Source organism: Podarcis liolepis (assembly GCF_965112155.1).
Source record: "Podarcis liolepis genome assembly, chromosome: 2".
Lineage (NCBI taxonomy): Eukaryota > Metazoa > Chordata > Lepidosauria > Squamata > Lacertidae > Podarcis > Podarcis liolepis.
In genome coordinates, this window is record NC_139555.1 from 106,849,811 (window position 1) to 106,987,811 (window position 138,001).

The 138,001-nt window shown below is 48.4% G+C and overlaps 10 protein-coding genes and 2 long non-coding RNA genes across 28 annotated transcripts in view; 4 read left to right on the top strand and 8 right to left on the bottom strand.

The window, feature by feature from the left end:
* Positions 1–991: 991 nt before the first annotated feature.
* Positions 992–12,577, bottom strand: LOC310701224 (tigger transposable element-derived protein 1-like). Of its 3 annotated transcripts, XM_083491780.1 has the most exons (5): positions 11,954–12,577; positions 11,348–11,421; positions 10,439–10,513; positions 5,949–6,179; positions 992–4,863 (listed from the first exon to the last, which is right to left on the bottom strand). In XM_083491780.1, exons 2-5 carry the CDS (start codon positions 11,379–11,381, stop codon positions 2,963–2,965), a joined length of 2,241 nt encoding a protein of 746 aa, XP_083347906.1. In that variant the 5' UTR covers positions 11,382–11,421; positions 11,954–12,577; the 3' UTR covers positions 992–2,962. The 3 variants fall into 3 exon arrangements, with proteins under 3 accessions (XP_083347906.1, XP_083347907.1, XP_083347908.1); XM_083491782.1 differs by lacking the exons at positions 992–4,863; positions 5,949–6,179 and adding an exon at positions 7,995–9,745 and having other exon boundaries at positions 11,954–12,373; XM_083491781.1 differs by lacking the exons at positions 10,439–10,513; positions 11,348–11,421; positions 11,954–12,577 and adding an exon at positions 7,973–8,115.
* A 4,707-nt stretch (positions 12,578–17,284) lies between these two features.
* On the top strand, positions 17,285–21,256 carry LOC310702170. The gene is made up of 2 exons (XR_014523318.1): positions 17,285–20,709; positions 20,754–21,256. It is a non-coding gene; the product is annotated as an uncharacterized lncRNA (long non-coding RNA).
* Positions 21,257–21,388: 132 nt separating this feature from the next.
* On the bottom strand, positions 21,389–30,631 carry LOC310701480 (uncharacterized protein). 3 transcript variants are annotated; one of them, XR_014523057.1, is made up of 5 exons: positions 30,267–30,631; positions 27,902–28,031; positions 26,329–26,433; positions 22,193–24,328; positions 21,389–22,159 (listed from the first exon to the last, which is right to left on the bottom strand). XR_014523057.1 is itself a non-coding variant. In XM_083492420.1 (4 exons), the coding sequence occupies exons 2-4, from the start codon at positions 27,990–27,992 to the stop codon at positions 22,806–22,808; spliced, it is 1,716 nt and encodes a 571-aa protein (XP_083348546.1). In that variant the 5' UTR covers positions 27,993–28,031; positions 30,267–30,631; the 3' UTR covers positions 21,389–22,805. The 3 variants fall into 3 exon arrangements, 2 of the variants coding, with proteins under 2 accessions (XP_083348546.1, XP_083348545.1); XM_083492420.1 differs by having other exon boundaries at positions 21,389–24,325; XM_083492419.1 differs by having other exon boundaries at positions 21,389–24,328.
* LOC310701192 (uncharacterized protein) lies at positions 29,805–42,038 on the top strand. 4 transcript variants are annotated; one of them, XM_083491665.1, is made up of 4 exons: positions 29,805–30,027; positions 32,377–32,450; positions 33,342–33,416; positions 36,919–42,038. In XM_083491665.1, exons 2-4 carry the CDS (start codon positions 32,417–32,419, stop codon positions 39,168–39,170), a joined length of 2,361 nt encoding a protein of 786 aa, XP_083347791.1. In that variant the 5' UTR covers positions 29,805–30,027; positions 32,377–32,416; the 3' UTR covers positions 39,171–42,038. The 4 variants fall into 4 exon arrangements, with proteins under 4 accessions (XP_083347791.1, XP_083347790.1, XP_083347792.1 ...); XM_083491664.1 differs by lacking the exon at positions 29,805–30,027 and adding an exon at positions 30,747–31,108; XM_083491666.1 differs by lacking the exon at positions 29,805–30,027 and adding an exon at positions 30,747–31,108 and having other exon boundaries at positions 36,967–42,038.
* Positions 42,039–44,233: 2,195 nt separating this feature from the next.
* On the bottom strand, positions 44,234–61,959 carry SH3BP5L (SH3 binding domain protein 5 like). Of its 4 annotated transcripts, XR_014523088.1 has the most exons (9): positions 61,885–61,954; positions 59,400–60,072; positions 56,722–56,847; positions 55,491–55,553; positions 53,709–53,837; positions 49,611–49,772; positions 47,513–47,686; positions 45,155–45,916; positions 44,234–45,111 (listed from the first exon to the last, which is right to left on the bottom strand). XR_014523088.1 is itself a non-coding variant. In XM_083492974.1 (8 exons), the coding sequence occupies exons 2-8, from the start codon at positions 59,613–59,615 to the stop codon at positions 45,515–45,517; spliced, it is 1,272 nt and encodes a 423-aa protein (XP_083349100.1). In that variant the 5' UTR covers positions 59,616–60,072; positions 61,885–61,954; the 3' UTR covers positions 44,234–45,514. The 4 variants fall into 4 exon arrangements, 2 of the variants coding, with proteins under 2 accessions (XP_083349100.1, XP_083349101.1); XR_014523087.1 differs by lacking the exon at positions 56,722–56,847; XM_083492974.1 differs by having other exon boundaries at positions 44,234–45,916.
* Positions 61,960–68,981: 7,022 nt separating this feature from the next.
* LOC310701795 (uncharacterized protein) lies at positions 68,982–88,263 on the bottom strand. 4 transcript variants are annotated; one of them, XM_083493184.1, is made up of 3 exons: positions 88,158–88,263; positions 80,267–80,449; positions 68,982–72,787 (listed from the first exon to the last, which is right to left on the bottom strand). In XM_083493184.1, exon 3 carries the CDS (start codon positions 72,775–72,777, stop codon positions 71,731–71,733), a length of 1,047 nt encoding a protein of 348 aa, XP_083349310.1. In that variant the 5' UTR covers positions 72,778–72,787; positions 80,267–80,449; positions 88,158–88,263; the 3' UTR covers positions 68,982–71,730. The 4 variants fall into 4 exon arrangements, with proteins under 4 accessions (XP_083349310.1, XP_083349311.1, XP_083349309.1 ...); XM_083493185.1 differs by lacking the exon at positions 88,158–88,263 and having other exon boundaries at positions 80,267–80,507; XM_083493183.1 differs by lacking the exons at positions 80,267–80,449; positions 88,158–88,263 and adding an exon at positions 76,736–77,298 and having other exon boundaries at positions 68,982–72,784.
* LOC310701821 (uncharacterized protein) lies at positions 83,580–87,300 on the top strand. The gene is made up of 2 exons (XM_083493244.1): positions 83,580–84,803; positions 86,631–87,300. The coding sequence occupies exon 1, from the start codon at positions 83,795–83,797 to the stop codon at positions 84,776–84,778; it is 984 nt and encodes a 327-aa protein (XP_083349370.1). The 5' UTR covers positions 83,580–83,794; the 3' UTR covers positions 84,779–84,803; positions 86,631–87,300.
* Positions 88,264–91,957: 3,694 nt separating the features above from the next.
* On the bottom strand, positions 91,958–101,092 carry LOC310701597 (uncharacterized protein). Its single transcript, XM_083492739.1, has 2 exons — positions 101,068–101,092; positions 91,958–97,721 (listed from the first exon to the last, which is right to left on the bottom strand). The coding sequence occupies exon 2, from the start codon at positions 97,708–97,710 to the stop codon at positions 96,232–96,234; it is 1,479 nt and encodes a 492-aa protein (XP_083348865.1). The 5' UTR covers positions 97,711–97,721; positions 101,068–101,092; the 3' UTR covers positions 91,958–96,231.
* A 2,758-nt stretch (positions 101,093–103,850) lies between these two features.
* On the bottom strand, positions 103,851–116,275 carry LOC310701690 (uncharacterized protein). 3 transcript variants are annotated; one of them, XM_083492964.1, is made up of 5 exons: positions 116,080–116,275; positions 113,309–113,424; positions 111,734–111,766; positions 110,442–111,116; positions 103,851–109,333 (listed from the first exon to the last, which is right to left on the bottom strand). In XM_083492964.1, exons 2-5 carry the CDS (start codon positions 113,340–113,342, stop codon positions 108,792–108,794), a joined length of 1,284 nt encoding a protein of 427 aa, XP_083349090.1. In that variant the 5' UTR covers positions 113,343–113,424; positions 116,080–116,275; the 3' UTR covers positions 103,851–108,791. The 3 variants fall into 3 exon arrangements, with proteins under 3 accessions (XP_083349090.1, XP_083349092.1, XP_083349091.1); XM_083492966.1 differs by having other exon boundaries at positions 110,442–111,421; positions 116,080–116,254; XM_083492965.1 differs by lacking the exon at positions 116,080–116,275 and adding an exon at positions 115,772–115,915.
* Positions 116,276–118,605: 2,330 nt separating this feature from the next.
* Positions 118,606–130,168, top strand: LOC310701395 (uncharacterized protein). 2 transcript variants are annotated; one of them, XM_083492190.1, is made up of 7 exons: positions 118,606–118,989; positions 119,158–119,337; positions 119,852–119,972; positions 122,010–122,098; positions 126,016–126,136; positions 126,959–127,564; positions 128,916–130,168. In XM_083492190.1, exons 2-7 carry the CDS (start codon positions 119,323–119,325, stop codon positions 129,845–129,847), a joined length of 1,884 nt encoding a protein of 627 aa, XP_083348316.1. In that variant the 5' UTR covers positions 118,606–118,989; positions 119,158–119,322; the 3' UTR covers positions 129,848–130,168. The 2 variants fall into 2 exon arrangements, with proteins under 2 accessions (XP_083348316.1, XP_083348317.1); XM_083492191.1 differs by having other exon boundaries at positions 122,031–122,098.
* A 7,515-nt stretch (positions 130,169–137,683) lies between these two features.
* The window catches only part of LOC310702211, a 68,735-nt gene continuing 68,417 nt past the window's right edge, over positions 137,684–138,001 (bottom strand). The window contains exon 2 of the long non-coding RNA XR_014523361.1: positions 137,684–137,970. This is a non-coding gene — a long non-coding RNA (uncharacterized lncRNA). The remainder of the gene's footprint in view (positions 137,971–138,001) is intronic.
* Positions 137,684–138,001, bottom strand: part of LOC310700911 (uncharacterized protein) — a gene marked incomplete at its 5' end in the record, with an annotated part of 7,820 nt that continues 7,502 nt past the window's right edge. The window contains one exon of the mRNA XM_083490863.1: positions 137,684–138,001. This exon is cut by the window's right edge and continues 1,320 nt beyond it.

The following is a 138,001-nucleotide window of genomic DNA, read 5'->3' on the forward strand; positions in this document are numbered from 1 at the left end:
ATGAGTACCATGAGCTGTGAAGCCTTTTGAACTTGATAGAATTGGGGAAACTTTTCCCAGCGGAGATCTCTTAATGCAATGTACATCTTTTTTTTTTCTTTGCCCCAGATGCAGATAGCTTCAAGTCAACGGCAGTAATGTTCTCCAGGTTGGAGATGGCAGAGATGTCTGGAGACAAGGCACATAATTTGCTTCCTGCCTCTGTCCTTTCAGCAGCAACCGGTCAAACACAATACGTTGTATTTTTGGTCTCCGCCAGTATGAAAACCCTACAGACCCGTCCCACCCCCCACCCCAAGCAGCACGTATTCTGTGTTTCCTTTCTACAGATGCACCATAATATTAACAGCACCAAGTTGGTGATAACAGTGTGAGAGGTCTGCCTTTCCCAGCAGCACGAAGGCCCCCCCAAAAGCAAGAAAATACAAAGATAAAAGCGAAGCCAGTCTGGTGTTAAAGTGGTTTTGAACCGTCAGGGTGCCCCATCGCAGGAATTGTAGTTTGGCAAGGGTACTTTGTTACGAGAAATTTTCAGGAAAATTTAGGCTTTGGCCTGGTCTCCTCATGTGGTGGGGAAATGAGACTGAAGTGTGAGCTGTACCACTTCCTAAAAACACACACACAAAAAAACAACTAGGGTATAAGGAGAAAGTTTCTAACTCACCTTTCCTTCTGTTGCATTCTAACAGCAAGAAATCCCTCAGATAGGTGTGCATTTTTTAAAAAACTGTGATTCCCCTCTCATAAACTGAAGCGTACAATCTCAGAACTCGACTATATTGTATGTTTTCTCTTCATGTTTTCTGCTCGTGTCAACGAGACCTTCCTTGGGGAGCAGAAAATGGCTACTAAAGCGATCCAAACCACTGATGTAGATATTGCCAAACTGAAGAGGCATCAGATGCAGATGGTGGAAAGGCCAAAGGGAATGAGATACATATGTGCTAATGGGTGCAATCCTATGAAAACTTATCTGGGCTGAGGAAACAGCCTCTGTAGGGTCACAAATTCCCCACCTCGCCTTACATGGAAGTAAACCTACTGAACTCACTGCGGATTGTATCCAAGTAAATATGCATGGAATCAGGCGGGATGAAGAAGACAGATGAAGAGTTGGAGGTAGCAGAATTGGGGAAAGGAAGAGGCAGAAGTCTGCAAATTGCAGAATAAAACCATCAGGGTAGACGCAGCATTATACAGCCCATCCCCCAACAGCTGCGCCCTAATCCAGGGAGGTGTTTGACAATCTTTTAATCCAGATTAATCAGGTATATATATTTTTAATCCCAGTTTCTAAGACCCCCATCTACACGATACATTTAAGGCAGTATCACACCACTTTAAACAATCATGGCTCTCTCCGCCCCCCTAAAATAGAATCATGGGAATTGTAGTTTGTTAAGGTTTCTGAGAATTGTCAGGAGATCCCTATTCCCCTTTCAGACCTATGATTCCTAGAGTTGCTTAACAGTCAGTTGTCCTTTCCAGGACTCTGGAAATCTTAGTTCTGTGAGAGGAACAGGGGTCTCCTGATGACTCTCAACAAATTACAGTTCTCAGGTTCTTTTGGGGAAACCATGGCTGTTTAAAAGGGTAGAACAGTCATTTAAATGGATGGTGCAAACAGGGACCTTTTTCATGAAAGTTGAAGCTACTTAGAATCACTATTCCAGACTTCAAAAGGTAGCCTGAATATACATTGACTGCCTTTTAACAAACCTTGGACTCACAGCCTTCTCCTGCCTTCCATGCTGCTTCTACATTGTGGGACCTCTCTACAATCTCGATTAATCATGAGTATCACCCCTCCCGTTCTTTAAATGCAGTTTAGAATCACAGAAGAATCCAATCCTCCTCTTTTTCATGCTTAAAAAAACCCCTTGTGTGAATGAATCTTATGGTGCAAGCTCATCTGCATTACGTTGTGTCAACCTTTGCCAATCTGGTATCCTCCAGATATTTTGGACTACATTATATTTTTGCTGGCTGGCGCTGATGGGAGTTGTAGTCCAAAACTTCTGAAGATGACCAAGAAGGCTGCATTTGTTCGTGAACAGGAGGAATGAGAAGTACAGGACGAAAGGGTGTGTGGGCAGCAGGGCAAGGGCGGCTAACTTTTGACCCTCCGGATGTGACTGAATTCCAGCTCCTATTAGGCCCCCACCCCTGCAGGAGACAGCCCACCGTTTCACTAAGTGGCTTTCATGATCACGGAGCCCCAAACACAACCGGATAGCTCAGCTGGCAGAGCAGCAGGCTCTTAATCTCAGGGTCATGGGTTTGAATCTCACGTTGGGAAAAAGATTGGGCTGGATGAGATGACCCTCTCGGTCCTTTCCAACTACATAAACAGTGGTTCAACTTTTGCAGTCCTCCATCATTTCAGTCCACAGTGCAGTGTTCGTGCAGGAGGGTGGTGGGTCTGAAGTTCTGAATGGTCCCTCCTATTAAAAAGACCCTGACGTCAAGCCCAAGGCTGCTTGCAGACCGTGCAACTTAAGACACTCAGGTTCAGAGGGGAAACTTCCTTCTCACAGTGCAGCCTCACTCGTCACTGGCTCCCTTCAGTGGCATCATTCATCGCAGGCAATGTAACCGCCAAGGGGAAGAAACTTGCCTGTGATGAGGGATGCTCACCAGGTGAGCTGATGATCCAGGTTCAAGCCAAAGCAATTGTAACAGGGCATGAGGTGGCGCTGGTTTAACCAGGGAAGCAGAATGAGAACAGAGCTGGGATGAATGAGAGGCGGCCATTGGATGGAAAAGGAGAGCACCAGGCAGGAAATGGAGACATACCACACATCTGACGCGCACACACCCCTCCGCGAAAAATCCTAGAATTGTCGTTTGCACACAGGGAGAGAGCTACAGTTCCCAGCACTCTTGACAAACTAGTTCTCAGGATTCTTTGAGGGGAAGCTTTCCACATATGGTTTGTGTGCAGCTGTAGCACGGGCAGGATTTAGTTGATCAGGGATGAAGCCTGGGCCCCGCCGGGGGAAGGGGAAGAGAAGGACGAGTGGGAAAAGCCTCGAGAGGGAAAGGACAGAGACCAGGGCAGGTCCAAAGAAGGGATCGGGAGGGACGAGATAGAAGAGGGGAAGGAAGGAAGGGAAGGCAGGGGCCCAGGTGAAGCGAAGGAGGCTGAGAAGGCCGAGGCGGGCTGGGGAGCGGCAGGTTTGGCAGCGCTGGCGGCCAGCAGCGTGGTGTGGGCCGTCCCGGCACTGCCGGCCGAGGCCTTGCCGTTGCTGTGGGTGCGCTGGTGCCGGTTGAGGTGGGAGCTGCGGCTGAAGCACTTGCCGCAGACGCCGCACTTGTAGGGCTTCTCCCCGGTGTGGGTGCGCTGGTGGATGGTGAGCTCGGAGCGCTGGATAAAGGCCTTGCCGCACTCCCCGCAGGCGTAGGGCTTCTCGCCCAAATGGGTGCGCTGGTGCGTCAGCAGGTTGGAGCTGACGCTGAAGCACTTGCCGCAGGCGTCGCAGCGGTACGGCTTCTCGCCCGTGTGCATCCGCCGGTGGATGGTCAAGTCCGACCTCTGGATGAAGGCCTTGCCGCAGTCGGCGCAGGAGAACGGCTTCTCCCCAGTGTGGATGCGCTGGTGCTTCACTAGCGCCGAGCGCTGGGCAAAAGCTTTCCCGCAATCCTCGCACTTGAAGGGCTTCTCCGCCGGCGGTTGCAGCGACAGCGGCGGCATTTTGCCCAGGCTCTTCCCGCAGTCCAGGCAGTGGCTGCTGCGCGTGAAGCGTCCCTTGGCGCTGCCGCACAGAGGGTGTTTTAAACCCGCTTTGCTGCCCGCCCCAAGAAGGAACCCCTTGATGTGTTCGGGGCAGCGGTGGGCGGCCGCGGCGGCCGCCTGGGCTTGGTGGACCCTCTGGTGCCGGTCGAGATGGGAGCTGACGGAGAAGCCGCGCCCGCACTGCGCGCAGGTGTAAGGGCGCTCGCCCGTGTGCACCCGCTGGTGCCGCTCCAAGTCGGAGCGCTGGATGAAGCACTTGCTGCAGTCGCCGCAGGGGAAAGGGCGCTCGCCCGTGTGGATGCGCTGGTGCTGCGCCAGGTTGGAGCTGCGGCTGAAGCGCTTGCCGCAGGCGCCGCACTGGTAGGGGCGCTCCCCGGAGTGAGTCTTACGGTGCTTGGAGAGCGCCGAGCGCTGCCCAAAACATTTCCCGCAATCAGGGCAGCGGTGGGCGGCCGGGGCAGCAGCCGCGGGGGGCTCCTCCTCCCGGAGGCCGTGGCGGTGGGTGCGGCGGTGGCGGTCGAGGTGGGAGCTGACGGAGAAGCGCTTGCCACAGTCGCGGCAGGCGTAGGGGCGCTCTCCCGTGTGCACACGCTGGTGGCGCTCCAGGTCGGACTTCTGGGTGAAGGCCTTGCCGCAGGCGGCGCAGGGGAAGGGGCGCTCGCCCGTGTGCACCCGGCGGTGCTGCGCCAGGTTGGAGCTGCGGTTGAAGCGCTTGCCGCAAGCCGTGCACGGGTAGGGCTTCTCGCCCGAGTGGATCTTCTGGTGCTTGGCCAGGATGGAGCGCTGACGGAAACAGCGCCCGCACTCGGCGCATTGGTGCGGCCTCTCCGGGGTTGGGGTGCTGTAGCCTCGCCCACTGCCGCTTGCGTTGCTCTTCCCGCACTCCACGCACACTCCCGGCCTTTCCTGCCGGTCTTGGAGCTTTTTGGGAGCCTTGGCCTCCGGCGGACAGATTGCTGGAACTCGCGGCAGCTGCCCCTCCTCCAGGTCCGGCTGGCACCGACCACCACTGGCTTCTTCCACCTCGTCTGGGCTGTTGGATCTCCCCGTTGACGGGGAACCCGGCGGCTCTGCCTTCTCCAGGTTGATTTCCCCCTGAAGTGGCTCCTCTTCATTCTCCTCAGCGGCTGTCATTTCGTTGGGGGGAGAAAGAGACAAGTTGTCAAGGAGCTGTCAGTGTGGGATGTATCTTCACTGTAGCAGTCAAATGCAACATTTCCTGTTTCCTAGAGTGGATACGCAGGGGAATGTTGCTCCAGACAGGGAGGACTTCCTGTCACACCTGGTCTGGAGCATCCTCCCCATGTGTGACCAGGTAGATGGGCGTGACCCTAGCAGACCCTATAAACGGACTAGTCATGCAGCCATCTTCCTCTTTTGACCTTCTCTTTTGGCCCTTTGGCTCTTTTGCTGCTCTTCCGCTGGCTCTTAACCAGCAGCATATGGCTCATTCTTACAGAGGATGGAAGCCACAAAGTAGAAAGTCTGAGGCCTAGCTCAGACTTCTTTTTCTCTACAACTGTACCTGTAACTACAAGCTAAAGCCTGCCTTCAGGACCATACTGTGAACTGAATGTAAGTAAACTTGACCATTACTTTTTAAAGAAGACTGTCGTGTCATTCTTGTTTTTAAGAGGGAACTAAAGGGGAAATTTACCAGGAACAATCCAATCTGGACGAGCCAGACTCCCTATCCGAGCTGCATGCAAGCAGGCGAAGACTACGCCTGCACGGAGCCTGCTTCTGCTCCTCACACTTCACCCCTCATCTGATCCTGGGGGACAGTGGGGTAGGAGGAGAAGGTAAGGAAGCCAGTGTGGTGTAGTGATTTAGGTCTCAGACTAAGACCTAGGAGATCAGGGTTCAAATCCCCACTCGGCCATTAAGCTCATTGCGTGACTTTGGGCCAGTCATTGTCTCTTGGCCTAGCCTACCTGTTGTGGAGCTTGAACTGAGAGGCGGAATCATTTATGTAAATGCCATACATAAAAGATGATTAAACAGAAGTCGCTTGGAGACCCTTTGGGTGCCTGGTAAGTTCAATAAAGAATAATCAATCTATCAAACAGGTTCAGGGGGAAGGCAGGAAGCCCAAGCTGGCCCTGCCAAAGCCTAGCAGCCTCGCTGAGCTGAGTTTTGTTCTTATTTCTTAGGAGTTTCACACACACCCTGTTTTACCGGCACTGCAGCTCGTGCCACGAGCCGCGCCCACCTTCATCCTTGGGGCTTTTTGGCGCCTTCTTCCGGGCTTTCCGCTTCCCTTCCTGGCTCTGCTCCTTCACCAGCTCCCGCAACATCTTCTCCACCTGGTTCCTGCCAGCTGTCTGCAGAATGAGGCCCAGCTGCCGGCGGAGGTCGGCATTCATCCCACTTTCGCTGGGGCCAGCTGCCGTTGAATCGTGCATCGGGGTCTGTTCTGCTTGGCCCTGATCGGGCTCCACGTCTGCACCACGGGGGGACAAAATGGGACGCTGATCAGACTGGAGTGCCCAGTCAGGGCTGCCAACCAAACAGGACCATGTCTTAATGGCGGGTTGATATACAGGAAAGGAGCTTTTTACAGCATGGAGGTGAACAATGGTTAACGTCTGTGCGCCAAGCCACTTTTAAAAAGCACAGTTACAGACGCTGACTTAAAAATAGGCAAAACTGTCCCCGGTGTCAGCCTGGAGCAAGACCAACAGAATAATGGGGAGTTCTCGCTCCTTCTTGCCATAATACAGTGGTACCTCGGGTTAAGAACTTAATTTGTTCTTAACCTGAAACTGTTCTTAACCTGAGGTACCGCTTTAGCGGGGCCTCCCACTGCAGCTGCACGATTTCTGTTCTCATCCTGAAGCAAAGTTCTTAACCCGAGGTACTATTTCTGGGTTAGCGGCGTCTGTAACCTGAAGCGTCTGTAACCCGAGGTACCACTGTATTAAACTGGTACAGCTCCCATGCCAATGTGAACAGACCTGAATTTTCTTTTCTTATTTATTTAAGAATCGAATAAAATCCACCCTTCTGTTTTAGGATCAGCGCTGCTGATTTATATATATTTATATATATATATATATATATATATATATATATATATGCAGGTTTTGGTGTCTTCGGGTGTCTTCCCGTGTAAGAGTTGGGGTGTCTAGGCGACGTCGCCTAGACACCCCAACTCTTACACGGGAAGACACCCGAAGACACCAAAACCTGCATTCCTGTACCCGTGAAAATCTACGAAAGCATATATATATATATATATATATATATAGTGGTTTTTTTATTTTTAAAAAATAGCAGAATAAAATAATATATATATAGTGGTTGGGTTTTTTTGTTCTTTTAAAAAAATAGCAGAATAAAATAGTAAACACAATAGAAACAGAGACAGATAAAGCAGGTGAAAGCAGCTCAAAAGCAAGGGCACAGATGCTTAAAAAAAGAGTCTGGTGTGCAGGTGGATTAGCAAAACAAAAGGGCTTTCAAGACAGGTCATTTTCTTCTGCATTCTGCAATATAACACTGACACAATAATAGCATATAAGTGGTGGGTTCATGCTGGACTGTGCAAACGTCATCCTGGTTATTTATTGATTTAAGTATTAGATTTATAACTGGTTGTTCTGCAACGCTTCCCCAAGATTACTGCATTACAGTGGAACCTCGATTTTCGAACGTAATCCATTCCGGAAGACCATTCGGGTTCGGAAACCGAGGCGCAGTTTCCCATAGAAAGCAATGCAAAATGAATCAATCCGTTCCAGACCTTTAAAATCTCCACCCTCATCGTTCTGCCCGGACGCTGAGGTCCAGCGCCGAGGGCCTTCTGGCAGTTCCCTCATTGCGACAAGCAAAGCTACAGGGAACCAGGCAGAGGGCCTTCTTGGTAGTGGCGCCTGCCCTGTGGAACGCCCTCCCATCAGATGTCAAAGAGATAAACAACTACCTGACATTCAGAAGACATCTTAAGGGGTTCAGGGAAGTTTCTAATGTGTGACATCTTAGTTTATTTTTGGCCTTTGTGGAAGCCGCCCAGAGTGGCTGGGGAAACCCAGCCAGATGGGCGGAGTACAAATAATAAATTATTATTATTATTATTATTATTATTATTATTATTATTATTACCCCTAATACAGCAATTTAACTTGAATTTTACTATCTAATGATACACAATGAAAGCAATAAACACATTAAACTGTATTGTAAAACCAATAATAAATAAACACAACGCAGATGATAAATGTAAATTTTTCTTACCTGCAATGATGGGTTTTTTGGGGGGGGGGTCCTTCTTCGATAATCACTGTGGGTTACTCCTCTCCTGCGTTTCCTTGATTTTTTTTACACCACTGACACCTGGTTCAGCCTCACTGGATCTTTTCCTCGCTAACCATTTTACAAGGGACATTTGCTCTTCTTCCCGACGTTTCAAAATTTGTCTGAAGTGAGACATCGCATGATCATTGAAAGTGCTCGTGGCGTGACTCACAGCGGCTTTATCGGGGTGATATTTTTCAACAAAAACTTGCAGATCAGCCCATTTTGCACACATGTCTTCGATCAGTGCTGTAGGAACACTTTCTCTTCTCTCCTCCTCCTGCAAAAACAATTCCTCAGCTGCCGCTTGTTGTTGCTCCATCAGTACGTTTCGAAGTTCTTCTGCGGTGAGTTCCGTCTTGTGCTCCTCCACTAACTCCTCCACATCATCCCGACTCACTTCCAAGCCCATGGACTTCCCCAGAGACACAATATCCTCAACAATAAGAGCATCCTCTTCAACGTCCTCAGGTACGCGGTCCGGGGCAGCTTCTGGCCACAATTTCTTCCAGGCTGACTTCAGTGTTCTTTGAGACACGTCCCTCCATGCTTTGTCTATGAGATGTAAGCCATGTAAGATACTGAAATGGTTCTTCCAGAACTCCCTGAGGGTCAGGCCTGTGTCGGAGGTCACCTCAAAGCACCTTTGGAACAGGGCTCGGTTGTAAAGCTTCTTAAAATTAGATATGACCTGCTGGTCCATGGGCTGGATGAGGGAAGTCGTGTTGGGGGGCAAAAACTTGACACTGATGAAGCTGAACTCTTCCACCAACTCGCCTTCCAAGCTTGGAGGGTGAGCTGGAGCGTTATCCACAACAAGCAGGCACTTCATGGGAAGATGTTTGTCTCGGAGGTATTTTTTCACACTTGGCCCAAACACTTCATGAACCCACTCGATAAAAAACTGCCTGGTTACCCAAGCTTTGCTGTTCGCCCTCCACATCACATGCAATTTGCTTCTCATGACGTTGTTTTTCTTAAATACCCTGGGGTTCACAGAATGGTAGACCAGCAACGGCTTCAACTTAAAATCTCCACTTGCGTTCGCACAAAATAAAAGGGAAAGTCTGTCTTTCATGGGCTTGTGCCCTGGCCATAATTCCTCCTCCTTTCTTATGTAGGTCCTCTTTGGCAATCTTTTCCAAAAGAGGCCTGTCTCATCGCAATTGAAAACTTGCTGCGGAAGGAAACCCTCGGCCTTAACGTAATCTTTAAATTCCAAAACAAATCGGTCGGCATTTCCTTTGTCGGCAGCTTTGCCGTGTCTCACCACGCTGTGAATGCCACTCCTCCTCTTAAAATTATCAAGCCACCCTCTACTTGCCTTGAAAATACAACTCTCAGCACTTGTCCCAGGGGTGTTTTGGGTGAGGTCGGCATGCAACTGTAAAGCTTTTTCACAAATTATGTTCTCAGAAATGTGGTCACCGGCCAACAGTTTTTCATTTATCCATATGGTAAGCCATTTTTCCACTTCTTCAATTGTCTGTGTTCTTTGTCTTGCGAGTGTTTCAACGCCTCTTGCGACATCGGCTCCTCCAACGGCTCCTTTATTTTTTAAGATGCCAGCAATTGTAGATTCGGCCATACCAAACTGTGTTGTCGGACGACATACGGGGACACCACTTGCGTGTTTGGAAATGTTTTCCTTCTCCACCGCTGTTGTTGTTCTGTCAATGGTTCTCTTGGCTTCTTCGCAGCTTCTTTCCATTTCTCACACCACACCAAATAAGCATAAAATAAAATAAAAATAAAATAAGCCAAATACTGTGGTACCTCGGTTTTCTCACACCAAATAAGCATAAAATAAAATAAGCCAAATCATAAGCCAAATAATAATAAGCCAACTACATAGCGCCAAATATCATCTCCATTTTCCGCGGTTGCTCAGGACGCAACAGCCGACACGCAGCGGAGACCGCGTGGCACGTTCGATTTCCGAAGCGCGTTCGAAAACCAAAGCATTTACTTCCAGGTTTTCGACGTCCGAAAACCGAATTGTTCGGCAGCCGAGACATTCGAAAACCAAGGTTTGACTGTGTTCCCTTCCAGAGGGGCACTCTTGCAGTACATGATGTGTGTTACGGCTGGGCGACATATCGCCAAAGGCAAGTTTGAAGCCGGTATCGTGAGATTGGCTTCATAATTTTGACCTGGCAATATATTGCGCATCATGGTACTTGTTTGCATGTGTGCGTGCTATGCAAAAATCGCAACGCAGGGAAAAAAGACACGTGAAGCCAGCCAATTCCTCCACATAGCTCCATCCTTATTTCAGACTTCGTGATCTATATTGCGGTGTTTTGCTGGTGATTTTTTTTTTGCAATGCTGAAAAGCAGGTATCGCGCAGCCCTAGTGGGTGGGTGGGTGGGTACCGCCAAATGCCTTCCTCCATGCCAACTTACCAGGCACAAGTCCTCTCCTCCTGTGGGACTCAGCGAAAGCCGTGATCCGGGGCCAACTGATGGCGATCTCCTCCGCTGTGGAGACAGAAAGAGAAGGGGCAAGTCAGAGGAAGTGGAGAGATGCTCCCAAGATTAGAGCAGCGCATGAAGGGGTCAGTCCAGGGCTAAGTCCTTTGGAGAGAGTGGCCATATGGCCTAGTGTGTGGAGCACAAGCTATGCATGCATAGGGCTGCCATATGCCTTAGGCTCAACAACTTTCAGGGAGTCCTGGTTTTTACTTTCTGCAATATGGCAACCCTATGCATGCAGACGTTCCTGGGTCCAAGCCCTGGCGTGCCTAGTTAAGTGGGTCCCATAGCCCGATGTAGGGAAGAGCTTCTGCTAGAAGCAGTAGAATGAACTTCTAGCCAAAACAGAGGATAGAGACTTTGGATGCTCCTTTAGATAGATGGTTCGGTCAAGTAATGTTTATTCTCATCTCCGAGAAACTGACTTACAAAGTATTATAAATTAAGGACGTATCAAGGTGCAGCAAAACCTATGCATTTTGCCTCCATTTGGCAACCGTTTGTTACTTATACAATAGGCCAAGCACAGGGGTGGCAAGTCTCAATGAAATATGGCTATATTTGGCATATTTCATAGAATCATATACTCTTGAAATGCAGGAATCTCAGCTAAAGCATCTGATAGATGACCATCCTTCCACAATCTGGTTTCTTCCAGATATTTTGGACTATAGTTCCCATCAGTCCCAGTCAGCAAGCCAAGTGTTTGGGACTGATGGGACTTATAGTCCACAGCATCAGAGAAAGATGGGAGACACTAGGTTGGGGTAAGATGGTGTAGACAGTATGTCAGCATCTTGATATCTAACAAAAAAAAAAAGCATGGAAATGGCTTCTTACCCAGTGAGATGACGTTGTCGTAGTTCTCCTGCATGATTTTGGTCACCAGGCGCTTCAGCAGATGTGGGAAACCCCTGAAACGACAGACAACCGTCCTCCGCACTTAAACAGGTGGTAGGACTGAGGAATGCAGAGGAGTTAATCAGGTTCCTCTAGGCCTAGGGCTTGGGGGAGAGGCGGTCTTTGTAGGATGAGAGACCAAGGGGCAGAGGGGCTGGTCGGTGCATGACTTGTCAGAACCCCAAGACTCAAATCCCAACATTTGGTGCAATTTGTTTATTTCTTGTATATCATTATTGGCATTCATATCCCGCCTCTCCTCCAACGAGCTCCCGGCAGCCTATGTGTTTTATTGTTGTTAGCTGCTCTGAGCCCGGCTTCGGCTGGGGAGGGCGGGGTATAAATAAAATATTATTATTATTATGTGGTTCTCTTCCTTCCCCGTTTGGTCTCACAACAACAGCCCTGTGGAGTGGGCTAGGCCGAGAGAGACAGGGACCCAGCAAGACTCATGGCCCCTAGGAACTGGCTCCTATGTCTATGACTTCAGACAGAGGCCTGGCCCTCTTCCAACCTTTAAGCGCCATTGAATTATAGGGGACTTACTCTCAGATGAAGTGCGGGGAGAGACTGCAGCCCGGCTCCATCCTTGCCGATTCTGCTCCCGCCCTTTCCGAGCCTCTCTCCGGAGAGATTGCAAGCGTGGCTTGCTTGCTTGCTTGCTTGCTCGTTCCTTTCTCGGGCTCAGCCTTGCTTTGCAATGCCCTGCAGTTTCCAGTTGCTGCTCTGGAATTAATAGTGAAAAGAGCCCGGGGCTGCCTGCTCTTCCTCCACCTCTCCGGGAACGGAGTAGTGGCGGCGTTTGCGGCCCGATCTAGCCTCCCACTCCTCGGATCGGGTTGCAAAGTGGGCCGTGGAGGCAGCTTCCGCTGCAGCGTGCAGGGGGCGGGGTGGGGAGGCCTCACGGACGCCCAGGTCACTATGGATGCAGCAGCTGCCGCTTGCTGACCCAGGAAGCTCAACCCCGGATGCAGCCGGCGGAAAAGAGGGGAGAAGACAGCAGCCTCCATGGCTGAGAAGCAGCAGCCGGAGCCCTCTGCTGGATCCTCAGAAAGGATCAGGATTCAGGACCCTGTACGGGGCAACCCTAGTGATGTATGGAAGTGAGAGCTGGACCATAAAGAAGGCTGATCGCCTAATAATAATCATCATCGTTTATTATTTATGCCCCGCCCATCTGGCAATTCTGGGCCTCATCAATAGGAGTATAGCATCTAGATCAAGGGAAGTAATAGTGCCACTGTATTCTGCTCTGGTCAGACCTCACCTGGAGTACTGTGTCCAGTTCTGGGCACCACAGTTCAAGAAGGACACTGACAAACTGGAACGTGTCCAGAGGAGGGCAACCAAAATGGTCAAAGGCCTGGAAACGATGCCTTATGAGGAACGGCTAAGGGAGCTGGGCATGTTTAGCCTGGAGAAGAGGAGGTTAAGGGGTGATATGATAGCCATGTTCAAATATATAAAAGGATGTCACATAGAGGAGGGAGAAAGGTTGTTTTCTGCTGCTCCAGAGAAGCGGACACGGAGCAATGGATCCAAACTACAAGAAAGAAGATTCCACCTAAACATTAGGAAGAACTTCCTGACAGTAAGAGCTGTTCGACAGTGGAATTTGCTGCCAAGGAGTGTGGTGGAGTCTCCTACTTTGGAGGTCTTTAAGCAGAGGCTTGACAACCATATGTCAGGAGTGCTCTGATGGTGTTTCCTGCTTGGCAGGGGGTTGGACTCGATGGCCCTTGTGGTCTCTTCCAACTCTATGATTCTATGATTCTATGATTCTGGCTGGGTCCCCCCACCCACTCTGGGCGGCTTCCAACAAAACACTAAAATAAAGGTAAAGGTACCCCTGCCCGTACGGGCCAGTCGTGTCCGACTCTAGGGTTGTGCGCTCATCTCACTCTAGAGGCCGGGAGCCAGCGCTGTCCGCAGACACTTCCGGGTCACGTGGCCAGTGTGACAAGCTGCATCTGGCGAGCCAGCGCAGCACACGGAACGCTGTTTACATTCCCGCTAGTAAGCGGTCCCTATTTATCTACTTGCACCCGGGGGTGCTTTCGAACTGCTAGGTTGGCAGGCGCTGGGACCGAGCGACAGGAGCACACCCCGCCGCGGGGATTCGAACCGCCGACCTTTCGATCGGCAAGTCCTAACCGCTGAGGCTTTTACCCACAGCGCCACCCGCATCCCTAAAATACAATAACCTATTAAACATTAAAAGCTTCCCTAAACAGGGCTGTCTTTAGATGTCTTCTAAAAGTTTGGTAGTTATTTTTCTCTTTGACATCTGGTGGGAGGGCGTTCCACAGGGCGGGTGCCACTACCGAGAAGGCCCTCTGCCTGGTTCCCTGTAACTTTGCTTCTCGCAGCGAGGGAACCGCCAGAAGGCCCTCAGCGCTGGACCTCAGTGTCCGGGCAGAACAATAGGGGTGGAGACGCTCCTTCGAAGAATTGATGCTTTTGTATTATGGTGCTGGAGGAGACTCTTGAGAGTCCCATGGACTGCAAGAAGATCAAACCTCTCCATTCTGAAGGAAATCAGCCCTGAGTGCTCACTGGAAGGACAGATCCTGAAGCTGAGGCTCCAATACTTTGGCCACCTCATGAGAAAAGAAGACTCCCTGGAAAAGACCCTGATGTTGGGAAAGATGGAGGGCACAAGGAGAAGGGGACGACAGAGGACGAGATGGCTGGACAGCGTCCTCGAAGCTACCAGCATGAGTTTCACCAAAGTGCCGGAGGCAGTGGAAGACAGGAGTGCCTGGTGTGCTCTGGTCCATGGGGTCACGAAGAGTCGGACATGACTAAACCACTAAACAACAACAACACGGGGAAACCCCCTAGTACCATAAGAGCCTCATGACCCGGAAAAACTGTCTGTGGAAGCGGACAAATGCCAGCTCCCTCAGCCTTTAAAGCAAGATGAGCGCCACAACCCCAGAGTCGTTCATGACTGGAGTGAATTGCCAGGTGTTCCTTTACCTTTACCTTTATTCCTGGTAGGTCTCAGAAGGTACTTCAGGATCAATCAATATGAATTTTTTAGAAAAGCCTCAGTGATAATGGAGGGGTTCGGTTGCATGTGCTATGATGAACCACATGTTTAAAGTGCCAATATACTGCTTCAACCGTCGGGGCTTCTCCCCAAATAATCTTGGAAACTGTAGTTTGTTAAGGACCCACGTACCTACGGGACCGCCTCTCCTGGTATGCCCCACGGAGGACCTTAAGGTCCACAAATGACAACACTTTGGAGGTCCCAAGTCGCAAGGTGGTTAGATTGGTCTCAACTAAGGCCAGGGCCTTTGCAGTACTGACCCCAACTTGGTGGAACGCTCTGTCACAAGAGACTAGGGCACTGCGGGACTTGACATCTTTCCGCAGGGCCTGCAAGACAGAGCTGTTCCACCCGGCCTTTGGTTTGGACTCAGTCTGATCCTTATGTTTTCCCTCCTCCTACGGTTTTAATCTATGGGCTACTTTTAAAATGAGGCTGCATTTTAAATTGCATTTTCACCTGTATTTTAAATTGTCCCCCCCCCATGTGGTTTTTTTTTTCGGGACGTGGGTGGCGCTGTGGTCTAAACCACTGACCCTAGGGCTTGCCGATCAGAAGGTCGTGGTTCTAATCCCCACAACGGGGTGAGCTCCCGTTGTTTGGTCCCTGCTCCTACCCACCTAGCAGTTCGAAAGCACATCAAAGTGCAAGTAGATAAATAGGTACCGCTCTGGTGGGAAGGTAAATAGCGTTTCCGTGCGCTGCTCTGGTTCGCCAGAAGCGGCTTAGTCATGCTGGCCACGTGATCAGGAAGCTGTCTGTGGACAAACGCCTGCTCCCTCGGCCTATAGAGCGAGATGAGTGCCGCAACCCCAGAGTTGTCCGTGACTGGACCTAACGGTCAGGGGTACCTTTACCTTTATTATGTTTTTATTGTAATTTTACTGGTGTTAGCTGCCCTGAGCCCAGCTCTGGCCAGGTATAAATAAAAATTATTATTATTGTCAGAGCTGCTTGAAGATCCTAGCTCACAGAGGATCACGCTAGCCAGCGATCATTAAGTAAAAGTCTTTATTGAGTTACAGTTTCCATTCTCACGCTGCTGCGCGCAACTCTACGTCTAGTAGCTAGATCGGCGAGGCTCCGTCTGAGTCTCCGCCCCGTGTGCACCAACTTAATATCCTAGCCCGGCTCCACCTTTTCCGCCTGACTGTCCTCCTCTGGGTCCCTCTACCCCCCTGGGTCTCTTCCTTCCGGGATTCTTCTGACGCTGACCCCCCGGACCCTCCTGTCTCCTTGCGCCGGGCTTTAGGACCTGGCTCCCTTTCCGGGTTGCTTACTGCGCCACCTTCCTCTGCATTTGAACTTGGCGCGCGCGCCCAACCTTCCACTTTCCGCTTAACCGTTTCTTCGCTCCCCGATGGAGGTGTGGCCACTCCTGACTCGTGCCCTCCCTCCTGTGGTGAGCTGCCAGCGCTTGCCCCCTGGCTCCTTTCCTCTTCCCTGCTCTCTGGCGGTGACGCTGGTCCCGATTTCCAACTGCTCTCCTCTGAGTCCCCTCTGGCTCTATCTTCCTGGGGTGCCCCCCTAGACTCCCCCCTTGCCCTGGCCACTGGTGCTCCTTTCTGTGAATCCTCTGATTCACTGGAAAGACTCGGAGATCTCGGGTCGTCGTCATCACTCATCTTTTCTTCTGCCTCCTCCCCTTCGCTCTCTGTTTCCTCCCTTGCCCTTGCCTCTGCTCCTAAACCCCTGACAATTATTATTATTATTATTATTATTATTATTAAGGGTGCTGGGAGTTGTTAGGAGACCCCTATTCTCCTCACAGAGCTACAATTCCCAGAGTGGTTTAACTGTCAATCCCTCTTCACAAACACCCGTTAGCCCTGCGTAGCACCTTGATAGCCCTGCTCTGCCTACATGGTTGAAGGCACTAATGTTTCTGAAGGCCAGTTGCAGGAAATGGCAGGAAGGGAGAGGACTCTCGCACTCGGATCCTGTTTGCGGGTTTCCCATAGGCATTTGGTAGGCCACTGTGAGAACAGGATGCTGGCCGAGGTGGGCCACTGGCAGGCTCTTCTTTCGACATAAAATACAGTGGTGCCTCGCAAGACGAAAAGAATTCATTCTGTGATTCTCTTCGTCTAGCGATTTTTCGTCTTGCGAAGCAAGCCCATTGACGGATTAGCGGATTAGCGCTATTAGCGGCTTATCGGATCAGCTGATAAGCGGCTTAGCGGCCTAGAAAAAGGGGGGGAGGGAGAAAAAACCGCAGGAACTCGCAATACATTTTCGTCTTGCGAAGCAAGCCCATAGGAGATTTGTTTTGCGAAGCACCTCCAAAACGGGAAACTCTTTCGTCTAGCGGGTTTTCCGTCTTGCGAGGCATTCGTCTTGCGGGGCACCACTGTAGACTTAACCATGTTGTCGCTCATCCTTCCTATTTCCAGAGAAAACTGGGGAGAAAAAAGAGTTCTGAACATAGCTCAAGATCTATTCACTTTTATTTCCCTAGTCTATTTTATTCACAATACGTACGTACAAGTTCCTGCTCACTTCAGACACGGCTGGATCAGAAACGCACAAAAGGTCAGGACAGCCTACCACCAAATTCTCGCTAAACCCACACTTGGTTTCATCTAATCAGTTTGCTTGGTTGGATAGTGTTCTGGAAGCTACCAGCATGAGTTTGACCAAACTGCGGGAGGCAGTGGAAGACAGGAGTGCCTGGCGGGCTCTGGTCCAGGGGGTCACGAAGAGTCGGACACGACTAAACGACTAAACAACAACAATCAGTTTGCTGAGAGTTGCTGCCGTCTGTGAGCGACCACTACACGCAAGGTGTGCCCTCCTCTTGGCGGGAAAAGCTGTTCTAATTTCAAAGAAATTCAAAAGAATTTCAAAATTCAAAAGAAATTTCTAATTTCTTTTGAAAGGCTGTTCCATCTCTTCAAGATGATGGACGGGGTTCTTGGGAGACACTGCAAAGCTGGCTGTAGGGGACTCCCCACACACCTTCACCTGACTGTAGGGGCATCGTGGGAAGAAGGAAGGACTTGGAAGAGACTCTCCTGGACCACTTCCTGGTCCAGCTGGAAGTGACTGAGGAGGCATTATAGCCTGCGGTTGCTAAGCAACTGCTAAGTGCTCCCTTCAACATTTGGCCTTGAGAGCAAAACAGTAAAGGGACAGGAAATCACAACGCACAACTCCAAAGTCCTAGTTAAGGAAGGCAGGTACAGGACATAGAATGGCCTTTCTCCAGTGCTCAAGTATGCAGGGTTGTCCCTTCTTTGGAATAGCAGACATGACAGGTTCAGATCTCCCTTTAGGGCTTTCTCCTTGGAAGTAAAAAGGATGGGAATTATGAACACTTTTGCATCAGCTTTCGATGCAAGCCCCTTTTATTGTCCCTTAAGCAGCTGCTCGACCTGCAGTGGTTAGGACACCAGCGATGCTGCAGAAGTGGATTTCCCACATTAGCAGGGGGTTGGACTGGATGACCTCTGAGGTCCCCTCGAACTCTATGATCAGGTGGTAGCAATGCTGTAACTCAATGCCATGAGCAGCTTCATGTGGCTGGTTTCGCAGGAAAGGGCCAAAGCTCAGCGGCTGAGTGTCTGTTTGGCAGATTCCAGTTTTGATCCCTGGCACCTCCAGGTACGGCTGGGAGACCCCAGCCTGAAACACCTGGGCAGCTGCTGCCAGTCAGTGCAGACAATACTAAACTAGATGGACCAATGATCTGACTCCCATGTTCATCTGTTCTGAGTATTAAGCCTTCATTAAAGGAACAGGAGCGAACCAGGCTGGCTTATTTTTCTGGCCTGTTGCAACCCCAGAAGATGAAATCAAGTATTGAAAACTGGCCTTTTGCTTCCTTACTCGGGCACCATGTATAATCTTAACATGCCTAAAAATCAACTCTTTGAGACCTTGGCTGGGGTTTCTTTCCCCCAGGAAAAACCTCTGATAGCAGACGGCATTCCGGTCAAATGAGGTCAGTTTGGTGTATACAGGTAGTAACGTTACAACAAGAGGTGTGGGAAGTGGTACAACGCAGGAAGAAATTGGAGGCGCGGGGCGTAGATATTCCCCAGGATACCGAAAACAGGTTCTTAACAACATCCAGTATGAAATCACTGTGCTGACGCAAGGAACGAAACGCACCCCCCCCCCAAGTGAGATTCAAGGCAGTCCAAGGTCTTTTTGTGAGAGGGGTGTGTGTGTGTGTCTGTCTGTCTGTCTGTCTGTCTCAGGTCATCCTATGCAGAAAACTATCAAGGTGGTTTTGCAGGTAAGACTTTTTCCTGCCTTCTTATCCTGCTGTTTCCCATGGCACCAAGAGTGACAGAACTGCCAACCTGTTTCCACCAGCCTCTTTATAAAGGGGCACGGTGGCGTCTTACAAAGGGGTACAGAGCAGTCTGCTTCAGTTGCTCCCGTGGGACTGTTTTATACGGGAATTGCTCAGCTCCACATAATATCCGATCCCTCGCTACAACATCGCTCTGATCTACTTCTTTATCTAATCTACCCACCTAATCTATTACCTCCCTCACAGCCCAATCCAAAGTCCATTGAAATAAAAGTTGGAGATTTGACTTAACTGTTGCAACAAAATACAGTGGTACCTCGGGTTACATACGCTTCAGGTTACATACGCTTCAGGTTACAGACTCCGCTAACCCAGAAATATTACCTCGGGTTAAGAATTTTGCTTCAGAATGAGAACAAAAATTGTGTTCCGGTGGCGCAGCAGCAGTGTGAGGCCCCATTAGCTAAAGTGGTGCTTCAGGTTAAGAACAGTTTCAGGTTAAGAACAGACCTCCGGAACGAATTAAGTACTTAACCCGAGGTACCACTGTATAGCTCTTTGTCTAGGGCTCTAGAAGGTTGATTACTAGCATTTCCACTTCAAAGGATCCGTAGAATCATAAATGGTAGAGTTGGAAGGGCCTCCTTTGGTAATCCTCATAGAACTCTAGCCCAATGGTGATAATAATAATAATAATAATAATAATAATAATAATAATAATAATAATAATTTATTATTTATACCCTGCCCATCTGGCTGAGTTTCCCCAGCCACTCTGGGCGGCTCCCAATCGAGTGTTAAAAACAATACAGCATTAAATATTAAAAACTTCCCTAAACAGGGCTGCCTTCAGAATGGTTGCCATTAATTTGATTTTGAATTGATTTTAGAATGAATTGATTTTAGAATGCTGTGTTACTTTTATTGTTGTTAGTTGCTCTGAGCCCGGCTTCGGCTGGGGAGGGCGGGATATAAATAATAAAATATTATTATTATTATTATTATTATTATTATTATTATTATTATTATCATCATCATCATCATCATGCAATGCAGGAATATTGGTAATGGCTTAGAAAGATCTTGGAGAGCAGGAAGCTAGGCTAATGATACATTCTGCAAAAGGTAAAGCTGGACTGTACTTACAGTATTTGAAGGATGGAATCCACATTTATGCATATAGAAAACTAGGATGTCAGGGAAGAGAGTTTAGCCCAGTCATTCCCCTGATCTGCTAGTTTTCTTGGTGCAGGGATTTTTATTCATTATAGACATGAATAAAGACATGGAACTTCTTACTTGGAGCCTGAAGTGTTAAAAGTCCAGAAGGCCATTCTACCGTGTTCTGCTGATTGTATAAACTAGTCCTAAATGTCTATGGTTGCTATATTTTAACGCAATTAGGCAGAGCTGTCTTGGAACCAAGCACAAAAACTTGTGAAATGTTGGCAATGACAGCTCAAATCAGGTTTGCCTGGGCTGGCCATGGAATAGAACGGAGTCTATCCATGCTGGAAAGCAAAATTAGAATGAGGCGGTAGAATGGATTGTACCACATCACTCTGGCGGTGGGGGGAGATTTTTGGTTAAGCCTTTTTAACAGGAGACATTTCAGTACAGTGGTACCTCGGGTTAAGAACTTAATTTGTTCTGGAGGTCCATTCTTAACCTGAAACTGTTCTTAACCTGAGGTACCACTTTAGCTAATGGGGCCTCCCGCTGCCGCTGCGGGATTTCTGTTCTCATCCTGAAGCAAAGTTCTTAACTTGAAGTACTATTTCTGGGTTAGTGGAGTGTGTAACCTGAAGCGTCTGTAACCCGAGGTACCACTGTACTACAAACTTAAAACGGGTGAACAAGCACAGCTTCCTCAACAGACCTTGGCATTCTGCAAGGGAGCAAGAGGTCAAAACCTCCCCAAAACTTCAGTTTCCAAAGTCACCTTGCTGGGAAAACTGCTTTGCAACTCGCTTCATTTTTTAGGTTCATTTTCTCGCTTCATTTTTTGGATCAACACCATTTTTTAGGTAAAAAGCACCCATGGATCAAAACGGGCAATTTTCAGGTTAGAGAAATTGCTAGTGTGAACCTAAACACAAATGGAGGCACAGACCGTCGTGTTAAGATAAGGAAACCTGTGGTGTGTTGCTTACTTTGCACAATAATTCTGATTCTGGGAGGGTTGGTCTCCCTTCCCCACCCCTTGAATCTGGTGGCAGGGGTAGGAACACTGGTGGGAACAGAGCAGCCATCTTGCCCTTCCCACAGGGCTCCTCTGCAGCGGCACCACTGGATAATTTTATACTCTGCACTTCATGGACTTATGTGAGCCCCTCTTTTGATGGTCACATGTATCATTTCACGTGCTTCAACCAACCCTGCTATGGCTGAGGGAACTCTTCCTCATTTTGCTGAGCGGAGTCCTAGAGACCTGGCCCCAATCCTGCCTTGACACTACTCTTGTAAATGGAACGGCCACATGATAGTCAGTAACTCAAGTGGGTTTACTCTGAGTGGGACTAGCATTGGTGAGAACACCATATTGACAACTGAACTGGGATGAGTGCCATTTGCGTTTTCCGCCCTCAGGAAGAAAAAATAACTTAGGCCCGGCCCGTTGGAGGCAAACTATGACTTGGGCAGGGCTGCATATCCAGAGTAGCTAACCTGTGGCCCTTCAGAGATGTTGATGGACTACAAGTCCCATCATCCCTAACCATTGGCCATGCTGGCTGGGGATGATGGGAGTCCAACAACATCTGGTGTGTGTGTCTGTCACTGTTTAAAACAGGTTTCCTCAAACTCGGCCCTCCGGATGTTTTTGGCCTACAACTCCCATGATTCCTAGCTAGCAGGACCAGTGGTCAGGGATGATGGGAATTGTAGTCTCAAAACATCTGGAGGGCCTGAGGAAGCCTGGTTTAAAGCCTTCTGTACCACAGAAATGGGACTCTTGTGAATTTCCTATTGAGGTCTTCCAGATGTTGTGGGACACCAATTCCCATCAGCCCCAGCCAGCAGGGCCAGCAGTGAGGGATGATGGGAGTTGGAATCCAACATGGTCCTACGTGACTTCCTGTGGTGCTGGCTTCCACCCTCCTCTTCTTACTTTGGCTAGGCCTGGTCCAACTCTTCTCCAAATCCTCACCAAAGACGCTCTTGGAAATAAAAAAACTGAATATTGTGCAGTCGCAGAATCAGCTTTGCAAGCCTTGTGCGATTTTCACGATTTGTTCTGGTGGAGAATTGCCTTCCTTTCTTTCGTGCTGCTGCGACTGTGCCTTTGGCCTGGTGCGCAGATGCGCCCAGACCATCTCCAGCACCCTTTTCTCTTCCGCAAGGACAGCATGTGCAACTTGAAGCACAAATCACACAGCTTACCCTCGGGAACGGAGGAGCCAACGGCAGCCACCTTGAACTCAAAGGAGAGCAGCTGCAAAGCAGCGGTGGCGAGTGAGGAACGTACTGGGCAAGGTCAGGTGGGTGCAGAGGAAGCTTCTGGATTGGACAGAACGTTTTTTGCAGGCAGAGAGTGTGCCTGATGAAAAGACAAGTGGGACCTGAAACTCCACCTATGCTTATGCTGACCCGAATCGATCCAGTAGGGACGCCACGGGTTGATTCCAAAGTAACGCTATGCGACTGCTCCATCCACGCAAGGATTTTCGCTTGCGCAAAGTAATGTTCTCTTCCTCTCCTCACACCCCCCTAAAATTACTTTAGGGGTTCTCCCAACACCCCAGAGAACTTTGGGAAGAAGAATAATCATCAAATTATTATTTGTACCCCACCCCGCTGACCTGGGAAGGGGTGTGCAATGGCAGGAAAAAGGAGAACACCGCACAAACCCTCCTGCTAACGGAACGGAAGAACGGGATACCGCCCCATTTTACTTCCTTCGTACCTCCAGAACGCAAAGCGCACCCGCCCCTACCAATGGACTTTGGACTGGGCCTTTACATCTAGGGAAACAACACCTGGGAAGCACTGAACGTCTGCCAGCCATGGGCAGGGTCTCCGTCCGACCCCCCAGCACAAAGCCTAGCGCTCTCGCGGCCAGGCGAACTGGCCTCAGCGCCTTAGCATGGCACAAACTCCTTGTGCTGTGTAGAAGCCGGCATGAGGACAGTCTCCCCTGCCCGGTGGGCATGGCTGCGGAGGTGGCGGTAGAGATGTTCTGTGTCACGGAAGCGGCGCCCGCACTGGGGGCAGGGGTACGGCCTCTCGCCCGCATGCGTGTGTTGGTTCTTGAGCAGAGAGGAGGCGGCGGAGGCGGCACAGGGCTTCCCGTAGTCCCCGCAGGCCCGGCCGGGGAGCGGGCTGCCGTCCGGTTCGAGGTGGTGGGCGTGCTGGTGCCTCTGGAAGTGCAAGGTGCTGTTGAAGCTCTTGCCGCAGTCCGGGCAGACGTGGGGCTGCCCGCCGGCGTGGGTGCGCTGGTGTCGGTAGAGGTGGGAGGTGCGCCCAAAGCGCTTGCCGCAGTCCGCGCAGGAGTAGGGCCTCTCGCCCGTGTGGATGCGCCGGTGCCTCTCCCAGTGGGAGCTCCAGGTGAAGCTCAGCCCGCACTCGCCGCAGCGGTAGGGCTTATCAGCCGACAGGTGCAGCCGGCGGTGCTGAGCCAGCTGGCCCCGCGTGCCAAAGCTCTGCCCGCACTCCCCGCAGCCGTAGGGCTGTTCGGCGGTGCCGTGCAGCCGGCGGTGTCGGGCCAGCTGCGAGCGCCCGCCAAAGCTCTGCCCGCACTCGGCGCACTGGTGGCTCTGGTCCCCGCCCATCAGGTGCAGGCGCTGGTGCTTCACCAGAGCCAGCCCGTCGGCAAAGGCCTTGCCGCACAGGGTGCACTTGTAGGGCTTGCGCCCGCGGTGCGTGCGCTGGTGCTGGTCAAAGTGCAGCGTGGTGCTGAAGCTGCGCCCGCAGTAGGTGCAGATGTAGGCGCGGGTGACGCTGGCCGCCGCGCTGGTGCCGTGTGTGCGCTGGTGCCGGTAGAGGTGCGAGCTGCGGCTGAAGCGCTTGCCGCACTCGTCGCAGGGGTAGGGCTTCTCGCCGGTGTGTATGCGCAGGTGGCGGGCGAAGTGGGAGCTCCACGAGAAGCTCTTGCCGCAGTCGCCGCACTGGAAGGGCAGGCGCCCGGTGTGCAGGCGCTGGTGGGTCACCAGCTCCGTGTTGCGGCGGAAGCAGCGCCCGCACTCGGCGCACTGGTAGGGCAGCCCGCGGCTGGGCATCAGGGAGGGGGCGGGGGCCGGCGGCTTGGCGCCGGCGGTGGCGTGTGCCCGCTGGTGCCGGTAGAGGTTGGAGCTGACGTTGAAGCTCTTGCCGCAGTCGCCGCAGCGGAAGGGGCGCTCGCCCGTGTGCGTACGCCGGTGCTTGCTGTAGTGCGAGCTGCAGCTGAACACCTTGCCGCAGTCCTCGCACTCGTAGCCCTTCTGCAGGACCATGAGGGGGGGCCCCTCCCGCGCCAGGACCTTGCCGCCACCCACTTGCTGCACCACCCTCCAGTGCAGGCTCTGGCAGTTCCCGGCCTCCAGCTGCACCACCGCGGGGCTGTCGTGCTGCTGGACATCTTCCTCGTCGCTCTCCTCCTCCTCTTCACTGCCCAGTCCCTCGACTGCTGGGAAAGACGCAGAGAAAAAGAAATCTCCCTTAGGACAGTCGGAACATTGATGGAGCAGGCAAAGCTCGAGGAAAATATAAGCCTTGTTAGGATTCCTCCAAAACTCAGCTTTCAGGTGGTGGTTGTTGTTATTATTATTATTATTATTATTATTATTATTATTTTCCCTTAGCCACGCTGGGCGGCTTCTAGCATATACAGAAACACAATAACATCAAAAGCTTCCCTCTATACAGGGCTGCCTTCGGGTGTCTTCTAAAAGTTGTGTGCAGTGGTACCTCTAGTTACGAACTTAATTCGTTCTGCAGGTCCATTCTTAACCTGAAACTGTTCTTAACTAGACGCGTGCTTTCACTAGTGCGGCCTCTTACTGCCGCTGCGCTGCCAGCACACGGTTTCCATTCTCATCCTGGGGCAAAGTTCTCCACTTCAGGTACTCTTCTAGGTTAGCGGAGTAACCTGAAGCGTTTGTAACCTGAGGTGTTTGTAACTCGAGGTACCACTTGGTTCTTGAACTTAATCTGTTCTGGGAGTCTGTTCGACTCCCGAAACCATTCAAAAACCAAGGCGCAGCTTCCGATTGACTGCAGGAGCTTCCTGCACTCAATTGGAAGCCATGGAAACTGTGTCGCATGTTTGGTTTCCGGAAAACGTTCACAAACCGGAACACTTACTTCCAGGTTTGCGGCGTTCGGGAGCCGATTCGTTTGGCAACTAAGCCATTTGGGAACCAAGGTTGGACTGTAGTTGTTTATCTCCTTGACATCTGATGCAAGGGCTTTCCACAGGGCCGGTGCCACTGCCAAGAAGGCCCTGTGCCTGGTTCCCTGTAGCTTCACTTCTCATAGTGAGGGAACTACCAGAAGGTCCTTGTAGGTGGGCTGAAGGATGGTAGCAGAGATACAGGTATACAGGGCCGAGGCTTCTGGACCTCATGACTGCCGATTTTGGATTTTTAGGGAGCCAGGCAACTATGCAACTTGATCCCCAGCCCCAGACTTTCCTATGTATTGATAAATGTGATAACCAAAATCTTAAACGATTCAGAAACAAAGTTGAAGGAACAGGCACATCGTAAAAAGGAATGCTCCTGAATCCATCGCTATTGCTGGTTTCCCAAGCAACCTCAGCAGCTAGGAGTGCCTTTTACCAGCTTTGTGTGGTGTGGCAGTTATGGCCAAGCCTTAGCCACAGTAGCATGGGTAACCTCAAGACTGGACTACTGCAATGGGCTCTAGGTGGGGCTGCCCTTAGAGTTGTTCCGCCACCAGCAGCTAGTGCAGAATTTGGCAGCCAGGCTGCTAACGCACCTCTGTGTTTCAGATATAGGTAGGTAGCCATGTTGGTCTGCCATAGTTGAAACAAAATTAAAAAATTCCTTCCAGTAGCAGCTTAGAGACCAACTAAGTTTGTTATTGGTATGAGCTTTCGTGTGCATGCACGCTTCTTCAGATACCGTGCATGCACACGAAAGCTCATACCAATAACAAACTTAGTTGGTCTCTAAGGTGCTACTGGAAGGAATCTTTTTATTTTGTTACACCTCTCTGTGACACCTTTGCCGAAGGAGCTGATCTGGCTGCCAAAATGTTGCCCGTCCAAGTTTAAAGTTTTGCTTTTAGTATATAAAGCCACATAACAGCTTGGGAACAGGGTTTTTAATCATCATGTGATCCATAAATGGAATAACTAATTAAATAAATAACAGTAGCAATAGCGAGGTGCCACCTTCCTCCAGGTGCAAGGCAACAGCAAAAAGAACAGGAGGGCCAAACGCCAACCTGCCAAAGAAAAATATCTCCGTTACCCTAGGTAAGGTGTCCAGTTAGATCTCAGGTGCAAAAGAAAACCCATCAATCAGCCTTCGTCTCTGCAGTACCATTGTTTGGCCTGGTCCACATTCTCACACTTCTTGCCTCCAGGAGACTACGGATGAAGAGAATTGGTTGGCCCTGCCAAAGAAAAAGATTGGGATCCACTGAAAGGGCACTACTCACCTAAGGTGGCTCTTCGGGCATTCTCCCTATTAATAGATGCCGGGACACAAGTTTCCTCATCTTCTTCTACCAGGAAAATCTCATTGGGTTTGGGACTTGCAGGTCCTACATAAAGAAGGAAAAACAGGCTATATCAAAGCTATGATACTTCCGCCTTGCTTAATACCATGCTATAATACCACATAATACCATATAATACCAACTACTCTATTCCGAACTTAAAAATGGAAAGCGTAATGCTGGTGGTCAACAAAAGAGGTTTAAAGGCTGTCTCAAGGCAAATTTTTAAAAATGTAGTATAAACACTAACAATTGGGAAACATTGGCCTGTGAGCGCTCCAGTTGGAGAACAGCCTTTACCAAAGGTGTCATGGGCTTCAAAGTGTGGTGTAGTGGTTAAGAGCGGTAGTCTTGTAATCTGGTGAACCGGGTTCGCTTCCCCGCTCCTCCACCTGCAGCTGCTGGGTGACCTTGGGCTAGTCACACTTCTCTGAAGTCTCTCAGCCTCACTCACCTCACAGAGTGCTTGTTGTGGGGGAGGAAGGGAAAAGAGAATGTTGGCCGCTTGGAGACTCCTTCGGGTAGTGATAAAGCGGGACATCAAATCCAAACTCATCAAAGACGCTCAAACTTAGGACGCAAGGGAGAAACGTGCTAGGAGGAAGGCACGCTTGGCAAATCCACACCGTGATCAACTCCTGCCCAGAAACCAATGTCCCCACTGTGGAAGGACGTGTGGATCCAGAACTGGCCTCCACAGTCACTTACGGACTCACTGTTAAAACTGTGTTTATGGAAGACAATCTTACTCAGCTACGAGTGATCGCCAAAAAACAAGAAGAATACCATGCTACAATATATATTATTGGTTTTTTTCAAAGTGATCACCGAAACACAACTCCCCCATCTAACATTAGTGTTCTGCTGCTTTGTTCTACCCTCTTCCTCACACCAAAACAGCAGCAGCTGCCCAGCTATAAACCACTTGCTGACCCACCGCAAATTTGTGTGATTTACAGGAATAAAAATGCTGCAGGGGTGAGGAGCAGGAAGGAGCGACTCTCGTCAGCCCTGAGCATCACCAGGGATGGTGGGACTTGTCATCTAATAATATCTGGAGAGTCCTGGGTCTCCCATTCCTGTGCACTGTTTTCATTTGTTTGGATAATGCATAACCGTTTCTTAAATCTGAAGCCAACCCATTATTTTCTATCACATTTTCACCTTTGGGCAGGTTCCCTGCTGAAAAAGTTTGCTGACCCCTGCTTTAGAACATGCAGAAAGAAAGAAAGTACAGTGGTACCTCGGGTTGCGAACTTAATTCGTTCCGGAAGTCTGTTCTTAACCCGAGGCACGCATTCCCTACATAGGCCTCCTGCAGCCCCGGAAGCAGATTGCGTTCGTATCCTGGGGCAAAGTTTGCAACCCGGGACACCTACTTCCAGGTTTGTGGAGTTCGTAACCCGAAGCGTTCGTAAGCAGGACTGTTCGTAACCCAAGGTACCACTGTATTGCTTCTGGGCTCTGCAACATGGCCTGTTTTAGTTGGGGATCTTCTGAAGGAGATACTTACTCAGTGCCACCAGACTGTCACAGGTCTCCTGGTGAGTTTCCCTGTAAACGGGCTTCTGATTCGGATCTGCAACTAGCCACGCATCCTCCATGATCCGATGCCAAGCCAGGTCCTAGCAAGCCACGGGCTCCTAAAAACAAGACAATCGTTCCATCCATGAAACACACGTGTAGCCCCTGCTAAGCTAGTATTCTCCTGCTTGCTCAAGCCTAATAGCCAGAGCAGAGTAGCAATATCACATCAGTCTAGTGTTTAATGTCAGTTTGCAAATTAGCCTCTCTCTTTTTAACACACACACACAATATTGAGCTACCGCCTTGTAATTTGGTCTCAAGGGAGTCACAGAGAGAACGCTATAATTATTTGAGGGAGTAAATTTTATCTGGAGCTCAAACACCGGACCAGACTTTGGGCTCTGAATTTTCCTAAAATAAATACCACTGTTAACCTACACATAGTTATTGTGGAATACCTCACTTTACCTAAAAGTGCGTCAGGTGTTGAGTACAATCTACTGCTCTTTAGCCATCCTGACTCTATGGCAGAAAAGTTAGCACCTTAAGGCAGTGACACCTACGGCCTTCTAGATGTTGTTAGACTCCAACTCCCATCATCCCCAGTCCAGTGATAAAGGAATGATGGGAGTTGGAGTCCGACAACATCTGGAGGGATCCAAATTCCCTATCCTTGACTTTGGGAATAGGCATCTATGACACCCCTTGCACTGGTCCAGCTGCCAGGATGTCTGGAGCCAATTCACACACATGGGCACTCATCACTTGCTAACTGTGGATAGCCATCCAGTGACGACTTGTGTGTATAAATTATCATACATAGAACTTCCAAGGCACCTCGCATGATCTCAAACACAGTCAGTTTGCACAGACAGCAGGAGATCTTTATATTCATGATAACCAAGTGATGGAGAAATAAGAGAACGCACATGTCTGTGTTAACCAGCCCTTAAACCCTCCTGCATTCCGGAAACCAATCACTGTTTCCTGACTTTTTTAAGAGGGGCTGTCATCATTAACCATAAACAAACAAGGGCCATGGTTATAGCATACATTTAAAGCACCACAATGCCACTTTAAACAGCTTCCCCCAAGGGATCCTGGGAACCGTAGTTTGTTAAGGGTGCTGAGCGTTATTAAGAGAGCCCTTTCCCCCCACTCAGAGCTACAATTCCCAGACTGCTTTAACAATCAATCCCTCTTCCTAGAGAGCTCTGGGAAATGGCACCCACCCACCCTTATTGTGACCTTCCAAGTATCTGACAACTTCTGTAGTTGCAGTTCCAAACTGGAAACCCAACCCATGAGTTGCTGTTGGATCCATCAGCCCCAGCCAGCATGCCCAATGGTCAGGGATGATGTAAAGTGCAGCCACAAATCCCCAATCCATATGTGGCTGCGCTGCACGGAGCTTTCTACACCGTCAGCAGAAAGAGTTGGGACCATGGAAGGAGGGGAGATGTGCGATATCTGGTGTTACTATACACAGCCAATTGCAATTAGATTTTGCTATGCATAAAAACCCTGCACATTCCCCAATTTAGGATGAGATGGGCATCAACTCAGGGATTTCCCTCAAGCCAAACCTCAAACGTCCCATTTCAAGGGCTCCTCTATCCACTGCACAATGATGGATCTGGCTTAACAACATCTCCTTCCCATCTCAGTAAGATCCGTGAGGCACATCCCTCTTATTCCCATTTCACAGAAAGGGAGAAACTGAGGCTGAAGAGCCTAAGGCCACTCAAGCCAAGCGATTGTAATAAACACTGGCATACCATTTGCAAATACTGTAATATTGTTTTCTTTCTTCCGATTATTTCTTTTTTTTAAGCGGAGATCTAAGGATGAATAGGAATTTTATCCGAGCCTGTGGTTTTCAGGAGGAGACTTTACAAGCCAAGCAGTGCGTGCAGCGGCAGCGGCAGCAGCAAAGCTGGAAACTGCACAAAGGAGCTCTCTAGCAAGGCAAAGAGGATCGGCCCTGAGGGCAATTTTGTTTTGTCTGCGCTCATCTTTCGAAAGCACCTGGGAAACTTTTAGACGAAACAGAATCGCCCACCACCTTCCGCCCCCGGGGCTGATTGGTCCATTGTTCCGTTCGGCGACCAGGTAACCGAATCCATCCCTTGCGCGAGCGTAACAGGATCAGGTGTCAATTGTTATTTTTTTAAAAGGAGCGGTTCTGGATCCAGCTACCCCACCCCACCTCCTCCCACTTCTTCCCCCGCTGATCCACTGCCCCCTCTCACCCCATGCGTCGACCCCAGGGGAGATAATGGGTGTCTTTTCGCACGGGGGAGGGTCACTTTCCAGCCCATCCGGGGGTTGCCTGCAAAAAATGCATTTACCTGATAAGTCCGGTTCAGGAGCGAGGGGTGGGGGTAGAAAAAGGAGACGATCTGCAGATCCCGAGCGGGGGGTGCTGAATATAAATCTGCTCTGGGGTGCCGATCCGAACAATTCAAACAATGAGAAAGTCCCTGCGTGGCTCGCGATCTTTATTAGAGGCCGTTTCGTGGCGGCGCGAGGACCCCACCAGCCTTTTGTGACAGGGAGGGGGGACTCCCCCCCCAAAAAAAGAGCTGGTGATCTGCAATGGAGGCAGCTCGGTTCCTGCGTGCAGCTTGGGAGCCGCTTGCAAGGACGGAGGCAGCCCCTTCCCACCACGATTTCTGGTCCTCTCCACCTCCTCCTCCTGTCTCTCTTTTCTTTATGATTCTCCAATCCACCGCCCCCCCCCTCCAGCCGCCTCCCCCTCCTCCCGGAGTCTTCCTGCCTCCCCCTCCCCTCCTCTCCAGCATCAGATCCCAAGCACCCCCAGCCTTGCTCCAGCCCCTTCCTGTGTCCATGCAATAGCAAGCCGGTCGGCAACCGATCGCGATTTCATTGTGGGGCTTGTGCGCCTTGGAAGATCCTGGGGTGAAATCTACCAGGGTGAGACCCACCCTGCTCCACTCCTCGCCAAGAATAAGAATAAGAAGAATATTGCAAAGACTGTCACTCCTGAAGGAGGAAGAGAAGGCACAGAGGGAACCCAGCCGAAGTGCAGTCAGGATGGGTAGGGAAGGGAGTGACTCCGGATCGGGCTCCGTTTTCGGGCCCCCAGGGTCGACGGCGCGCCCGGTGTCGGGCGTCTCCGATTAGAAGCGGACCCGGCTGCGGCAGAAACAGACACCGCCCGGTAAAGTGGGTAAGGCTGGCAGACTATATATATATATATATGTTCACGTCATTCTATGCTCAGTGGTCGGGCAGCTGCCTGGCGTGCAGAAGGGCGCGGGGTTCAATCCCCGGCACCTCTGCGCAGGGCTGGGAATCGTGTCCCCCGCCTGAAAAGCTCTGGAGAGCCGCTGCCAGTCAGTGTCGGGGATACTGTGCTATTTGGCTCTGCACAAGGCAGCTTTCCATGAGCTTGTGCGCCTGTGATCCTATACAGACACAGAGACGTGATGCTGGGTTAAAGAAGGGATCAGAAACACCTGAAGGCGGTGAAGGTCCTGTGTGAGTGCCTGGAGGCGGTTGGAGGATGGATGGCAGCTAATGGATTGAGTTTGAATCCTGACAAGACAAAAGTACTGTTTTGGGGGGACAGGGGGCGGGCTGGTGTGGAGGACTCCCTGGTCCTGAATGGGGTAACTGTGTCCCTGAAGGACCAGGTGCGCAGCCTGGGAGTCATTTTGGACTCACAGCTGTCCATGGAGGCACAGGTCAATTCTGTATCCAGGGCAGCTGTCTACCAGCTCCACCTGGTACAAAGGCTGAGACCCTACCTGCCCACAGACTGTCTTGCCAGAGTGGTGCATGCTCTAGTTATCTCCCGCTTGGACTACTACAATGCGCTATGTGGGGCTACCTTTGAAGGTGACCCGGAAACTACCAACTAATCCAGAATACGGCAGCTAGACTGGTGACTGGGGGCGGCCGCCTGTCTTGAAAGACCTACATTGGCTCCCAGTACGTTTCTGAGCACAATTCAAAGTTTTGGTGTTGACCTTTAAAGCCCTAGACAGCCTTGGCCCAGTATACCTGAAAGAGCGTCTCCACCCCCATCGTTCTGCCCGGACAGGGAACCAGGCAGAGGGCCTTCTCGGTAGTGGCGCCCGCCCTGTGGAACGCTCTCCCATCAGATGTCAAAGAGATAAACAACTACCTGACATTCAGAAGACATCTTAAGGCAGCCCTGTTCAAGGAAGTTTTTAATGTATGACATATTAGTGTATTTTTGGTCTTTGTGGAAGCCACCCAGAGTGGCTGGGGAAACCCAGCCAGATGGGCGGAGTACATATAATAAATTATTATTATTATTATTGTTGTTGTTGTTGTTGTTGTTGTTGTTGTTGTTGTTGTTGTTACTGGAAGAGAGCCACAGGCTCCCCAACCCAGAGAGTGTTGTTTTTGCAAGCGTTAACGTCACCTGCAATAAAAGGTGGGTGACTGCGCCTTCTTCTTGTCCTCCAGGTGAAATGCTGCAGGGGCTATTCTGCATCCCAGCAACAACATGCAGGAGAACTATGAGAATGTGATCTCTCTGGGTAAGGCGTCACCAAAACAATTCAATGCATTCAATATTGGCATGTCCACATTTATAGTGGGCACAGTATCTCGCCTGCTAAACATGGTACCCTGTCCAACATGGTACCCTGCAGATGTTGCTAGACTACAGCTGTATTGCAGGGGGTTGGACTAGAGATGATCCTTGCAATACCTTCCAACTCTGCAGTTCTGATTCTGTTATTCCAACTTCCCGAATCCCCAGCCATTACTCCCCGAAGGCCAGGGATGGTGGGGATTTGTGGTCCAGCAACCTCTGGAGTGCACCACGTTGGCTACCCCTGCTGGGAATCGATTTGTAATCTGTCACATCATACCTAACATTTCCATTGTTTGGGACATCGTTTCAAAAAGCGTTCTACGAATCGGAAACAATTACTTATTACATAAACAGAGTCCACTTCGCTTTTTCTCCCCTGTTTTTCCTCCAGTTCTGCCATTGCACAAATTCTGAAAATGTCACCATCCAGGCCAAACCATTCATTTCATCTATGGCTCAACAGTAAGATGCCATTTAGAAGCCATCAAGGCCTTTTTTTTTTGTAGCTGCAGTTAGCAGATTTCATACCAGTGCAAAGCATTTTCAAACCTCTTCCCGGAACTGTGCCTCTTGTGAAATGGACAGGGGTCTTCTAACAATCCTCAATGCCCTTAACAAAAACTACAGCTCCCAGAGTTCTTTGGGGGAAGAAGCCACAACTGTTTAAAACAGTGTCATGGTTCTTTAAATGTCCAGTGGGTGGAAGTGGCAGGCTCCTGAATCCTAAAGGGGCTGGAATGACTCGCTTGGGAATTACTGGGTAACCAAAGCCCTGCATCTAATTTCCTTTCCAATTGCGTCTTCCCCCTCTCTTTCCGGCATGACTGCACAGCGGAGGAAATTGCAATCAGCTGGCCCCGGATCACTGCGTTTGCCGAGTCTCACAGAAGAAGAGGGTTGGCACCTGGTAAGTCAAGTGTCTAGAGAAGAAAATGGAGGCTGCGGAGCAGGTTGATGTTGGGACTCCAACACCCATCAACCCAACCACTGTGGCCAATGATCAGGGATGATGGGAATTGTAGTCCATCAACATCTGGAGGGAACCAAATTCCCCTTCCCTGATGCAGTGCTTGCATCCGTGTTCCTCTTGACCGCAGAAGCAGGATACAGCAGAATCTATGAACGGGGATCCTGAGGGTGCCTTGGCGTGATAAGGTGACCATGGCTTCCTGAGCGACTTGTACTTCCAGTGCAATGTGCGGTATGGAACTGTGCATCTTGCACATCTTGACAGTCACAACTTGTTGTGTATATTTGTAGGATGGTATCTCACTGTGGGGACGCAGGTGGCGCTGTGGGTTAAACCACCGAGCCTAGGACTTGCCGATCAGAAGGTCAGTGGTTCGAATCCCCGCAACGGGGTGAGCTCCCATTGCTCGGTCCCTGCTCCTGCCAACCTAGCAGTTCGAAAGCACGTCAAAGTACAAGTAGATAAATAGGTACCTCTCTGGTGGGAAGGTAAATGGCTTTTCCTTACGCTGCTCTGGTTCTCCAGAAGCGGCTTAGTCATGCTGGCCACATGACCCGGAAGCTGTACGCCGGCTCCCTCGGCCAATAAAGCGAGATGAGCGCCGCAACCCCAGAGTCGTCCACGACTGGACCTGATGGTCAGGGGTCCCTTTACCTTCAGCTATGGTGATACTGATCTTCTTCACTAAAGGTAGGGATGCGGGGAGCTTGTTTCCCTCCAGATCCTGCTGGCCTCCCAACAGCCCCTGACCATTGGTCATGCTGACCAGGTCTCAACAAAATCTGGAGCACCACTGGCATCCCATCCTTGGTGAAGGGTATCACTGATCAGGATAGACCAATGGTATCTGTTCTACTTTTTTGTGCTTCTCATGACATGATGCTTACAGTGGTGACTCGCAAGACGAAATTAATCCGTTCCGCGAGTCTCTTCGTCTTGCGGTTTTTTCGTCTTGCGAAGCACGGCTATTAGCGGCTTAGTGGCTATTAACGGCTTAGCGGCTTTAAGAAAAAGGAAACAAACTCGCAAGAACTCGCAAGATGTTTCGTCTCGCGAAGCAAGCCCATAGGGAAATTCGTCTTGCGGAACGTCTCAAAAAACGGAAAACTCTTTTGTCTTGCGCGTTTTTCGTCTTGCGAGGCATTCGTCTTGCGAGGCACCACTGTATTTGTAGAGCTGTGGTAGTTTTCAAACTACGTCAAGAAACTAAGAAGAGCCTTCTGGATCAGGCCAATGGCCCATCTAGCCCAACACGCTGTTCTCGCAGCAGCCAGCCAGATGTCTGGGGAAAGTGTAGCATGCCAGGACCTGATCACAAGAGGCAGAGCATAGCCGTCATGGACCCAGGAGTTTTTCAGGGAGAGAATCAGGCAGGACCAGCCCTATCATTAGGCAGAGTGAGACGGACACTCCAAGTAGCAGGTTCCGGGGGACAGGGAGCCACAGCCAAGTATTGGAGGATAGGGCTAGGTGTGCCCTATGCGTGAGAGGTCTGTTGCCTCAGGTGTGGGCAAATTTGTCTCGTTCCTATAGGTGGAAATGGGAGGGGCAGAGGGGAACCCCATTTTTTCTTCACCTCGGGCAGCAAAATGACTTGTGCAGGGGCCTGAGGCAAGCTATTCTGAAGGAAATGTCAAACCTTCCTTGAAATCTATTGCTGCTGAGGGGTTTTCTATGGGGCCTGCTGTTAATAATAAGAATTATAATTATAATTTATTTGTACCCCGCCCATCTGGCTGGGTTTCCCCAGCCTCTCTGGGCGGCTTCCAACAAAGATTTTAAAATACATTAAAATGTCACACATTAAAAACGTCCCTGAACAGGGCTGCCTTCAGATGTCTTCTAAATGTCAGGTAGTTGTTTATCTCTTTGACATCTGATGGGAGGCCGTTCCCAGGGCCGGCACCACTACCGAGAAGGCCCTCTGCCTGGTTCCCTGTAGCTTTGCTTCTCGCAATGAGGGAACTGCCAGAAGGCCCTCAGTGCTGGACCTCAGCGTCTGGCAGAACGATGGGGGTGGAGACGCTCTTTCAGGTATACTGGGCCGAGGCCGTTAATGCAGATGATAGACTCAGTACGCCTGTTCGGGGTGGGGGCATATGAGCAGTCTGTGAGCCCTAGATACCTTCCGAATTGCTCCACAGCCAAATCAGGGTCTGCTGAAAAGAGAGACAGGAAGCAACAGAGGTCTTAAGGGAAAAGGATTCCAAGCAAAAAAACCTTCCCTTCAAAGGCCATCTGGTAGCAAGGGCCCCAACCACCTGTGAAGGAGTTGGGTTGAGCAACAACATGTACTTAAGCCCCCCCCCCCAAAAAATGAGGTCCCCCCCTCCCCAGGAATTGCACAGGGAGAAGCAAGGTGAAGGGGTAGAGGGGAAGGAAATTGGATACAGATTTTATGGTTGCTAGGCAATTACTCTTTCTTTGCAGTTCCTCTTTAATTGCTTCCAGATATCCACCAACTTGCTCTGGGAGCACACAGAGGAGATGATCTGCTGGGCTCGTGTCTGTTGTGGAGCCTCCATTGATGTCAGTGGCAGACTCACAAGAGAACACAAAAAATGGGGAATGGTTAGCTCAGCACAGCATAGCAGAGGAATACTTAAGCATGGTTTTATAGATTAACAAATCAATACGGCATTTATAATCACATAGTGTGACTTTTGCTGCAATGGTGAGGTTTAGCTTATTTTTTTAGTTGCTGCTTTGCTCCTAGTGTGTTCTGACCTCAGTTGCTTTAATTGTTTTGTATGATTTATGCTGTAATTGTGAGGATGCTGTATTCTGTTATTGTTATTGATTTTTTGTAAGCTGCTTTGGGACTCCCTCATCTGAATGAAAAGCAGCATAGAAATACAAATCAATCAATTAATCAATGATGGCCGTATGAGAAACATTGGGGAACCTCTGGCTTAAGGGCCAAATGTGGGAGGGAGGGGCCAACATCTCTGCCTGGCCCTCTGGGCTCTCCCCAGACCCCACTCATCTCTTCGCTCTCTCCTTGAGAAGTTTAGCCTTGTGTTGAACTCTGCCTCTTGCTTGCATGAATGGTGGGTGGGTGGGTGTAGAACTAGCTTACTAAACAAAGGCAAACTTGACATTACTTGCTCCTCCCATTTTTGACTCTGGCCCCACCCAGCACTGGCAAGTGGCCCCTGAAGGTTGCCCATGAACGGCTGGAACAAGATCCTCCACCCCTTCTCCATGGGACTGAATGCCATCTGCTGGTGGGGTAACAGCAGGGGAGGCCTGCTCCCCTGCTTGGGGGCTTCCTGGAGGCATCCTCTTGCCCAGTGTGGGGTGGTGGGCCAGATGGAGATTTGGTCTCCCTGTCTTCTGTTCAGGAGGCGGTTGGGGGAGGAGGAGGGCAGGGGTCTGCCGGGGGGAGCGATGAGTTGTGGCTCACCCATGACGGCCTTTTCAATTCCCTTCTCCCAAGTTTCCTTTCCCAGACCTCAGCAGTTACTGGATTCTCTCGTTGTTCCAGCAGATGATGGGATGGTGAGTGAGAATGAAAACGGGAACGAAGAGGAGGAGGCACCGCAGGACGGAGAAGGAGAGGGCAGAGGGGATGTTGGCATTGAGAAGGTGGAAGCCCAAAAGGATCTCCTGCCGGAGAACACCAAAGAGCCTCTTGAGCCTGAGCTGAAAGCCAGCGAGGAAGGCCCAGACCAGGCGGCCTTGGATGAGCGGCCAAGGAAGCCCCTGGGGAAGAGACAGGCCAAGTCGAGCGTCCACCGTGCTTTCAAGAAGTTCTCCTCACGCAACCACCACCACGGCCACACCGGTCGGTGCCACAGCTGCGGCAAGGGCTTCGGCTTCGGCAAGCGCTCCCGGCTGCATGGCGCCACCGGCCTGGAGAAGCCCTACAAGTGTGGCGAATGCGGCAAGGGTTTCCGGCTGCACTCCACCCTGGCGACCCACCAGCGCCGCCACACCAGCACCAAGCCCTACCGCTGCGCCGAGTGCGGCAAGAGCTTCAGCGTCGGCTCGGCCTTCATCCAGCATCAGCGCACCCACGCCGGCAAGCGGAGTGGGCCCGGTCCAGCCCGGCCCTGCGAGTGCAATGTGTGCGGCAAGAGCTTCGGGCTCCCGGCCCACCTCATCAAACACCAGAAGCAGCACCTAGAAGAGAAGCCCTACAAGTGCCAGGAGTGCGGCAAGGGCTTCAACTGGAACTCTCACCTGGAGCGCCACCGCCGCATCCACACCGGAGAGAAGCCGTATGTCTGCGAGGACTGCGGGCGCGCTTTCGCCTGGAGCTCCCACCTGGAGCGCCACCGGCGGACGCATTTTGGTGGGCTCCAGAAGGCTGCCTCGTGCAGTTGTTGCTTGGCTGCGGCCGCGGCACCTGCCAGCAAAGCCAGCACCAAGCCCTACCGGTGTGATGACTGCGGCAAAGGCTTCAACAAGAACGCGGCCCTGTCCAAGCACCGCCGCGCTCACCATGCTGCAGAGAAGCCCTACGTCTGCCAAGACTGTGGCAAGAGCTTTGGTCTGAACGGCGCCCTGCTGCAGCACCGGCGAACGCGGCATCCAGACGACTCAGCCAAACCATACGCCTGCGGCGACTGCGGCAAGAGCTTCGCCTGGAGCTCCCACCTGGACCGGCACCGGCGCATCCACGCCGGCGACAAGCCCTACCGCTGCGAGGACTGTGGGAAGGGCTTCTCCCAGAGCTCCCACTTGGAGCGGCACCAGCGGGTGCACAGGAGCGCCGAGCGCCCGCCATGCCGCTGTGCCGAGTGCGGGTTCGCAGGGGCGCGGCGGCAGCGCCGGCGAGGGGCCCTGCTGGCCTGCAAGTGCAGCGACTGCGGCAAGAGCTTCCTGTGGCGGCGCCCGGCCTGCAGCGAGTGCGGGAGGGGCGGTGGGGAGGGCGTGCGGCACCAAGGGACGCAGACGGGCGAGAAGCCCTACTCATGCCTGGACTGCGGCAAGTGCTTCGCCCAGAACTCGGCTCTGGCCAAGCACCGGCGCATGCACACCGGGGAGAAGCCGTACAAGTGCGCCGAATGCGGGAAGAGCTTTGGCGTCCGCTCCAACCTGCTGAAGCACCAGCGCACGCACCTGGGCGAGAAGCCCTACAAGTGCGCCGACTGCGGCAAGGGCTTCATTCAGAAGTCTGACCTCACCAAGCACCGGCGCATGCACACCGGCGAGAAGCCGTACCGCTGCGACGCCTGCGGCAAGTGCTTCAGCGTCAGCTCCAATCTCATCAAGCACCAGCGCATCCACTTGGGCGAGAAGCCCTACGCCTGTGGGGAGTGCGGCAAGGCCTTCATCCAGCGCTCCGAGCTCACCATCCACCAGCGCACCCACACCGGGGAGAAGCCCTACAAGTGCGGCGTCTGCGGCAAGTGCTTCAGCCGCAGCTCCCACCTCAACCGGCACCAGCGCACCCACAGCAACGGCAAGGCCTCGGCCGGCAGTGCCGGGACGGCCCACACCACGCTGCTGGCCGCCAGCGCTGCCAAACCTGCTGCTCCCCTGCCCACCTCGGCCTTCTCAGCTTCCTTCGCTTCGCCTGGCCCCCTGCCCGCCCTGCCTGCCTTCCCTGCTTCTCCATCGTCCCTCCCGATCCCTTCTTTGGACCTGCCCTGGGCCCTGTCCTTTCCCTCCCGAAGCTTCCCGCACCCCTCCTTCCCTTCTCCTGCCCCTTCAGGGGCCCAGGCCTCATCTCTGATCAACTAGCTTCTCCTCCTTCCAGCCCCAGAGCTAGCATGACCAGTGGTCAGGGGATGATGGGAGTTGTAGTCCAGCAGGATGGGGAAGGCTGCTCTCCTCACTCTGTTATCCCCCCTTTTCCTGAGGAACTGAGACTCTCTTTTCCTTGGTGACACAGTTGCTCTCTGTTCCCTCTGATCAGGCCCCATAACATCCTCCCTGTTGCCTTCCTGCCCTGCTTGGGGGCTTCTTAGAAACACCTGGTTATCCTCTGTGGGGAGCAGGATGGTGTACTAGGTGGGCTTTTGGTCCAATCCAGCAGGGCTTTTCTTAATGCTCCACAGCATGGCTTCATGTGTTTGCCTCAGAAATCGGCCATATTCTGTTCCTTCGCTTTCTGCTCAGTGCCCTGTCCCAGCCGCCTCATCTTCTCAGCCAGGTTCTTCCTTGGCAGGAGACATTCCAATTCCTTTGTTTCTTACTCCTTTGCAGTCCTGTCCCCCCCAATCGCCCTCCATTTTGTTTCCCTCCATTTTGTTTCCCTCTGTTTTGTTTTGCTACTCTTGTTGTGTTCATGCTTATGAGTTACCCACTCTTGTGCCTCTTCCTGTCCAGAACTTGTTTTTCTCATTTGCATCGCAAGTCTCTATGTATTTTCCAGGCTTTATCCATTTTATGCCATGTATACAAACCCATACATTCACGCACCCAGTGCTATTTTTCCTAGAAAAAGAGGTGTCAGAACTCACCATGAACACCTCCCTTGTTCTCTCAGAATGGCAATGGCGCCGACCTGAGAGGTCCTGGAATTGAGTTCTAGCGAGATGCGGCTGAAAAAAAGCCCTACATGCACCCAATCACCCACCCATATAAATATGTGCCCATACACATTTCTTCTTCTTCTTCTTCTTCTTCTTCTTCTTCTTCTTCTTCTTCTTCTTCTTCTTCTTCTTCTTCTTCTTCTTCTTCTTCTTCTTTCTTACCTGCCCTTCACCCTAAGGTCCCAGGGTGGGTTACAACAATTAAACCACAATATTATTATTATTATTATTATTATTATGCAAATACGTCTTTTTAATAGTTTTCCAAAATTGCCCCAACAATAGCCAGATTATAACAATATCAGTTTAATTAAACCATGATATTAAAATCAGTTTAAAACAACTTCACAATTGCAGGTCTAAGGTGTTTTCTTAAAATATACACCTCAGGTGTCAGAAGCCAGATGTGTCAGGCATTCACCGGAAGCTGTATAGGGAAGTTTGCGGGTGCATCTCAGTGGGCTGCGAGTTCCACAACTTAGGGGCTGCCACATAAGATGTGGCCCACCCGCCCTAAGCCTCAGAGGGTGGGGGAACAGCCAAGAGGGCTTCCTCGGCCAAACTTAACACCTGAGGGGATCTGTCAGGAAGGAGGTGGTCTTTCAGCTATTCAAGGACTGAATCCACACACACACATAACATACGTAGAGAGAGATTATAGTACAGTGGTACCTCGCAAGACGAATGCCTCGCAAGACGAAAAACTTGCAAGACGAAAGAGTTTTTCGTTTTTTGAGTTGCTTCGCAAGACGAATTTCCCTATGGGCTTGCTTCGCAAGACGAAAACGTATTGCAAGTTTGTTTCCTTTTTCTTAAAACCATTAATACCCATTAAAACCGTGCTTCGCAAGACGAAAAAATCGCAAGACGAAAAATCTCACAGAACGAATTAATTTCGTCTTGCGAGGCACCACTGTACCAGACACCGACAACACACTCCTGCCAATCTCTTGCTTTCATTTGATTAATACGCTCAAAGGTTCTGCCCATTTTTGTTCTGATATATCTGCTGTTCTAGTTACTTGGTGATGCTGGAAAATGTGACCTCTGGATCAGTCCTGCATGCATGTCATTATGTTGCTGTGCCAGTGGCTTTTTGTAGATGTTGCATTCGCCCCATTTCCTCTTGTCTCCTGTGCCCTCGCTGCTTTCTAGCTTGTAAACTCTTCGGAGCCAAGGTCAGGCTCAGGGTCTGGATTATAAGAATTTAAGAAGAGTCCTGCTGCATCGGGCCAAAGGCCTATCTAGCCCTTTTCTCGCAGTGGCCAACCAGATGCCTATGGCATCCTCACAAGCATGGCATGGGTGCAATAGGCCTCTCCTCACCTGTGATGCCCAGCAGCTGATACTGAGAGGCAGACCACCTTTGAGGACGCTTTATACCTGAGGAGAGACTCTACCTCAGTGGCAGGAGGCCTGCTTTGCATGCCAAAAGGTACTGGGTTCAAATTCCTGTCAACTCTTATTTTTAAAAGGGTCAGGAAGCAAGGGAGTGGGGAAAGTCCCTCTGCCAGAGACCCCAGAAAGCCATTGCCAGTCAGACTAAGGCACTTCTGGGTTAGATAGATCAATAATCTGAGATACCTACATTCCTAGGTCCGCTTGATAAACCTCCATAAATAAGTGAATAGGGGAGGAATCCTCTGTCAAGAGCTATTTGGACATCAAATACTTGTGGGAGAATTATATGAAGTGGGGCCACGTCCTGGTTCACTTCGTGATTTTATGAGGGGGAAAGTTTTAGGTTGGGACGCAGCCATTGACAATGGTAGATCCACTGTAGTCTGTTTTTAACGTCACTTCCATGTGACCTGTTTATTGAGTATTTGGACGGCGGCGATTTAATAAGCATCCACTCTGGTTTGTTTGTGGTGAGGTTAGATGATGTCGTGTCAAAGCAAGTGTCAGCCCACACTTTACAGTGCATTTCCCTCCCCCTGTCACTTTTTGCAAAAAGTCCAAAATAGTGACACACACAACTTTATATCTTGTGCAATCAAACTTTTTTTAAAAAAATGTACTTTATGGTGCTTTTTAAAATGTTGAGAGGGTGCTTTGTGTTTGTGTGTGTGTGTGTGTGAGAGAGAGAGAGAGAGAGAGAGAGAGAGAGAGAGACAAAGCACCTGTCTCTCACAGGACCACAATGACAGGCCAATTGCCATTGCCCCAGAGCATTCTGGGAATGGCTGGTTCTTGCTGTGCTCTTATTTAAAGAGAGCATTCCTCTAGTGTGAAAGCGGAGGGAGAAAATCTGAAAACCATCGCCCTTTCAAGCTCTTGGAAGCAGACTGGTGAATATGAACTCTACTGTGGTCAAATGTGAAGAAACAGGGGAGGGAGGGGGGAATCTGGACTCAGGAACTCCAACTCCCATCATCCCTAAGCACTAGCCATTCTGGCTGGGGCTGATGGGAACTGGAGTTCACACTCCCCATTCTTGAGGCAGGGGAATGACAATCAAGCAATGGTGTGTCACTGTTTCTTGCACATAGGAATGGCTCAGTGAGCTGGGCTGTTGCAAGGTATTTTGGGGACAAGCCAAACATCTCAACAAGTGTGTGGGTGTCTATATTGTGAATCGGGGGGGGGGGGCAAATGCAGCGCTCTAGGCCTCTCCCCCTGGCCCTTGTGACTCTTACCAGGCACACCCCTCACCAGCCCTGCTTTGCACCTTCCTCACGTCTTTGTCGGACTGGACTATGCCCTTGAACTCTGAACAATGTCTCTGATGTGTTCATGTGAAGAAGTGACCCTACTTTGTAAAGGTGAAATGTCCATTTGCTGCTCCACCCGTTCTTGTCTCTGGCCCCGCCCATCACTGCCATGTGGCCCCCAAAAGCTCATCTGGCCCTCGGACTGAAAAACGTTACCCTTTTGTAAATACTGATAGGCGACACGCTGCTTCACCGAAGAGGGAATCGCCCTGTCCGGAGGAACTGTTGTTTGGCATGTCAAGTGATACATATTGCAATGGTTGGAACATTTTTGCTTGAGGAAAAACTTGGGGTCCTCCTTGCACTTCTGCCCTCTTCCAAGCAGTGTGAGGTGAGCCCCTGTTTGTTCCTCAAAGGATGTAGGAAGATGGGGCCCTTTGGCTGGACTGCACCCTCCTAAAGCCGCCTCGAGACTTCACCCAGATATTTCAATGTGGGGACTAAAACAGAGAATTTATCTCTCCGCTCATCAGGAACATCCCAAAGGTTGCAGCTGGAATTATGGGCCAGGCTCTCTCTGTGAGAGAGGCCACTGAGGTATTAGTGCTGCAATATTAGGAGGCAAATAACAGTGATACTGAGATTTCTCTTTTATTGTATATCCTGCTTTGCTTTTGTCACACACACTCATCGCCCGTACTCCCAGATCAACTTGGAAATGTCATTCTATTGCTTTTGTGGAGAACACTGTGCTTGTATGGGTGTGAAATGCAATGAACCTAACATCTTGTGCGCTTCATTAGTTTCTTCCTTTTGGGAACAAGACCGGAAGTTTGTTATACAACCAGTACTGATTAAGAATGCTTTTGTGCAGAAACCGGAAGGTGAAGGTGGTCTTTCTAGGAAGGTCAGGGGTAATTTCAGAAAGACATGAGCAAGCACAGAAACACAGCTATTTAAAGAAAGCTCAACAACGGTACTGCACAAGAATCGGGTTGCAGGATTTGTGTCAGCAAACTCTTAAGTATACGACAATATATGAATATATTTTTACTGCCGGGGGACCAGGGAGAGGCGTTTGAAGGATTTTCTGCACCAAGTGCCAAAACAATTTGCCTGGCTTTGGGCACCTTGACTTGGTGGGTAGGCAGTGCAAACGATTTCTCAGGAAATCATTTGTTAGGTGAGCGTTTGCATAAAGAGTCAATGATTTCCATTTATTCCTATGGGGAAATTTTTAATGTGTTCCCGACCATAGGATTTCAACCCCAGTGTGAGGGGGGTGGGAAAACCCTCTGAAACTTTACAAAAGGCAAACAAGGGGGAAATGCTCTCATTTGTCTGATCTATCCCCTTACCTCCCCTTCCCACCTCACGGTTTCTGGCAAAACAACTGCACACACAAAAATGAGACTCGTTTAAGGTTGCTTATTTGTTTACAGTACTACATGCAGGTCTGGCTGTTTGGATTTCTGAATCTATGGTGTGTATAGTGAGGTTTGGGTGTTAATTCAAGTTTGGATAAGTGAATTTGTGCATAATGAGCGACTGAATATGGGATCTGTGTGTACTTGGCAAAAAACCAAACACCAAACAGAAAGAAAGAGAGGAAAGGTTCTTTTGATAGGGCATAAACTTTACTTTAAATAAAATACACATCAGAAGCCGGTCATACAAACACCCACGCACACACACACAGAGTCGCTATCAGGCTGCCTCAAACCAGCAACTGGTTCTCATCACAGCCAAGGTCTAGCAAATTTGTTCTGAGAGGCCAAAACCGCCCCCATCCCCAGAAAACAGAGACACGGGGGCCTGTGGAAACCACTGAGGAGGGAGAAGAGAGAAAGGCTTTCCAGACCCACCTTTTGCTACTTAAATTAGTGCAAATGTCATTGCCATGGAGCAAAAGTGCCTCCCATCTTTTGACTGGGGCAAACAGGGATGTACTAAGTGGGTTAGATAGGTAGATGTCTCAGTGGAGGGAGCCTCCCGCCATCTGTCTTCTCACGCGGTAGCGCTGAAAGGCACCCTCAGGCTGCCAGCCTCTCCCCAGCTTCTGCACCGAGAGCAGATCATGTGTCTACACGCTGGAGAAGCTATAAAGAGACTGGTGCCCGTCGTTATATATCTGTTGCTGGGGGGAGATAAATGAATGGCATGCCTCATTTTACTGTAGTGTATGTCAAAAAAAGCCCCATAGGGAGCGCAAGAGTCCCGTTTCTTTTTTTAAAAAGGATATTTTTCTATATCACAGTCTGTGGTGGCAATCCAATGAAAGCAGACTGGGGAGGTTCTCTAAAATGCAGAGGTTTTTAAAAAGTCGTCTTCTCAACACCTACTCAGCCACCCAAAAGAAATCATGTAAAAAGAGCGAGAACGAAGCAGCAGCATTGTTTCCTTCCTGCATCCTTCCCTACTTTTCTTCCCTCCGTTTCAAGCACTCCAGCCCACCTGGAGAAAGATGATGGCGTCGCTAATAAGCCAACAAACCTAAGGTGAAATGTGCAGGGGCGCAGAATTGTCCCCACCATACAGTGCTCCCAGGAAACAGGTGCATGCTGGTGGGGAGGGGAGAGGAGGAAATAAGGGGCGGGGGAAATGGGGGCTCGATGAATGGGGGCCAGCAAAATGCTCGAAGTTTCTAAGCAACTGGGGCCTGGGTGCGCAGAGGATGGCAGGGCGTCTGGGTTGCGCCAAAGGCTGCAAATTGCGGGGGAAATTCAGTCCCACGGCTGCACTTCAGCAGACGGGCCCAGCATAACCAATGCGCTCCCAAGACCTGCCTTTCTCTGCGTGATCTTTCCTTTCATGCCCGACCCCTCCTTCTCCCCATTTCCCCAGGAGGTCAGGGGCGAAAGGGACTGCAGCAGAGATCGGGGGTGATGGGGGCATGTCAGAGGCTGATGCTGCGGTGGTGCTTGAAGGGGTGGGGCTGGGCTTCGCGGCGCTGCTCCCGCTCCTCCAACTCGTCGCTGTTGAGGCTGGCGGCGTCGGACAGCCCCAGCAGGTGCTCCACCGAGTCGAATTTCTGCAGGTCGGAGGCAATGGTCTGGAAGCTGAGCACCGAGAGCGTGTCGGCGGAGGCGGCTGGCTCAGGAGGCAGCGCCGCCGCCCCGTAGAGCAGCGCCGGGCTGGCCTCAGCACCCACCGGGGAAGCCCTCCGGCCCACCAGGCGCTGGAGCCTCCGGGCATGGATCTGTTCACTGATCTGCTCCAGGTTCCGCAAGGCCACAGAGTAACGCATCTTGGCCTGGCCCACCTGCTGCTCCAGGGACGTCACCCGGGCCTTGTGCTCCTGCACGGCAGAGAAGGGACAGGTGAAGCATTAGGCCAACATGCACACCAACCAGGCTTTTGTTTTCTTTTTCTGGAAATGCTTTCAATTTATTTTATTTTATTTTATTTATTTTACTTTGACAAAGTAATACAGTGGTACCTCAGGTTAAGTACTTAATTCGTTCCGGAGGTCCATTCTTAACCTGAAACTGTTCTTAACCTGAAGGAGCACTTTAGCTAATTCTGTTCTCATCCTGAAGCAAAGTTCTTAACCTGAAGCACTATTTCTGGGTTAACGGAGTCTGTAACCTGAAGCGTATGTAACCTGAGGTACCACTGTAATCATAAATAAATAAGAATAAAAATGTGTACCTCACCCACAAGACCATTCCATTGTAACTTTCCAACCTCCCAAAATTTCAACACCTCTTGCGATGGTTTGACCCCTTTCCCTTTTAACAGTTCACATTCTACAAACAGCTTCCATGTCTTCTCAAACTCATTTCTCCTGCATATTCCACATCCTGCCTTAATGGCATGGGTTCATTTATCATTAATAGCTATATCCCACACCTCTTTATACCATTCTTCTATTTTATATTCTGCTTGCCCCTTCCACTTCCTAGCTGTAATAATTTCTGCAGCTGTCAATAAATTTATGAGCGAGTCCTTCACAGCCTGCGAACTTTCCACTCCATTGTAAATTGATAATAATGCTACCTCTGGACTTTCGATCAGCGTTAACCCAGTGATTTATTTCTGTTATCTCCTAAAACACCCTTTGCCAATAAAAAATGTACATATTTACACCCCCACCACATGTGAACATAATTCCCTGTTGCCTGGCATCCCCTCCAACATAACACCAAATATTCCTTGCTTGTTTGATTTCTTCTGATACCGTATTTTTCGCTCTATAGGACGCACCTTGTTTTAGAGGGGGGAGAACAAGAAAAAAAATTCTCCCCCTCTCTGCTCAGCGCCCCTTCAGTGAAGCGGTAGGAGAAACGGAGCCCCTTCCATTTCTCCTCCCGCTTGCCTGAAGGGGCGCTGCGCAGCTCTCCCTCTCTGCTGAAGCCAGGAGAGTCTTGCTCTCCCGGCTTCAGTGAAAGGAACCTGAAGCCTGTGGAGCACAGCGGGAACTTGTGCTGCGCTCCGAAGGCTTCAGGCAGCTACCCCTGAAGCCTGGAGAGCGAGAGGGGTCAGTGCGCTCCGACCCCTCTCGCTCTCCAGGCTTCAGCGAAAGCAACGCGAAGCCTCCGGAGCGCGAAGGGAGCACTCCCTCTGCGCTTCGGAGGCTTCGCGTTGCTATCGCTGAAGCCAAGGACCCTGCATTCACCCCATAGGATGCACACACATTTCCCCTTAATTTTTGGAGGGGGAAAAGTGCATCCTATAGAGCGAAAAATACGGTACCATCTCCAAACTAATTTATAATAATTTTCTTTTATTCTTATAGACAACACTTTCAACGTACCATGCATTTAAACCCTCAGGCACTCACTTCAAACAGTGGCAGATTCCCCCCACCGAAGGATTCTGGGAGCTGTCATTTGTTAGGGGCACAAAGGCTGCCTGGGTAGGGCGAGTCCTAGGACCCAGAGGAAGGTCTCACCTCAAGGATTTGGTTGAACTGGGCCTTCAGCTCAAAGTAGGGCTTGCTCTTCACAATGACCCGCTTCAAGGACTTCTGCAGCGACTGCACCTTGGCCTCGGCCTGCTGGCAGAGCTGGGTGACGCGCTGGTGCTCCCGTTCGCTTCGCAGGCGCTCTTCTTCGGCCTCGTTCACCTGAAGGGAGGGAAAGGGGCAAGTCAGAGTGAGGATGCTCTCTAGGTCTTGAAAGCTCACACTGGGAACAACCTCCCACCCACTCTGCCATCACTTTGTCTTCCCCAGCAACCAATTCTTTCCCTCTTCCTCTATTTTTTCCATTTTTAAATTAATTTTCCAAAATTTTAAACTAAAAAACAAACATACATCATAACTGTACTTAATCCAATCTTAATAACATTGTTGAGAAACTTCCTCAAATTCCCTTGACTGAATTTCATTATATATCATTGTAACGGATTTCCAAAACAAAATCTCATAAAATTTACTTAATCCTCTTAACATCTTTGTTTCTTTTCATCTTTGCTTTAAGCATAATATTCTGTAACTTCACATATTTAAATCCTTAGCCTATCTAATTTTTTTGCAAGTATTTCTGATTAATTTATCTTAGCATATTTAAGTAAGTAATCTTTGAAGTTCTTCCATTCTTCCTGGTGGTGCTCCTCCTCCTTCTGGTCACGGACTCTTCCAGTCAGGTCGGTTAGCTCCGAAAAGTTCATCATCTTCATCTGCCATTCCTCTTTCCCTCTTCCTCCAGTTGGCAGAGATGCAAGTGGTATGTGGAATCTCCCAACTTTACTAACTTCAGCCCTGCGTGTACCTGAAGGTGCGTCTCCACCCCCATCGCTCAGCCTGAACACTGAGGTCCAACTCCAAGGGCCTTTTAGTTGTTCCCTCACTGCAAGAAGTGAAGCTACAGGGAACCAGGTACAGGGCCTTCCTGGTAGTGGCACCCACCTTGTGGAACCACTCCCATCAGATGTCAAGGAAATAAATAACTACCTGACTTTTAGAAGACATCTGAAGGCAGCCCTGTTTAGGGAAGTTTTTAATGTTTAATCAAGAATTGTCTTTTTGATGGAAGCTATCCAGAGTGGCTGGGGCAACCCAGTCAGATGGGCAAGGTATAAGAAATTATTATTGTTGTTCTTGTTGTTGATGGGCAAGGTATAAGAAATTATTATTGTTGTTGATATTATTATTATTATTACAGTGGTACCTCGGGTTAAGAACTTAATTCATTCTGGAGGTCCGTTCTTAACCTGAAACTGTTCTTAACCTGAAGCACCACTTTAGTTAATGAGGCCTCTCACTGCTGCTGCGCCGCCGGAGCACGATTTCTGTTCTCATCCTGAAGCAAAGATCTTAACCCGAGGTACTATTTCTGGGTTAGTGGAGTCTGTAACCTGAAGCATCTGTAACCTGGAGTGTATGTAACCTAAGGTACCACTGTATTATTATTATTACAGTGTGTTGGATGGTATGATCTGTATCCAGCGGCGTAGTGGCAAATTCAGGAGTGCAGGATCTTTTTATGATATTCACAGTCAAACCCTCTTCTAAGATTAGACAATAATCTGATAATTATACAGAGAGGTGCCCTGCAACAATCGGTGCAGACCTCCATGTGTTGCCTTTCAGCTAGATCTGCTGTTTTCTGTGCATGTACACAGGCACATGATTTGGAGTGCTCCATATCTTCCTTAAGAGCGCTTTGAGCTGCGTTTTCCATGAAGTTCCACTGAACATCACAGAACTCACACACCGTTGTCTTGAAACGGAAGCACCTTGCGCTTCCAGCATCCCCGAATCCTAGCTTTGGGGCATCCAAAGACTAAAAAGCTCCCCTTCCGTGCTGACTGGGTGGCTCTAAGATGCCGGAGACAGGGACGGACCCTGCTCCAGAAATAGCAACGGGCCTTCAACCTCCCGTGACTCCAGACCACTACTCCATTTGGGGACTTGCAGCCTTTCCGATGTTGGTGGGCCACCATCACCCCTGAATCTGGCTAGACTGGCTGGGGGCTGATGTGAGACAGGAGTCTGACAACATCCGCAGGGTTGCAGGCTCCTGATTCCTGCAGGCCTTCCCCCTCACCTTGCACGTAGCGTGGTTGAGCATCTCCTGCCAGGTGGGGTCCAGCCTGTTTTTGTCAGCCATGACCCCCTGCTCAGCCACGAAAACCATCTCCCGGGCCGCATTGTGCATGCTGACGGCTCGCTCGTACCGCAGGGCAGCCTTCTGGGTCTCTTGCTGTGCCTGTAGTGAGTGGAGGAGAGAAACGCAACACAAACAAAAATTCCATTAAAAATCCCATAAGCTTTTGTTTCCCCCCCAGAACACACACACACGCCCTCTCCCCTTGTTTTAAGCACTCCCTCACCCCAATTCTCTCACACACACTAGCTAGAGCAGGGGTAGCCGATCTGAGGCCACCTCTGGGTGCTGCTGGACTCCAACTCCCATCAGCCCCAGCGGTAAGGCATGATGGGAGATTTAGCCCAACAACATCCTGAGGGCACCACATTGGACGTAGAGAGAAGGGAAAGGTGGAGACTTGAAACACGCAGGGAAAAGAATTGCACAGTGCAACTCTTGCTGGGGTGTACCACTTCAGACACGGAGGTGGCATGTTTTACTTCTCCTTTACTTTAAATAAAGCAGCTCTCTTCATATATAAAATTAGTGTAGCAGAAAAGAGCCTGCAACAGAATACCTCTTCGCTGACAGGCAGTGTTAGAAATTAGCCAGGCGCAAAGACTTCCGGGGAGGCGCCTCCGTCAATGGCTGAATTCCTCTGATCGGGAGGAATTTGCTCCGTGAAAAGCAGGGTCTGACCGCCACGGTGAAGGCGGAGACCCATAGAAATCACAGGCGGGAGAAGCCTGTGAACCTGGGATTCGGCTGGCACCATTTGCGCCCCCCCCACTCGCGGGGAAACCCTGTTTTGGGGATCCGGAGCAACGTGGGGTGAGCGGCGCGGTGCTTTGAATCGACCGCTTCTTTCACGGAGTGAAGCCGCATTGCTGTTGCCGGAGAGCGCTCTTTTTCCTGTGGACAATTGGATTTTAAACGACTACCCGTGAGTAGGACGGAAAATTGGACCTTGAAACACTTTAATTTGGCGCTGAAGCGGGAAGGCTCTAAACAGGAAGTCCGCCTCCCGTTTTGTAAATAGATTGAAGCAAAGACATTACAAGCTAAAGTCTTCGAAAGCTTTTGATAAAGGATTAAATTCCCACCGGACAAGAATATATAACCCCTCTTGGAAGCAGGAGAAGAGAGGGGAAGTTTTGGATTTAGTGTGCTTGCAGAAGAGAGTCAAAATTAAATTGCCACTGCTCTGAACCTGGAAAAGGGCTGCCAGATGACGTTCGGGGAATGTTTATTGACAGAACGGATTTGACAGCTAGCTAAAATAAGAAAGGCACTGTCTCCATTGTCCTCTTCTGCGTTTAAAAATGGAGAAAAAAGTAACCGAAAATTGAAACTATTGTTACTTGCTTGAGTTGTGTTTGAAAGAATTGATACAAACGGAGACTGTTTCCCTCTAGAGGGAGCATGTGAAACTGTTACAGGAGTGCAACAGGGAGAGCTCCAGCTGCAAGATAAGATTCTGAAAAATAGAGTCTGACCTTGGACCATTCAAAATGTTGATAGGAGAAGCCATTGTGACTGTATTATACAAGATAAACTACTCGCTGGAACATCTCCATAAAAAGTCAGATGACACGATCTCTAAAATTGACAACTTGGAACAGAACGTGATTAATTTGAATCAAAAAGTGAGTCTCAATACAGAAACAACTCAGGATTGGGTACAGGAACATATCTTGGTTGGACAAATGGTGGAGGAAAAGGAGAAAGCTGATGATGTGAAAATGGTGGAGAAAAAGGAGAAAGCTGATGATGTGAAACCAAAAGTAGTACAAGCGGGATCCTTAATTTCTCGGAAGCAGATTGAGGATTATAAATTGAGGTCTTTCATGACTGAATCTAGCAAAAGTCAAATTTCGAGGCTAGGATCCTGGCTTGGATTGAAGAAGGAAAGTTGGAAAGAACCCTCTTTCCAGGGATTGACTGACTTTTGGGACATGGACCTGGGCTTGGAGGAGTTTGAAGTTTTTGGGGTCGCTAGAATTGGAGGAATCCTGAAATACGTTCTGAAACACTCTATGGACTTTACTTTTAACTTTGGAAATTTGGCTGAACTGTCCAGAAGGAACAAAAGTATTGCTAGGCTGGAGTTTTCCCGAGATTTGCTCCTGAGCATCAAAGAATATGAAGAAGACCTGCAGAAGGGACTTGGAAGAGATTTAAGAGCCTCGGATATAAGGGCACCAGGTTGATGGATTATATGGAACTGACGGAAAGGACTGGCAGAATCCGAAGCCAGGGAGAGGAGATAGTGGAAGATTAATGGAAAATTTAAAGTGTTTATTTAGAAATTTTGTTAAAGTAATGACTGTCAGAAAAATGGTGGAATGATATTTTATGGATTTAGCAGAAATGCTATAAGATGTTGGGTGTATATAAGTAATCAACCGTTAATGGGAAATAAGGTTAAAGAATATGTTATTCATAATATGACAGAAAATAGAGAAAGATGGAAAGGATTTGCTGAAACAAGTACTAGAAGCGGGATACAAGAAGGGAGGTGTGAGGAAGTCGAGGAAACAAGGGAATGAAGGACAGAGTATGGAAAAGGAGGGATGTTTTTAAATTGTTTTTGTCTTGCTTTGTTTATGTGTTTAGTTCAATGGGTTTAGGGTGGGCTTGTATTGTTTATATATTGTATTGTTTTTCTCTTTCTTTTTTCTTTTTTGTTTTTTCTCTCTTTTTTCTACGTTTTTGTAACTTTTAAAAGCAATAAATATTATTTTTTTAAAAAAGAAATTAGCCAGGCGCCAGGAGCATTTTGCAACCATGCAGAGATCTCTGGAATGCAGGCTGGCGACTGGGGAGAAGGATCTGAAATATTTTCCTTGAAGTTTGAATTTGTTTTATTCTGGATTGTTTTATTTGATGTTTTAATGTGTGGTTAACCCCTTTTGAGATTTGTTCTTTAAAATATAAAGCGGTATAGAAATGAAAATTAATAAATAATAATAATACCCCATTCGGGGGGGGGGGACTCCATCCCACTGTGGTGACCGTAACCTAGGTTTAAAGTGCTATTTGGCAATTAGATTATATATCTGAGTTTCTAACACTGCTGACAGGGTAGGGTTTTAATTAAGTGCAAGTCAGCTATTTTGTTTTGTTTTGTATACAGTTATTCATGTTGACAGACACCCACATCATCATTGCCACGTCATCCATTGACATTCCTGTTATCTGAAGCTGCTAATTGTGGATTTTGGTCCTCCACACTGCTGTAAACCACTCTGGACAGGATATGCCCAGCTGTTTAAAGCTGGGAACAGGATTATGTGTTGCTGATAGCATTGTGTTTACATCATTCCTCACAGGTAAAGAATGGCCTTCTGCCAGAAGCAGCTCAAAAACCCAAGGTCCTGCCAAGAGCCTTTCAATCCATTCCTCCCGCACACGAAATAATTCATAAAACAGCTTAAATCCTGTTTATAAAATCAGCTGTCCTGTGACAACTCCGTTTAGCCTCCAATCTTAGGTACGGGGGATGGAGCAGAAGAGGGGTCAGCAGCCAATAGGAACCAGGAAGAATTTTGAGAAAGTGCCGTGGGCACCAGTCACAAAATGGCTACTGTGGGAGAGCGGCAACGCAAAATGGCTGCCATCTATAAAAACAGAAAGGCCCACAATATGGTGCAGGCCTCCCCGCCCAAAACGAATAAGGAAAAGGCACCTACGTCAGTCAACACTGTGCTTGCTCACAAGAAGCAGCTTTGGGTGGAAGGCTGGGTGTCCAATCCTGGCACCCAATGAAATATAAGCAAGCGCAGAGTGGCGTTCAATGCGCAAAACAGGAATTCAGAAGGAAGAGCAAACTATTTCTGACACACTGTGGACTTTTAAGGGAATGTTTACTGAGACTTTTCATAGGGGCAGCTTCTTTCCATTTTTGGCAATGACTTGTGGCTATTTATGACACAAAATTAAGCTTAGAGAATTCCGGAACCCCCAAATCAGATCCTTTAAAGATTTATTGCTCTACAACAGCCGAGGAATAGTAGCAACTTCAGGGGTGAAAAAGAGGGAAATGTTAACAGATACCTCCTTGGCCAAGCGCCTGGCCTCGTAGTAGGGGCGTGCTTTCTCGATACAGTTCCCCAACTGGGAGCCCTGAGCATTCAGCTTCCTGGCAGACTCCGACAAGATCCTCCGATACGTGGTACGGGCTTCCTGTTGAAACCAATGGCGCAAAGCAGGTCAGTGTTGAAGGAATTGGCCTGCATTAAATGCATGCCTAAGATGGATTTTACGGGTTGCTGCAGTGCCGTGGCTGGCCCCACAGAGCTCAAGCGCTGCATCAGTCATATATGCACAAGGGGGGATCGCACAGGGTGTCTGGAACGCATGGCTACTTCGCACACCCATATCCGTGGGGCCTGATGGAGGTGCACTGCTGGTGCACGAAGCTGCAGATTGCAAACAGGCAGCAAACACGACCCCATCACATTTCGACTAAATATCAGGAGGCGGCTTCCTAATGCTAGGCAGTGTTTGGCTGTGGAACAGACTGCTACTGGTTGTGGTGAGCTCTCCTTCCCTGGAGGCACTGAACTGCAGGCTGTACAGCTGCCTGTCAGAGATACTGCAGCTGCACTCTGCAGATCTTGCACTGAGCAGCGGATTGGGCCCCCAAGGCCCCTCCTATGACAACCACAACTAATAATAATCATAATAATATTTTATTTATATCCCACCCTCCCCAGCAGAAGTCAGGCTCAGAGCAGCTAACAACAGTAAAATAATACAGCATTCTAAAATCAATTCATTATAAAATCAGTTCAAATCAAATTGATGGCAACCATTGGGCTAGAGTTCTGTGAGGATTACCAAAGGAGGGGGTCAGACTGTGCCTTGACCAAAGGCCTGGTGGAACAGCTCTGTCTTGCAGGCCCTGTGGAAAGATGTCAAGTCCTGCAAGGCCCTAGTCTCTTGTGATAGAGCGTTCCACCAGATCGGAGCCACAGCTGAAAAAGCCCTGGCTCTGGTTGAGGCCAGACTCTTTTCACTACAACAGGAGTCTCTAACCACCAACCAGCCTTGAGACACGGGGCTGTAACTTATATTCAGAACAGATCCATTGAAATGAATGGACCTAATTTGGTCATGCTGATTGCCACTGGATACAAGCATGGTAACCTTATTACATCCGTGGTCCTCTAAGTATGAGGCAGGTCTGTATGGGGGAAGGATGAGCTGCACATGACTCCAAACAGAAGCCAGAAAACAGACACTGGAGTGAGCTTAAACTGAGTTGTACCTATTAGCGGGTATTTTCCTTTTATTTTGTTTTTCCACAATTATCTTTCACCCTCACGTTAGTAGAGGGAACAAATTACCCCACACGGAAGGGCAATTTTCAGTGCAATCCCTATACATTTAAGTAACTGCAGGGACAAATTCCCTCCCCAGTTCACTCTACCAAACGCGCCACGGTGCAGGTGGTGAGTGAAACTGGGGACCCCTGCCTGCTGACTTGCCAAGGGATAACGCAGCCTCCGTGGAGGGGACAGAAGTCAGGAAGTGTTCAGAAGAAGAAGAGGAGTTTGGATTTGATATCCCGCTTTATCACTCCCCTTCAGGAGTCTCCAAGTGGCTAACATTCTCTTTTCCCTTCCTCCGCCACAACAAACACTCTGTGAGGTGAGTGGGGCTGAGAGACTTCAGAGAAGTGTGACTGGCCCAAGGTCACCCAGCAGCTGCATGTGGAGGAGCAGAGACGCGAATCCGGTTCCCCAGATTACATGTCCACCGCTCTTAACCACTACACCACACTGGCTCTCAGAAGTGATGTTGAAATTGCTTTGAGGGTGCTGCCTTACTCACATCCAGCTGCAGCTCCACTCGATTGATCTCTTCGTTGGCCTGATTGAGGTGCTCCAGCTCCTCCTGTGGTGAGAGAAAGGCAGACTCAAGAGACAGGCACCGGCAAAGTGCAGAAGGACACATTTGTACAACTTCCACCCCTTCATCCCCTGAACCCTTTCCTAGCAGGCTTATAAGAACCCAAGAGAAGTGGCTGGATCCAGACACTGGCTCATCCTAGTCCAGTAACCAATGGGACGCCTGGAAGCAAGACATGACTGCTACAGACTCCCCTCTTGTAATAGGGATGCAGGTGGCGCTGTGGTCTAAACCACAGAGCCTAGGACTTGCCAAATAGAAGGTCGGTGGTTCGAATCCCCGCAACGGGGTGAGCTCCTGTTGCTCTATCCCAGCTCCTGCCAACCTAGCAGTGTGAAAGCACGCCAGTGCAAGTAGATAAACAGGTACTATTATTACAATTATACTGTTTACTGCCTCCAACAGTGAAGTTAGAGTGTGGCCATTGTGGCGAGTAGCCATTGATAGCCGTGTCTCTTTTTGTGCTAATGCTTTTAAGTGGAATGTGTTGATTTCTATATTTTCTTAGATGAGCACTTATGTATTTATTTTTAAATTTTATTAATTGTCGTCATCATCATGTCCCAGTTTCATTTCTGTTTTTATATTTGGCTTTAATCTTTTTGGTGATTACTATTTTTATTACATAAGATGCTCTGAGATACTTCAATGTGAAAAACAATATAATCAATGAATCATCCTCCTCCTCCTCCTCTTTTAAAGCCATCCACATTGGTGGCCGTCACTGCCACTTGCGAGAGCAAATGCCGCAGTTTAACTACGCGCTTTTTAACTCTTGAAAAGGGTTGGCATATGTACCTGGCACTACCTATAAACACATGCAAATTGCCACTAAGATGAAACCTGCATCCCTCACAATAAGTGATGGAAAATTATATGCAGCTGCTTGCTGGACATATTCTGCTTAACAGATAGAGCATATGTATATATAAACTGGGGATCTAAGGCAGCAGAGAATGAATAGATGGAAAGAAAGGCAGGAAAGAAAAACAGTCAGGCCTCCGATTCCTATTCCTGAATGTAGAGGCAGAAGGCACACAGAAGGACTCAGGTTCAGTCTTGAAATCTCCGCCATCTTGGCAGTCCCATCAACCCCAGCCAGCATGGTCAATGGGTCAATGGTCAGGATTGATGGGAGTTGTAGTCCAGCAACCTTTTGCAGGCCCACACAAGGTCCCCCATCCTTGACTTCAAGAATCTCAGGTAGCAGGGCTAGAAAACATCCTCCTGCTGCTAAAGTTGCAAAACAATGAAGCAGAGACGGAGCAATGGAGAACTTCTGAAACAACAATGGGACACTAGGTCAGCCCAAGGCATGATGGAGAACAGCAGCAACGGATAGGCATAATATATTACAAGGACAGGAAGAAACGTTACTGCAGGACAGAATAATTGCCACACACAGGAAGAACAAGGAGAGAGTCTGAATGCTTCGCCTGTAGGCATATAAATCATTTAATGTTGCATAAATCGTTTAATGTTGAATGGAAGATGTTAAAACTGCAGTTGCAATATAAGGGATTGTTATTTGGACTGGAGCGTAACTGAAATTTACGAACGCAGAAATAAAGTAAATCATCAAACCATCAATTCTAGCATGCGGAGTGGGGCCATCTAAACTGTATAATTTGGTATCTCAATGATTGGTATTATTAATTTGGCATTGTTATAATGAGGCTGTTATTGGATTACGGTAATTGAAAAGTAATAAAATAATTATCGAAAAAAGAGAGAAAACATCCTCCTCACCTTGGGACGCCCAAGATGCCAGGAAGTCTCAAGAGACAATGGAGTGTGCCTCTGGGGGTGAAGTCAAACCGCTGACTTAGCAGCACCGAAGTGACCGCCCTGGGGTGCAAGCCTGGGCAGTGTCTATGGAGGCCCTGAGCTGCCCAGAGGACAAGGGCCGCCCCCCCCCCCGGCCTCACTGATGTGGTCCAGAAAGCAGGACAATACATTTGGCACCTCCCTGGCTGCTGGAAGGAGACATACAAGGCGCCATTCTGCACGTGCTATAAAGGGAAGTGAGGGGCAGATGGGGCTCATCAACCTGGGAAGGTGGGAGAAGGAAAACTCTTGTCCTAAACTCCGCTGCCTTTTGGGTTACCCCTGGGAGAAGAAAAGTCTAAGGAGTAAAACCCTACACAAATCCAGAATGCGGTCCCTACTTTCCACTGGGCAGCAGATTTGAAGCGTGGTACCCACCCACCTGGGACACTGCTGGCGCTGTGGGTTAAACCACAGAGCCTAGGACTTGCCGATCAGAAGGTCGGCGGTTCGAATCCCCGCGACAGGGTGAGCTCCCGTTGCTCAGTCCTGCTCCTGCCAACCTAGCAGTTCGAAAGCACGCCAAAGTGCAAGTAGATAAATAGGTACCACTCCGGCGGGAAGGTAAACGGTGTTTCTGTGCACTGCTCTGGTTCGCCAGAAGCAGCTTAGTCATGCTGGCCACATGACCCAGAAGCTGTACGCCGGCTCCCTCGGCCAGTAAAGTGAGATGAGCGCTGCAACCCCAGAGTCGGCCACGACTGGACCTAATGGTCAGGGGTCCCTTTACCTTTATCCACCCACCGAATTTACTTTCCTCTCTGCAGTAGTGCCAAACGGCAAGAAGGGCTGGGGGAGGATGAGATGGCAGCGGTCATCATACCAGCCCGGGGGTTGCAATTGCTGATGGTTCTTAATGCCAGGCCTGTAAATAGCAATAAGCTCCCGTACTCTCCCCCAGAAATAGATGGATAAGGTGTTTTTCCTGGGGGAAATGTACCACTTGGAAAAGGGCAGGGAGCTTCCTGGTGGCTGAAGCATGCTGTTCCTGGCAAACCCCATGATCACTGGATAGACAAGCATTTTCATCTGTAATTGCTTTCAGAATGTTTTTATCTGAAATGGTTTTAACTGTTTTGGAATGTTTCCGCCTTGTTTTTCCTCTTAAATGGTGTATTTGCTTGCCGCCTTAGGCTCCTTGGGGAAGAAGGGCGGGGTATGAAAACCAATAAATAATGCTAATGGTCCCCAGTTCACACCATGACTGTAAATGGACCCACTTAGCTTCCACAGGGTTGCTGCGCTGGGTGGGTGCCAAGAGCCAAACTGACTGCTGCTTACTTTTGCTCAAAGGAATTTTTGCATTTACTAAAACAAAAATGCTGGCAACTAGCCCTGAGGCAAAGGGAAAAAGCAAACACAACTATTGGGCCATTCTGTTCCTGCTTGATTGGAAATGCTAAGTGGCTTGTTGGCAGAAGGGCCAAGAGGCGAGTAACAGTAGTTCAACCGGTTTCTGTCCACACTTTCAATACAGCCTTAGAGCAAACCAGATTGCAAGCTTACATGGAGCAATCCCCGAAGAACTGAATGGCAACCCCTCCCAGGCCCACCATCAGGCAAGTGAATACAGGAAGAAGTATCGTACTGGTTTCCAAGCACAATTCAAAGTGTTGGTGCTGACTTTTAAAGCCCCTAACGGCCTCGGCTCTGTATACCTGAAGAAGCGTCTCCACCCCATTATTCAGCCCAGACACTGAGGTCGAGCTCTGAGGGCCTTCTGGCAGTTCCCTCCCTGCGAGAAGTGAAGCTACAGGGAACCAGGCAGAGGGCCTTCTCGGTAGTGGCGCCCGCCCTGTGGAACACCCTCCCATCAGATGTCAAGGAAATAAACAACTATCTGACTTTTAGAAGACATCTGAAGGCAGCCCTGTTTAGGGAAATTTTTAATGTTTGATGTTTGATTGTATATACTGGAAGCCGCCCAGAGTGGCTGAGGCAACCCAGCCAGATGGGCAGGGTACAAATAATAAAATATTAATAATAATAAAGCTATTTTCTTACCTGGATGCGGGGGTCAAGCTCCTCCTCTTCCTCCTGCTCCTCATCTTTCCTCTGGGAAGTTTTGGCATCACCGCTGCCACCGTCACAGATGGCTTCAGGCACGGGTGTCCTCTGCTCTTCTCCCTCTTCGGTGGGCGTCCTCAGCTCCCCGGGAGGTGTTTCCCGCCCATCACCCATGTTCATACCCAGCACCAACCTCTGGTCAGAGTCCTCCATGCCCAGCCTCCAACGCCCCTCTGCAGCCTCCTCACCCGGGCGGTTTGGCCTCGTCACAGAGATGCAGGCACCATTCTAACGCCAGGCCCATCCACAGACCATTGGCACAGGGCTTCTGGGTTTGCAAAGATGCATTTGGCAGGCGCGGCAAGGGAAGCAGGCGGAAATTTACAGCGCTGGTCTGGAGAGCGATGGGGCACCCTCCAGGGACCACGCGCTGCCCGGAACGGAAGAAAGGATGCCAGGCGATTCTTTGAGGAACTTAAAAGGGCTTTAGTCCTGGAGGCGCTGAGAGAGGCACATAGCAGCAGTTGCTCACTCACGGAGGGGGTGGAGAAAATTCCCCACCAGGCATATCCTCCACCCCCTCATCTACAGCACACCCTTAAGACGCCTCCTCCAAGGCCGCATCCAGCAGCAAAGGCGAGAGAACCGAAGCAGTCAAGCGCAGGCTGGGCTGGGGGGGGGGAATGAAAAAGGAGACTGGTTAACTATGCATATTGTAAAAAGGTAAAGGTAAAGGGACCCCTGACCATTAGGTCCAGTCGTGGCCGACTCTGGGGTTGCAGCGCTCATCTCGCTTTATAGGCCGAGGGAGCCGGCGTACAGCTTCTGGGTCATGTGGCCAGCATGACTAAGCCGCTTATGGCGAACCAGAGCAGGGCACAGAAATGCCGTTTACCTTCCCGCCGGAGTGGTACCTATTTATCTACTTGCACTTTGACGTGCTTTCAAACTGCTAGGTTGGCAGGAGCAGGGACCAAGCAATGGGAGCTCACCCCGTCGCGGGGATTCGAACCGCCGACCTTCTGATCGGCAAGTCCTAGGCTCAGTGGTTTAACCCACAGCGCCATTCGCGTCCCAATGCATATTGTAAAAGGCAGCATACAGCAAAGCTACATCCCACTCGGCCAGCTGCAAACTCTGTGTGCGTTTACACATTTGCAATCTTATTCCGGTTGCGCCACAAATTGCAACGATACCTAGGAATGTAATTCGGACCTATGTACCTCTGGCACCTGAAAATGTTATTTTGGCTTCAACAAAAAGTGACGCAAGCATACAACAGAAGACACCTACCAGATCTGTATCTAGATAATCTCTTGCCACAATGGTTACATGTCACAATGAAGAACATTGCCACGCTTGCCACAACTATAAGAGGTTTGAAGCTCTGCCAGAAATGTTTATTGCTTTCTTCTAGGCATCAACACAATGACAGCTAGGAATAGGAATAGGTTGTGGGAGAGGCCACAGGGAGCTTGCAGCCCAATGGATAAAATATTTCTAATCACGTTTAAATATTTAACAATTTGTTTCTGATCAGTGTTGATTCTCTCCCACCCTAAACAAATCAGTGCCCGAGATAGATAATCCACATTTTCCAGATTGCTAGATGCCAAGAACTCATTTCTAGGCTTCTGGGAACACATGTTGCCATAATAACTCTATTGTTCATGTGACTGGAGACCCACAGCTCAGTCCTGTATCTACTGCTCCTAATCAACAGCACACAGTTCATATCAGATCAGCTGTTTATTTATGAACACACATAGTGCCTGCTGGAGCTATCAGGACCAAGATCATTTGCCTGTGACCTAAACTGCTTCTCTCTTTGTGCGTTGTGAGTTGCAAGATCAAAACCGCATAAACTTCAGAGCTGCTTTCCTATAACTTTTGAAAGGCTTCTGATCATTATGGAAGATAAAACAGTAAGAGACGGGACACACATCCCACTGCCCTACCTGCCTAGAAACGACAACCACTCTCACACACACCCCTGCCAATTTCCTTCCTGGTGCTACCATCCCTGCCCATCTCCAAATCCTTTTAAATCCTATGAAGCATTGGGCATGCCTCAACAGCCCTCTTCTCTGCAGAAGCAGAGTCCAAACATGTCTAATTGAACCAAGAATATTTGCTGTGAGCCACCCAGATCGGCGGGGTATAAATATAAGTAGTACTATTATTATTATTATTATTATTATTATTATTAATAATTTTGCGGCACTCTCCGCTTAAATAAGCGCTTATTTCCTCTCCGGGGGCTGAAACCCCCCCTTGCCAGACCCCCCCCCCTTTGAACCCGGGCTCGAGCTGCCATCGCCCTCCTCTCCCCGCTGGGCCTCTACGCGCCGCCTCCAGCGGGGATCCCCTCCCTCTTTTGCGTCGGCCTCCGGGTTCCCCTCCCGGGGAAGCGCGCGCAGGGAATCCGGAACCACGGGGCCCCCCAAAAAATATATTTTTTTTAAAAAATCGTTCTATTTACCTCCAGCTCCAGCTGCAACCTCCTCCAACCCCCGCCCAAGCGGAAACGGAAATCCTTCCTCCCCCCCCCCCGACTCCAGGGAAACCACCCTTCCCTTGCGCTCGGCCCTCGTCCGTACAGCATGGCGCTCTCCATGTCTCCAAACCGGGCGGCCGTTTTTGCGCAGCGCGCATTTCAGCGCCCGCCGTGGGGTCTTTGGGGCGGGGAGGGGGTCTCCAGACAGGCGCGGGACGGGATTTTTTTTGGGGAAAGTAGAATATTAGACTTCCAAAGGACGGTTTGAAGAGACCCGCCGGAAAGCGCCATGTTGCGTTACGGACAAGGGAGGGCCGGGAAGCTGAGCTGGGCGCGCAAGGGCCTTTTCCACGCAGCCCGGCCGCCTCCGCAAGATGGCCTCGTGCGCCTGCAAGGGGACCAAATCGCACGGTGCATTTTCGTGCTGCGAGGCTGGAGAGTTTTTCTTTTTAAGGCCATCGGAGCCGGTTAAGCTTGCCTCTGAGAAGGGCTCTTAGGATTGAACTGCGCGTTGAGCCTGCCCCGGGCAATCGGCGGCTGAGGCTCGTCGTGGGATCGGTGCTCTGGACCACGAGCAAAGCTGGTCTGGTTTGGTTTGGCTGTCTCGCTTTTCAGCATAAAGAATGCACCAAAGTGACCCCCCCCCCAAAAAAAAGGAAGAACACTATCACGAATGGTAGAGACGGATGCCTTCTCCTCTGGCGACCCGTCGTAGCCAAGAAGTGTGCATGCACACGAAAGCTCATACCAATAACTTAGTTGGTCTCTAAGGTGCTACTGGAAGGATTTTTTTTAATTTTATTTCGACTATGGGAGACCAACACGGCTACCTACCTGTAACGATCTTCCATGTGTAAGCAGGACAGCAGCTGGATAGCTCAGTTGGAGAGTGTGTGGCTCATTTCATGCTCTCTCTCTCTCTATATATATATAAACATAAAGAGAACATGAAATGAGCCATGCTACCTCAGTCCACAAACGCCTCTCTGCTCTCAGCCTCCCGATCTTCACAATGACCAACCAGCTGCCTATGAGAGACCTACAAGCAGGGCATGGACATGACAGCCCTTGTCACTCCCCAGCAACTGATCTTCAGAGGCCTGCTGCCTGGGAGCCTGGAAATTAGACTCCATCCCTAGTACCCGTTGATTGCTTTATCTTTCATGGATTTGTCTAATCCTCTTTTAAAGCTGTCCCAGTTGGCAGCCACCGCTGCATCTTACTGCAGTGAATTCCACGGTGCAGCTGTCTGCCCTGTGAAGAAGCACAGGCTTCCATCGGCCCCGAATTTCATACCATTCAGTTCCATTGGATGGCCCTGAGTTATCAAAGGGAGAAGCCCATCTACTTCCTTGACATCACACATCTTTTTAGAACCCTCAGTCATATCCTCCCCTTATTTATAACTCACCCCAAAAATTATTTATTCCCTCTCCCTAATGTTGTAATATTTCTTTGTAGGGGAGTTGCCCCAATCCCCTAATCCAGGCATAGGCAAACTCGGCCCTCCAGATGTTTTGGGACTACAACTCCCATCATCCCTAGCTAACAGACCCAGTGGTCAGGGATGATGGGAGTTGTAGTCCCAAAACATCTGGAGGGCCAAGTTTGCCTATGCCTGCCTGAATTATTTTGGTTGTCATTCCTGCACCCTTTCCAACTGTACAATATCCTTTTATAGAGAAGCAGCGCTCAGAACTGTGCACAGTATTCCAAGTGCGGCCACTTACGAGTGTTGCAGCAAATGGTTTTTTATGTAATTTTTATCCTGGGCTCAGTTACGGAAATCCCAAACCATAATCCAGGTGGTAAAACTGCTAGCACTTAAGTGCCACTTCAAAGTGGTATTTGAGTTACTCACTCTGTTGAATGGATGCTGACCCTTGCTTCATTGTTGAATTGTATATTTTATTAGTGTGGTTGTTGTTGTTTTTAATGTTTTGGACGCCTGCTTCTTGGGAGAAAAGCAATGACAAACCTAGACAGCATCTTAAAAAGCAGAGACATCACCTTGCCAACAAAGGTCCATATAGTTAAAGCTATGGTTTTCCCAGTAGTGATGTATGGAAGTGAGAGCTGGACCATAAAGAAGGCTGATCGCCGAAGAATTGATGCTTTGGAATTATGGCGCTGGAGGAGACTCTTGAGAGTCCCATGGACTGCAAGAAGATCAAACCTCTCCATTCTGAAGGAAATCAGCCCTGAGTGCTCACTGGAAGGACAGATCCTGAAGCTGAGGCTCCAATACTTTGGCCACCTCATGAGAAGACTCCCTGGAAAAGACCCTGATGTTGGGAAAGATGGAGGGCACAAGGAGAAGGGGAAGACAGAGGATGAGATGGTGGGACAGTGTTCTCGAAGCTACCAGCATGAGTTTGACCAAAGTGTGGGAGGCAGTGGAAGACAGCCTGGCGTGCTCTGGTCCATGGGGTCATGAAGAGTCAGACACGACTAAACGACAAAACAACAACAACAAAAGACACTTTGGAGGTGGGATTAAAAAGTGCTTTAAATATCATCTCGGTTGTGTGCTTTGCCTTCCCATCCAGTTACCCTAGTAAAGTGCCACAAGCGCCCTGAATGAAATAAATGTAGAAAGATGGTTTTAAGTATGGCAAATATGAGCAACGCTTATGGACTCAGCCCTTAAGAGGGAGAAGTCCTAGGTGGATTGGAGGAAAAGTCACACAAGAGATACGCCTTTAGCGTGGGAGAAGCTTCACTGTCAGCTCAGCTGTGAGAACCCACAAGGGAGAAAGAGACACCATGGATGCTCTCTGTGTGGGAGAATACAAGAACATAATAAATTGGTTGGTTGGCATCTGTTGTGTCTTGGGAGACAATGGAGACCCTTTTGGAAACTGCAGAAGGAGAAAGTGCTGTTGCGTTCAGGCCCTGTTTGCAGACTTCCCATGGGCATCTGGTTGGCCACTGTGAGAACAGGGAGCTGGACTAGATGGGTCATTGGCATGATCCAGCAGGGCCTTTCTTAATATTATTGTGCTCTTTTTTGTTGGGGAACAGGTTCCCCATCCCTGAGGGAAGAGGACAAAAAAAGAGCAGCCATCTAAAGGCCTTTCAGGACCCTGGACAGGTCCATTGGGTGCAGACTACTTGCCTGATAGCATTGCACATCCAACTGATTGCAGCACCACCAGTTCCTGGGAAAGTTGAGAGCTTCAAGGGGCAACCTCGGGGGCTGGAGGCAAAGACTGGGTCAGTTCTGAGCTGGTCTCTTGCCCTGTGCCTACAAACAAGCATTGCGGAACACAAAGTCTCTGGGCATTGAAGGTTCTGGTACCTTGGCAGAACCTGGAGGCTCTGCCTTTTGGGGTTCTGGTACAATGCCGAGTTGAAAGTTGGGACCTGGGTCCAGCAACCTCTGTAGCTGCCTCTCCTGACCTTGTTGGCTCCTCCTCTGCCATATCTGGATCCTTGCACCTAGAAGACAGGAAGCTGCCATATACCAAATGCGGCGGGAGAACGCTTCTCCTGACTTTTGTTTGGTCTGTTGCAATGGATCAGGGCATCAGTCTTGCTTGCATTGCAGTAGAAAACCAGTCCCTCTGTAGCCCTGACCCAGTTTGCGGCACACAATGCAACAACAGGCTTTCTGATTGCAGAGACTAGAAGGGTGCTTGCATTGATAAACCCTCTGGCAACCAGGAAAACCCATTAGATGAGTTTCCTTAGGGATGAGTGTGACTCCAAACAAGCGCTGCTGCCTTCGTAGGCTTCATTTATGACACTTAGGGATTTGTAAAATAAAGCTTGTTCCCTTCCCTGCATGCTGGAATTTGTCCCACATGTAGGCAAGATGATAATCTTGAAGCCCATCTGGAAGGACAATTACAAACTCTCATATTAGCCCTTCCCGCTCTCCTCTATGTACCAGTGTGGTGTAGTGGTTAAGAGTGGTGGACTTGTAATCTGGTGAACCGGGTTCGTTTCCCCGCTCCTCCACATGCAGCTGCTGGGTGACCTTGGGCCAGTCACACTTCTCTGAAGTCTCTCAGCCCCACTCACCTCACAGAGTGTTTGTTGTGGGGGAGGAAGGGAAAGGAGATTGTTGGCCGCTTTGAGACTCCTTCGGGTAGTGATAAAGTGGGATATCACATCCAAACTCTTCTTCTTCAACAAACTGCTTCCTCCTTTCCATGTGCACAGATCAAGTCTGAAACCTTACAAAAGGGAGAACTTTTCACCCATTCAGTCAGTCATCATCACTTTCATTATCAGGAGCAGCACCCACAGGACTGAAATGCTGAGTTTTCCCTCTATGGCTGTCATCCCTAAAACTCAGAGCAACTGCCCTAGGCAGAGCTTATGAGTTTCAATTGCACATTCCCAAGTATGGGAAATCTTCATCCTTGCCTCTTGCATTGGCTGCATCACACACTTACAAATACATGCACTCAGGCATATACAGTTGCTCTCCACTCTACCATATACCATACTTCACATGTATAAACCGCTTTCAGGTTGTGGTTGTTGTTATTTTTTAAAAAACAAGCAGTATATAAATTTTATGAAACAAAATGAATGGCATGGCAAGAGCCTTGCCAATCACATTGTAGGTAGAAATTTTGCAGTCTTTCTCTATTTCCTAGGAGTGACATAACTCCAGTGCTTAATTTTCCTTGTAGACCAGGGTCTCTCATTTCTTTAGGCTAGGAAGGTGAATGCATTAAGCTATTGGTTTAAATGCACCTGTGACCTTATGTTTATGCTGCACCATATTATCCAGCTGATGATTAATTTCTTTGTTGTTTTGTAATAAATGGGTTGCTGGAGGAGACTCTTGATGCTGGAGGAGACTCTTGAGAGTCCCATGGACTGCAAGAAGAACAAACCAATCCATTCTTAAGGAAATCAGCCCTGAGTGCTCACTGGAAGGACAGATCGTGAAGCTGAGGCTCCAATACTTTGGCCACCTCATGAGAAGAGAAGACTCCCTGGAAAAGACCCTGATGTTGGGAAAGATGGAGGGCACAAGGAGAAGGGGACGACAGAGGATGAGATGGTTGGACAATGTTCTCAAAGCTACAAACATGAGTCTGACCAAACTGCGGGAGGCAGTGGAAGACAGAAGTGCCTGGCGTGCTCTGGTCCATGAGGTCACGAAGAGTCGGACACGACTAAACAACAACAACAACAACAACAATAAATGGGTGCTTCTCTTGGCTGCCCAAAGAAACCGTTGATGTGGTCTGAATCAACTGTTTAAACATTTTCTGAACAACCCTCAATGTGAGTCCTGCATAAGTTTCTATCTTGTTATTTAGGGACATGCGTGAAGGGCACGCACGCTCCTAGAATGGTAGTGCAGGTTGGATTATTGATCTATTCAATGTAGATTGCCTACAGTGTATTGTCTACACTGACTGACGGCAGCTCTCCAGGGTTTCAGACAGAAACCTCTCCTGGCCCTAGCTAGAAATGAAAGAGATTGGAGCTTTGTATTGCCTGCATGCAAAGCAGACGTTCTGCCCCTGAGCTGGGGCAGTGATGGCCACCAAGATGGAATCTACACACATCTAAAAAACCCCTGTGAAAATGCTTTTTTAAAAAAGGTTTTGAAAAAGACATTGAATTTTGCATAGCTCACTGTCGCCATCTAGCATCACATTTGTATACTGCACTTTACAACACATTTAAAACATTTTGTTTGCAGCTGTGTAGATTAGTCCCAAGTTGCAGGACCTCAAGGAGAAGCAGAGAGGAGAGAGAGAGAGAGAGAGAGAGAGAGAGAGAGAGAGAGAGAGAGAGAATTGGACAAGTCTATACATGGTTACTAGCCATGCCAAAGGTATCATATTAAGGTCCATAAATAGCAATACCCTAGTGGTCCTGGGCCCTAAGGAAGTTAGATTAGCTTCAACCAGAGCCAGGGCCTTTTCAACACTGACTCTGGCCTGGTGGAACACTCTGTCTCATGAGACCAGGGCCCTGCTGGATCTGATTTCTTTCCGCAGGGCCTGTAAGACAGAGTTGTTCCACCTGGCCTTTGGCTTGGAATCAGCTTGATCCCCTCCCCCTCTTTCCTCTTTCCTTTCTCCTTCTGTGATGAAACTCCTACTTGGGGACTTCCCTGGCTTTTTTCTGGCCCACGTAGGACCAGTCTGGATAGTTGGCCTTGGTGAAGATTTGACGTTTTCATACCCAAAAAGTTTTTTATTTGAGTTTCTACTAAAATGAAGCTGCATTTTAATGTTGTATCTTAATCTTGTTTTTAAGTTGTATTTTAATCAATTGTTTTTCTCTGTGGTGTTAGCTGCCCTGAGCCCGGTCTTGGCTGGGGAGGGCGGGGTATAAATAAAACTTCTTCTTCTTCTTCTTCTTCTTCTTCTTCTTCTTCTTCTTCTTCTTCTTCTTCTATGGCAGGTTGAGAGGAGTTCCCTACCAAGACAGACTTTGCTCGTGTGCTCAAGACATCGATTCCATAAAACATATTTTGTTGAATTGTGCAAAATATGAGCAAGCCAGGGCTGAACTGATACTACCCTTGCTGGTACCTTTCCCGGGAAAATCAGAGGCTCACTATGTCAGGTTCCTACTGGAAGACCAGACAAATGCTAGAACATTAGCAGTGGCAAAGTTTTTATCGGTGGTTGCAAGAACAAATGATCCCTATATTCTAAACAAAATGCTTGTTTAACCTGGAGGTAGGCTGTATGAATTGTGTATTGCTTTGTAATGATTTGTTGGGTCTCTGGACCATAATAAAGAAAGATTGATGATGATGATTATCTCCAGGATCAGAGGCAGAAAAGCTTTGAATGCCAGCTGCTGGGGAGCAATAGCAAGAAGAGGCTACTGTGCTCATGCCCTGATTGTGGGCTTCCTGGAGGCTTCTGATTGGTCACTGCAGGAAAGAGGATGCTGCGCTAGCTGGGCTTTCAGCCTGATGGAGCAGGGTTCTTCTTATGGGTACTTCCTTTCTCACTTTCTCATGAACTGAAAAGCACAGCACAAACCTCCCACTTCAAATCTGGCAGCGTTTTGTAGGCTTCATCAAGATCCAGCCATTCTCATTCCCCCAGCCTTACTCAGAAGATTATTATGAGAATCAAAGCACACTATAAAGCACTGCATTTGTTTATTGAATGATCATACAGTTTATGGTTATTTGTGACCATTGTAAATGTGGCAAGACTCACAGCTTGCACGGTTTTTTAAAACTCAAATCTTCCCAAAATAATGTAAGGAGTCCAGTCACATTTATCTCCCCACAAATGAAGGAGGGAGGCATAAAAACTGAAAGGGATAATACACATACACACACGCACACAAATACCCACAATCCAAACTGATAACATTCCTAAACCGTGTGAATGAGAACCATCACTTTAGAGAACCTGAACATGGATATTGTATATTTTGTTCTGCTTCAGAATGGAGTTTCATTAGCTCATTTTTTTCTAAAATAACGGGTGTAATAAAATATGTGCTTCAGTCATTTTCATCAGTGCTCCACAGGAATGGAAACAGTTAAATGCTTTTGCACTAACTAGGGCTGCTGGTTTGTTTGTTTGTTCCATCCTTTAGCACCAGCATAGCAGGCAGAAGTTCATCAGGTGCTGCTTTTCCAGCATGGAGATGACACAAGCTTCATGTTTTGTCTGTGGTGCATTTGTTAAAGGCACTGCAGAAAGATCATAAACATATTACTTTGACAAACATCTCTTCAATTGTTCATCTTTCACTGCTCACAGTAAGATAAACCAACCAGTTCTCCACATAATATACTCTACATCCCCTAAGCCTCTGCAATTCCTACTGTCATCCCATCTGTATTTGCTTCTGTGAGGCCAGGGGAAGTTACTTCAGTGTAAGTGCGATTGGATCAGGTGACATACAGGTCCTTATCAATGCCAATGGATCAACAACAAGATGCAAAATGCCTGCCGTTTCTGTCCTTCACCAAAGCTTTCTGCAAGCCACTTTGTTTCCAAAACCGGTGTGGAGTAGTGATTAAGAGCGGTAGTCTCGTAATCTGGGGAACCAGGTTCACGTCTCCGCTCCTCCACATGCAGCTGCTGGGTGACCTTGGGCTAGTCACACTTCTTTGAAGTCTCTCAGCCCCACTCACCTCACAGAGTGTTTGTTGTGGGGGGGAGGAAGGGAAAGGAGAATGTGAGCCGCTTTGAGACTCCTTAAAGTAGTGATAAAGCAGGATATCAAATCCAAACTCTTCTTCTCTTCTTCTTCTTCTTCCAGGCAAAACTCAAGATGCTGATGATAGCGTTTGCAGCCCTAAGTGGCTCAAGCCCCAAATGCCTTCTCCCCTACAGACTCTCCTGGGTGTTAAGACCAGCAGACAGAATGACAGAATTGTAGAGCTTCAAGGGACACCAAGGGTCATCTAGTCCAACCCCTGCAATCTCATCTAAAGCATCCCTGACAGATGGCCATGCAACCTCTGTTGAAAAACCTCCAAGGAAGAAGAGTCCATCACCTCCTGAGGGAGACTGTTCCACTGTCAAACAGTTCTTAACTGTCAGAAAGTTCTTCCTGATGTTTAGTCAGAATCTCCTTTCTTGTAACTTACTCCCTAGAGAGGGAATTTAGAATTGCAACCCAAAGAAGGTGAGGTTAAAGAGGACGGACAGCTATACTCCTCCTGGATATAGCAAGCTGGTTTTTGATCTGGAAGAGGCGATCCCAAGCTGTGGTCTGTGGACCACGAGTGATCAACACACTTCATTCAGGTGGTCTGCAGCATGTCAACATTAAACATTTGCTGTAAGTTTCAGCTGTTTTTTTTATTGCGTCTCTTATTTCTAACATTGTATATTATTGCATTCAAATTGCAATTCGACAGAAGCAATGAAAAACCATTCAGCGTTTAGCACAGCACAATTGCTACAACAGGCAGAAGAAAATCAGTAGATGGTCAACTAAGACCAGAAGCAATTTTCAGGCGCTCGGCGAGGCAGTGCGGGGGCGGGTTTGGGAACCACTGATGTACAAAGACCCATGTCCTTCAGCTTCTGCCTTTGCTTGTTGTGTAGAGCTTGGCAAATCCTCCCTTCTTAGCCTCGACCTGAAAAGGGGCTTGCGAGTAACAATCAGAGCATTTGCACCAGGGATTGTGCAGAGCCAGTGTGGTGTAGTGGTTAAGAGTGGTAGTCTTGTAATCTGGGGAACCGGGTTCGCGTCCCCGCTCCTCCACATGCAGCTGCTGGGTGACCTTGGGCCAGTCACACTTCTCTGAAGTCTCTCAGCCCCACTCACCTCACAGAGTGTTTGTTGTGGGGGAGGAAGGGAAAGGAGAATGTGAGCCGCTTTGAGACTCCTTAGGGTAGTGATAAAGCGGGATATAAAATCCAAACTCTTCTTCTTCAAACCCAGCTTATCATGTGAAACAGTGTGATCTACGTGCATTTGAATACCCCAAAGGAAGGAAGACTAGAATTCTCATCATGAGAGTGTCCATTTCAAGTTCACCTCCTAGGAATAAGCAAGACATTCCACGAATTCCCGGGAAGACCATTAAGAGCATCTCACGCCTTACAGTCGAAGAGGAAAATTTATAAGCCGGCAGGTCCGCAAACACAGCTTTTCTGTAATGGATGCACGGATACAGTTGCCCCAAAAACTCTTGTTCTGAAAGCAACAACAATTAGATTAACCATATTCATCAAACAAGGTTCACAGCAGCAGATCAAGTTCTGGGGAAATCTTGGATTCCTTTAGAGATCCATAGTGCAGGAGGGTACAACAAAGGCTACAGCAGTAGATAGGGAAATGTCCACCAGCTATACTTTCTCCTTGCCGAATGCCAGTGATGACAATGGACCTGACTTTCCATTTCGGAACGAAAGACTTTTATTTGATAAGCACCTGCCTGGCGTTCCTCTGCCCCGTGTGAATTTTCTGGTGCCTTGTAAGATGCGAATTCCGATTGAAGCTCTTCCCACATTCGTGACACTCGTAAGGTTTTTCTCCCGTGTGGATTCTCTGGTGTTTCGTTAGACAGGAGCTCTGGCGGAAGCTCTTCCTGCACTCCAGGCAGGTGTACGGCTTCTCACCTGTGTGGATTCTCTGGTGCAGAATGAAGTCCGAGATCCCCCGATAGTTCTTCCCGCACACGGCGCACAGATAAGGTTTCTCCCCCGTGTGGATTCTCTTGTGGACGACCAAGTGAGAGCTCTGCGTGAAACACTCGCCGCACTCCCGGCAAATGTACGGCTTTTCCGCCGTGTGGATCCTCTGGTGCCTGATCAGGTGCGAGCTGACGAGAAAGCTCTTCTCACAGAAGGAGCACTCGTAAGGTTTCTCCCCCGTGTGAATCCGCTGGTGAGCCACAAGGTTGGAGCTGACGCTGAAGCCTTTCCCACACACGGGGCATTTGTAGGGCTTCTCGCCCGTGTGGATTCTCTGGTGTGCGATAAGGGTCGAGCTCTGCGAGAAGCTTTTCCCGCACTCGGGGCAGGTGTAAGGCTTCTCCCCCGCGTGGATCCTCCGGTGTTTCACGAGGGCAGAGCCGTCACTGAAGCATTTCAGACACACACGGCAGACGTAGGGTTTTTCCCCAGTGTGGGTCCTCCTGTGCCTTATGAGAGGAGAGCATCGCTTGAAACATTTCCCGCAATCGGGGCAGTTGTAGGATTTTGCCGGCTGGGGGACCTTTTTCTTCTTCACTGCTCTCTTGCTGAGATCAAGGGCCATTTCCTCGCGACGGGAGGACTTGCGCTTCCTCTTCTTTGGCGGGCACGCCGGCGGCAATTCAGGATTGCACTGAATCGCGCAGCCTTCCTCTCGATCCAGGCCTTGGGAAACATTGGCGCCTGGTTTTTCCGGCAAAGCATCTTGCAGAATCTCCTGCTCGGTTCTCTCCTGGAGAGATGTCTGTGCCTCGCTCTCGCTCAGCATTTTTCACCTGCTGGGAAAGAACAGATCCCCACGTCTGAGATTTTACTCCAAATCACTTGTCCTTCATGCATTTCAGGCCCATGACATACCTTTGACCAGGGGCATCGTTTTAGAGGGTGACCCAGGGAGCCTGAAAGTCCCGGAGGGACCCCAAAACTACTGCCCATCTTCCTTTTAACTTTTCTTTACAAGGTGTTCAGAACCACCAGAAAACACAGTGCTATTAAGCACCATTATCAGTTGTCCAGAGGTATCTATGCTTCTCTTGGTATGCCCCGCAGAGGACCTTAAGGTCCACAAATGACAACATTTTGGAGGTCCCAGGTCGCAAGTGGTTAGATTGGTCTCAACTAGGGCCAGGGCCTTTTCGGTACTGGCCCCGACTTGGGCGGAATGCTCTGTCACAAGAGACTAGGGCCCTGCAGGACTTGAAATCTTTCTGCAGGGCCTGCAAGACAGAGCTGTTCCACCTGGCCTTTGGCTTGGACTCAGTCTGACCATTAGGTTTCCCTCCCCTTATGGCCTTATGGCTACTTTTAAAATGAGGCTGCATTTTAAATTGTATTTTAAATTGTTGTTTTTTCCTTTTCCCCCTATTATGTTTTTACTGTGCTTTTATTGGTGTTAGCTGCCCTGAGCCCAGCTCTGGCTGGGGAGGGTGGGGTATAAATTATTATAAGCATACAATATACATTTCCCACCCATTTCTGCCATGTGCTGTACCCCGAGTCCTTTTAGTGCCTAGAAATTCAACATGCTAAACAGAACCCCAGCTATGGCTATGCCCTGCCTCCACAGTCAGAGACAGTACAATGGTTCTGAATTTGAAATAGCAGGAAGGGAGAGGACTCTTCTGCTCAGGTCCTCCTTTGCAGGGTCCACAAAGGTGTATGTCTGGCCAGAGTGAACACAGGAAGCTGGACTAGACGGGCCACTGGCTCTCTTCTTATGTTAACCCAGCTGTTTGTTTGTTTTTAACCCAGTAAGTGTACAAGTTCCCTCTTTTCTTACTCTCCCTGTTACCATATTTTTCGCCCTATAGGACGCACCGGCCCATAGGACGCACCTAGTTTTTTGGGGGGGAAATCAAGGGAAATTTTTTTATTTCGCCCCCAGGTTTGCGCAGCCATCCCCAAGCTAGAAGAGGGAGACGGAGCGCTCCGTCTCCGTCTCCCTCTTCTGCCTTCAGGGACAGCTTGCCCCGCTATCCTGCGAGCTTGTGGGGTTGGCGGGGGGAGAAGCAGGCTTGCTTCTCCCCCGGGCAGCCTCCAGATCAGGTCGGGGAATAGCAGGGTGGCGGCGCTCCGCCACCCCCCTATCCCGCGAGCTTGTGGGGCTGGCGGGGGGGGGAGAAGCAGGCTTGCTTCTCCCCCCTCCCAGATCAGGTCGGGGAATAGCGGGGTGGCAGCGCTGCGCCTCCCCGCTGTCCCCAGCTTTTGGGTGCAGGCTTGCACCGGGCTTGCAAGGTTTGCAGATAGCTTCCTGAAGCCTGGAGAGCGAGAGGGGTCGGTGCGCACCGACCCCTGTCGCTCTCCGGGCTTCAGCGAAAGCCTGCATTCGCCCCATAAGACGCACCCAGATTTCCCCTTCATTTTTGGAGGGGAAAAAGTGCGTCCCATAGGGCGAAAAATACGGTAATTCTAAGGACATAGTTACAGTGCAGTCATATTAGTTGCACAGCCAATCCAGGTTTTCCATAAGCAAATGCTACAAAATTGAGGCTGGGCGAGAGTGGAGATGGAAGTCTCTTGCAGAATTTTTATAATCTTCTAAATCGTACTGTGTCGTCAATATGCACGGTGCTTCACAAAGCACTAGAAAATAAGATCTCTGCCTGGAGGAGCCCACAATTTGAAATCCAACCTAGAGGAGACAGCAGAGGTAAAGGGAGGGAGGAGTTATAAACCGGGAAAATAGTGGCACAATGGGTCAGTGAGTCTGGCTGTTAACCAGAAGGCTGGTGGCCGCTGGGGCAGCTGTGGGCAAAAGATCCCTGCATTTCAGGGGGTTGGTCTAGATGACCCTTGGGGTCCCTTCCAACTCTACAATGCTAGGATTCTAGGCATTCGTTTGTGTCATGCATATTTAGGCTCAGGCATGGGGAAAGCCAAGTTCAAACCCCCAGCTCCATCACAAGGCCCAGTGGGTGACCTTGAGGCAGTCGCGCTGTCTCATCCTAAGCCACCTCACAGGGTTGCTGTTGAGGATAAAACAAGGAGAGAACATAAAGTCACCTTATGCCGGGACAACTGTGACTTTAAGGACGAATGGGAGCTTTTTACAATTTATCTAAAAAGACAACAAAAGGAATTGGACTCCTTGGCAGGCTTTGAATAAACATACACAAACTTATTGGTTGGTAACATGGTAGATAGATAATGCAAGGATCTGTATAATTTTTATAACATGCAGAGAATAATATGTGCTGAGAAATCAGAGAGAGGAGTGAGGGAAGTCTCTTGGGGGGAGGGTTTGAAGAGGGGTGGAAAATGGGGGGGATAATGAATATACCTGAAGGAGCGTCTCCACCCCCATCATTCTGCCCGGACGCTGAGGTCCAGCGCCAAGGGCCTTCTGGCGGTTCCCTCATTGCGAGAAGCAAAGCTACAGGGAACCAGGCAGAGGGCCTTCTCGGTAGTGGCGCCCGCTCTGTGGAACGCCCTCCCATCAGATGTCAAAGCGATAAACAACTACCTGACATTCAGAAGACATCTTAAGGCAGCCCTGTTCAGGGAAGTTTTTAACGTGTGATATTTTACTGTATTTTTGGTTTTTATGGAAGCCGCCCAGAGTGGCTGGGGAGGCCCAGCCAGATGGGCGGGGTATAAATAATAAATTATTATTATTATTATTATTATTATTATTATTATTATTATTTGTTTTGATAATTTGTTATGTGGAAATTATTACTAGAAATAAATAAATGAATAAAGTCATGCTGAATGAGACCGTCTAGCTCCATAAAGCTCATTAGCGTCTACTTCTGACTGGCAGTGACTCTCCAGAGTTCCAGACCTTCCTGCAGATGTCAGTGGCTGAACCTGGCTGGGGACCTTCTACCTGAAAAACAGGTGTCCTGCCCACTGAGTGACAGCCCTTTCTCACCTCCTTGGAAGAAAGGGAGGCTAGAAATGCGACAGACAAGAGAAGTGTCCCAATATCTCAGCTGGGATGGCTCAGCCCGGATAGCTCAGTTGGCCAGAGCCTGGTGCTGATAGCGCCAAGGTTGCAGGTTCAATCCCCATATGGGACAGCTGCATATTGCAGGGGCTTGAGCTAGATGACCCTCGGGTCCCTTCCAACTCTATGGCTTTTCTCACACTGCCAGGAAGGCAAGCCGCACCTGGCCAGACTCCCTTTCTTTCTCTCCATCTGTTCACCCTACAGAATGATCCTTAGTGCTTAGGCTGGGTGGGGATCTCTAGACGGAAAGAGAGAAGGGGGCTCGTGCGCCTTTAACAGCAGCGCGGAAAAGGCAATTGCAGCAGCTGTAGCAATGTCATCTGCCGACATGCCCTCCGCTACACAACTGTTAAAGGTGCAGGAGCCCCTTTCCTGCGTCTCCTCGCCCCCCGAGATCCCTGCCCTGAAGCGACCTACTCGCACCCATGGACTGGCACCCACCGCCCGATTCCTCCTTTGTCCATTCATTCCCCACAAGTGGTGCAGCCAGCGGTCTGGGGACATCTGATGCTGCAAGAAGTACGGGAGCAAGCGGCGGAGATGCTAGATCCCTCTAGATCCCTTGACTGGAAGACCATCGCGACGAGACCCCCCACCCCAACCGGCTGCAGCGCGTACCCCAAATAATGGCGCGGCGAGAATCCTGAGCCCAGCCTGCCCGGGATCCCTCGCCTCCCTCCCTCCCTCTCTCCTCGAGAACCGGGAGATGCCCGCCCCGTCGCACCCCCCACCCCCCCAGGAGTGCAAAAGAAGAAGAAAAGCGCTTTCCCCTTGCCTTGGGTGGGGGTGGGACCCTCGCCAAGACTCCCTCTTCTCCTGCCGCATTTACCGCGGACGTAGCTCCAGCTGCTCAGGGGTTAAAGAGCCGCAGATCCCCCCCGCGGGGATGTGGGAGGAAGGAGGAGAGAGAGAGACAGTTTCCCGATCTCCCTCGGGCTCTGGTAAAGCCAGGGATGGAGGGTGGGAGGAGCAGATGAGGAGCCAAGGGGTCTTTTTTTGGAAGGAGAGAGGTCTTGTTTTGAGCCCTCTCCAAAAGCAGCCCCAGCGCCGGCTGAGCGCACCCGTCCGTGCGCCTTGCGCGCAAAGCTCCCCAGCAGCGCCTCGGGAGCCCAGCGACCTCGATCCGCTCCTCGCCCCCTCTCTCGCCCCCGCGTCGTCCGCTCCCGCAGCGGCTCCTCCCACTCGGGCGCTGGGCTCCAGCCCCTTCCTGCCGGCTGTCCATTCCCGATTGCAACCCGGCCAAGCTCCGAGCCGGGAGAAAGAGGAGGAGGAGGAGGACAGCTTGGCGCGCGCCCCGAGACGGCGCGCCAACTTTGGGCGCACGTGCGCCTTTAAGAAAACCAACCCCGCTGCCCCCCCCCCGCTTGCATTAATGCACAAAGCCAGGATCTCTGCCCCCCCCCCCCGGCAAATGACGCAGGGAGCCGTGTAGGAACAGCTTTCCACGTTGGGATAATTTTCTCAGTGTGTGGGAGAGAGTCCGGCTCGGCAAGATAATTGCAACCACAGGGGGGGCCTTTTGGTCATTCATTCTAAAGAGACCAGATCTCTGGACATGAACACAGGCTGATAGACAGTAATTAAAATAATAAAATTTTATTTATATCCTGCCCTCCCAGTCAAAGCCGGGCTTAGAGCTGCTAACAACAATAAAAGTAACACAAATTACATAAAATCACAATCAATTAATTGAAATGCATTCTAAAATCATTTCATTTTAAAATCAATTCAAAATCAAATTAATGGCAACCATTGGGCTAGAGTTCTGTGAGGATTACAGAAGGAGTGGATCAGACTGTGCCTTGGCCAAACCCCTGGTGGAACAGCTCTGTCTTGCAGGCCCTGCAGAAAGATGTCAAGTCCCGCAGAGCCCTAGTCTTTTGTGACAGAGCGTTCCACCAGATTGGGGCCACGGCTAAAAAAGCCCTGGCACTGTTGAGGCCAGCCTAACCTCCCTGTGGCCCAGGATCTCCAAGATGTTTTTGTTTGAAGACCGTAAGGTCCTTCGTGGGACATATCAGGAGAGGCGGTCCCGTAGGTACGAGGGTCCTAGGCCGTATAGGGCTTTAAAGGTTAAAACCAGCACCTTAAACCTGATCCTGTACTCCACTGGGAGCCAGTGCAGCTGGTATAGCACCGGGTAAATGTGATCTCGCAGCAAAGACCTCGTAAAGAGTCTTGCTGCAGCATTCTGCACCCGCTGGAGTTTCTGGGTCAGTCTCAAGGGCAGCCCCATGTCAGACAAGCATTATTTGTGCGGATGTGTGCTCTGTTCTTCTTGGTAATATTAATGTCCTGTCTTTCCCCCAGACTGGGTTAACATGGATAAAATACAAACAGCTAAAAAAACAATTGGAATGGTAGAGTTGGGAGTGATCCCAAGGGTAATCCAGTCCAGCCCCCTGCAATGCAGGAATCTCAACTGGAGCATCCATGACAGACAGACAGACAGACAGACAGACAGCCTCTGCTCCTAGGAAGGAGAGTCCACCACCTCCAGAGAGAGACCAGAAAGTTATTCCATAATGTTTAGCCAGAATCTCCCTTCTTGTAAACTCTAATAGAATTAAACTCTAACAGAATTAAAGCAACTCTGTGGAAGTGTAGATAATGAAAACAGTGTGGTTTTTCCATTTAAAAGCTGTCAGTTCCCAAAGGCCTGTTGGAACAAGGCAGTTTGCGCCTGCCAGTGGAAGAACAAAGAGGGAGCCAGTCTAGTTTCTTGAGGGAAGGAGTTCCAAAGCCTGGGAGCAGCCACCGAGAAGGCTCTGTCCTGCGTCCCCCCACCCAGTGTGTCTGTGAGGGTGATGGGCCTCCCCTCCCTGCAGATTTCAGAGACTGGGCAGCTTTGTATGGGAGAATATGGAATTTCATGCAGCCTGGGCCTGCCATATGCCGTCTAGCCTTGGATTTCCTGCCATGGAGCAAGGAGTTGGGATAGAGGTTGTACAAGACCTAGTGTATCTGAAGAAGTGTGCATGCACACAAAAGCTCATACCAATAACTAACTTAGTTGGTCTCTAAGGTGCTACTGGAAGGAATTTTTTAATTTTTTTATTTAATTTTATTTATTTTGTTTTGTTAAGGCCCACTACCAGTTTGATAATGTGTGGTGTCTGTTCTTCGGGGGGCAAGACTTCCCAAATCTCAGAATATAGGCTTTCTTTCTTTCTTTCTTTCTTTCTTTCTTTCTTTCTTTCTTTCTTTCTTTCTTTCTGCCCTGCAACCAAATGTATCCAAGGGGCGTGCACAAAAACAAGAACAATAAAATAAATTGGTAGAGAAAGCTGCGACAGCTCAGTCAGTAGAGCATGAGACACTTAATCTCAGGGTTGTGGGTTTGGGATGCACATTGGACAAAAAATTCATTGCAAAATGTTGGGACTAAATGACCCTCTTGGTACCTTCCAACTCTCCAGTTCTGTGATTCAGTGATGGGTGGGGGGGGAATACTTCCAAGGGTTGCTCCTCCCCTATGTCCCAGTCAGGATGTTAAGATCTGCATAAGGGATTTCTCCCTGGGTATATGGGTGTACATTCTTATATATGGCTAGTGAAGTTTTTCCTGGCATGCGACAAACAAAGTGAAGGGAGAGGGGACTTCACTTGTTTGATGTTGCAGTCCTGCGCCCACTTACCTGGGAGTAAGCCCCATTGAACTCGGTGGGTCTTACTTCTGAGTAGACCTACATGGGATTGCACTGTACATCCTGTATATCTTAAAATTAGCCCCCTCTTGAAATATTTAACAGGTGACAGCTCCTAACCTATTGCAGGTACCATTAAGCAGGCACCTCTAACTCCATAAAGCCCTCTGTCGAGTCTCCCCAGTTTTTATCTGTCCCCCCAAATGGCTTTCTTCTTACTCTCACCCTTCTTTTTTTCATGCTTCTGTGTAAAAGTAAAAAATGGAAATCTACCCTGCTTAAAATCTTCATTAATTTTATTTTTTAGAACCTTGCATTTGTATCCTCTGCACACACACACACACTGAGAGGGGGCTTTTCTCCAGGGGTCTGAACCCCCACCCCACCCCATAAACAACCTATCCATTATGCTTTGCGCTCTTTCGTTTCTCTTTCATTTCTGTCACTTTACTTTAAGAAATTTCTGCAGAACTGACCCAGCTTATGAAAAAGCCTTCCGCCACCTGCTAGCACACAACCCCACCCTAGAAGGTCTATAAAACCCACCCCATCCCACTTTTAGGTCTCTTCTAGAAGACCCTGACCTAGAAGAGAAGCCAACAGAAAACAGTAGTAGCTACAGAGGAAAAAATCAGGTGAGTGAGATATTATTACCGTACCTGCTCCTTATTTGAGAGCCTCTGAAAGGAGGTGCTGTTTTCTAACTTTGCCTATTGTTGCTGATATTCTGTTTCCGATTAATTGTTCCTTCTGCATGTTTCCCTAATGAACCAAACGGCAAACTGGGAGCTTCTCTGCTTCCTTTAAACCGTTTTTGAGTATTGTGTTTCAATTGTTGTGACCTGTGAAGGTGATAAAAAATAGTAGCTTATATTAAGGCTTTCTCCTCTGTGTTCTGTGTCCCACGGCTGCTTCATTCTGAAGGCACTGCGATATGGGGTTCCCACCCTCCTCTGTTCCTGCACTCTACATTTTTATCATAAAGACCTTGACTTTTTTTGCCTTAGGAATGCAGGAAGTTATTTTCTACTGAGTCAGATTCCTGGTCCATCTGCAGTTCATTGTGGCCCATGGTAGCAGCTCCTATCCAGGATTTCAGACAGGGCTCTCTCCCTTAGTCCTACAGTACTTGGAGATGCTGGGAGTTGAAACTGGAATATTCTGCATGTGGGGAAAAAACACAGATGCCGTCCACTGAATTATGGCCCATCCCTTTGAAACAGGGGAGGGTAACTTTTTTTGAAGGCTGGGGCAGTATTAGCAGAAGGGGAAGCGATAGCGAGGTACATATGGAGAAGGACACCCCTTTTCTGTTTCTCTCCTTACCCATTCATTATTCGTTACACACGCCCAAAGCTCATTCGCCCTGCATGCTAAATACCCCCATATACTCTCATGCAAGTGTGCACCATCTTCATTCATAATTTCATTCATTCTCGTTCACCGTTTTCCAAACCGCCTCTTTATTCAGCTCGCAAACGGATTTGTTTGCACGACGTTTGTGGGGAGGTTTGATAGCTCGCTTTCCGGAGCGTTTTCCTATTGCTTTCCCTATTGCAAAAAAACAAAGTTCAGTTTTGAAAGGAAGCGGTTTGGTTGCGCAAGAGCGCCAAATCAGCTTCAGTTGCCAGTCATCCAAGGTTGGTCTTAAAGGGCTAGCGACCTCCCACACGAGAAAGTGACTGCTCTCTGCTCCTCACTTGCCCCCTGCTCAGGTGGGGGGAGCAACACGGTCTGCTCATCAGCAGAGAAGCACTGGTAGGGTAAAGTGAATATTTCCCATTCTGGTTCAAAGGGGCTCCTGTGCTTTTAGCAGCTTGGCCTCCATAGCAGAAATGCTTCCTGCAATCCACAGAGCTTGCAGATTTCCCTTAGGCATCTGGTTGGCCGTTTTGAGAAAAGGATGCTGGAATAGATGGGCCCAAGGCCTGATCAAGCAGGGATCTTAAGTTATTGGGAAACATGCAAAGTGCTTGTTTCCAACAGACAATGCCTTGCCCCCAACTCTAGTTAAATGGGGAGCCTAGATAAAAAGGGAAGACGTGTACAGGTTGGCATGTGCACTTTTAGGAACTGGAGACCAGGGAACGCATGGAAAGAGATCTACTGGCTTCTTAAAGAGCATCTCTTACCCATGGTTTCTAATAAACCCCACAATATTGTTGGAGAGAGAGGTTTGGGAGATTCGGAATTAGCACAACGGTGATTGCTCCAAGCACATTAAAACTTGTTTAGATTTTTATCACCCTCACCCACCTTTAAACAAACGTTGCCCACAAAAATACTTAGGCTAGAATAAATCACAGACCCTCAACTTTGGAAATAAGTGAAGATTTTACTCAGAGTTCCACCCGTTACAGCAAACAAGTATCCACGCATTGGCAGTAAAATAAAGAAGGTGGTTCCAAATGACTTGGAAGGGGCTTGGTTCCATTACAAAATGATCGTGCAGTATTTGCGTTAACGAAGTTGCAAGCTGTAAAAATATTTTCTAGAGAGTTTTCATTCACTTCAGCTTCATTGAAGAAGAGCAGAGAGCAAGAAGGGTGGCTGCAGGGGAGAAAGGCTGCCGGGACCTTGAGCTCAGGACTCGGGTTAACTTTTCCAGGAATGCAAGTGAGAGTCAGTCATTGTATAGTACAACAAATATTTCTCATTTGCCAGGTTGTTATTTCACTTGCTCCTAATCTGCATGTATAGCTCACTGGGAGCACTTCTTTCTCCAAAGGTTTAGCTGAAGAGGAGAGGTCATTCCACATGTGCATGGAATCATTCTGTTTAAGGTTGCAAAGGAAACTGCCATATACAGAAACAATTGAGAGTTGTCTACACTGTCCGGCAAGTGCCTCTCTAGGGTTTTGGATAGGGGGCATTCCCAGCCCTATCAGGAGAACCTGGAGTCCTTCCTCTCCCAGGTTCCTTGAAGACTGAAGCTGGCAGCCTTTTAATACCTGTGCCTCTACCAATTACCAGATGGGGAGAAACCAAGGAGCTGAAATAAAAAAATTCCTTCCAGTAGCACCTTAAAGACCAACTAAGTTAGTTCTTGGTATGAGCTTTCGTGTGCATGCACACTTCTTCAGATACACAGTGTATCTGAAGAAGTGTGCATGCACACGAAAGCTCATACCAAGAACTAACTTAGTTGGTCTTTAAGGTGCTACTGGAAGGATTTTTTTTTATTTTGACTATGGCAGACCAACACGGCTACCTATCTGCAAAAGGAGCTGAAACTTTCCCTTCCTTGATCAGTGTTACAGAAGGCTTCACCTGATGGATTTCTGTCTATTGGGAAGCTCCACTAGGAGAAGAAGGTCATGCCTGTGATTTCCTCTTCTGTTCTCTGGCTCTTGAATTGCAGGCAGATTCTCTCTTCCTGTTTATCCACCCCCACCGTTTAGCCTGGACACTGTTGTCCAGCACCAAGGGCCTGCTGAGGGTTCACTCACTGCAAGAAGTGAAGTTACAGGGAACCAGGCAAAGGGCCTTCTTGGTAGTGGCACCCGTCCCGTGGAACATCCTCCCATCAGATGTCAAGGAGATGAGTAACTGTATAACCTTTAGAAGACATCTGAAGGCAGTCCTGTATAGGGAAGTTTTTAAAAAAGGTTTTATTACGTTTTTATATGCAACTGCATCAGATGGGCAGGGTACAAAGAAACTGTTGTTGCTGCTGTTATTTATTAATTTTTCACAAAGGAAAAAAGGGAGGAAACTTTGCAAATGTTAACATAAACCAGGTTACTATTTCAATTGTTTTGTTATGTGAGACCTCTGGGTATAGAATAGAATAGAATTTATTATTTATGCCCTACCCATCTGGCTAGGTTTCCCCAGCCACTCTGGGAGGCTTCAAACAAAGTATTAAAATACAGTGGTCTGTTAAGCGTTAAAAGCTTCCCTGAACAGGGCTGCCTTCAGATGTCTTCTAAAAGTTAGTTGTTTTTCTCTTTGACATCTGGTGGGAGGACGGGTGCCACTACCGAGAAGGCCCTCTGCCTGGTTCCCTGTAACTTGGCTTCTTGCAGTGAGGGAACCACCAGAAGGCCCTCGGTGCTGGACCCCAGTGTCCGGGCAGAACGATGGGGGTGGAGACGCTCCTTCAGGTACACTGGACCGAGGCTGTATATAAATTCAAATAATAATAATAACAGACTTCCCACCCTTCCCTATAATTTCAGAGAACAATGGAGCCCCCTAGCAAAGAAGCCAGAGGGCAGCCCAGCCTCAAGGTAGAGAGGGAGGCCGCCATTCTTTCCATAGCCCAGCCATCCCAGAAGAGCTACCAGTGCCTGGAATGTGGCAAGAGCTTCCGCCGAGGCCCGAGCCTCTTGACTCACCAGAGAATCCACACGGGCGAGAGGCCCTTCCAGTGCCTGAACTGCAAGAAGCGCTTCACTCAGCAGTCGAGCCTCACCATTCACCTGAGAATCCACACAGGAGAGACCCCTTACCACTGCCCTCAGTGCGGCAGGTGCTTCCGCCAGAGCTCGAACCTCCTCAAACACCAGCAGCTCCACGCTGGGCTGAGGCCCCACCTGTGCTCGGAGTGCGGGAAATGCTTTGCCCAGCGCTCCAACCTCCTCATTCACCAGAGAATCCACACTGGCGAGATGCCCTACCTGTGCTCCGAGTGCGGCCAAACCTTCAGGCAGCACCGCAGCCTGCTCATCCACCAGCGGAGCCACCAGGCCGGCGGCGCGGCCTGGGGCTACGAGTGCCCCGAGTGCGGGAAGAGCTTCGCGCAGAGCTCCGACCTGGTGAAGCACCTGAGAGTCCACACCGGGGAGATGCCCTACAGCTGCCTCCACTGCGGGAAGAACTTCCGGTACGTCTCGAATCTCAACAGGCACCGGAGGACGCACACCGGGGAGAAGCCCCACGCCTGCCGCCAGTGCGGCGAGTGCTTCAGCCACCTGTCCAGCCGCAACACGCACGAGAGGACCCACACCGGCGAGAGGCCGTACGGCTGTGCCGAGTGCAGCAAGAAGTTCATTTCCAGCTCCAAGCTGGCCAGGCACCGGAGGATCCATTCCAAGAAGCCGACTTTCCTCTGCAACGAGTGCGACAAAGGCTTCTTCCACCGTCCCGCCCTCAAGAGACACCTGCACCTCCACAAACCAGGTGTTCCGAAAGGAAAGGGGAGTAACGGAACAAGGAGACTTTGTTAGGCCGAGCTGAATGCCCCCAACCCAGGTAACTTGGTGTGTGTGTGTGTATTTATACCACAAGCAGGGGTTGTTTTTTCAGTGGGAACTCACCGGAACTCAGTTCTGGCACCTCTCAGGTGGGCACCATAATAATAACAGTAATAATAATAATTAATAAATTATATCCCGCCCATCTGACTGGGTTTCCCCAGCCATTCTGGGCAGCTCCCAACAGCATATTAAAAACATCAAACATTTAAAACTTCCCTAAACAGGGCTGCCTTCAGATGTCTTCTAAATGTCAGATACAGTGGTACTTCAGGTTAAGTACTTAATTCATTCTGGAGGTCCGTTCTTAACCTGAAACTGTTCTTAACCTGAAGCACCACTTTAGCTAATGGGGCCTCCCGCTGCCGCCGCACTGCCGGAGCACGATTTTTGTTCTCATCCTGAAGCAAAGTTCTTAACCTGAGGTACTATTTCTGGGTTAGCGGAGTCTGTAGCCTGAAACGTCTGTAACATGAAGCGTATGTAACCCGAGGTACCACTTTTAGTTGTTTATTTCCTTGACATCTGAGGGGTGGGCGTGCCACAGGGCAGGTGCCACCACCGAGAAGGCCCTGTACTCTCACTTCTCACAGTGAGGGAACCGCCAGAAAGCCCTCGGTGCTGAACGATGGGGGGTGGAGACACTCCTTCAGGTATACAGGCTGAGGCTGTTTAGGGCTTTAAAGGTCAACATCAGCACCCTGAATTGTGCTCGGAAATGTACTGGGAGCCAGTGTAGCTTAATGCTTCCCTGATAGAAAGGATGTGATCCAGAGCGTGGGGTTGCATCAGATTTGCTCAAACTTCTTTTTCTCATTTGTCACGTGTACCAGCCGGCTCTGCATTAGCAAGAGCAAAAGCTACTGAGCATTGCCATTGTTGGCAATGTTCAGAATAGTTGCTTGCAACCCCAACTTTTTGTTCTACTTGATTTGGCAACTTTCCCACCTGATTATTAGCCCCAAACCCATAATCTGTATTGCAGGTCACTACCCAAAGTTGGTGTGGGGAAGTTCTCTAACGTGCACAGCTCTTAAAGGGGTAGGGCCAATGACTGTTTTTCACCATTATAACTGAATGGCTCTGTTGTTGTTGTTTAGTCGTTTAGTCGTGTCCGACTCTTCGTGATCCCATGGGCCAGAGCACGTCAGGCACTTCTGTCTTCCACTTTTTGAACCAATCAGTTGTTCCATATCCAGTTCTAACTGTAGCTTCTTGTCCCACATAGAGATTTCTCAGCAGACAGATGAGGTGATCAGGCACGCCCATTTCTTTAAGAACTTGCCATAGTTTGCTGTGGTTGACACAGTCAAAGGCTTTTGCGTAGTCAATGAAGCTGAAGTAGATGTCTTTCTGGAACTCTCTAGCTTTCTCCATAATCCAGTGCATGTTTGCAATTTGGTCTCTAGTTCCTCTGCCCCTTCGAAATCCAGCTTGCACTTCTGGGAGTTCTCGGTCCACATTCTGCTTGAGCCTTCCTTGTAGAATTTTAATCATATGGCTCTTCCTCTAGTTTAAAGAGGTACCCTGTGTGGCACCCTGTTGAAATTGGGTTGGGCTACATCACCCCTGATCATTGGCCACAGCCAATTGGCCACAGCAGCTGGGGTTGATGGGAGTCGTAGTCCACATTTCAACACCATGTTGGCTGCTCCTGCTCTGGTCTGTCCTTGGCATTGGTACAGGGTTGGTTTTGTAAACAGAAGTTCCACCATCTTCATGGGTTACTTGTGAGGTTCTGGAGGCATCTAAGCTGCTGTTCCAAAATGGAATGCTCAGCTAGAAAGATCCCGCTATGCAATTGTTGTTCTTCATCTCTCAACAGAGTCACTGAAGAATTGTCAGAGAGAGTCTTTGTGGAGACCCCGAAGTTGTTCTGGATTCTGCAGGTCTTCAGAGTCCCACTTGCAGTTACTTTCAGCGCTTGCTCGCTTGCAAAATAAACACACACCTGCCTCCTCCAGGTAGGAACTTGGTGAATTATTGAGGTCTATCCAGAATCCCTTTTTCAAGTTAATTCTTGGCATGTACTATTGCTGAGGGTGATTGGATACAAAGGAGCTTCAACGAGTTGGTGAATCAAGAATGGAAGCTTATCACGCAGGGCTGAGAAGCACCATCTACTAAAATTCGTTTCTCCTGTCCAACAGGCAAAAATACAGATGTTCGCTCCTCCTTTAATGCTGCTTGCCCTGTGGTTGTTTGAACTTAACTTGGGCAAGTTGTAGTTGAATAAAGGGGACTATGGCATGGCTATAATCACTTGGTCTCCATGCCTCCCGTGTAAGTGGGATGCATTTCGCTGGCATTAACTTTCTGGTAATGCGTTTAGGATGTGGAACACATGTTTTCTACAACCTGTATAAGGAAGACTAGCAAGAACAAATTCTGGAGAGAGGTAATAGGATCTTTGTCTCTGTCTCACAGGCACAAATGCTGACTCCCTTGTCTCTGTATGAGCTTTCTCACTACAATAAATGTTGAGTGGCACAAAACGCTGTTTGCTTCCTTCTTGGTTAGCGGGTGTAGCCAGTGTGGTGTAGTGGTTCAGAGCGGTGGACTCGTAATCTGGGGAACCAGGTTCGCGTCTCCGCTCCTCCACATGCAGCTGCTGGGTGACCTTGGGCCAGTCACACTTCTGCGAAGTCTCTCAGCCTCACTCACCTCACAGAGTGTTTGTTGTGGGGGAGGAAGGGAAAGGAGAATGTTAGCTGCTTGGAGACTCCTTCGGGTAGTGATAAAGCGGGATATCAAATCCAAACTCTTCTCCTTCTTCGAAATGCAAGAGCTGTTTGACAGTGGACTCCCTCAGGACGTTGCGGACTCTCCTTCCTGGGAGGATTTCAAAGCAGAGGTTGAAAGGCCATCTGTCTTGCATGATTGAGTTGAGATTCCTGCATTGCAGGGGGTTGGACTAGATGACCTTTGGGGTCCCTTCCAGCTGTACAATTCTACGATTGGACAAGGTAATGTAGGAAAGGAACCCAAAGGGTCATCGAATCCAAGCCCCTACAGTGCAGGAATCTCAACTGAAGCAAAGACAAATTTTTATTAATTTATTAATTTCTACAAATTAGGGTGGTAGCTCTCTCCTGCCTTCTCCACCCCCCCCATATTTTTTTATTAACAATACAATCCAGAATGAAACGTGGACGATAACGAAGCCCTTGCAAAAGTAAGAAGGGACAATGGTGACAGATTTTTTAAAACAATACATTAGTCCAGGTGGGGCGAGAGATCCGCACGTGCTAATTTTTTTTTTGCCTATAGTGCAATCTGTTCAGGGTGCCGGAGCTCGAATGCCCCCAGATCTCCAAGATCCCCAGCAGCACTTTTACCTTCGTTTACTCGCCCGCCAGCTGTAACGTGGGGAAACCGGAAAGACCCGCAAGCTGTGCGTAGAACACAGCAGCTACTAGCGTGTCTGTCACCCGAGCATGCTCAGTAGATTCGCGGAAGCCGTGCTGAAGCTTCCGCCCTCACTTGGGCAAGCAGGACGCTACTTCCTGGCGTCCGCACAATTAACCCTCCGGCCGCTGGGCCGAAATAGGAATAGATGAGCTTCGAGCTATGTGATCACGTCATATTTATTGCATTCGTATTTAACTAGCCCGATCAACTCTAGAGCGGTACACGCGAATCAAAGACTTTATATGCATTGGGAAAATCACGAGATTTAAAATCATGGGGTTCATCTTCTAGTCAGTTTCCCAAACCCCAAAATAGGTCAAAATCATACAGATTTTGGTTTCAGTATACCTAAGGTAAAGGTAAAGGGACCCCTGACCATTAGGTCCAGTCGTGACCGACTTTGGGGTTGCGGCGCTCATCTCACTTTATTGGCCGAGGGAGCCAGCATACAGCTTCTGGGTCATGTGGCCAGCATGACTAAGCCGCTTCTGGCAAACCAGAGCAGTGCACGGAAACGCCGTTTACCTTCCCGCCAGAGCAGTACCTACTTATCTACAGTGGCGTAGCGTAGGGGGGGCCGGCCGCAACATCTGGGGGTTAGGGGGCGCAAATCAACGGGTTAGGGGGCACAAATTACTTGCCTTGCCCTGGGTGCTGACAACCCACGCTACGCCACTGCTTATCTACTTGCACTTTGACGTGCTTTCGAACTGCTAGGTTGGCAGGAACAGGGACCGAGCAACAGGAGCTCACCCCGTCGAGGGGTGCTCCTGCCAACCTAGCAGTTTGAAAGCACATCAAAGTGCAAGTAGATAAATACTGTAGGTACCGTTCCGGCGGGAAGGTAAACGGCGTTTCCGTGCACTGCTCTGGTTCACCAGAAGCGGCTTAGTCATGCTGGCCACATGACCCGGAAGCTTTACGCCGGCTCCCTCGGCCAATAAAGTGAGATGAGCGCCGCACCCCCAGAGTCAGCCACGACTGGACCTAATGGTCAGCGGTCCCTTTATCTTTACCTTACCTAATACATACCAGGCACTGTGCGAGTATAAAATGTGCAGCTCCGTGGTGATAAGTACATACTCCCAAAATAACAGAACAAAAAGGGAAGAGATGATGCTTGGGAGAGAACTTTGGACAACCTTGATGAGAGTGAAATCCACCAGGGGGAATGATGGCCACTAATTTGGATAGCTTTAAAAGAGGATTAGACACTCACGTCCTACTAGTGGGCATCTGCCTGGCCACTATGAGAACAAGATGGTGAACTAGATGGGCATTTGGCCTGATTCAGCAGGCCCTTCTTATGTTCTTAGGTAAATAATAATAATAATAATAATAATAATAATAATAATAATATAATATAGCACATAGCTGGCTAGTTCTGTTTCCTGCCAGAGCAAGGAAGCTGTCTTTGCCACGCTGTACACCAACAGAAAATAAAATGATGGACCAAACAATCAAGGGTACTACTATTTAGAGGCAAATATTTATTTAGAGAGGAAAAGGGGGCTTAAATTCACACACCCTGATTTAACACACACACCCCCACACCCCTCTCAACCTATTTAAAGGCGGGCTGGCAGACAAACAGTTAAGAGCATTGGTAGGCAAACTAAGGCTCGGTGGCCGGATCCAGCCCAATCGCCTTCTCCATCTGGCCCGCAGATGGTCCCGTGTTTTTACATGAGTAGAATGTGTCCTTTTATTTAAAACGCATCTCTGGGTTATTTGTGGGGCATAGGAGTTCATTATTTTTTTTTCTTTCAAAATATAGTCCGGCCCCCCACAAGGTCTGAGGGACAGTGGACCGGCCCCCTGATGAAGTAGTTTGCTGACCCCTGGTTAAGAGCGTAACCAGCACTTTTTTGTTAGCTTAAACGTGGTTTCTGGAGTCTGCTTGGATCTCAGAAGGTAATTCAGATTATAATCCTGTGCCTCCTTACCCAGGAGTAAGACCACCGAATGTGACTGCTTTTGTAGGACTGTTCTGCCAGTCACGCTGATGCACTTATATAAGCACACAACTGATCACTCGAGAACAGGCTTCCTTTTATGAGTGGGGAGGGTGTGTGTGTGTGGCCTTTTTAAGTGTAAGAAAGAACAAGTCCATGTGATTTAAATCCACAGAACCCTTCGGGTCATATATGAATTTTGTGCACTTGGGATGTGGAACTAGGGAAGGGTACGGAAATCAGTTCTGTTCTCCAATAAATACCGTATTTTTCGCTCTATAACACGCACCCGACCATAACACGCATGTAGTTATTAGAGGAAAATCCGTAGGCATGCCACCCGTAGGCATTCCCTCCATAACACACACAGACATTTCCCCTTACTTTCTAGGAGGAAAAAAGTGAGTGTTATGGTGCAAAAAATACGGTATGTGCCTAACTATCAGTCTGGATATGGGTGGCGCTGTGGTCTAAACCACTGAGCCTTGGGCTTGCCGATCAGAAGGTCGGCGGTTTGAATCCCTGCGATGGGGTGAGCTCCCGTTGCTCAGTCTTAGCTCCTGCCAACCTAGCCGTTCGAAAGCACGTCAAAGTGCAAGTAGATAAATAGGTACCGCTGCGGCGGGAAGGTAAACGGCGTTTCCGTGCTCTGCTCTGGTTCGCCAGAAGCAGCTTAGTCATGCTGGCCACGTGATCTGGAAGCTGTCTGTGCTTCCTTGGCCTGTAGAGCGAGATGAGCGCCGCAACCCCAGAGTCGTTCGCTACTGGACCTAACAGTCAGGGGTACCTTTACCTTTACTTATCAGTCTGCAGCAACTCAAATCAGGGGGATGCTAATTTAAGGATGGGGAATCTGCAGCCTTCCCGTTATGTTGGACTACAACTCCCATCATCCTTGATCACTGGCCACGCTAACCGGGGCTGATGAAAGTTGGGAGCCCAATGTCTGAAGGACCATGGATTCTCCATCCCTCCAGCTTATCCATGGAACCAAATTATCAGCGTAATAGCAGTATTGTATGAGAAAGATCCAACTCTCTTCCCTTTTAGGTTCGGACTGATGTTGCCACATAACAGACGAGACACCGGGAACACATTTTAACAAACTTTATTGACTATCGTAAGAAACTGGAATACAATAAATTCAAATTGAAAAGCCCAAGTCTACAGGGATAATAGATGAAGAAATAATACAAGAACAGCAGACATAGAGATGTAACAAAACAGATCAATAAACAAATTAAAAAGAGAAAGCTCAAAGGGAGAGTTAATCCAGACAGAAGAATATTTTTCCAAAATTAACTCCTTTCAATTCAGCTGGCCAAGATGAAGAGAGAGTACATTTCTGTTCGAGCTAACACTATCTGGATCCTTCTATATATACAGAGAGAAAAGCCTTACCTTGTTCACAGGTATCGCAGTCCTTGCTAGCAATGCCTTTGAGGGTCTGTCCTTCAGTAATGGGTGGTGGCCTTCAGGTAACAAAGATCAGAACTTTGCCCCCATGTAACCACAACTAGCTACTCCAGATTTCCAAGCTAACAGTGTTTTTCTCCTTCCTTTCCTTAACCTGGGCACAGTCTCTGGTCTTGCATTCTGCACTCGGCTTTGGCCAACTGATCTTAACCTCTCTTATGTTTCTTAAATGATACAGGATTATAACAGGCAAGTTTACAATATTGAAGACAGGTGGCTGCTGCCAACAACTCCACTTTTGGTGGGAGTGTGGCATAGGATAAACAAACCCCAAATCTGGCAGATTATTTGAAAGTGATTTTTCCCACCCCTGATTTAGTTCCACATCAGTTTCAACTATGAGTGATTGAGGCCAACTCTTTTTTGCACACCTAGTTCAACATGGGATTTTTTTTTAAGTATCCACATTATAAATGCTGATTTGTATATGCAATGGAGTTATTAGTATCACAATATTTATTTATTGTACCGTAATCTTAATACTAGATGGTTAACCATACAGCCTATCTCAAAAAACCCACATCAACAGGAAACTGGAAGATAATGAGAGGCAAATACAAAATCAAGTCACATCAACGCTGCATTCTTACTTGGGGTTGAAGAAATACAGTATATAACATGATGGGGGAACTTAAAAAAATTATTGTGTTGATTTTTGTAAATGCATCCAGTCTTACATACTGTCCTATTGGTGTTACCTACCTCAGAGTTTGGGGATCAGCAAATATATAGTAATAAAAGGCCCTGTTTCTGTCATCCTTAGGAACTGGGAGGGTATAAAGCAGACATCCTTAGCAGTAGGTGAAAATCTTGAAACGGCCACTTCCCAGCCTCTTAAAATAAGGCAGAGTGCAAGCATAGCTGTCAACGTTTCCCTTTTTTAAAGGGAAATTCCCTTATTCCGAATAGGATTCCTCACAAGAAAAGGGAAAAGTTGACAGCTAGGAGTGCAAGAGCAAATCAAAAATTCATTCCAGATTTAAGTGTTCTGGAATTTTATTAGATAGGGGAAGGAACAGAAATGTGTTCCACCAAGAGACAGATGCTTTGTCAAATTCAATGCTTTGGCAAATATGGTCAAAATACAACTGAGAATATCAGCCACAACACTACCCAGATGGTGCTCCTGATGATCTCCTAGGGCTTCATATTAAGCTACAGGAGGTTAGCGAAACCTGCAACAATTTGCTGTTTCCCAGCTGTGGATAACCTTATCACCTATACAGTGGTACCTTGGTTTACGAACTTAATCCGTTCCAGAAGTCCATTCTTAAACCAAAGCGTTCTTAAGCCAAGGCGTGCTCACTTCCCATAGCAGTGGGGGACTCAATATACAAATGGAGCACACTCAACAGGTAGCAAAACATGTTCTGCTTCCAAGGCAAAGTTCACAAACCAAAGCACCTACTTCCGGGTTTGCAGCGTTCTTAATCCAAGTTGTTCATAAACTAAACCAAGGCACCACTGTAATGTAGAAAAGTTAGGAATAAGCTTGCAATACACTGTAGCGGAGATGATCCGTAGTAGGTCTATAAAATGGCCATCAAGACACGGTATAAAATTTTCACAACTTGTTAAGGTCATGCCTATGGCGAAGCATTTCTTCTGAGCATTTCCCTCTGCCTGGGCTCTGCGTTCACATTTTGAATGCCACTTCTGCAATTATCTACAGCAGCCTTCGCCAACCTGATGGCTTGGACTCAAAGTCCTATCAGCCTTCGCAGGCTAGGGCTGATGGGAGTTGTAGTCCAAAATATCTTCAAGGGCATCAGGTCGGCAAAGGCATAAACCAGGGATAGGGAACCTGGTTGGGTCTTGCTAGACTCCCAACTCCTGCCAGCCCTGAGCACTGGCCGGGTTACTCAAGGCAGATAGGAGCTGGGGTCTACCATCGTCCCTCCTCTAAAAGCCTTCTTGGTCTCTTGGATGGGCACAGAGGTGTGGTATTTTTAATCTTTGTTGGAAGCCGCCCAGAGTGGCTGGGGAAGCCCAGCCAGATGGGCGGGGCACGAATAATAAATTATTATTATTATCCACATCTCTACTGGTCAACTCCCTTGCCCGCATGCAATTATTCCTTGTCTATGGTAGGCTAGGGACGCGGGTGGCGCTGTGGGTTAAACCACAGAGCCTAGGACTTGCCGATCAGAAGGTCAGCAGTTCGAATCCCCGTGACCGGGTGAGCTCCCATTGCTCGGTCCCTGCTCCTGCCCACCTAGCAGTTTGAAAGCACACCAAAAAAGTGCAAATAGATAAATAGGTACCGCTCCAGCGGGAAGGTAAACGGCGTTTCTGTGCGCTGCTCTGGTTCGCCAGAAGCGGCTTAGTCATGCTGGCCACATGACCCGGAAGCTGTACGCCAGCTCCCTTGGCCAATAAAGCGAGATGAGCGCCACAACCCCAGAGTCGGCCACGACTGGACCTAATGGTCAGGGGTCCCTTTACCTTTAATAGTAGGCTACCGTTCCAAGTGCATAAATGCAAGACTGACCAATGGCTGAAACCAAAGACATTTGACTGACCAGATATTTCATGATTTGTTCACTGGCTGCTATCAAACGATGTTGACTAAAGTACTGGAAGTCGCTCACGGGCACCTGACTCCCCCACCAACTATAACAGATGAAAGGTTAGCAAAAAAATAAAAATATCCGGGCAAGGGAGGGGGAAAAAAAAGATTACAGCAACAATACAGAGAAGCAAAGGGGTCAGATTACTAGGGAAGATAGTAAACATTTTGTTATCATATTCGAACAACAATGTTAAAATGTCATAATAGTTCTTTTTTTCTACTTGGATTGTAAATTCCTTGGAAATGAATGTTTTTAAAAATGCACCTCAAAAGAAAAACAAGCGGCCGTGATCCTTCCCCGCATGGCGGCAGAGAGGAATCGCCGCAGGGCCTCGCAAAGACATTTTATCGCTTTGCTCCCCACTCAGTGCGCACACCTGCACAGCCATACCTCCGACAAATGAGAGGAGGAGGAGGAGAGCGATGTAAAACTTCTCAAATCCCCACCCTCAAATCTGCTCAGCTAATGAACATGCGCTCCAGTGCTCGTTTTCTGCGACTGAGGCTGCAGCCGTTTGCACCCTTCCCTGGAAGTAAGCCCCACTGAACAAAGTGGGGGTTGTTTCTTAGGAATCGTGCGTAGGTTTGCACAACATGTTAAAGGTTGGAGGGGCGAAGGCAAGGAGGCCTTTTGGTTGTCATGACAACCTGGACAGCCACTTGCACATGTGCCAGGGATGCTCACAATGAGAAGGTACAGGAAGAACAAAAATGGCAATCATCTTCCATGTCCTATGGGAATCCCTTTACGAGCAGGCAGTCGGCCCTGCCAGGGAGGGCCACACCCTATAAATTAAGTTAAATAACGTTTATTAAAGCTCCACACTATCCAACTAAAAAATACTTTTTATTACACTGATAGCGATTTAATTTTTTTAAAAAAACACCCACACAAGTTCGGGGTAACCTGCTAGAAGATAGCAAACAGCGGGGTCTTCTATCTGTGCTTAGAAGGAAAGAATCTGTGGCCAGGCCTACATGGCAGGTTGCAGCCAACTAAGTTCTACTCAAGAGTAGACCTGTTGGAATTAATAGACCTAAATTAGTCATGTCCAGTCCTTTCAGTCAGCCTGGTCTGAGCACGACCTACATTAAATATGCCCCCTTTAGAGCTGTTTTTCTCCACTTTAGGGCCCAGATGTTGTTGGACTACAACTCCCATCATCCCTAGCTAGCACGACCAGTGGGCAGGGATGATGGGAGTTGTAGTCCAACAACATCTGGGGACCCAAGGCTGAGAAAGGCTCCCCTATAGCTCAGTGCTGTATATGTCTACACAGAAGGAAGCCCTCTTGAATTCAGCAAGTTTTACTCCCAGAAGCAAGAAAGTACAGGATTGCAGACGGAAACTGTTTTAAGAAGCACGGTTTCCCCACTGAGGAACAGAAGAAGCTGGGTGGGCGTTTCCTATGGATCTCTTGGGAACAAGGAAAAACCAAATCCTAACACACGAAATAAATTATCTTTGAAGAGAGGACGTCACAACAAACAACAATGGAGAGTTACAATTTTGCTCGTTTCCGAAATTCCTCTGAAATGCATGTATTAACAGTGTTCCTTCCACAGTTGCATTTTTGATTTTACAGGCGAAGCACCCCCTTTTTTTAATTAACCCCCCTCCACTCCCCCAAATAAAAGCAACAAGGGATTCCTAATCAAGAATTCCCAGCATCCTTACTGATCTACATCTCCTTGGATTCCATTGGGGGGGGCAGCAACGACAAACCAAGCAGCTTCCCCCAAAAAATGGCTTTTAATTTGAGACATGGCTGGCGGTACCAAACCGTGGGGAACGTCTTGCCCTGGCTTTTGCCACCGTACAGTTGCTCTGATACGCACAACGGGAGAGACAGATCCTCGACTCCGTCCCTCAGTCAAGCCTCCTCTTTAAAACTGCATGATTAAAAGCGGAAGGAAGATTCCCCCTGGCGCTCGTTACTATTCCGTCGCAGGAAAGGAAGGGTCCATCGGAAACAGCCCCTTTGCCACTCAGCTCCCCCATGCCTCGCAAATCAAGACGGGTCCTCCATCTTGATCTCAACTATCTGGGTTTCTGGAAGCACATCGCATGGCTGACTAGAATTTGCAAGGCCGGCGAGAGCCGCAGGGTCACCACTCTCCTTAAGGGACGCGTCCGCCCCCTTCTCTCCTGGGCCCCAGAGACCATCAGGAGCCGGCGACCAGGTAGCGGCCACGGAAGACGTGTCGGCTTCGGCCAGGGAAGCCCCAAGGCTCCCATCCTTGACGTGGACTCTCTGGTGGGACACTAGCCGCGAGCTCCGAGCGAAGCATTTCCCGCAGTCGGGGCAGGTGTAGGGCTTCTCTCCCGTGTGGATCCTCTGGTGGGTGACGAGATCGGCGTTGATGCGGAAGCTCTTGCCGCAGATGTGGCACTCGTAAGGCTTCTCGCCGGTGTGGATCCTCTGGTGTTTGATGAGGTCGGAGCTGTAGCTGAAGCTCTTGCCGCAGATGCCGCAGGGGTAGGGCCTCTCCCCGGTGTGGACCCTCTGGTGGCAGATGAGGTGGGAGCTGCGCTTGAAGCCTTTCCCACAGTCGGGGCAGGCGTAGGGCTTCTCGCCCGTGTGGTTCCTCTGGTGGGTCACGAGGTCGTAGTTGACCCGGAAGCTCTTGCCGCAGATGGAGCATTCGTAGGGCTTCTCGCCCGTGTGCACCCTCTGGTGGCGGATGAGGTGTGAGCAGTCGCGGAAGCGCTTCCCGCAGATCCCGCAGGGGTAGGGCCTCTCCCCGGTGTGGACCCGCTGGTGGGAGATCAGGTGGGAGCTGCGGGTGAAGCTCTTGCCGCAGTCGGAGCAGATGTAGGGCTTCTCTCCGGTGTGGCTCCTCTGGTGGTTGACCAGGTCGTAATTGGAGCGGAAGCTCTTCTCGCAGATGATACACTCGTACGGCTTCTCGCCCGTGTGGACCCGGCGGTGGGACATGAGCTGCGAGCTCTGGGAGAAGCCCTTCCCACACTCCAGGCAGATGTAGGGCTTCTCTCCGGTGTGGACCTTCTGGTGGGACACCAGGTCGGAGCTGAAGAGGAAGTTCCGCCCACACTCCAGGCAGGTGAAGGGCTTCTCGTCCGTGTGCGTCTGCATGTGGTCAGCCAGTTCCGCCTGCTGGCTGCAGCCTTTGCCACACACGGGGCACACATGCGGCTTCTCCTCTTTGTGGACCTGCTGGTGTTCAGAAAGGCAGGAGCTCCCGCTGAAACACTCCCCACAAACAGGGCAGATATACTGCGTCTGCGACGGGCAGGCGCCGCCGGCGTCGTTCCCCAGGGTGTCTCCGTTGATGGGAAAGGAGTCGTTCTCCAGTTCTGGGGCAGAGCTCCTGGGGTCCGTCTCCGAACTGCTCTCGCTGAGTTCCTCTCCCTCCAGCTCCAGGTCTGGGGAGGCCAGCCTGGGGCAGCTTTCCGACAGTGCCCCATGCAGTTCTGCCGGCTTCTGGCCTCCCTGCTGAGAAGTCCCTTCCTCCTCCTCGTTCACCATCCTTTCACCTGCTGGAAAAGAAAGAGGGGAAAAAGAACCCGCAAGGCATTCAGTATTATTCATTGGCATTTGTGTTCAGGTGGGCTCTGGTCTACCAAAGCTTGTGCGGCAAAACCATTTGTAGGTTCCAATTCTAGGCGTGCCCCACGGCAAACAGGGAGGCCTGCTTGTGAGGAAGCGTGTGTAGGATTGCACGGCTTGTCTTGAACAGGGTGAGGAACCGACGGCCTTCCAGATATTGCTGTTCCCATCATCCCTGGGTCACTGGAGATGTCCACAGAGGTTGATGGGAGCTGGAGTCCAGCAACATCTAGAGGGCTACAGCCTCACCCTGCCTGACCTTGGGAGATCTTTGTGGTTTGTTCATCATCAAGTTAGAAGTCCACACTGTAAGGAACCAGTGCGGCGTAATGGTTAGAGTGTTGGACTAGGACCTGGGAGAGCAGGGTTCAAATCCCCCACTCAGCCACGAAGCTGACTGGGTGACCATCTCTTAGCCTAACCTACCTCACAGGGTTATTGTGAGAATGAACCATGTACACTCCCTTCAGATCCTTGAAAGTAAAGGTGGTATATTAAAGTAAGAAATAAATAAAATAAACAAACCCAATTCCAGAAACACAGATCAACTATGTAAATTGCACAAGTAGATATTTTAATTTGCATAGTTATATTGTTTGGAACATTTGATCTCTGATTCTGGAAATTTTGCATTTATCAACATCAACATTCTTAGCCCAGAAAATTTACGTTGTCGGATGGTTTTTGTCCTGCCCTATTTGCAGAATTCAGACGATTTTGGGCAAGGAAGAAGAGCAGACATATGCTGGTCAGAGGAAAAGCAGAAATCACAGAGGGGCCATCTGAACTGTGGTTAGACAGACCAAGAGCTGATGACAGGATTAAGGATTCCCTTCCCCTGGCCGCAAATTCCTCCCCACCCCTTAACTGCAGCTAAGTATTATACAAACAGTGGTGCTACCCTCGACTAAGGATAACCAGAGCTCATCCTTAACAAAGGTTGCAAACTCTGGTTTAATGCATGGTCTTCAATCCTTGTTAAGTAGAAATTGCTGAAATTTATCCTTTATTACTGTTGAAGTAGGAGAGGAGACACAGAGAGGAAAGAGGACATGATCCTAGAACCCACCCACCCCAACTCTTAACAATGGTTGAAAAGACCCCTTCAGAACATCTCCAGTGATACAGAACTAGAGCAGGCAATTCTTGAACTCCCTACCTCCCTCCCCCAAATACTTGAAAATTATTAAACCACTTTTTTGCTGCCGTTGTACAAGCAGGAGGACATACAGAACGGATATTAGGATCTGCACCCCAAAACAAAGGCGATGTTCTCTCCATATGCTGACATATGTGGTGGTTTTGTTTTTAAACAGGCAGACCTGTTTTGGCCAGTTGTTATTTAAATGCCTTCTTCAGTGGTCAAAGTGAAACACATCGACTACAGGAAATCTCTGCTTCTTGTCTCACTTCTTTAGTTAACAGGCAATACCATTAGCAGAGATCTCTGCAGGCTGTTTTTCACTTTGACTTTGGCCCCTGAAGCAGGCCTTTGAATAACAATTGGCCACAACGCCTTGGGTCCTTCCTTTGGGACGCTCAGTGGTTTGTGCTATCAGTGGTTCCAGATTGGTGGTCCAAGGACAGGACTGTAGCACCCTTCACATATATTTAAAACCTACTATTTCCCCCCCCCCCTCAAAATAGGGGCTCCAAGGCTTGGCTTTTGAAAAACAGGGGGACCACAGTAGCTAATTGGGAACCTTTGCTGAATATTGCAATCATGTAGGGCTCTGCCAGCCTATTCAATACCATGGTACCTCAGGTTAAGTACTGAATTCGTTCCGGAGGTCCGTACTTAACCTGAAACTCTTCTTAACCTGAAGCACCACTTTAGCTAATGGGGCCTCCTGCTGCCGCTGCGCCACCGGAGCACAATTTCTGTTCTCATCCTGAAGCAAAGTTCTTAACCCGAGGTACTATTTCTGGGTTCGCTGAGTCTGTAACCTGAAGCGTATGTAACCCGAGGTACCACTGTAATCCAGCCTTGTCCAAACCTGCCTTGTTCTTTGTCACCAAATAACAGTGCCTTCTCAACTGTTTAGCAGGCTGTCTGTAGACCACCTCAATCCTTCTTACGGACCAGTTTTCAGGACCTCTGAGCCACAGGAATACATAAAAGGCCACTTTGAAAATATTTTAAGCATCCTTTTTTTGTACTGACACACCCTGGATGTCGTGCACTCACTGGGAGTGCTACACCGATTGTTTCTTTCAAGCTGCATGACCGCTGCATGCTCAAACTCCTCTGTCCATTCATGAGAACTAGAAACTTCATTAAAAGGGCGATGAAGCAATTTGCTTCAAGGTCCTTTCCCGTATCACAGAACCATGCCCATCAAACACAGAAAGCTCCAGTTTGGGTGTAGTCGTCCTGAAGGGCCTAATTTTGTCATCCTCGGCCTCCTATCTGCAACCTGGGGATTATAAAACACACCCATTTTACGGGATTGTTGTTGAGGATTAATGCGGAAAACCTCGCGCAGTTGTCACGAGGGTTATGGAGCTTCGGGGGCGGCGATCCTCCGGCTTGGAACAGAAACAGCTAGAAGCTGTTCCTGGGATCCTTTGTTGGCAACACCTTTTAAAAACCCCACAAACCATTCTAGCAATCATTTGCAAGCGGGAAAACAATAGGAGACCAGGTGGAGGCAAAACAACGAGGCGACTAAGCCCAGGCCAACCCAGACTCGAGCAAAGCCGGCGCGGCAGGGGATTGCGAAACGCAAACCACCCCCGCTCCCTTCCCGGGGGATCAGCCGAGGGAAGGATTTAGCCCCGGAGATCTGGCGATAAGCAGCGCTTTAAGTGCTCGATGGCGGCGCCACAGGCCCTCCCTGCAGCGCAGCGCCCGAAATCCCTCGGTTACTCACCAGCAACGGGCGAGAGCAGCTGGGGTTTGCAGGGCAGATCCGATCCGACACGCGAAAGCGCCCCGCGCGCAAAGACGCGCGCCGGAGCAGCAGCCGCCGCGCAAAAACTGAAGCTGGCTCTGTGTGTCTGCCAGAAGCAAAAAGGAGCCGCACCATCGGCCGCCTCTCTCCGCCCTCGCTGGCTGCTCAGGGGTTACTGCGGCGAGATCCCTTCGATCCGGCCCCAGGCAGCCAATCCCGGCGTCGGACGCGAGTTGAGTCAGGCGCAGGAAGCGCAACCTCGGCGAGGCTCCTCGGAACAGCAGGGCGGCCCTTTGCAAAGGCCGCCAGGAATAATCCGGAGACCTCTGCTGGCCTCGCCGAGCAAAAGCGTCCGCTGCAACCCCAGAGCCACTTCTTTTACCTGCAAAGGAGGAAGGAAGCTCCGCTGAACTCTGCGCCTTTTTCTCTTTAGGGCACGTTTTCCTCCAAGGAACTGAAGGTGGTGCGCATGGTTCTTCCCCGTCCTCGTTTAATCCCCCACAACAACCCCGCGAGGTAGGTTAGGTTGAGAGGCGGCGATTGGCCCAAGGTCACCCAGTGAGCTTCGTGGCTGAGTGCGGATTTGAACCAAACAAAGGTCCGTATAGTTAAAGCCATGGTTTTCCCAGTAGTGAAGTATGGAAGTGAGAGCTGGACCATAAAGAAGGCTGATCGCCGAAGAATTGATGCTTTTGAATTATGGTGCTGGAGGAGACTCCTGAGAGTCCCCTGGACTGCAAGAAGATCAAACCTCTCCATTCTGAAGGAAATCAGCCCTGAGTGCTCACTGGAAGGACAGATCTTGAAGCTGAGACTCCAATGCTTTGGCCACCTCATGAGAAGAGAAGACTCCCTGGAAAAGACCCTGATGTTGGGAAAGATGGAGGGCACAAGGGGACGACAGGGGACAAGATGGTTGGACAGTGTTGTCGAAGCTACCAGCATGAGTTTGACCAAACTGCGGGAGGCAGTGGAAGACAGGAGTGCCTGGCATGCTCTGGTCCATGGGGTCATGAAGAGTCGGACACGACTACACGACTAAACAACAGCAACAAAAAGACGATTATTCTTTTCTTTCCATCTGGTGCTGAAGCCCTTCAAAGCAACCCATTACAATGTATTGCAGCCTAACAGGATGGCCCCTCTGGGAGGGAGTTGTAAGGGACCCAGAGGATCATCTAGTCCAGGCACACCCCAAACTCTGCCCTCCAGATGTTTTGGGACTACAACTCCCATCATCCCTGACCACTGGTCCTGTTAGCTAGGGATGATGGGAGCTGTAGTCCCAAAACATCTGGAGGGGCGAGTTTGGGGGTGCCTTGTCTAGTCCAACTCCCAAATTATTATTTTATTAATTTTCCAAAATATTACAAACCAAATTAATTTAATTTATAATTTCTTAAAATCAGGTTTCCCGCTCCTGACATCTAGTCCAACTATATCCACAGGGGTAAATCAAACCTGCAACCCTGGCGTTATCAGCACCATGTTCTAACCAACTGAGCTATACAAAAGCACTCTCAACAAGTTAATTCCTCTTAAACGAAGTGATGTCCCACACAGGCTGCCTTGGTGGATATAAGGAATGAAAGCTATATAAGGCACACAGACCATCAGCATGCATGAAGCAGCCTTTTACTGTACCCCCCCATGCCAGAATATCATGCCGTACCCTCCAAATTACCTGCTTAGTTCGTTCCAAGTTTCTCAAACATAGGCACTTGCATCTTACCTGTTCATCGCTGCCCCCCCTTGCAGAAGCTATCAAGCAATAATGGGCTTAAGCCCCTCTCTTATTACCTCACTTCCTGAGAAGGAAGGTTGGGTCATCCTCACTTGTTACATAAACAAAAGGCTCAGCAGCCACTCTGGCTATCTAGAAGCAGATTTGTAGACTCCCTGAAAAAGCCTAGGCCTAGATAAGGATCTGTGGCCCTCCAGATGTTGGGACTCCAGCTCACATCATTGCAGATCAGTGGATGTGCTGGCTGGGGCTGCTGGGAGCCCAACAACATCTGCAGTTGTCCAGGCATTGATAACCTCAAGATTAGAGTACTGCAACACCCTCTCTGTAGGGCTACCCTTGAGGTACAGAAGATGGCAAGGTCGCTTCTGGGGGGAAATTACAGCCAGCCACTTGGCTTGCGGGGTTTGACCTGGCTGCTAATTTATTAAATTTATATACTGCCCCTTCATCCGAATCTCAGCATAAAAATATAAAACAAAAACACAAAATGCATAATAGAAGAACAAAACAAAATGAGCCCATAACCCCCCTTTCCCAGAAACACACTTAAAAGCTAATCTGCTACCAGTTCAAGGTGTATCAAACATATAAGGCCCTATGCAGCTCAGGACCAGATTACTTGAGAGACCACCACCTCCCTTATATGCCCAGTATGTAAGCCAGAGAGCTTTTCCTGCAAGTTCAGAAGTATCAGAAACTTGCTCCACAGTAGAAAAGTTTGGATTTGATATCCCGCTTTATCACTACCCGAAGGAGTCTCCAAGCGGCTAACATTCTCCTTTCCCTTCCTCCCCCACAACAAACACTCTGTGAGGTGAGTGAGGCTAAGAGACTTCAGAGAAGTGTGACTGGCCCAAGGTCACCCAGCAGCTGCATGTGGAGGAGCGGGGAATCGAACCCGGTTCACCAGATTACGAGTCCACCGCTCTAACCACTACACCACACTGGCTCCAAACGCAGTAACGCAGAACAAAGCTTTTATGTCTGGCTACCCCTGTCCTGTGGAACTGCATTCTTGCAAACATGACAGGAGCTCACTCTGTGCACTTTCCAGAAACAATTGAAGGCATTTTTCTTCTGACAAAGACTTCCTAGCTAGATGAATATGTCTCTGTTATGTGTGTCTACTTTGCGCTGTTTTAAAATGTATCTGCCGTTAGTTTTTCTTAATGCACCTGTTGTTAACTGTTTCAAATGCTGTTACTGTTTTCAAATGTATCTGCTATTATTTTCTATGTTGTCTTCATCCATTTTTACTGCTTTTTGTTTGTCGCCTTCAAGGTGTGTGTTGAAAGCGATTAATGCATTTTCATTGAGGGAGAAAGGTTTCCCATCCCTGCTCAATACGATCAACAACACCACGGCAATGTTGTTACTTTATGAAGGCAAATTGAAAAAACAAACTACAATGCTAAAAGTGTATTTATAACATTTTACATTTAATTATTGGAAGCTCCCATAGATTAGCCATCAAGGAGAAAATTTTAGCATCCTTGGGGATTTGCTTTTAAAAAAATTAACTTTGGGGGAAGGTTTTTGAAAACAATACCCAATACCAGAGGGGGGGGCATTGAAAAAGGCTCTCTACCCCCCACCTGCAGTCGTACAGTCCAAAATCACATCATCTTAAGTTTTTCACTCTGCTGTATGTGTAGTTAGAGCAGGTCAGCTGTTTCGGCAGCAAACTACAGTTCTATATATGCTTAAATTGGGAATTAAGTATCAGTGAATTCAAAGGAACTTCCTTCTGAGTAAACATACAGAGCTTTGTGTTGTAAGGCCTGGTCTGCCCCACAAATGTGGGGCATGTGTTTTCCGAGTCTTTTCTTTGCCCCCCTATAGAAAAATTTCTGTTCACAACTGTGCATGTATATCAAATACAATTATTGGGCCAGCCTGATGGTATCAAAAGTTAGGGTTGATGGGGATTGTGGCACAGCAACAACTCCAGGGCCAAAGATTTCCCACCCCTGTGCTCTAAATTTCCCTATTTTGCATACAAACATTTTCCAGTTCAAATTTTCCAGAAAACTCATAGCTTTAGCTACACATGCAGAAGAGGTGGTAGAATACTGAAGCCCACCACTTCAGATTGCAGCCGGGATTATATAGGGTTAAAATAAAAATAAATGTTCCCCCCTATCTGCGTAACACATTCCCCGAAATTAAAACACATAGCACATCAGGGATGGAAGTTCTAGCCAAGCCTCTCACCTGCTGTGCTAGATTTCTACTTGAAGGGAACTTTTTATGTAGAACATTAAAAACACCACCACCCAAACAAACTCATGGTCTCCCGATCTGCAGCCTGAAGTGGTCCACCTCACTTGACCAACTCATTGTGCTGCAGCTAAGACCTCCAAGCGACAGGAGCACTGATGCAAATACTGGAAGACTTAACAGTACAATCCAAGGCCTGATTACTTGCTATATTCAGCAGGGCTTAATCCCAGGTAAGTGTGCATAGGATTGCAGCGTAAGAGTGAGTGAAATAGGAAACAGTATTGGGAGGCAGTGGACAAAGTAGGCATTAAATAGGAAACAAAACCTCAACCTGGTGGAACAATGCTCAAAATTGTAGGAGAGAAAAAATGGTAGTTTTAAAAAGCAATTTTAACCAAAAATGGGTAAAAATTGTAGGGGAGAGAAACAACAGTGACCTTACTGTGGTTGTCTGCTATAGACTGCCAAGCCAGACTGAAGACTCGGATGATGCCTTCCTAGAGCAGATTACCAAACATTCAAAAAGGAGAGAAATAGTAATCGTGGGGAACTTCAACTTCCCCGATATCTGTTGGGACTCAAACTCTGCCAAGAGTGTAAGGTCTGACAAATTCCTCCATTGCGTCACTGACAATGTCATTTCCCAGAAGGTGGAAGAACCAGCAAGGGGATCATCTATTTTGGACCTGGTCCTCACCAATAGGGAGGAACTGATGGATGAAGCGGAAGAGCTCGGAAAATTGGGAGGAAGTGATCATGTTCTCTTGGGTTTCAGGATACAGAGGCAAGGGAAAACTGAGTGTAGTCAGACTCACACTCTGGACTTTAAGAAGGCCAATTTCGAAAAACTGAAGAAGATACTGGGTGTGATCCCATGGTCAGAAATACTCAGTGAGAAGGGAGTCCAAGAAGAATGGGAGTTTCTAAAAGGAGAAATATTGAGGGTCCAAATGCAGACAATACCAACAAGAAAAAAAAGTGGGAGGCATCTAAGGAAACTGATGTGGCTGCGTAAGGAACTTACAGATGAGCTGAAAGTTAAGAATGGCATGTATAAGAAATGAAAGAAAGGGGAAATCGCACAGGAGAAGTATATATGAGTAGCCAACAGTTGCAGAGGGAAACTCAGGCTGGCTAGAGCTCAGAGTGAGCTGAGGCTTGCAAGAGAGCTTAAAAATAATAATAAAAGGTTTCTTTGGCTATGTCCGAAGGGGAAAAACAAGCAAGCGGTAGGTCCTCTGCGTGGGGAACAGAGAGAAATGCTATTGGGTGACAGAGAAAAGGCGGAACTACTCAACACCTACTTTGCCTCTGTTTTCATCCAAAAGGAAAGTGATGCCCAACCTGGTGATAATGGAATAAATGATGTAAGGAGGGAGCTGCAGCCAAGATAGGAAAAGAGGTAGTAAGGGAACACCTAGCTACTTTAAATGAATTCAAATTTCCAGGGCCAGATGAGCTGCATCCAAGGGTACAAAAGGAGTTTGTGGATGTAATTTCAGAGCCTTTGTCTATTATCTTTGAGAATTCTTGGAGAACAGGTGAGGTCCCTACAGACTTGAGGCAGGCAAATGTCTCCATCTTCAAAAAGGGGGGGGAAAGGATGACCAACGTAACTACCGACCGGTGAGCCTGACATCAATACCACGGAAGGTCCTAGAACAGATAATTCAACAGTCGGTCTGTGAGCGTTTAGAAAAGGATGCTGTGATTACTAAGACCCAGCATGGGTTTCTCAAAAATAAGTCACACCAGACCAAAATGATATCTTTGATGGAATTACAAACTTGGCAGATCAGGGAAATGCTGTGGACATAGTGTATCTTGATTTCAGTAAAGCTTTTGACAAAAAAAAACCCCCATTATATTCTTGCGAGGAAGCTGGTAAAATGTGGGTTGAACAAGGTAACTGTTAGGTGGATTTGTAGCTGGTTGACTGACTGAACCCAGAGTACTCATTAATGGTTCCTCGTCATCCTGGGAAATAGTGACAAGTGGGGTGCCACAGGTTCTGTCCTGGGCCCCTTGTTGTTTAACATCTTTATAAATGAACTGGATGAAGGAATCGAGGGGATGTTCATCAAATTTGCAGATGACACCAAGCTGGGAGAGGTAGCTAATGCCGCAGAATCAGAATTCAAAATGATCTTAACAGATTGGAGAACCGGGAATCGCAAGCTAACAAAATGAATTTCAGTAGGGACAAATGTTCGGTTCTGCACTTAGGCAGCAAGAACCAGATGCACAAATATAGGATGGGGGACACCTGGCTTACTAGCAGTACATGTGAAAAGGATCTAGGGGGTCTTAGTGGGCCACAAACTTAACATGCAACAACAATGTGATGCAGCAGCAAAAAAAGCTAATGCTGTTCTAGAATGCATCAACAGAAGTATATTGTCCAGATCAAGGGAAGTCATAGTACCGCTCTATTCTGCCTTAGTCAGATCACACTTGGAATACTGTGTCCAATTCTCGGCACTACATTTTAAGAAGGGTGTTGAAAAGCTGGAACGTGAACAGAGGAGGGTGACCAAGATGATCAAAGGTCTGGAAACTAAGAGGAGCTCTTAAAGGAGCTGGGAAAGTTTAGCCTGGAAAGGAGGAGACTGAGAGGAGATATGATAGCCATCTTCAAATATCTTAAGGGTGGTCACATGGAGGAGGGAGCATGCTTGTTTGCTCCCACTCTGGAGGGCAGGACTCGAACCAATGGCTTCAAGTCGCACGAAAGGAGTTTCTAACTAGACATCAGGAAGAACTTTCTGAGAGTAAGCACGGTTCAACAGTGGAACAGACTCCCGCGAGAGGTGGTGGACTCTCCTTCCTCAGAGGTTTTTAAGCAGAGATTGGATGGCCATCTGTCATGGATGCTTTAGCTGAGTTGCCTGTATTGCAGAGGGTTGGAATAGATGACACTTGGGGTCCCTTCAATGGAACATAGGCATCCTTGAGCCGAAATCCAGGAAACTACAGCCTTGTGAGCCTAATGTCCTTTGGATACAAAGCGGTGCGAAAAATTACCAATGATAGAAAGATTGTGGTGTGTGGCCAAGGATTGCTAAATCCTCTCCCTGCCCGGTGGGTGTGACTGGAAGAAAAGTATTTGGAGTGGCAAATATGGGAGAGGTTCAGCTTCCTAGACCTTCTTAGTCTTTTGCTTAGCTACACCTGTCTATGTTCTGCTGCTATCCATGTCTGGTTTGGTGCCTTAAACAAGTGATTTTTCTGCTTAGAAAAGGCGTTTGATGAAGAACACAAAAGGTCTGGAGCCTCGAGCGCTGCGGAGAAAAATCCAGGGCTGCTCAACGTACTCAAAACACAAAGAGCTACCCATGGCAATTGGGAGGTAGTGGGTTGAAGGAAAACGAGAGGTGCTTCTGAAGTCAATGCATTTTTATAAGCTCTGAAATGTATCACCAGAGGATGCACGAAAACAGTGTCTAAAAAGGATTATGTAAATGCACGCATGCCGCTTCTTTTGGTGGATATGAACCACAGGCTCCATTTTCAGAGATGGTTTAACCTTGACCAGATATGCAGGGTGGTAAGAACAGGAGAGAATGATGCCACCAGAACCCCACCACGGACTCTTCTTTTCTCGAAAGAGAGAATGCTGAATTTGACAGAACTCCCATCTCTGACCCAGCGTAAAAATTCTCGGGATCGTAAGATGCTGCCGGAAAACACGTGTTGAACAATTTGGAACAACAGTGCATCTTTATTTCTTTTTAAAAGATTACCTTCTTACAGGTAGCCGGTAATGTGTTAAGTGTAATTATTATTATTATTATTATTGGTTTTGTTTAAAAAACTTGTACACATGTACATCAAACACTGCATTCCTCTGGAAACAAGATGGAAGGGAAACAGATGTAGGTACACTTAAAAAAAAAAAAAGGAACCCCCCCCCCAATAAGAATAAATTTAAATGTACATTGCTGGCAGCTGTTTCCGCACAACCGTTAACGCTGTGGGGAGACACACGTGTAAATGTGGTGAAAACACATTCTAACTATGCAATAAGAAAAGCAATATATATGTTGTAACGAGAAGAACGAACAGCTGGAGGGATGGATTCCCTGCTCCCACAATGAGACTAAAAGGAGACGGGCCTCTGGGTTGCGGGGCAGTTTTCATTTCATTCGCTTCCGGGGAGAGACGTCTCCGTTGCTGGTAGCTGATTGCTGGGAAGCGAATGCGAGGCTGGAAGGGGAGGGGCAGGGTATCTCTTGGCCGTTTGAGGAGGTGGCCGCTGCATGCATCATGCTAGGGCCCGGGAAGTCATAATACTGAGAAGGGTAGGGCGGACTGTACGACGTTCTGCCCCGTATGTCTTTCATAACTTCCAGGATGCCCTGCAACACGCTGGTCTGGCTGCTCAGCTGCTCCTTCAGCGTCTGGTCGCTCGATTCCAGGGCGCTGACGAGCCTCCCAATGTCCTCCGCGCTCTGCTCCATCTCGTCTTTGCGGGCCGAGAGGTCCTCCTTGTAGGCACGCTCGAAGGAAGCCACCTCCTTGTGCGTGAGGTCAGACAGTGTCCGGACAAGTTCGCTGGTGGCCTGCGAGGTGACTTCCATGAGCTCCTTCAAGGTGTCCCCCCTCCTCTTCCTCTGCCGGCAACGGAGGTTGCGCATCCTCTCGGCGGCCGTCAGCGGTCGAGGGCGCAGGTTCGGCGCTGGAGGGGCAAACATCAGAAAACAGGCTGAACAAAATGATGAATGCTGCCACTTCGCAACAGCCTACCGCATGCTAATCTAAAACATTCATACGTGCACACGCCAGCTTCCAGATTCCACACAAGGCCACCCTAAAAATGTTTTTTTAAAAAAAGTCAGTCTGCAATTTGGTGGCACTGTTGGATTTCTGCAGATGTCTATATCTTTGCTTTCCTGTCATACAACAAATTCTGTTAAGCAGAGAACTCCAGCTCCACCCTGAACTTTGAAGCCCAGCCCTGTTACAACTTCAGAAATCTCACCAGGTTTTTCCCCAAGCATAATATTACCCAACCCAAATTGACTGAGGATTTGATTCCCCAGCTGCTGAAATTAAAGCTGTGTTTCTCAAGATCAGAAGTCGGCAAAAATTTTTAGCCGCGGGCCGGTCCACTGTCCCTCAGACCTTGTTGCAGGCTGAAGAAGCGGCACTGGGGGCGGGGCTAGAAGAAGAGGCAAGGGGGGGCAAGTAGTCCTCCTCCCCACCCCCTGTTGCTGCACTTACCTTCCCAGGGGCTACCGCCGCCACCACTGCTTCTCGTGGGTTGGCAGACGAAGCTCATCTGCTCCACTCTCTGTCCCACAGGAGTACCAAGGCAGTGGCAGCGGGAAGATGAGCAGAGAGAGGGGCTCCAGAGAGGGGCTGCTTAAAATGGCGCTCAGCCAGCCCCCTTTCTCCTCTAGGCAGGGCGGAGAGAAGCCAGGAGGGGGGAGGAGGCACCACTGCGGTGGGGGGGGGGATGGAATGGCGCGCGGTGGGGGGGGGAATGGCGCAGCCCAAACGAACAGAATCCCCACACCGATCCACGGACAGTCCGTGGGCCGAATCCTGAATGCAATTGGGCCTGATCCAGCCCGTGGGCCTTAGTTTGCCAACCGCTGCTCAAGATCCTCAGACTTCACTCCATTGCTCTGCACTTGGAAACAAGTGTGCGTGATAAAGCAACCCCTCCCTGTCCCAAAATTACTCAACCTGTCCAAAAGTCCACAGACAACTGAAACAAACCATGTACCATACCAAAGCCCACCCCCCACAGCAGGCAAGCCGCAATTCCAAACAGAACTCACCAGAAATCGAGTCATTGGATGGCAATGGATCTGTCGGAGTGCCAGGGCCAGCACTGCCGTCCATGGATATATCGGAGTTGGCTGCCGGAGACCCCACTTGGTTTTCCATGTTGGCTTCACTGTGCTGCGACCCAGCTGACTCTGGCAAGAGCAAGCAGTCCCCATCCGGCTCTTCAAAAGTCCCTTTGTCGCCTTTCCCAACCGAGGAAGGCGGTTCGTAGGCAGGGTCCTGAGTCTCCCTGTGTTCCCGGCGCCGGCGGTCCACCGGTGGCCGCGCGTTGCTCCCTGAAAGCCGCGGAACGACCAGGTTTTGCTTGATGCAGAGGAACCGGTTGAGCTCTTCGTAGTACGGCCACACTCGCCGCCCGTGGCCGGCGTTGCTGTTGCCGTCCACTATCTCTTTGAAGCCGCGCCGCAGCACTTTGGCCCGCTCGCGGCACTGCTCCCAGTCCCGGTTGTAACCCCGGGCTCGCATTTCGTCCGCGATCCACTGGAACTGCGCGACCGTGCGGTAGTTGGACGCCAGGGCGCTCTGCACAGCGTCGTCGCCCCAAACCTGGATGAAGGCCCGGGTTTCCTCGTCGGTCCAAACGGGCTGGCGCCTCGATTTCGTGGCAGACGAAGAGCCCTGCGAAGAAGCTGCCATGGTGCCGTGGTTCGGCATCGGCACCGTCTCTGGAAGGGTATCAGACAACATGGTGTGCTCCGAGGGTGACCCGGCCAATACCGGCGGCAGGAATTTGTTTTTAAAATGGCAGCAGGAAACTTTCTCAACTGGGGCGCAGTAAAAAGAGCACTAGCGGGAAGGAGGGGGAGTGTAACAAGGAAGCTCCTAACGATAGAGTGCGGATAGAGAGAGGCGGGACGCTCTGTACAATGCACTCTATGGTCACGCTGGCAACTCCCCCGCTGAGACATGTGCACCTCCCACAAACGTTACGAGAGACACGCGTCTCGCATCTTTGCTCCCGCAAGTTGGCCTGCAAAGAAAACACGTGTGACCTCGAGGAAATGGCACGGGAGTCTGCATTCCGACATGCGAAAAAAGAGATACGTGACAACGGTGCGATACACGTGTCTAGCGTAACGTGTGAAGCGATCTTAAAAGCTCCATCCCTCTTTAACCTCCACTATTCTAAGCCCCTGACCAGAAAAAAACAACATATATTAAAAAACAAAGTTAAGGAAAATGTCCGTAACGTATTCCAATCGCGTAACAGTTTAAGAGCAGCTTTCTAAACACACCTGCCTGTACCCTGGCCTGATTGACATGCAAAAGAACAATTACTCACCTGTGTAACTGCCATCTGTTGAAATGTAGGCCGCTCGGGGAGAAAAGAGAAACAGGCAAAATTAGAGGTGAAGACTTCTGGATCTCTTATGAGCAATACTGGAGGGAAAAGGTGACTGAAAGTCACAAGGAAAGGGCAATCAACGGAACAACTATGCCACGCGACCAAAAGCGCTGGAAATGTGGGTTTTTGAAACAAAAACGAGATGAAACAGATTTTTAGGAATCTAAATTTTACACCAAATACCCATTAAAACCAAAATAAATCCCAAGCTGGTGCTAAGGATTTTTCTGAATAATTGGAATTCTGATTTCACTGTTAGGAAGCAGTCACCGTACAGTTTATTTGGATGAGCAAACTCTGAATTGTTGCTCCATCCAAAAAAGCACCATCCTTTTGATCATGGGCAAATGCCATAAATCTCAGCTGACTGAAAACCAACTCAGATGCTACAAGGTATTAAAGCTCCTTCCAAGGTGTTTTGGAACTCCTCCCACTATTCAGGCTGCTTTTCATAGTAGGCAACAGGCAGCAGTGGCTGCTCATCTATGAAGAGCAAGGATCTCATCCAGGTAACCAGACAAGGAAACGTCTGTACCCTTTATGATTCTGTGTGCTTTTGCCCTCCTAAGCCATCTATGTGCCACAGATCTCCAACACAGATATGCATGGGGCAAAAAACAGCAACAGCAACTGTTGTGGGCTTGTAACTTTTATGACCTTATTTGCAAAGCTACCTTCAAGCACTCTCAACTCACCTGCTCCTGGGAACAGCAGCTTCAGAGTCACTCTCTAGTACAGGCATAGACAAACTCGGCCCTCCAGATGTTTTGAGACTACAACTCCCATCATCCCTAGCTAACAGGACCACTGGTCAGGGATGATGGGAGTTGTAGTCCCAAAACATCTGGCAGGCCGAGTTTGCCTATGCCTGCTCTAGTAGCTCTAACCCCCTTTTTTGTGGACGACTAGGGGCTGACTCTCTGCTAACAAATGAGAGAAATCTCCTCTTCCCATTGGCTTGTGAAAAGCTGTCAGCAGAGGGAGGCAAGTTCATCAACAGGACAGCAGCTTCCAATGCCAGTTGACATGCGGTGTCTCCTCCTTCCAAATGCTCCATGAATTTGTGGAAGGATCAACTAATCGTAATTTAGAATTACTAGGGTCCACTTTTCAGGTACACGTCCACTACAGGAACAATGTCTAAACATATCTAGGCATTCCTGAGTCTTCACCATGTGCAGCTCCCTGATCTTTTTAAGGTCAGTGCAGCATGACAGCCAAGCCAAGGTTTGGCTTAGCATGTTGGCTCAACCAGAGATCATGGCTAAGGTCTGTCATTTAACCATGATCTGTACCAAACGGCTACATATCATGGTAAAAGAGGAGGAACCTTAACCATGATACCAGGTTCAGTAGATACACTAGGCTTAGATACCTAAAAAGCCCAGGGAGGAGGAAGGCGAGTTCAAGCTCCTTGCTGGGATCCAACGGGTTTGTGCAATCAGTTAGCCATATTGTGGCTTACCACTGGGACATGCAGAAGCATTCCAAAGAGACGTAAGAGATCCTTACCCAAGGAAGTCACATCCTCACCATTCTCTTCCATGATCTCTCTAGATGCCCCTTCTCACTTTCCCTCCCCCCCACTCCTGTGCTTTGAGCAGAGTCTTCAAGAAGGCGTTCAGCCCCTGCAACAGACAACAGAAAAAGCCCATTAAACCCCACTGCACAAGCCACCAAGCAGAAGTCTCTGATTCAGGGCATTGATATTGCTGTAGAGCCTAGCAGAAGAGTTTTTCAACTTTGGGCAGGGATAGGCAATCCACTTACTTCTGGCAAAAATGCAAAGGCAGAAGGCACTGAAATTAGGGATGAAATCCTTTACTCTGACTTGAGAGGGCACTGCGCTAAACACAGTAGATTTAGCACACAGGACTGGGCTGGAACTGACTTATTGCCTTTCCTATACCAGCAGGGCGTTGCCGGTAAAGCTTTTGCTACAAACAAATTAGCCTCAGATGACTCTTAAATTGGGTTTGCCAGTTGGCACTTATCAATGTGTAGCTCTATTTACAACCAGCAATACAATAACGGTAGTGTCAAAACTTTCTGTACTAATTTCTTACAAGCACCCAAGGCCACCTAAAGTCAAATGAACTGAAATGAACTGTAAACACGGAAAAGAGCTACAAAACAAATCACATAAACATTGTCAGTTACATTTTACTGGTTTTTAAAAAACTTTTATTGTACACTACCCTGGTCTTGTTAATGAGGAACAGCAGTATATAATTATTTTAAACAAACAATAAAAGAATAAGATATCAGTATATCTATAGTTATTTACTATTTTTTGTACCCTAATTAGGTCCAAATGTCTTACATTCAGAAACAAATACATCATACAATATAGAGATACCATATAATTTAAGTAATAAAAAAAGAATATGAGTATGATGACAAATGGCTGCTATTCTCTTGGCTTAGGTTTCTCTCTCCCTGCTTCCTCTTTTGCTAAGTCCAGTTTATATATTTTAACTCCGCTGATGCTCTAAACATTGTTTTTGCTTATTACAATATAATCCTACTCACAAAAACGATTCTCTATTTTATTAACATTGCAGCCTCAGCACACAAATATTACTTTTTTTTTGCCAGCATAAACAACTCATGTTTGGGGCTGTGCAGTATCTCTATGTCTGTCTTCTCCCATATAAAGTCCTACTCATTTAGTAGCGACACACAACAGGCATCAACTTGTGACTGCCCTAATTCCTTTACTTGTATTCCGTTGAATTTATATGAAAACACAAAACAAACAGAATCTGATATTCACCAGAATTGTTACCTTAATTCAGGGGTCAGCAACCTTTCAGAGCTTAAGGACACATTTGCAAAGTGGAGAAACAGTTGTGGGCACCACAATCAAGTTCACACCACAATCTATTCTATTAGCTACAACAGAATGCTCTTTTCAAGCCTAATTTTAGCTGGCAGAGCAGACCCTAAGGGTGCCATGAAAGGTCTCTGTAGGACACATGCACCCACGTTGGAACACTTCACCTTAATTGTACCAACTTCTGGGTTCTTCCTTTCCCAGTTAATACAGTTCTGCTTTGCTTACTTATATACTGGAGTGCTTCGATTCCACCTTTCAGCAAGATCCGATTTTAACATTAACTTCCTCTACAGAACAAAGTTTTCAGACAATCCAAACTCAGGGACAAAGATATACTTTTGCTCCCGATTATTTAATCTCACTCATAACAAGCTGCATGGCTCATTAGAAGGCCTTTAGAATGATAGATTCTCTCCCACTCAGGTACCCAGAACCTTTCCTCTTTTTGCTGTCAACACCTACTGTCAATGACCTACTTTACAGGGTTGTTGTAAAGATTCCTAAGCAATGTATGAGTGCTGAGAAGTCTGTTATTAAACTGAGAGTGGTGACACCAATTGTGTCAGTTTTGGCCTCCCCAGTTTGGCTTTCCCGGCACCTGTGCTGTGGTTCTTTTCAGCATCAGGTAAAGACCGGTTTAGAAAACATTTCCCATGTCCCTTAGATCTTTTACACTCCTGTCATCTCCCTCCGGATTTGCACTAGCCTGCTTTTCCCTTCCCTTTTATGGCTTCACAACAACCCACTGTGTGGAACTTCTGCTATTAAGGACACAGCACAGGGAAGTGTGAGGAAACTGTTAAAAAACAAATAACCCGAGCGATCGATTCCACCTTGACCAGGGGAGGAAGAGAGAAAAACAACACAACACACGCAAATAAAGCTGGTGCCAGGGCATGCAATAATTGCAGCGGTTATTATGACTCACCTCCCACTCCCACCCGCCTTCCTCAGCGTGATGGGGGGGGGGGGAGAGATCTGTGCCTCCAAAAAGCCGGAAGTGGCGGCGGTGCGAAAGCCTGACACAACCCACCCCTAGACACATTCACACGTACACCCGTCCTCGCAAGATCCGAATAATAATAATAGTGATGATAGTAATAATAATCATCATAATAAATAATAATTTCTTTTACTTGAGTCGCTCTCCTGGGCATCCCCTCTCCCTCATTTCTCCGCGTCGGGGGCTCTTTCCAAAGAGACAAAAGGCGGGTCCCACAAGCAGGGTCTCCCTTTTCTTTTAACCCCCACCCCACCCTTTGCTCCCTCCCTCCCCCTCCTCACGACCCTCCCCCCAACATTCCTCCCCCCGCCCTCCAGCCCCGCCCATTCCTGGCACTTTCCCTCAGATCTCTCCTCCCCCCCCCTCCCCGCCGCCCCGCTTTTAAAAACACAACTGCAAGTACGGAAGAAAGCCCGAAACTCCGCCGGGGCCTCCACCTACACAGCCAAGGGCTCTCGGAGGACGCGAAGAGCCTGGAGCTGGGCCGCTTCCCCCCCGCCGCCGCCTACGCCGCCGTCCCCCGGAAGAGTCCCCGCTGCTCGGGCGGCCTCAGGGAGAGCTGGCGCCGAGGCCTCCTCGGGCTGCAACAAACCCCAATATGGTGGCCGCGCAGCTGCCGAGGCCGGAAGTCCGCCGCTGACCGAGGCTTCGGAGCGGGGAGCGAGGAGAGAGAGAGAGGCAGGAAACGGGGGCAGGCGGAGGGTTCTCGCCTCCGCAGCCAACAGCGGCCTCTGCTGGCGGGAGGCCGGGGAAGCGCCGAACGAGGACCGGCCACTGGCTGGGGGTGAAGATGTCCCTGTTTGCAGAGGGTGTGGGACACCGGAACCATCTGAAGGCAGCCCTGTATAGGGAAGGGGTTAATTATTATTATTTTTTAATATTTTGCTTTACTGTGTTTTTATATATGTTGGAAGCTTCCCTAAGTGGATGCGGCAACCCTGTTGGGTGAGTGGGGTATAAATAGTACAACAACAACAACAACAACAACAACAACAACAACAACAACAACAACAACAACAACAACAGAATAGAATAGAATAGAAGAAGAAGAAGAAGAAGAAGAAGAAGAAGAAGAAGAAGAAGAACAGAATAGAATAACAACAACAACAGAATAGAACAACAACAACAGAATATAATAACAACAACAGAATAGAACAACAACAGAATAGAACAACAACAGAATAGAACAACAACAACAATAGAATAGAATGTCCCTATGAGTATAAATATGGGACGCGGGTGGCGCTGTGGGTTAAACTGTTATGTACTGAAGTTCTCGCCCTGGGCCAGCAGGGGGGTGCTCTAGATAGTTTTCACTCAGGTCCACATATGCAAATAAGGGATTGAAAGTGACGTTCAGTGATTGGATAGTTACATAAAGTGGTCACTGTTGCGTTCTAGTGGAGCTCTATATAAGCAGGCTGGCTGAACCCTTCAGATCAGTTCTGTTCTGGCCTGTGAATAAACAAGAGCTGTTTGACGAATCGCTGTGTCGTCTGATATGTTCACCCACAACTTAACATAAAACACAGAGCCTAGGGCTTGCCAATCAGAAGGTTGGCGGTTTGAATCCCCGCGACGGGGTGAGCTTTCTCGGTCCCTGCTCCTGTCAACCTAGCAGTTCAAAAGCACATCAAAGTGCAAACAGGTACTGCTCTGGCGGGAATGTAAATGGCGTTTCCGTGCGCTGCTCTGGTTTGCCAGAAGCGGCTTAGCTATGCTGGCCACATGACCCGGAAGCTGTATGCCGGCTCCCTCAGCCAATAAAGCGAGATGAACGCCGCAACCCCAGAGTCGGCCACGACTGGACCTAATGGTCAGGGGTCCCTTTACCTTTACCTTTATGAGTATAAATAGTAAAATCATCATTATCATAGAATCTTAGAGTTGGAAGGGACCCAAGGGTCATCTAGTCCAACCCCCTGAATTGCACGAATCTCAGCTAAAGCATCCATGACAGATGAAGAATCCATGACACCTGTGAAATAATAATATTAATAATATAATGTCCCTCTTTTCATCAGATAAATGTTGGAGGGTATGGAGTTATGTGACCTTGAGCCATCTAAAGGCAGCCCTGTACAGTATAGGGAAGTTTTTTTAATGTTTAATGTTTTATTATGTTTTTATATATGTTGGAAGCTGCCCAGGGTGGCTGGGGCAACCCCGTCAGATGGGCGGGGAATAAATAGCATAATAATAATAATGGAATAGGACATCCCTTCAAAATGCAGTATTTCACAAGAAATGACAGGGTAGGTATGGACTGTTGATAATATGTGTCCACTGCTTCCCAAATCAGAAGTGTGAATACTGGTGTGAATACTGTGGAAGGTGTCTGGAAAAGACCATAAATCGCACTTGACTATTTTAAGATCTTTCCAGAAAAAAGGTGTTTTTGAAAGTTCTTCCCTTAATCAGGACTGTCAGCATTTAACGCATGATTAAATGAAATCAGTCACACGAACAAATGCAAACCTGGATCATTTTAATTGGGCATTGTAAGTTTTTTCATTTCATTATTAATCTGTATATACTCTGGAAATCAAACTACAGGACAACTTTTCTTTCTCACCTGAAAGTGCGGGTTTCTTATGTTTTCAGCATTTTCCCAACCGGTTAGTAACCTAATTTTAAAAAGAGAGCGAGGGAGGCAGAATTCTTGACAAACCAATGCTTTCTTCTACTAATCACAGCATTGTTTTCAAGATGTTTACAGACTGGCCGACTGATTTATAATTTGCTGTAGCATCTTTCCTGGTATTGTAGTTGCATTGATCTCTTGTTTTTCCACCCCTTTTCCCCCCAGTCAGAGCTGCCTAGTCGGATAGTAAATACTGCCAAATCTGTTTCATTTGCAGCTGTTCTGGTGCAGTAATGACTGAATGAAGACAATCAGTGGGACATTCACATATGTGATGAAGCTATCTTACACCCTCCACCCATTTCAGAAGCCAGTGCAAAAATAAGGAGGGCTGTCAAAAGCAAATTCCCTCACAACCAGTGCCATGATTGTACATTGACAGCAGAGGGCTCTGGTGTTTGCAAAGAAGGAAAGAGAGGCAACCCTCTCTTCTCACACAACCCTGCTCTGCAGGCAGAGGTGGAACTGGGTTTAGCTGAGGCAGCGGCTGCACCTTCCAAAAGGGGATTTGTAAGAACCATCTTAGCGCCAGCCTTCTTTGCAGCCAGGAAGGAGGAGGGGTGCCCTGTTGCTTCAGACCGAAAACTCCCCTGGGTTCTGTAGCTGTGATTTTGAATGAAAAGAGGCATAGGCAAAACAGAAGGGCTGAGCTTCTGGTGCAAAAAGGAGCTGTGAAAAGTAACAGGACTGCATATTTCCCACCTCTGGTTAGTAGCATCTTCTTCACATCAGTACAGACCAAACTGTATTTGGGGGGGGAATAGTGTAATAATGTGTGTGTCCCTTGTTTTTATTCTCTAGTTGCATTTCTTGAAGGATTTCTGCCTTTTGTTTATCCATTTCCTCAATTTAACATCTTTTTATCCTGCCTCTAGGAACTCAGGATAGAGTACAAGCCCCACCAAGGCCAGCCCCACCCACCCTTAGGCAGACTGAAGCAGCTGCCTCTGGTGGTAAATATCCAGGAACCCTTCTGACCCTGAGAGACGGCAGAATTTCATTTTGGCTTCCTTTTGGCACCGCCCCATTCATCCAGCACCATGGCGCTTCCCCAGGTAGGCAGTTTTCTGTAGGATGGCTGGACTCTGGGTCAGGGAAGAAAAACACAAGGGTGGAAAGAAAACGGGAGTGTGGGCTCTTGTTAAAATGTCTAAAGAATCTGGCAAAAAGGTAATGGTTATGAGAAGTTGGCAAAAAAGATTTAAGTTTTAAGCTCTAAGGTCGCTTTTATAAGACAAGATGATAATAGAGTAAGGTAACGTAACGATAAAATATTATAAATTATGGAAAGGATTTGCTGTGACAATTATTAATTAAGATACAAGAGATGGGAGGAGGAGGAGGTCATGGAAAGAAGGTAACAGAAATTGGAGAATTTGAAAGTGATGGTTTTATTTTCTCTTTTTCTTTTTGTGTTTTTGTCTTTTTTCTCTTTTTTGTAATGTTGTCTTTTTTCTGTGTAATTTTAAATTTTTTTGTGTTTCAATAAATATTATTTTTTTAAAAAAAGAAAAAGAAAATGGGATTGTGATGGTTTAAAATGATATCTATTGACTCTACACTATGCAGGTGACTTTTGAGGAGGTGGCTGTGTATTTCACTGAGCAGGAATGGGCCTTGCTGGATGCGAACGAGAGAGCCTTATATTGGGATGTCATGCAGGCGAACTACGAGCACCTGACTTCACTCGGTAAGTGCTCTGCCTAGTGTTAAAAGCTTGGGTTTGTCAGATGCATGCAGGATTATTGTTGTTTTTTCAAGGACCCAGCAAACAAGTTAAAAGAAACCCTGTTCTTTATCTTTCTGGATGTTCTAAAACACACCAGAGCCATACATTAATTTTGTTAATACAATCTTACACTCATTCCTATTCTAAGGAATGTTTTACTATGTTCTGTATATGCTGTAAGCCGTCCAGAGTGGCTGGGTAAACCCAGCCAGATGGGCGGGGTATAGATAATACAATTATTATTATTAAGGCTCAGGACAGGTTATAAACAATAGGCATAAAGGATCATCTTTATGATGATGATCTGTGGAGACAGAGTTTTCCTTTTTTATTATGCACTTTAAATCAGAAGGGCTAGGTAAAGGTAAAGGACGCCTGGACAGTTAAGTCCAGTCAAAGGCGGCTATGGGGTTGCGGCGCTCATCTCACTTTCAAGCCGAGGTAGCCAGCGTTTGTCCACAAACAGCTTTCTGGGTCATGTGGCCAGCAGGACTAAACCACTTCTGGCGCAATGAGACACCGTGATGGAAACCAGAGCTCACAGAAACGCTATTTACCTTCCCACCACAGTGGTACCTATTTATCTACTTGCACTGGCGCGCTTTTGAACAGCTAGGTTGTCAGGAGCTGAAACAAAGCAACAGGAGCTCACCCTGTTGTGTGGATTCGAACCACCAACCTTTCTTGCTCATGGGCACCTGCAGAATCCGTCATGGTTTGTGTGAGTGAAGAAGCTGAGCTTTTGCCCTCTTTGCAGCAGCAAAACAGTGCTAAACAGTTCCCCAAAGGAGGTAATCTGCAATCCTTCTTATGCATCAGAGAAACTACGGGGTTTGCATTGAGAGACACCCACAGTGTGGATGCAAAATCTGTCTGGCAACCACAGCTTTTGAGAACGACACTTGCTCTCCCCTCTGTGTAGCCCCCATGTTGTTTTAGGTGCCGTGTTGGTTTGTGATGGACAATTTGGGAATAGCTTTTATCCATGTGTGTAGAAGCAAATGTTCCAGAAGGTCTGCGGACACCATCTTGGTAGTCAAGACAATCCCGAGACTAACCGGTAGTTGCTGTAAGAATGTGCTCACATATGTTTATCCACTTTCCTTGATATATGCCAATTGGCTTGCTTTGATGCCATGCTTATCTGTGGGCCTGAGACGCATGGTTATTACTCTAGGGAGGGGAGCTATCTGCAAGACTTGGAGTCTTGCCACCTATGCCTTCCTCGGCAGGTGAATCAATGCGAGGTTCTGGCCCGATTGGCTTATGCTGTCCTGATATAAGTAATGCATAAATGATTTCCCAGGGGCAGACAAGTCATGGTGTCTGTCCTGGGTCTGTAAAGGCAGCAGTGCTTTCCATGCTGTGACTGGATCTAGACACATCAAAAAAGTGATTCGGTTAAACGCGTTGTAAACTCTGCAAAGGGAAATCACCTTGGCGCAAGACAGGACTCCACAGCGCCATCTGGTGTGTCACAGTGTTATAACGCACATAAAGCGCTTTTTCTTTACGAAGGTAGCTGAGTCCTGTGTTGTGAGTCTACACTTCCTTCTAATAAAGCACTGGAATGGATCACCCTGATGTTTTTGGCACCCTTCTTTGGTATCCCTGCACCAAACCACCCTCACAAACCCTCCTTTGCGCCTATAAATCAGGACACCCCATAGGTCAGGCATAGGCAAACTCCGGCCCTCAAGATATTTTGAGACTACAGTTCCCAACATCCCTGACCACTGGTCCTGTTAGCTAGGGATGATGGGAGTTGTAGTCCCAAAACATCTGGAGGGCCGGAGTTTGCCTATGCCTGCCATAGGTTGTATGTGCCAAGCCCCTTCAAACTGCTTTGGAATGGGTTAGGGTCTAGGTCTGATAGGTAGAGGCAGGATGCTACTACAGGGTTTTGGTCTCATGGAGGTGTTTCCTTAAAAGAAAGATAGTGGGGAGCAAAGTCATGAGGCATGATGTGTAGACAGACGACTCTTCTCTAATCTCCAGGTGTCCTCCTCACCCCAACAGATGGCAGGATTTCATCTTGGCTTCCTCTGGCACCCTCCCATTCTCCTGTCACCATGGAAAATTCCCAAGTAGGCCGGAATCTGCAGGTGGGACTGTTCCATGAAGTGGACAGGAAATATGCAAGTGTAACATCTACATCTGGAGATGTAATGAGGTCGAGGCATAGCTGTCAACTTTTCCCTTTTTTAAAGGGAAATCCTATTTGGAATAAGGGAATTTCCCTTTAAAAAGGGGAAAGGTTGACAGCTATGTGTCGAGTTTATGTTCTTTCACATGGTGGTGGACCTGTAAAAGGGTAAAATAGTTTTGGGAAATAATTTATAATGACTTGGTAAAAATTGTTTAAAAGCACCTTTCAAAAAAACAACAACAACAGAGTCTTTTTTTGTTGGGGATAATTCAGATGGAAATTCCCAGGTGTCAAAAAATGTTATTTATGTACGCCACTACGGTGGCCTGTGTTTCGTTTGCCCCAAAATGGAAAACAAGTGAGGCCCCATATACAGAAGAATGGCAACTTAAACTGTTGGAATATGTGCAGCTTGCGGACCTTAACTTATAGAATAAGAGAACGAGAAGAACCTTCGTTTAAAGAAGACTGGAAAATGTTTATTGAATATATGGGGGATAATTGTGTATACTTGAAAACGTTGGCAGCATTAAGATAAATTCAACAGTGTAAATAAGTTTTGATGGAAGAAACAATGGAATTCTGAATGGTTTAGTTTATATAAAATATGCAGGGATTTATGCTATGCAAAATGAACTATGGAAAGAGAAGAAGGGAAGACATTGATATTTTAAGGTTATCTAAATGAATATTCTAAATTGTAAGACAGAATATGAATATATATATATATATATATATATATATATATATATATATATATGCAGGTTTTGGTGTCCTCGGGTGTCTTCCCGTGTAAAAGTTGGGGTGTCTAGGCGACGTTTCGACGAGGTCTTACTCGTCATCTTCAGGCTGGTGCTTTCGGCTTCTTGTTACTGGAACAGAGCAGGATCTCAGTGTTTGAGTTCCTATAAATACTGTTGAGGGGGTGTGGTGTATAGCCTCCAATGTTCTGGGCAGAGAGGAAGTTTCCAGGCTAATGTGCCTTTTCTTCTTTTGTTCCTTAATTACTTGAGGGATATCTTGAGTGATTTCTTGGGTGATATTCTGAGTACCACTTAGGTGGGTCATTAGGTGTGGATTAGTTGCTAAAGCCTTCGTGTCTTGACATCTTGAGCTTTGTGAAGAGTTTTTTCTGAGAAGATGGCTGTACTGCACTTAGTTGTGCTCTGGCTTGGCTTCGTGTATAGGGGCGAGCTGTGGTTTTGTGTCTTGTGCCAGCCAGATCTGTGTAGGGATTGCAGGGGGGTGCAGCATCCGGAGGTGCCACCATGGTTTGGCTACTGGATGGTGTCTGTAATTTATCTGTGGAGAGGGTCTGGGTTTGGGTCTGGTGTGGTTGATTGGTGATGGCGTTCTGTGTGCCTCTGGATCTGGTGTCGGTTTTTGTGGGGAGGGCTAATTTCCAGATGTCTGGCAGGCGGGATGTGTCGTCACGCTTGTTCATGTTGTGAGGGTGTTTCTCTATCTCGATGGCTTCCATGATTATTCTCTTGTGGTGATGTTCCATGTTAAAGAGCAATTTGGAATCTGCAAAATTAATTTCGTGTCCTGTTTCTTTCATGTGTTGGAAAAGAGAGGAAGTTTTTTCTTCTTTTTTGACGGCATTCTTGTGTTCTGCGATACGTGCATTTATTTGTCTGTTTGTTTGTCCAATGTACGTGGCTGGGCAGACTTTGCAGGGTATTTCATAGACCCCTTGGTTTTCCAACTGGATTTTATCCTTGGGGTTTCTGAGGATATTGGCTATTTTTTGGTTGGTGCAAAAGGCTGTTTTGATATTGTGTTTATGGAGGATTTTGCTAATTTTATCTGTAGTGCCCTTGATATAAGGAAGGAGGGCCATGCCATTGTTTTCTTCTGTGTCTTGGTTTTTGGGGGGTGTTTCTTTTTGGATTAGCTTCGTAACCCTGTTTTGCTGGTATCCATTGGCGATTAACACATTTACACGGGAAGACACCCGAGGACACCAAAACCTGCATTCCTGTACCCGTGAAAATCTACGAAAGCATATATATATATATATATATATATACACACACACACACACACATACACACACACGTGTTGAAAGAAAATAGGTGCCTCATTATTTCCTTTTCACCTACGTGAAAGAAGACGGACCAGGGGCAGCCTGGTTGAGAACTTAGGGTATTGTATATGCTGCAGTCCTGACCCGGATTTCTACTGTTTTATGTCATTGCTTCCCTAAAGCACTCTGGGATTTGTAGTTGTAAGGAGATGGAGGAGGCTAGAAGACTGTCTTATACCAAGTCAGGCATTGGATCATCTAGCTCAATATCATCTATGCTGATTGGCAGAGGGCTTAAGGGAGGAACGTTCCAGAGCTGTACCTGAAGACACCAGGAATTGAACCCAGGACCTTCCCCACGGGGGAGATGATTATCCTGTGGCTGCAACACTTTCACAAGATGATAAATCACAGGGTGCAAGCAGCAGTTAAAGCAGATGCAACTGAAAGCACACAAGGATATAAATACAGCGGTACCTTGGTTTTCGAACGTCTCCGTTGACAAACGTTTCGGAACTCAAACACCATAAACCCAGAAATAAATGCTTCCATTTCTGAACACGCCTCGGAAGTCAAACGGCTTCCACTGAGTGCATATGTTTCTCAATTTTCTCTATTAAATTTGCAGACCACCCTTTGCACCTCGGTTTTCGAATGTTTCGGAACTCGAACGGTCTTCTGGAACAGATTACATTCAGAAACTGAGGTACCACTGTATTAAAAAAAACCCCAATAATATTGAAAACAGCACTGGAAACATTTTCAACTTCTTCTTCTTTTTTTTAAGAATAGCACTCATCCTGCCTCAAATGCCAGTTAGTGACCAAAGGCCTACTGGAACAAAAAAAAAGTCTTTGCCTGCTTGTGAAAGGAACACAGGAAGGGAGTTTTCCACATGCCAGGTCAGTTAAGGCAGTGTAGGTCTATACAGGGATGTCTGCACTACAAGCGTAGGCCAGTTTCAGATCTGCAGAAACAAGTTGTTTGATGGGCTTCCTAGGCAGCAGAGGTGACTTTCAATGCCAAGCACTGAAGGAGTTTCTTACAAGGCTGTTGGAAGTAGCCCTGTGCTGAGATTCTTGATGCAGGGGAAGAGGGTGGAAACAAAGAAAAAGAACCTTAATTCTGGGTGGTGGCAGAGGAGGAATTCTTTATATATATATGTGTATACACACACACACACACACACACACACACATACACAAACACATAGAATCATAGAATCATAGAATCATAGAGTTGGAAGAGACCACAAGGGCCATCGAGTCCAACCCCCTGCCAAGCAGGAAACACCATCAGAGCACTCCTGACATATGGTTGTCAAGCCTCTGCTTAAAGACCTCCAAAGTAGGAGACTCCACCACACTCCTTGGCAGCAAATTCCACTGTCAAACAGCTCTTACTGTCAGGAAGTTATTCCTAATGTTTAGGTGGAATCTTCTTTCTTGTAGTTTGGATCCATTGCTCCGTGTCCGCTTCTCTGGAGCAGCAGAAAACAACCTTTCTCCCTCCTCTATGTGACATCCTTTTATATATTTGAACATGGCTATCATATCACCCCTTAACCTCCTCTTCTCCAGGCTAAACATGCCCAGCTCCCTTAGCCGTTCCTCATAAGGCATCGTTTCCAGGCCTTTGACCATTTTGGTTGCCCTCCTCTGGACACATTCCAGTTTGTCCGTGTCCTTCTTGCACTGTGGTGCCCAGAACTGGACACAGTACTCCAGGTGAGGTCTGACCAGAGCAGAATACAGTGGCACTATTACTTCCCTTGATCTAGATGTTATACTCCTATTGATGACCAACACCAACCCTTTAAAATGCAGGTGGCTTTTGAGGAGGTGGCCGTGTATTTCACTGAGCAGGAGTGGGCCTTGCTGGATGCGAGCAAGAGAGCGCTTTACTGGGACGTCATGCGGGAGAATTACGAGCGCTGGGCTTCACTGAGTAAGTATCCTGCCTGTTATCCCTTCCCTTATTAAACACTTGAGCCCTAGCATCTTAAACTGGATTTGTTTTCCTCTGCTACTTTTTAGCTTTATTGACAATGGTGGGGATCGTGAAGGCTGCCTCGGGTGTTTGTCACCTTTGTAGGTGACCCAGAAACTAAAATTAATCCAGAATGGGGCCCAGTATACCTGAAGGAGCGTCTCCACCCCCCATCGTTCAACCCGGACACTGAGGTCCTACTCCGAGGGCCTTCTGGCGGTTCCCTCACTTTGAGAAGTGAGGCGACAGGGAACCAGACAGAGGGCCTTCTCAGTGGTGGCACACGCCCTGTGGAACGCCCTGCCACCAGATGTCAAGGAAATAAACAACTATTTGAATTTTAGAAGACATCTGAAGGCAGCCCTGTTTAGGGAAGTTTTTAATGTTTGAAGTTTTATTCTGTTTTTAGTGTTCTGTTGGGAGCCGCCCAGAGTGGCTGGGGAAACCCAGCCAGATGGGCGCGGTATTATTATTAATAATTATTATTATTATTATTATTATTATTATTATTATTATTATTATTATTATGGAGGGCGATATGGAGGGTGGTAGCCAACAAAGGGCTTCTGCTGGCACAAATCCTCTTGGCTGTGCAATGGAAATTCCCCCACCTCCTCTGCCTGCACCCCTAAATCTATTCCTAAGGGTCCTCCAAACATCCAATGCAGATTTGAGGCAGGTGCAGGGAGAGTGGAGAGGGCAGAGAAAACCTGACTTTGCTGTTCCTTTTCTGCTGTTAGTTCCACCATATTGCCTAATGTCCAGACTCTTTCTTTGCAGGTGGATGCTATCAACAAGGAAACCTTAAATCCACGGAGCCTTGTGGGAGATTGCTGAAATATTCCCGGGAGAGGGAATCTCCCAATCCCTGTCACAAGGAGGAGAAACAACCAGTGGAGAAGTCGGGCGAATCAGCCCCGTTGAAAGGGAGCATCAGCGCTGCAAAATGTCATCCGGTTGACATGGGAGAAAGGAAGGATTCCTGTCCCAAGTGCGGGAAAAGCTTCTGTCACAAATCAGCACTCACTGCACACCTGAGAATCCACACAGGAGAGAAGCCGTACCAGTGCCACGATTGTGGGAAAAGCTTCAATCAGAGCTCAGCCCTGACTCAGCACCAGAGGATCCACACTGGGGAGAAACCCTACGCCTGCCTCAGCTGTGAGAAAAGATTCAGTCAGAGCTCAGCCCTCACTCAACATCAGAGAATCCACACCGGGGAGAGGGCTTACGCCTGCCTTGACTGTGGGAAAAGCTTCATTTACCAGTCGGCCCTCATACGGCATCGGAAAATCCACACTGGAGAAAAATGCCACAAGTGCCCTGACTGTGGGAAAGGCTTCAACCAAAGCTCCAACCTTATTACACATCAGAAAATTCATAATGGTAGGGAAGTGCGGTTAACTGTCCCATTCACATGTTGTCCTCTGAGGCCTGTTAATCATTCTCCTTTGGGTTATAACAAAATTGATTCACTGACGTGTTATATCTCACTAGAGAATGTCCAGAGCATGGAAAGAAAATATTATGATCCTGTAACCCACATGCATGGGGTAAATAACAAAAGAATCCAGCTGGGTGCCTGGATTCAAAATGTGGGGCTAAACTCACTCTTCAGCAGGGGAAAACCCTCAGTTGCCATTTTTAAACTTATAAAGTCAAGCAGCGGTACAGTGTGGCTAAATGTAGGCTGTTAAACCTTTTTATCCCATTTTGTCTGCTGGGAAACTCCCGTGGCAATGAACAGAGGAGTTTTGTCCTCTTTCTGCTCTCTCGCAGAATGATGCCAGTGTGAGAGCCAGTGTGGTGTAGTGGTTAAGAGCGGTAGTCACGTAATCTGGGAAACCGGGTTCGCTTCCCCGCTCCTCCACATGCAGCTGCTGGGTGACCTTGGGCCAGTCACACTTCTCTGAAGTCTCTCAGCCCCACTCACCTCACAGAGTGTTTGTTGTGGGGGAGGAAGGGAAAGGAGAATGTTAGCCGCTTTGAGACTCCTGAAGGGGAGTGAAAGGCGGGACATCAAATCCAAACTCTTCTTCTTCTTCTTCTTCGCAGTGTTAAGTAAGTTTAAAATGTTTTCCTTACAAAATGTTTCAAAGGTCAGATTCATGCCTTTATCCAAGCGGCACCAAGGAGAACACATGCAGAACACTAATAGGTAGAAAATACAAAAAGATAGCTTCAAACTCATGCTCCAAGCTTGGAGCAAAGCTTAGACACGTCTTCCTTTGTCAGTTACGTGGAGAGGAGAGAGACAGAACAGGAAGAGAAGGCTTCACTTCCTCCCCTGTCAGAGAAGAGGAGGCATGACCTAGCTGTGTCTAGGAATCCAGCTCCGCTGTCTTAACCCTTTCATGCACCAACTAGCACTTTCTGACTGCAGTTCCCACACAGAGGACTTCACATGCATAATGGTCACGTACACACCATATATTTAAGCACTAAAATACCACTCTAAACAATTACGGCTTCCCCCAAATAGTTGTGGGAGCTGTAGTTTCTTAAGGGTCCTGAGACCCCCTGTGCCCCTCAAGGAGCCACAATTCCCATAGTAATTTAACAATCAATTCTTCTTCCCAGGGAACTCTGGCAATTGTAACCCTCTCAGGGAATAAGGGTCTCCTAACAATTCTCAGCTCTCCTTGGCGCACAGATTGCCCCTGCTTTAGGGATTTGCAGTTTCTACCCTACATTTTACATGCTCTCCCTTAACCTTTTCTTCTTCGTATCCTTATAGGGATACCCTGCAGGAGCAAGAAGAAGACGCCTCAGCAGCAAGTTTGTGAGCCATTAGAACCACCTGGAATACAACGAGTTTCCCCTTACAACCCTCAAGTGGAAAAAGAGATTCGGAACCAGGGAAGTTTGCAGAGAAACCCCTCAGAGCAGGCCCAGGATCAAGTCGTTTCTGGAACAGGTAGTTTCCTATCTCAGAAAGATGTCACGATAAAGACAAGGCCCGCTAGGGTTAAGAGGCCACTCGTATGTCACGACTGTGGAAAGAACTTCAAGTACAGTTCCCATCTGGTTAACCACCTGAGAATACACACAGGAGAGAAACCTTATGTCTGCCCAGACTGCGGGAACAGGTTCATACAGAACTCAGCCCTCAAGAGGCACCAGAGAAGCCACAGAGGCGACAGGCCCTATGGATGTTCCGACTGTGGGAAAACCTTTAGCCGGAACTCTCACCTGGCGAAACATCGAGTGATTCACACGGGAGAAAAACCTTACGAGTGCCTTGACTGCGGGAAGAAATTCAGCGTCAAAATGAACCTAGCGATTCACCAACGGATTCACACGGGAGAGAAGCCGTATATGTGCTTGGAGTGCGGGAAACGCTTCAGCCAGCGACCCCACTTTATGATCCACCAGAGAATCCACACGGGAGAGAAACCTTACCAGTGCCCCGAATGCGGGAAAAGCTTTCGCGTGAGTTCGCACCTTGTCGCACATCAGAGAGTTCACGCGGGGAAGACGTCGTTCATATGTCCGGACTGCGGGAAAAACTTCAGCGGTAGCAAGCAGTTTATTCAACATAAGATGTCCCATCTCATTGGAGAAAGCTATCAGCTGCCCATTGCAGCTGTGACCATTAAGAGTGACCCATTTGCCCCCGATTCTGTAGGTCTGGAAGGCAGTGGCTACAGTCCTGGAGCGAATCAGTGAAGTCCCGGCTGTGTTGGGCTAAAACAAAGAAAGGGAAACCTTGATAAGCCCTGTCACATAACTGCAAATGGTGAGATCCTTTCTACAATTAGAGCTTGAAGGGAAGGTGGCTGGAAAAAGGGCATTTTCACTCAAACTTCAAACCCTTTTGCTGTAGTTGAGAGCCAAATGTACCGGATAGAGTGTTGGGCTTGGCCTGGTTTGGACATGGATACTCAGCCATGACGCTTGCCGGTGACCTGGGACCAATTGTCATGTCAGCCTAACCTGCCTCACAGGGTTGTTAGCAGGATGAAATGGATAAAACCTTGTTGTATAGACCATCTTGAGTTGTTTGGAAGAGAAAGATGAGGATACAAATACAGCCGTACCTTGGTTCTCAAACAGAATCTGCTCTGGAAGTCTGTTTGAATTCCGAAAACCAAGGTGCGGCTTCCGATTGGCTCATAGCTGTCAACTTTTTCCTTTTTTTAAGGGAAATCCTATTCGGAAGAAGGGAATTTCCCTTAAAAAAAGGAAAACGTTGACAGCTTTGGATTGGCTGCAGGAGCTTCCTGCACTCAATTGGAAGCCGCGTCGGACGTTCGGCTTCCAAAAAACGTCCACAAACCGGAACACTCACTTCTGGGTTTGTGGCATTCGGGAGCCAAAATGTTCAAGTCGCAAGGCGTTTGGGAGCCAAGGTACAACTGTACAATAAACAAACAATCAAACCATGTACCATTCCTAGACATCAGGTAGAATTGTCAGGTGACCCCTTCCCAATCTGCGAGTACCATCAGTGGATGGTGGTTTCCTGACTAGGGTCACATTTAAAGCATCAACAGTCATGGCTTCCCCCAAAGGATCCTGGGAGCTGTCATTTGTTAAGGGCGCTGAGAGTTGTAGGGGACTCCCTATTCCCCTCACAGAACTACATTTCCCAGAGTTCCCTGTGAAGAGGGACTTATGGTTAAGCCACTCTGAGAACTGTAGCTCTGTGAGGAGAAAGGGGGTCTCCTAAGAATTCAGCAGCCTTAAGAAACTACAGCTCCCAGAATCCTTTGGGGGAAGCCATTTTAAAGCGCCATGGTCCTGCTTAAATGCATGGTGCAAATGTGGCCTAGATTGTCCGGACCACCGCGCTCTTTCCAAGCGGCAGGGAGCATAATCCTGAAGTCCTTGGCCTAATAACCTCATATGGGTGGGAGGAGCCTGGATGGAGAGGAGGAGGCTGGGGGGGGGAATGAAAGGAGAAAGCCAAAACAGATGGAGCAATGGAAGGGGGAGAAGGGGAGTCCCCTACAAGTGTGGGAATGTTCAGGGAGGCAGAAGAGGACATATTGTTTATTAATATCCTTCCTAACATGCGCTAGCAAGTTCCTTTACTTAGCAGAGTTTACATTCCCATTTTAACATGCACAGCAGATAGCTGGTTGCAGGCTTGTGTAAGCCTCTCACTATCATACAATTCAGTACAGTGGTACCTCGGGTTAGAGACGCTTCAGGTTACTGGCGCTTCAGGTTACAGACTCCACTAACCCAGAAATAGTACCTCGGGTTAAGAACTTTGCTCCAGGATAAGAACAGAAATCGTGCAGCAGCAGTGCAGCGGTAGCAGGAGGCCCCATTAGGTAAAGTGGTCTTCAGGTTAAGAACAGTTTCAGGTTAAGAACGGACCTCCGGTACGAATTAAGTTCTTACCCCGAGGTACCACTGTATTGAATTGTATGTTCCTGGTAAGTTCCCTTTTATCCCTCTTAAAAGAATAAACACACAACAATCTTATTTAAAGTCAATAAAAGTTGTTTACTCATGTCAGTTCAACGCTGGATCCCTGAAGGCAGACTTAGTTACAAATATATACATGTGGATCTACCCCATATGGAGGAAAGATCCCAGCCTCTGCTAGCTAAGAATCTAGCAGGGCAGTCCAAGCTAGAAGCTGGTCAAACGAAGAAAGAAGTGAAAAAGAGAGAGTGTGGCAGCATGCCTTGTCCTTTTGTTACCTGGACAGGTAAGGTCACGCCCACCTCTAGTCACATGCAAAGGAAGAATGTTCCAGCCAGGAGGAAACAGGAAGTTTTCGACTGGCTGGACCAAACATTCCACCACATGTCCACTCTAGGAAAACAAGGAATGTTGTGCTTGACTGCTCTCAGCGGATTACATCCCACAACAAGTTCCCCATTCAGACCTATTATTCTCTCTACAAAGTACCGTATCTTCCCCGCTGGTGTGTAAGGAGGGAGGACATCAGGGGAGATGGAGGAGCAGCGGCAAAGGTGCGGGTGGGGAAAATGGGGGTGGTGAGATTTTAAGAGAAAGGAGGGCCCATAGGTGAGCAGAATCCTGGCCTTCCTACAACAGGAGGGAGGGACGCACCAATTCTCTCCTCCAGGAAAGAGGTAGGTTTGTGGTTCTGGAGTGTACGCTTAGGATTTGACTGCCCCTCACTCATTGACTCAGCTGGGGACCATCTTAACCCCAGGCCATTTGTAAAACACCGAAGGAGGCTGAAGGTAAGACGCTGGTGTTTCCCCTGAAACCGGTACTTATTTACCTTTTTCATTTTCCACTCGGTTTGCCTTTACATTTTGTGTTTGCTTCCTGCTCCTGAAACAATAAATCAAGCTACGTCTTTGATTCAGAAACTGTTTTTTTTCTTTCGTTTATGACCACGAAAAAGGAGCCAGGGATTAAAAAATAGCGATTCTGTGAGTTAGTTAAATTTAGTCTGATTAGTTAAATTTAGTCTGATTCGGAAGCCTCCTTTCCCCCCTTTTAAGTAGACCAGAGCTACAGTTAAAATAATTTCTGTATTTTGAAATGCATTGCTTTTGGTAAGCTACGCAGAGATCGTCGTGACTGGGTGGCATATGAATGCTGTTAGTGAATAAAATTTAAATAATTCTGTTTGAGAGGAAATCTGTTTTATAATTTATATTATCGATGGATTATTTAAATTAAAATTTAATACAATTAAATCCGATTGCTCATAAGAGGCGGGACAAATGATGGAGGGGAACCCCACTTACTGTATATCACAAGGGAATTATTTAGATATTTACTTCCGAATGTATTTACATTTTTTTAAGGCTAGGTAAGGTCAAAGAATGAAAGAAAGACAGGAAATCTGAAGAAAAGATAGGCAGTGGCTTTGATGCCTTGATTTCATTTTTTTTTTTAATTCTGCTTTGGAAAATCTGTCTAAGAGAGCCAGTGTGGTGTAGTGGTTAAGAGCGGTACTCTCATAATCTGGGGAACCGGGTTCGTGTCTCCACTCCTCCACATGCAGCTGCTGGGTGACCTTGGGCCAGTCACACTTCTCTGAAGTCTCTCAGCCCCACTCACCTCACAGAGTGTTTGTTGTGGGGGAGGAAGGGAAAGGAGAATGTTAGCCGCTTTGAGACTCCTTAAAAAGGGAGTGAAAGGCGGGATATCAAATCCAAACTCTTCTTCTAAGGAGAAGGCTTAGGGTCAACCAGGGCAAACAATTTCTAGTTTAAATTTGGTCACTTTGATTCATCCTGCGTTGGTTATGCACACAATAATTATGTGAGAACTCCACCCACGCAATATCTAACTCATGGCTGAATCCAAGGGTGGGGAACCAGTTTCAGCCAGTGAACTGGTTCCAGTTGTGGACAGCCCCCAAGAGCCATGAGTTCACCTCAAACACCAGCGAACGGCCTCAGCCCTGTATACCTGAAGGAGCGTCTCCACCCCCATCGTTCACTGAGGTCCAGCGCTGAGGGCCTTCTGGCAGTTCCCTCACTGTGAGATGTGAGGTTACAGGGAATCAGGGAGAGGGCCTTCTTGGTAGTGGTGCCCACCCTGTGGAACACCCATCAGATGTCAAGGAAATAAACAACTATCTGACTTTCAGAAGACATCCGAAGACAGCTCCATTTAGGGAAGTTTTTAATGCTTGATGTTTTATTGTGTTTTTAATATTCTGTTGGGAGCCGCCCAGAGTGGCTGGAGAAACCCAGCCAGATGGGCGGGGTAGAAATAAACTATTATTATTGTTATTATTATTATTATCTGGCTATCTCACCTCTCTCCACTAGCTAGGTCAGGCATAGGCAAACTCTGCCCTCCAGATGTTTTGAGACTACAATTCCCATCATCCCCGACCACTGGTCCTGCTAGCTAGGGATGATGGGAGTTGTAGTCCCAAAACATCTGGAGGGCAGAGTTTGCCTATGCCTGCACTAGGTATTAAGTTACTGATGCAATATTGTTCCACCGAGGGAGATCGTTTCACTGTCCAACAGCTCTGTCAGAAAGGTCTTCCTGATGTTTAGTTGGAATCTCGTGTAACTTGAAGGCATTGGTTCGGTTCCTAGCCTTCAGAGCTGGAGAAAACAAGCTTGCTCCAACTTCCATTTTGACAGCCCTTGCGATATCTGAAGATGGCTACCATATCTCCTCTCAAGTCTCTGGTTTTCTCAACCGTTCCTCATAAGGCTTGGTTTCCAGACCCTTTTCATCTTGGCTGCCTCTTCTGGACTCGTTCCAGCTTGTCAATATCCTTCTTGAACTGTGGTGCCCAGAACTGGACACAGTACTCCAGGTGTGGCCTGACCAAGGCAGAAGAGAGAGGTGCTATTAATTCCCTTGATCAGGACAAGGTGTGGATTATGACCTTCTGAAGCCCGTGACAACTTGGGACTAAAGCAAATCTGTCATTCTTTAAGAACTGATGAGGGCTCCATGCATGAGCATATGCATTGTGAGGTGTATTGCAGGGGGTGACGACGACGACACGTGAACATAGCAGTGCCCTGTATGTGAAACTCTCCCCTAATAATTTAATATTCCTCTTTGCTTGTGTTCCCGTGGCACTTCAAGGCCATACCTTTTGTTTTTATTTAGTTAAGATGCAATGTTTTGTGAAGCCCCATCCCACACTGTTTTGAAAATGTGAATTCAGTGTTGGCGCTTGATCCTTGCATTGATTTGCCAGGAGTGCCTTTTTCACCCTATATTCCAAACATTAACACGCATGCCTTTCCCATTTGCCCAAGAGCGCCATTTTCAGTAGACTAGAGGGCACGGGCTTTCAGGACCAAGTCACACACCTGTTATTACATCCATTGATAATTCATTACTTTGTGACTTGCAGCTAAATACAGTGGTACCTCGGGTTACAGACGCTTCAGGTTACAGACTCCGCCAACCCAGAAAAAGTACCTCAGGTTAAGAACTTTACCTCAGGATGAAAACAGAAATCGTGCAGCAGCAGCGTGAAGCCCCATTAACTAAGTGGTACCTCAGGTTAAGAATGGTTTCAGGTTAAGAACGGACCTCCAGAACGAACTAAGTTCTTAACCCGAGGTACCACTGTATGTGAATTGCTTCCTCGGAAAACTGTGGCAATTGGAAGTGATGTCAGAGGATAGGAAAGCTGTCACTGATTTTGTGATGCCCAGGTCAAATATTGATATGCCCATCTAATCCAGCCTACAGATGTGTCCAGAAATCCACAATCAGGATGTGATTGACAACTGCTCTCTGCTGCCATTGTGCTTCTGCAGCATGTGGTATTCAAACAGAGTTTATCTGGACATGGAGGTTTCCCTGAGCATTTGAAAAATAGAATTCAGAATGCTGCAGTAACCAGTTTTGCAGATACATCCACCAACAGCTCTGAAACACGAGGGTCTTGAGATCTAAATGTGCTGGAACTGAAGGCGCACGACCTGGATAGTTTGGGGAGAAACACTTCTTGGTAAACCTTCTTGAAAGAAGGAACTGTAGTTCTGTGGCAGGTCATTTGCACATAAGGTAAAGGTAAAGGGACCCCTGACCATTAGGTCCAGTCGTGGCAGACTCTGGGGTTGTAGTGCTCATCTGGCCGAGGGAGCCAGCATACAGCTTCCGGGTCATGTGGCCAGCATGACTAAGCCGCTTCTGGCGAACCAGAGCAGCGCACGGAAACGCTGTTTGCCTTCCTGCCAGAGCGGTACCTATTTATCTACTTGCACTTTGATGTGCTTTCGAACTGCTAGGTTGGCAGGAGCAGGGACCGAGCAACGGGAGCTCACCCCGTCGCGGGGATTCGAACTGCCAACCTTCTGATCAGCAAGTCCTAGGCTCTGTGGTTTAACCCACAGCACCACCCACGTCCCTAACACCACATATTGAATAGCTAAAGTGTTTCACAGGCATCCTGGTAAAGAGAGCTATCACCCCCTCCCCATATTGCAGATGGAAAGGAAGAGTGAGACAGAGAATAATGGCTTCGATAAAGCTCGAGTTAATGGCGGAAGAAAGGCTGGACCAGGGGACTTCATCGTTCATGCCCTTAACCACGATGTTATATCAACAGATGCAATGAAAAGGGGGACAGCCTTACAGATCAGAGGCAGAGAATCTGTTTTGCATGCAGAAGATGCTAGGTTGAATCCCGGGCATCTCCTGGTATGGATGGGAGAGAAAACTGTTTGCTACCAGTCAGTGTGGCCACTACTAAGATAGATGGATCAATGGTCTTGACTTGGTATAAAACAGCTTTGTAAAATCCAGTGTCTCCTTGCGCGGTGGCATTTTTAAAAAATCTCTGGAAGCACGACCTTCCAATTTCCAGCTGTACTAGCACAGCTGACATCAAATTCAAATTAAAGCTTAACATCCATTCTTGAAAATTAACCCTATCAAAAAATTTAAAAGCATTTGCTTCAAAGGTCATAGGTTTAGGACAGGGGTCAGCAAACTTTTTCAGCAGGGGGCCGGTCCACTGTCCCTCAGACCTTGTGGGGGGGTAGGACTGTATTTTGGGAAAATAATAATAATGAATGAATTCCTATGCCCCACAAACAACCCAGAGATGCATTTTAAATAAAAGGACACATTCTACTCATGTAAAAACACACTGATTCCCGGACCGTCTGCGGGCTGGATTTAGAAGGTGACTGGGCCGGATCCGGCCCCCGGGCCTTAATTTGCCCACCCATGGGTTAGGATGAGAGTGTTAAAATAAACCAGCAGGTTCTCTACAAGAAATCCAACAAAACTCACCTCTGCTCGCCCCCCAAATTCACTTTGCACCCCTCTGGATACTTGGATCTGCTGTCATGACAGTATAATTGTAGCACTGAGTGACATGCGGTAGAGAAAACTGAACACTCAGGGGTGTGTGTGTTTATTGTTATTAATATGCCGCCCATCTAACTGGGATGCCCCAGTCACTCTAGGCAGCTCCCAAGAAAGTATTAAAAACATAAAACATCAATCTGGCAAAGAACAGAATCTCTGCTCTCCCCCCCAGAGGCAGATGATATTCTACCCTCTTATCTCGGGGGGGGGGGGGACCTTTTACAGGCCCAGGGCCCAGTGGTGGGAGGATCCAGGGGCAAAAGGAGGCGGGGCAATGAATGTTAAACTTTGCCTTTGTACAGTAGGCAAGTTTCTGCATGCACTAGAGCTCCATGGCTGGCATCATCGGAGTTCGAGGACAAAGTCAAGCCAGGCAAAAACACTCAAGGAGAGGGTGGGGCAGGGTCAGTAGTGGGTGGGGCTAGGGAAAGACCAAAGTGTCAGATAAGAGGCCTAGAAGGCTGCATTCAGCCCCCAAGGTCTAAGGCTCCCCATCCCATCTCTGTGGTGCACTACCCCATCTGCCCGTTATTGATTGTGCACAAGCTTTTGTTCAGCCGATGACTACTGGAATCGCACTGACTTTTGTGACATTAGCTATTTAAATGATCTGTGTGCTATTCGCCTGTCTCACCGCCCAGCAGCCCCCGCCACCCATCATGCCCTTTCCCATCACGCCCTTTCCGTATTGCTCTCTGCCGCCACTATATTTTGAAGAAGACGGACGTCAGAAACACAGGCGTCGCCAAGGAAGCAGGTACAAATCTACTTTATTCGCGTTAACTCCTTTTGAGAAAAAGCGTGCGAGTTTCTCTGGTGAAGACAGAATACAGAAAATTCCACATCTTATCCCACCCGTTAGAGAAGCAGAATTGTCAGGATTTACCAGAACCAGATCTTTCCAAGACTAGATTTGGTCTGCGTTCCTTGCTACCCTATGCTCCATGTTGCCTATTCCGCGTTGCAAAAGATTTTCCTCATGTTTTTCTCAGGCACTCCCCACCGTGCATCAATTTCCGTTTCCAACAGCCTTTCTCAACCTGTGGGTCCCCAGATGTTGTTGAACTACAA

Bases quoted from the DNA above. Each gene is read 5' to 3' on its own strand.
- LOC310701224 (XM_083491780.1), bottom strand. From the start codon at position 11,381: ATGCAGGAGAACTACGACAACGTCATCTCACTGG. The intron at 10,514-11,347 runs GTAAGAAGCCAT...CTGTCTCCACAG, and splicing joins CGACAACGTCATCTCACTGG to CGGAGGAGATCGCCATCAGT. The intron at 6,180-10,438 runs GTAAGTTGGCAT...CCCGTGGTGCAG, and splicing joins GAGGAGAGGACTTGTGCCTG to ACGTGGAGCCCGATCAGGGC.
- LOC310701480 (XM_083492419.1), bottom strand. From the start codon at position 27,992: ATGGAGGATGCGTGGCTAGTTGCAGATCCGAATCAGAAGCCCGTTTAC. The intron at 26,434-27,901 runs GTAAGTATCTCC...TTCTTTATGTAG, and splicing joins TGACAGTCTGGTGGCACTGA to GACCTGCAAGTCCCAAACCC. The intron at 24,329-26,328 runs GTGAGTAGTGCC...CGTCTTTCCCAG, and splicing joins TGCCCGAAGAGCCACCTTAG to CAGTCGAGGGACTGGGCAGT.
- LOC310701192 (XM_083491665.1), top strand. From the start codon at position 32,417: ATGCAGGAGAACTATGAGAATGTGATCTCTCTGG. The intron at 32,451-33,341 runs GTAAGGCGTCAC...ATGACTGCACAG, and splicing joins TGAGAATGTGATCTCTCTGG to CGGAGGAAATTGCAATCAGC. The intron at 33,417-36,918 runs GTAAGTCAAGTG...CCTTCTCCCAAG, and splicing joins AAGAAGAGGGTTGGCACCTG to TTTCCTTTCCCAGACCTCAG.
- SH3BP5L (XM_083492974.1), bottom strand. From the start codon at position 59,615: ATGGAGGACTCTGACCAGAGGTTGGTGCTGGGTATGAACATGGGTGAT. The intron at 53,838-55,490 runs GTGAGTAAGGCA...TGGTTTCAACAG, and splicing joins GAGTGGAGCTGCAGCTGGAT to GAAGCCCGTACCACGTATCG. The intron at 45,917-47,512 runs GTGAGACCTTCC...TCTGCCGTGCAG, and splicing joins AGTTCAACCAAATCCTTGAG to GAGCACAAGGCCCGGGTGAC.
- LOC310701795 (XM_083493184.1), bottom strand. From the start codon at position 72,777: ATGCTGAGCGAGAGCGAGGCACAGACATCTCTCCAGGAGAGAACCGAG.
- LOC310701821 (XM_083493244.1), top strand. From the start codon at position 83,795: ATGGAGCCCCCTAGCAAAGAAGCCAGAGGGCAGCCCAGCCTCAAGGTA.
- LOC310701597 (XM_083492739.1), bottom strand. From the start codon at position 97,710: ATGGTGAACGAGGAGGAGGAAGGGACTTCTCAGCAGGGAGGCCAGAAG.
- LOC310701690 (XM_083492964.1), bottom strand. From the start codon at position 113,342: ATGGAAGAGAATGGTGAGGATGTGACTTCCTTGG. The intron at 111,117-111,733 runs GTGAGTAATTGT...ATACCCTTCCAG, and splicing joins AACAGATGGCAGTTACACAG to AGACGGTGCCGATGCCGAAC. The intron at 109,334-110,441 runs GTGAGTTCTGTT...TTGCCCCTCCAG, and splicing joins ATCCAATGACTCGATTTCTG to CGCCGAACCTGCGCCCTCGA.
- LOC310701395 (XM_083492190.1), top strand. The intron at 119,973-122,009 runs GTAAGTGCTCTG...TCTAATCTCCAG, and splicing joins CGAGCACCTGACTTCACTCG to GTGTCCTCCTCACCCCAACA. The intron at 127,565-128,915 runs GTAGGGAAGTGC...GTATCCTTATAG, and splicing joins ACATCAGAAAATTCATAATG to GGATACCCTGCAGGAGCAAG.